The following is a 144,179-nucleotide window of genomic DNA, read 5'->3' as shown; positions in this document are numbered from 1 at the left end:
ACAAATACATAAATTATATGTAGTTTTCCAATGAAAAGAAAGAAAAGGAAAGGAAAGAAATGGGGCACAAGCTAATGAGACATTAAAGAACAAACAGAAGTGAGATAGCAATAGAGGCAGAAATGCAGGGAGACAGGAATGAGTTAGGACAAAGAGACACAGGGTCCAGGTGGAATATGAAATATTCATTGGAATATAAATTACACAGTTTAATTTATTTCAATAAAGAATGAGGTTATGATTCATGGCTATTGTGCTCCCGGCCATCTGTCTGTCTCATATCTGCTGAATTCACCTTGTGCCCATCCAACAAGACCCAGAGGCCAGAGGAAGACTAAGTAAATCGCAATTCCCTTATAAGATTGTTTCTTGTTTCTTGACCTTGGTCTACCAAGAAGTTGTCTAGGGCTGCCATGATGAAGGATGTCCCAGAGTGCATCCTTTGCAGAACTTCTGTATCAGAAATCAGATTGAGATTAGACACTGCACATTAAGGATCAGACAGAAGGACATCTTATTTCAGTTAAGAAGTGTTTACTTGAGTCCTCTCTTCTTTCACTTTCTTTTTGTGTCTTCTTCCAATTTTGATCTTCTTACTTGTGCCTCATTCACCTGATATCCTGTACTCCTTAAACCAATTGGTTTTCACCTAGACCTAGACTGTGCATGCTCCTCAGGCCCCTGGACTTTGTTTTGGTCAGTAGCGCTGGGGCTCCCTGCTTACTTTGCCTTGATCCTGGACTGTGTCTGCCCCACAGTGTTTTGCCTGGGGAAGAAATATTTTGTAATCAGCTGACTGACAAACACCCAAACATTGGGTATGTGTGAGCCTCTACTAACAGTCTGTTTGTAGTTAAAAACAAAAACAATATGAGTGGTAAATAAAAATCCAGCATAAACACAGGAACAATGGCAGTGACAACAACTCATAGATTTACTGACAAGGCTCTAAGACAGGAGTGCCCAATCGTGATCCTCGAGGGCCACTGTCCTGCTTGTTTTTCAACTATCCCTGCCCTACCCACTGCTGATTATCTGGATTAGGTGTGTTCAGCCAGTCAGAAGCTGGCAGATACCATTTAACTTTTTCTTCCCTCATTTCCTCCGTCATATGAGATGGTATCTTCCAGATTCTAATGGACTGAACACACCTGAGCCAGGTAATCAGCAAGTGGATAGTGCAGGGATAGTTGGAAGACAAGCAGGACAATGGCCCACAAAGACCAGGATTGGGCACCCCTGCTCTGACAGATTCAACGACCAAAGGCAATTAAAAATACCAGAACCAACTAATCGACCACAGGTGAAAATAATCAGGGACAAAGAGAAACACGTAGCAGTAAATTGTGAACCCAAACGAGAACAAAGTCATGTCAAAATAAAAGTCTGTAACTGTAAGTGTGTTTTATTATAAAATACATAGGAATGTCACAATGGCTACATGCTGCGGCAAAGTTGTAATTCATTTAACATAAGTACTTACTGTTTGTCTCCCACTCTGTTTAATCCCCAGTTGACATTACATGTCTCCCTCTTACACTGTCTGACTCTGCTTTTCCATTTCTCCGTTTATCCCACTGTGTCGTCTGCTTAGATAAGTAGAGAGGCAGATGTATATGTGTGCCTGTATTATGAGTCCACTTGTTTATGCAGCCTTTGGCTTTGACTGCTAATTTAGGAGAGAGGTCATCCATCACATAATGCAGCATGTCGTAAATTGCGTTTGTGTGAGTGACTATGTATATGTGTGTGTGTATGTGTGTACTTGTTTTATTGCCAGCCTTGAGATGTCAACAACCTGAATACTGAATGAAGGGAAGGGATGAACGCACTGAATGAAGGGATGAATGAGGGGACTTGCAACTGAAACACACACATAAACATGCAACCAAATACAGATGAACGGAGCAACTGCATGTTTATCCTTTGGCTTCTGCTATCCTGTAATTCATGTTGATGAATAAGTAATCAGCTAATCATATGACAAATATGATATATGACAGAGAAAGACAGAGTGAGAGAGAGGCAGATACAGATAGAGAGTACAGATAGGGCATAAACAGAAGGAATAAAGAAAGGACAAAGAGTGAGTAATTGTTAGAGAAATTAAAATGTTTACCCTCAAGTGACCTAATCCAGCTTACTTTAGTATAACTAAAACACTTCTGAATAATATAAATATAATTTTTGCTCTCTCAGTGAGAACAGTTTGCGCTAACCTTGACTATTTGATAAGGGCCCAGATGTCTTTCTGTGGGAAGTCACCGGGATCGAAATATCTCCTCTTCCTTCCAGGTTTGGACCTACAAACCGTGCACGGGGGAGTCTAATACTCCTGACAAAGTCCTCCAGGCCGGTCCCCTAGTCCCCTAAAGGAACGGTTTCGAGCATTGAGAGGCTGGGATCTGCTGTGAGGGGAGAGGTGTGACGCGATTGAATTTTGAAAAGACAGACCAGAGACAGACTCCTGTAAGGTAAGAGAAATTTTATAAGTGAATAAGTGAATTGAGTAGGGACTTAAAACAGAGTGAAATTATTGATTTTGGTGTGAAGGGAGTCTCTGGGAGTTTCTGGCTCTCTGGGGTCCTGCGTCCTGCTCATATCAGGCTGAGAGGTTAGTTAATTTAAAAAAGGAGAGAAGGAGCCTATTAAAATAAGAAATGTATGATTATATAATAAATAAATAGGAGTGAGTATAAAACAATAGTAACTGAATATAAAAAAATAAAATGGGAAATAATACAAAATTAGAAGAACTACTCACCGGTGATGCGAAATTGATGCATCAAAAGGATCCTAAAAACAGAAGGTACCTGAGTTAAATACCTAGGTCACAACCTTTCACAGCAAGAGAGAGCTCTAGACTCACAGAAAAAAAGCTATACTTAAAACTAGAGGTCGACCGATCTATCGGCTGAGCCAATTAATCGGACGATTTTTTGCACATTTTAATTAATCGGCATCGGCCCATTTCACTGCACATTAGGTCGATTTATAGGCAGGGACATCTGCGACCAGTTAAGCGTTAGTAGTATATATTTGGTTTAGCTTGTGAGCACGGGGGGGGGGTCACTTTTTATGACCCATTTTTATGACAGTCATAAAACAATAAAACCATAAAATAGACGTCACGCTCTCCTCCCACCGGGTGGCACTATTTTCCTATTGGTCATGATGTTGTTTGTGGGGTGTGTCTGTTATGGTGTATAAATGTTAGTGTATGTGCCTCATTCAGTATGATTTTATCTAAGGACGACTCCAAGCAACCATGGGCCACAGCGGTATCTCTAGCGACACCCTTATCAGGGGCGGATGCAGCGGCGGGCGCGTCGGCAGGAACAATGGCGGCAGGCATGCATCGTGCGACCTAGGTATGTGTAGTGCTGCTGTTCCTGATGCGCCGCGTAAGCGGTGTAGAAGGCATGTGTCTAGCGGTGCTGCAGGTCCCTGCGAGTGGCTGTATGAGGGTGCAACAGGGTACGTTTACAAGTTTAAATATAGTGAGGGGCGGGTAAAGTTGTACGTGGAAAATGTGTGCAGCGGTGAGCAGTGGGGTCAGGGTGGGGCATGGGTGTAGAGGATTGGTCGATATTTCGCAATGAGATATGCACCCATCTCAACCAGCGCGGTGATGAGAACGATGCTTATGTCATTCAGTGGGCCAGTCCTGACAGTCTACAGTTATTCAGGGTATTTGCCAATCGTTTTGATGCATATGCTACAGATTTTATTCTGGTAAGAGCGTGCGATGACAGAGAGCAAATCCTAGCACGGCCTAACCATACAGCCTGGGGCATACACCCGTATCCGGTGTGGTACAGCGACTGTGTCTCATGGTTTAAGGATTTTTATTTCATCCAGTGGGCAGACTGGTATGGACTGCAACATGTGTTTGCCAAGATTGACAATGCGATCAAAGAGGACGGGGGTATCACAGATCTTGATGGGGTTAGGAGATGCTTGCTTTATGATGACATGGAAATTGCTGAGGAAATGTGTCACTCGTCTGCTGAGCAAGCTGCGACTCAGAGCCTGTGAGACAGGATGGTAAGATTCTGCAGTCCTATGCCGGTGTGAAGTATGATAATTAGGTGTGTGTGTGTGTGTGTGTGTGTGTGTGTGTGTGTGTTTAACTGTGTTTAACGATGTTTCTCATATGTCTAAAATAGAGATTGATGAGCCCCTGACTCTGGTGGAGGAATTGTCTCGCGGGATTTACCCAACAGCATCGCCGCAGATGAAGAGCAGTCAGTGGTCTTTGTGGAGACGATGGAACAGGCCGTGGAACACCTGCTGTGCATAGCGCTTGCTCAATGTTGGATCGACCGGGCGAAATGGTGCCAGGCCTGTGAAATCGACTGTTTGTCCCAGGAAAATCACGAGTGTCTTTGGGCGTTCGCTGCAGACTTCATGGCGCGTCGTTTTGACTTCGTTATGGAGAAACTGTGGACAGCCCAATTCATTCTGGCTCTCTCAGCATACCTGCGCAAGAACGGCATGGTTATTGAAAATCCAAGGATTGCAGGAGCTGCCGAAGTTATTCTGCAAAACCTGAAGACTTCCAAAAAACACATCAACGCCGATGAGGTCTGGGGCTTCAAGAATTTTGCGGAAATTGCAAATCTATCAGTCCTCGTGGACACCAGGGCAGCAGTGCTAGTGTGAAAACAGTATTGTTCCATGCATCCATAAAGGGTCTAGTTAAGCTTTTTCATTGTTATCTGTTTTTGACGTTTTCATTAAATACTTTTGTATTTGTTAAGGTTTTGTTGTTTTTTCATTAAATATTTCTGTATTTGTGAAGCTTTCCTTCATTATCTGTTTTCATTAAACGTCTCTGTATTCATTAAATATTTGTGAAGCTCTCCATCATTACCTGTTTTGATGTTTTTTCATTAAACGTTTCTGTATTCATTCATTAAACATCATGGCATGTATGCTTTATCGTATTACACTGTCTGGCTACCATGCTGATGATTTGTGAATAAAAAACATGAGTTTTGAAAAGAAACTAGTCATTATTTTCCACCATGGAGGGGGCCATGCACAGAATTTATCATGATACATCCCACCCCAGCGGTCTATCTGGTATTAACAAGCTGCGCAATGCAGTTAGAGCAGCCACAGGGATTACCACTTGTGTACATGAGCGAATATGCTGCAGAGAATGATAAAGTGCGCTATCTATGAATGTGCATCGATGTATTTTCAAAATATGCATGGGTCAGTGTCTAACATCAAAGAGTTGGCCCGTTGTAGCAAACGCATACAAGAGCATACTGGATGAGGGTCGAGTGCCGCTTAGGCTTCAGACTATGACTATGGTACAGAGTTTCATAACCGTCACTTTAAACAGTTGCTGAAAAAGCACAACATTGTGCTTTTCTCTACATATAACGAAACTAAAGCCAGCGTCGTAGAGAGGTTTAACAGAACGTTTAAAGGGCAGATGTGGCTCTATTTAACAGATGTTAATTCACGAAGATATATTGATAAAATAGACCATCTGGTGAGGTCATATAACTCGGCATATCACCGGTCAATTAAAAGATCTCCAGTATAGGTGGCCAGAGAAAATGAGAAGGAGCTGTACAAGACTGAGGATGAAAACCCCCCGCCACTATTCAAATTTAATATAGGCGACACAGTGAGAATTTTAAAGCACAGAGGGGTTTTCAAGAAGGGCTACCTCCAAACATTCACATATGAAGTTTTCACTATAAAAGGACGCCGTCCGACAATCCCCGGTGTGTACACACTGTGCGATTTAGCTGGCGAGACTGTGAAAGGGGCATTTTAACACCAAGGGCTCCAGCCTGTGGTTGTAGATCCAGACAAGCCATATAAGATAGAGGAAATAAGAGCCAGGCGCGGTGGGAGGTTATTGATGAAATGGCTGGGATGGCCTGAAAAATTTAACACATGGGTGGATACAAAAGATATTCAGACCATCTGAGAGAGACACCACAGGACACAATGGTCACACAGTGATCAAGAGCGCACTTGCGCCATCACCACACAGACATCTATCATGTGTTGAGAGAGGTGAATAAACACCTATTGTGATTTAAAGGATTGAGGGATCAAAAGGTACATTTGTAAACAGCAGGGTATGGACATGGAGAAGCGGCGGACTACGAGTTTTCATGTCACACTCCCAAGTAATGCATCAACAAAATTATATCCCAACAACAAGATTTGGAGTTACAGACTTCAGCTAGCCAGACCGATACAGTTGGACGACATGTATGAAGTGGGGCTTTCAGAGATCCAGTACCCCGCAACATGGCTCAGCTTCCCCAAAGATGGTGCATGCATAGGTCACTAACAGGCGGACTGCGGTCCAGGTGCAGACCCACAAGCCGCCCCATACGGACCCGGACCTACAGCCAAAACAGAAGATTGTGGTTTAAAACCTAACGGGGCGCTTCTATTTCCACCGGCGCAGCTTTTTTAGACTTTACAGTAGTGGAAACGCACAGACCAATTGCATGCGAGTTGAGCCATCCCACGTGATACCACTCAGCCAATCAATTCTGTGCATCTCAGGCAGTAAACATTACGACTCTACAGTGTAAACAGCGCTAGAGGCAAGTTACACATGAAAACAGTGTTGCCAACTTAGCGACTTTGTCGCTATATTTAGTGAGTGTTCAGACCCCTCAAGGGACACATTTTTTTTAAAAAGCGACTAGCGACAAATCTGGCGACTTTTTCTGGTGTTACTGGAGACTGTTGGAGACTCTGATGTGTCTGTACTGCACCGTTCTTACACTTCTCAATTTGCCGCAGTAAGACGGCAAATCAGCTGCAGCCGCGGTCCCCTCCCCCGTCCCAAAGCCTTCACAGGCGGCCCAGTCCTCTCGCAGCAGTCCCTCCCTTCCAGCTGCAGTCACAGCAGGAAATGTTCACGCCACCGCGTCCCAACTGCAAATGAATCGCGCTGGCGATCATGTATGTGCGTGATCTGTACTGATGCATGACATAATAAAAACATAAAATAAAAAAAAGTATGTAATAGTAATAGTATTACATACATGTAATAGTAATGTTCTTTGTCTAAAATAAATCACTGCATTTGACTCAAACAGCCTCAGTCATTTACAGCAAGGCAAATGTATTTATTTTTGAGAACTTATTAACTGCAGGCCGTCCATGCTACATTATATGGCACAGTACAAATATTTTGAGTGTCCCGTATTCTGTCCCTTATTTCTTATAAAGAATCACAATTGTCTCTTACTTTCCATTTCTGAAGTTGGCAAAAGCGTCCATCACAATTACAGCATGTGCCATGGACATTATGCAAATTATGTGATGACATCATTCAGCGACTTCTAGCGACTTTTAGGACAGCCAATAGCTACTTTCCCTACTGACGAGTTGGCAACACTGCATGAAAAGAGTACAAAGAGAAAGAAAGAGAGCGATACACGTAGAAAACAGGGAGAGAAACTGTAAAGTGAGACGGAGAAAGAGAGAGAACATTATACATATCTACAGCCATACAGATATGTTCAGTTGTGTGTTACATGACAATAAATATTGTCAGAAAGTTTTTGAATTGTACTGAATTCATTTGATTTGACAGTCAGGTATTGATTACATGCAGATGTTGATAAAACTACTAGGCTACTTAAATACATATCACACTAACTATTTAGACATTATGATCTTCCGGACCTTTGCTTCAAGAAATTTTCTCTAACTGGACCTCTTTAAATTTTAGTTGAATACCCCTGACCTAGAGTATCTATGTCTCTATGCTGACGGCCAGGCCCACCCCACTAAAGCATTTCAGCCCCACTTTCCCCGTGGTCAGTACATGCGCGAATATTATTAGCTAATCCAGACAGCAAAGGACGTCATCTTAAAGATAGGTCGCTTTAAGATAGGTCTGCTTTAACCTGGAGCCTGATGGCGGGGGAGGGGCGAACGTGTCTTTAATCAAAACCGGAAATGTCTGACTGGAAGCAAGGTTCCGGACTCCTCTGGCATGCACCGTTAACTTAATCTGTTACGCAGTCTATGATTCACTTATTGAAGTATCAAACAGTAGACAGGTGCTGGTAGACTATTATTGAGACATGAACATGATCGAATTGACTGGCGCAGCTAAAAAGATAATTGGCGACACAAACTATTTTGTGGGCGTGAAGCCCTGTGACCAGCTGACCAGACTCAAAATACCCAGACGTCCTGCCGTGGTGATTGTAAACACCGATCCTTCCACCTTGCCTGGGGAGCACTGGCTGGCTATATATTTGACAAGTGACCGGCGAGCATATTTTTTTGACAGCTTCGGGCACGCCCCCGACAAATTCAATCCCCATATTGGCAGGTTTCTCCTAAAAAATGCTACCAGAGTCACATAGTCAGGTTCAGGCGCCCTTCTTGGTCACCTGCGGCAAGCACTGCCTGTTTTTCCTGAGGCACATCCGGAAAGGCACGAGCTACAACAAGTTTATTAAAAAATATGGTACCAACCTCGCTCGCAATGACCAGATGGTCTCAAGCTTTGTCGCTGAAATTAGACCTGCATCTGTACACAATAAGTTTACATGTGTTCAATGTGTATTTCTGAGATGATAAAATGATTTTAAAGATATTGTGTGTGTGTGTGTGTGTAATGAGCCAGTACACCATATGTTTAAATGTGTTCAATGTGTATGTCTGAGATGATAAAATGATAATAAAGATATGTTGTGTGTATATTGATTCATGGAGTGTTTTTATTTTACAATGAGATAAAATGAAGACCTTGTACACAGAAATACATTCAAAATGTTAGAAAATTTATTACAGGTCACATTCAGCAGGACAACAAATATTGTCAAAAATACTTTCATCAAGACAACAAATATTTCAAAAATACATTCAGCAGGACAACAAATATTTCCAAAATACATTCAGCAGGACAACAAATATTTCAAAAATACATTCAATATGGTGGTGACATCACAACCACATCTCACATTGTCAGTAGCCCTGCAAATACAATCACATATGACAAATACATTCAGCATGTCAGGAATTTATTACAAACACATTCAATATGAAAATAAAATAAAATAAAAATACATTCAATATGTTAGATCATCATTATTACAAATACCTGGTCAGAATAGTCTTAAATGAGTCAGTATTGAGCCAGGGCACAGAGGACTGTTTGTGATGTGCAGCCCTTATGGGTCTTGGTGGAGCTGTGATAGTTCTGCTTTTCTTTTCACAGGTGTATGAGGAGTTAGATTCTAGCTCATCTTTACTCTTATGCTCCTGTATGACCCGTCGTGCCAGGGTGTTTGATACTGCTGATAATGGGACATTCAGATCTGCAAGTGTTTTTAGAAACTGCTCCCACCCATTAGGAGTCAGAGACCCTGAGACACGATGGGGTGCAATGACTCTTTTAATTAAATCGTATAGGTGTGTGCCTCTGATCGTCTGGTTGTTGATTCTGACTTCGCCCTGGTCTGACCATGAAAACACATCTGGTGATCTAGACAGTGCAGACATGTTGTGCTCTGCATTTTTTCTGTCTCTTGGGAACATGTTTCAGCACCTCGTCAACCACCAAATCTCGCATCCTGCTGTCACTCTCATCGCCAGGTGCTCTCACCCTCTCATCATCATCACCACTACCTCCTGCAGACCCCTGCATGGGAGGCAGCGACAAAGTCAACACACCCTTTTCACGCTCACCCTGTCTCACCAGTGTGAGATACCTCTGTAGAATCCCTGCATACTTTTTGGCCTTCTCATGCACATCAAGCCCTTGGTCATATAAAACAGCCGTCATCTCCCGGTCACGGTCATTCTGAACAGTCTGTCTTATGTTACCACTGTCCTGGTTTTGCTTTAACCCTCTGAGGTCGACGAACGCGCCGGCACGTTTTGACGCATCTTTTTCTGATAAGGCCGAAACAAACTTAAATTACTCCGTCAATTCTGATCGTACAGATAAAAGAAGTATATCATTCAAATCTGTAAAGGGTCTAGTTTTAGTGGTATACCATCATAATAACAACAAAACGTTGTGCTTTTTTTAAATAAAGAAAGCCGACAGGGTGCGCTCTCGGACTTTTCTGTCTCTGTCATTTCTTTTCACAGACGCGTAAATAAAACAACCAGAATCTCAGCGAGTCAAAAACAAATCATCACTTTTGATTTAATCCGTATGAACGTACACAAAAAAAACAACACTTAACTAAAACAAGTAACAGTGGCCATATAATGCCCTAAGCATAAGGAAACATAATAAACATAATTTTTTTTTTCGTTTTTAAAAAATTTCAACACTGGTCACAGATTTAATGTCATCTACATTGACTGAAAGGCTCATTATGCGCGCCTTTGTCTGGTCGTTCAGTGCGTCTTTTGTCTTCTCAGGTAAATCACATGACTATTCATCCTCAGACACACCCTCTTGCATATGGCCTTTCTGGACAAAAAGTGTCTTAGAAAATTTAAATCAGTGTATTGTTTACTGTGAATGTGTGAACAAGATGACATTCACAGCACTCTGAAGTAAACACTTTAGCCTACAACATGCTGGTCTCCAAAGTCTTGTGAACCAATGTTCTGTTTGTGTTTTATGGTCTTATTTCAGTGAGTAAAAAATTGTAGTTTTTCACTAACCATGCATAAACACTTTTTTCTCAAAAACACAATAATGTATAAACTTGCTGCTCACATTATTGTAGCCAATTTTGTGCTGATTACAGTGTTATTAGACTTTAGACATTAATATGTTTAAAAAACACTGAAAAAAGCACAAATGTCAGGACATGTCAAAATTTGTGTTTACTTCAGAGTGCTGTGAATGTCATCTTGTTCACACATTCACAGTAAACAATACACTGATTTAAATTTTCTAAGACACTTTTTGTCCAGAAAGGCCATATGCAAGAGTCATGTGATTTACCTGAGAAGACAAAAAACGCACTGAACGACCAGACAAAGACGCGCATAATGAGCCTTTCAGTCAATGTTGATGGGACAGATTAGTGCAGTACAATACAAAACAATGAGGAGCCAAACGATCCTCATTTGAGTTAACCCTCTGGGGTCTGAGGGGGTTTTTGGGGCCTGGACAAATTTTGACATGTCCTGACATTTGTGCTTTTTTCAGTGTTTTTTAAACATATTAATGTCTAAAGTCTAATAACACTGTAATCAGCACAAAATTGGCTACAATAATATGTGAGCTTCAAGTTTATACATTATTGTGTTTTTGAGAAAAAAGTGTTTATGCATGGCTAGTGAAAAACTACAATTTTTTACTCACTGAAAATAGACCATAAAACACAAACAGAACATTGGTTCACAAGACTTTGGAGACCAGCATGTTGTAGGCTAAAGTGTTTACTTCAGAGTGCTGTGAATGTCATCTTGTTCACACATTCACAGTAAACAATACACTGATTTAAATTTTCTAAGACACTTTTTGTCCAGAAAAGCCATATGCAACAGGGTGTGTCTGAGGATGAATAGTCATGTGATTTACCTGAGAACACAAAAGACGCACTGAACGACCAGACAAAGGCGCGCATAATGAGCCTTTCAGTCAATGTTGATGGGACGGATTAGTGCAGCACAATACAAAACAATGAGGAGCCAAACGATCCTCATTTGAGTTAAAATCAGTGTTTTTACTCTGAGGACAAGCTAAACTATTTGTCTCTGTGAGGAATGTAAGGAGCGCCGCTTCACGTGCGTAACGCGCCATCATCCAAACGCGCAGAAAAAGTGAGTAAATTCTATGATGAAGTTTGATATTTTGTGTCATTTCTCGGGGGCGTGCACATATTTACCTGGTTCACCTGAGATTATTTACATGTGAACAGTGGACAGTGTACAAGGCGGGACCGCATTACCTGTAATGAGGTGAGACAGGAAAAAACAGACTTCTCCTTACGTTCATACGGATTAAATCAAAAGTGATGATTTGTTTTTGACTTGAATTGTTTCACTCAAAAGAAAACATTTCAAGCTTTCTAGCCATATAATTCTTATTTTTATGAGGCAAGTATTCGCTGAGATTCTGGTTGTTTTATTTACGCATCTGTGAAGAGAAATGGCAGAGACAGAAAAGTCTGAGAGCGCACCCTGTCGGCTTTCTTTATTTTAAAAAAGCACAACGTTTTGTTGTTATTATGATGGTATAACACTAAAACTAGACCCTTTACAGATTTGAATGATACACTTCTTTTATCTGTACGATCAGAATTGACGGAGTAATTTAAGTTTGTTTCGACCTTATCAGAAAAAGATGCGTCAAAACGCGCCGGCGCGTTCGCCAACCCCAGATGTTTAAACAGAAACAAACACACCAAGCATGAGTAGGACAAGGCAGGGAAACTCATAAATGTGAATCATGGGCAAGGACACGAGGAAAATGAGGGACACGGGGCTACATGAAACAGGAGCGTGGGAACAGGAACATGAATACTCAAGAAACAAGACATGGGTCAGAGACCGCTCTGGCGGGCGGCCTCTCCGGCGGGCGTGGGTCAGAGACCGCTCTGACGGGTGGCTTCTCCGGCGGGCGTACGTCCGAGACCGGGCCGAAGGGAAGACCCCTCGGCCAACATGGATCCCAGGTCGGCTCAGGGGAGCGGACCCTGGTACTGGCCAAGAGGGCGACACCGGTCCCGGTGGCTGCCGCTGCGGCTCGGGGGACTCTGCTAGCTGCCGCTGCAACTCAGGACACTCAGGACACTGCTGCGGCTCAGGCCCCTCTGGTAATTGCCGTGGCGCAGACTCAGGATGTGCTGGTTCTTGCTGCTGCGAAGGTTCTGGCTGCTGCGGAGGCTCCGGCTCCACCTCTGGCTGCTGAAGAGGCTCTTGCTCCGGCTGCTGAAGAGGCTCTGGCTCCGGCTCTGGCTGCTGAGGAAGCACTGGCTCTGGCTCCGGCTGCTGAAGAGGCTCTGGTTCCGGCTCTGGCTGCTGAGGAAGCACTGGCTCTGGCTTGGGCTCTTGAGGAAGCTCTGGTTCTGTCTCGGGCTGCTGAGGAAGCTCTGGCTCGGGCTGCTGAGGAAGCTCTGGCTCCGGCGCTGGCTGCTGAGGAAGCTCTGGCTCCGGCGCTGGCTCGGGCTGCTGAGGAAGCTCTGGCTTTGGCTCTGGCTGCTGAGGAGGCTCTGGCTCGGGCTGCTGAGGAGGCTCTGGCTCGGGCTGCTGAGGAAGTCCTGGCTCCGGCTCGGGCTCGGGCTGCTGAGGAAGCTCTGGCTCCGGCGCTGGCTCGGGCTGCTGAGGAAGCTCTGGTTCTGGCTCTGGCTCGGGCTGCTGAGGACTTGGTAAATCTGGTGGCTGTGGTCTGGACGGCCCCGGGGGCTCCTGCCCTGGGGATTCCGGTGGTACTGGTCTAGATGGCCCCGGGGATTCCGGGGACACAGGGAACAAAGGTCTGGGTGGTCCCAGGGGCTCCTGCCCCAGGGACTCCGAAGGCAATGGTCCGGACGGCTCCGGGGATTCCGGGGACTCCGGTGGCTCAGGTCTAGATGGCCCCGGGGATTCCGGGGACTCAGGAAGCAAAGGTCCGGGCGGTCAAAGGGGCTCCTGCCACTGGCTGTAGTCCGGGAACCTCAGTGGGGACGTCATCGTCGGCGCACTGAGGCACGGGGACTTGGACAGGGGCCTCAGCGGGGACGTCGACGTTGGCACACTGAGATTCCAGTCGATGTGGCCGCTCTGGTCTAGATGGCCCCGGCCGTTCCGGGGACTCAGGGAACAAAGGTCCAGACGGCCCCGGGGGCTCCAGCCCTGGGGACTCTGGTGTTTGTAGTCCGGGGACCTCAGCGGGGATGTCTCTGTCAGCGCACTGAGGCACGGGGACTCGGACATGTGCCTCAGCGGGGACGTCATCGTCGGCACACTGAGGCTCGGGTAACTCAGGAGGGTCAGGTAACTCAGGAGGCCCGGGTCCAGTTTCTGCACAGACTGCGGTGGGAACTCTAGTGCTTCTGGTGAGGAGAGCGGTGACAGTTGAACTATAAACTGGGAGAAAACTCAGTCCAATGGCAGGGACAGGTCTTGGCACCTCCGGGTAAGACGGATAATGGTGGACATGGTTGTGAGGAATGCCTCCCTGCGGTGGCCGGGTGGAGAAGACAGGGCAGATAGCGAAAGGAGGTCGAAGGCAGAAAGGGCTTGGGTGTAATTATCCGGGTATTGAAGTGCCCAGACGAGGATCCGGGACAATTGTACCAGCTAGTAGTCGCCCGAGCCGTCGGCGGCCTTGGCCTCACGGGCTATAGGGACGTCGGGCGGGCCCACTCTCTGACTGTCTGAAAGAGAGGGCTCGGCTTGCTGAGGGTCAAAGGGCAGGACTGGCTCGGGCGCCGCTTTAGCGGCTGGATGTAGCACTGATGCACCATGCCCCCTCGAAGTGCAACGCAGTATCTGCACCGCGGGGCTCACATCTGTGTTTAGGGTTCTGTATGCAAGTCCTGTAAATTTTTCCGCACCCCTCACAATATTTAACTATAGCACAGGGAATCATATTGTGTTTAGGGTCAGGTAATTTGTGGTTCTGGAAACATTGCATTGATTTACAAATGCACTTGCATACATCACATTTGACTGTGGGGCCAGGATGCTGCTGCTGCTGCTCACACATGGTGAAGCAAATATTACACCTGTGTATGCAATTATGCAGCAAGGGTGTCTCGTAGGTGTTATAACAAAATTCACAGACATATGAGCCACCAAAAAATCCTTTAGGGTTGGTTATCAGGTAATAGTGCTCACCATGTAGATAAAGCCAGGTGGTGCGGGGATCCGTGTGTTTGGAAACAGATAGGTGGTGACTAAATCAGCATCAGCATCAGCAACACCATCAGCAACATTACATAGAACACCATGATCATCAGAAGGTACCAGGGTCTGCTGACCGGTGACATGCCCCAGACAGGTGGTGACTAAATCAGCATCACCAACACCAGCAACACCAGCAACATCTTCAGCATTACAATGCATACCATGATCATCAGAAGGTACCAGGGTCTGCTGACCCGACTCGTATGAAGGACCAGTGACGTGCATCAGGCAGAGAGGTGCTGAATCAGTGTCAGCATCAACAACAGCAGCGACTTCATCATCATCATCATCATCATCTGCAACATCACATACAGCCCTGATCGTATGCATGCTGAACAACGACTGCAACACCGGGGACATCAGGAGACAGAGCGGCGCGTTTAACCACGCCACCCTGTGGAAGAAGGCCAATTCTTGAGCTGCACAAACTTTTGGCGTGTGTTATTAGTATTTCACTCAGCCAACATCAGGGAAGGCCAAGTGCAATATCTGCCAAAAGTTGCTGAGCATGGGAGCAGAAAAAGCAAGGACAAAAATACTACAAACATAACAATAATACACTTTTTATTCTGGGGCACTTTATACCTTTATACCTTGTGAGATGAAGGGGGAAAATTAAAATCGGGCAAAAAAATCGGCCATCATATATCGGCCATCGGCTGCCCTGATTTCTAAATATCGGCATCGGCCAGAGAAAACCCATATCGGTCAACCACTACGTAAAACACCAAAACCACAAACTAAAAGACAGATGATGTCTTTCTTAGGTATGACAAACCTCTGCAGAGCATGGATACCAAACTATTCAGAGTTGTCTAGTCCATTGTTGAAATTGATTTATGACACACCTATGGTATAAATGATAAAATGACTGAAATTGCAGAAAAAGCCTTTAATGATCTTAAAAAGACCTTGACCATCACCTCTATTTTAGGACAGTCTAACCATTAAAAATGTTTCATGCAAACTGTTAATTGTAAGAATGGTCACAACTTCAGTGCTGACTCAGTCTTATGGGGACAGAAACAGGCCTATTGCTTATTATTCTACCCAATTGGATTCAATAGCAAAAGCAATGCCTGTATGTATTCAAGCTCTTATTGCAGCCTCCATGACAGTCCAAGCTTCAGCAAACATCATGTTGTTCCATCCTCTGACACTAAAGGTTCCACATGCAGTCTCTGTCCTGTTGTTGCAAAACAAGATAGCATACAGTGGGTAAGTATTCAGACCCCTTTAAATTTTTCATTCTTTGTGTCATTGCAGCCATTTGCCAAAAGTAGAGTGACCTGGGGAGAAGACTGCTCAGAAGTACATTTTCCCATGGGGGGTCCAAAATATCGACCCTGGCACCCCTTTAGACTATTTTCAGGCAGACAGGTTTACAGGAATGCAAGCAAACTGGACCTCTTCAAGAGTAAAAAAAATGTGTTATCAGGATCTGTGGAAGTCATCTTAAAACCATCATGCCCCCTCAAAAGAATTAAAAGAAATGCATACAGGGTCATCAAATTGAACTGAGGAGGATCAAGGCTAGGAACGCAGCTGGACCAGATGGCATCAGCTCCAGGCTCCTTAAGTCCTGCGCAGATGAACTGTGTGGAGTTATGGAGCATGTCTTCAACCTGAGCCTCAAGCTGAGGATGGTACCACAGCTCTGGAAGACTTCCTGTGTGGTACCAGTGCCCAAGACACCGCACGCTAAAAACCTCAACAGCTTCAGGCCGGTGGCTCTCATGTCCCATTTGATGAAGACACTGGAGAGACTGGTCCTGGGCCACCTCCGTTCCGTGGTGAGCTCAGCGATGGACCCACTGCAGTTCGCCTACCGACCTGGCATCGGAATGGAGGACGCCATCATCTTCCTGCTTCACCGTGCTCTGGCACACCTGGAGAAGCCCGGCAGTGCTGTGAGAATTCTGTTCTTTGACTTCTCCAGCGCGTTCAACACCATACAGCCAGTGCTTTTAAGGAACAAAATGGATAAGGCTAGCATGGACTTTGACCTGGCAGAGTAGATCCTGGACTACCTCACAAACCGACCCCAGTTTGTGAGAGCCCGGGACAGTGTGTTCGACATCCTGACCTGCAGTGTGGGGGCCCCCCAGGGGACCATCCTGGCCCCCTTCCTCTTCACCCTCTAAGCTGCAGACTTCAGATACAACACGGACGGCTGTGTTCTGCCGAAGTTCTCTTACGACTCTGCAATTGTCGGGCTCATCACGGACGACGATGACGCAGAGTACAGAAGACTGACGCTGGACTTGGTGGACTGGTGTCAGCAGAACCACCTCCTCATCAATGTGGGGAAGACCAAGCAGATGGTGGTAGATTTCCGCAGACGTTGATGTACTCTCCCCTCGTCAGTGAACATCCAGGGAATGGACATTGAGAGAGTGGACTCTTATAAGTACCTGGGTGTTCATCTGAACAACAAACTGGACTGGACTCATAACACAGATGCACTGTACAGGAAGGGCCAGAGCCGACTCTACCTCCTGAGGACACTGCGGTCTTTTGGGGTGAAGGGGGCACTCCTGAGGACCTTCTATGACTCTGTGGTGGCATCAGCCATCCTGTACGGTGTGGTCTTCTGGAGCAGCAGCATCACGGATAGGGAAAGGAAGAAGCTGGACAAGGTCATCAAGAAGTCCAGCTCTGTCCTAGGCTGTCCTCTGGAGGGAGTGAGGGAGTGGAGTGAGGGAGGTGGGGGACAGAAGGGTCCTGGCTAAACTAACATCTATGCTGGACCATGAGCCTCACCCTCTAAGGACGTCCTGTCTGCCCTGGAGAGCAGCTTCAGTGATAGACTGATTCACCCTCGCTGTGTGAAGGAGAGATTCCACAGGTCTTTCCTTTCTGCTGCTGTCAGACTCTACAATGATCACTGCTAACTGTACATTTGTCATCCATCTGCTGAAAACATGTACAATAGTGTAGTATAATGTAAATCACATCAGTGCAATATACTGTAGTCACTTTACCTGGTATTTATTTATATATCCAATGATGTCCATATACTGTATATACCCATAGGCACATATTGTATATATGTTTTTGTAGCTTCATAGTTTTATTCCACTTAGTACTTTTTAATATTTTTAATTTCTTATCTCACATCTGGCTACTTCTGGCTTTCTGCTGTGTACTGTACTCACTGTTGCAACAATGCAATTTCCCCATTGTGGGGCAAATAAAGGTTTTCTTATTCTTATTCTTAGTTATGATTTATGATTTTACTGTGTGTGTTTTCCCATAATAGTAATAATTCTGATCTTACTGTGTGTTTTACAAGAATAATTATCATTAGTGATCTGTTAAACATTTTTATATAGTAGTTATGCTAAGCATAAACAGAAGTCTTATTGTCTTAGTCTTAGTGTTAATTAAAAATGTTTACCCTCAAGTGACCTAATCCACCTTACTTTGGTATAACTGAAACACTTCTGAATAGGGCCTATTGTGTATTGTGGAAATATAATTTTTGCTCTCAGTGAGAACAATTTGCGCTAACCTTGACTATTTGATGAGGGCCCAGATGTCTCTGTGGGAAATTACCTCCCTTTTGTGTTACCATTAAAACTGATGTGTTGGGCTGCAAGCAGCCAGTGACTCTCATGCTGTACTGAGGTGCTGTGTGACTGTTACTCCTTGCAAGTAAAACTTCTATATAATCTTACCGAAGCTCATCCTCTGAGTCTATTTGTTAAAGAATTTACCTAACAGTGTTCAAACAGCTTTTGTCCAACATGTCAGTTAGTAGCCTACTCCATGCCTGTTTTGCTTGCAAGTGTTGCTTGCTCTGATATTCAGACCAGAAAATCTCTGTCACTCTGCTAGAAGATACTTACCTGTTTACTGTCAGTACAAATGTTGGAGTTCAGTCCAGTGTAAGTTGTTCACCTGCTGTTTTTTTATGTTATGTTGAGATGCATAGTTTGTTACCAAACTGCCACTTTGTACCAGTTGCTATTGTGTGTCTTCAGGGGGTGTGCCAAGTGTTCACTTTCAGTAGGTATGTTGAATAAAGACATGAAAGACCATGGCTATTTGTACTTTAATAGTTTAGAAATATTGTGTTGACCTTTGTGACTTTGGTGACGATGAGATCAGATTTCATGATCGATTTATGCAGAAATGAGGAAAAAATTATATTGTTCAGGTGGCATTACTTATATGAGTTTATAAAACATCAAAATATAAATACAATATAAAAAATTTCTTTAAATTACCCCATATAAACTACTAAATCAGCTATTAACTACTAAATCAATTATTTCAAAATTACATATGTAAATAAATCACCTTATAATATATATATATATATATATATAAATGCAACAGCAACATATATATGTATATACACAATATATATAAATACCTTTCTTTTTCATCCCTCTCCAATTTGTTCTCATCCCATGTGGTGTCTGACACCAGAGAAATTGTCAGTAAAAGGGCTTTGCACACAAAAACCAGCTACTGTGACCCTCTAGCCTTTAAGTCAACCCCCACCCCATACATTTGTTCATCTCTTCACTATTCCCACATCAGCCTAAAAGAATTTATACATCAGTATGCCCCTACTTGCCACTGATATGATTTATCATGCACTATGGGATAATACTCAATAAAAGTTGTAATTTTCCAGCCATCTGTTCCCATTTTTTGTATCCTGTCTGTTAATATTGTCTTTGCCCTTTTGACCTGCTACCTGTTATTGGACTTTTGTCTGATGCCTTTACCTTTTAATGAAGGTAAACAGTTGAATTGTAATACAGTATGTCTTAGTCCAGTAGTTTATTCTTAACCTCCTCCTTTGTTAACTTTCTGTTACCACCTCTTATGTTAACGGGTCGGTTTTGACCCCTGTCTTAAATCAGTTGCAAAATACACTAAAAACAATTATCTATCATCCAATTTGTTTCTCATCTCTTGGTTACCTTATCAGGTTTCCTTATCCAAGAAAAAAATGGCTTTAATAATTTTGGTGTTGGCCTTTTTTGTCAGTATACCCCTCAATTTAAATTAAAAAAAGTAAAATGAACCTCAAGAGAATCATATAAATAAATAAAAGGTTGTTGTGTTACCCGGCTATTACTTAGGGGTATTAGAACACATTTCTTAAATAAATTAACTTTATTTTTTTTTTAAATTTTAATATTATTAACTGGTTTTTCTCAGGGATGCCGTTTTTAGGCCCAAATACAATAACTTCTGTTTTCTCTGAATTTAAAAGTAGAAAGTTACTGGTCCAGGCCTTTATGTCAGTTAGACATGCTTGAAATCTGGTTAACTGGTTTGTGTTAGCAGGTTTAATGGATAGATACAACAGAGTGTCATCTTGCGGAAGATGCCAGAAAATCTAAGAACGCTACTGTAGATGCCGTTGCAGAGGTTCAGCATTATTTGTCTGCCCCTCCTCTGGACAGATCACAGGACCCCTTAGGTTACTGGATGGTGCATAAATCCAAACTTGTTCAACCTGGCCAAACAGTTCTTGGTGACACCAGCATCTTCTGTGCCATGTGAAAGGGTCTTCTCCAAAGCTGAGGGAGTTGTCTCAAAAAAGAGAAGTCAAAAGAGCAATTTGTAAGCTGACACAAAGTGTCAAAAAGGTATGACAGATGAAACTACATTTCTTTACATTCTCATTTGCATTTCCTCCTCCTCCTTTCCTCCCTCCTTTCATCTGTCCTTCGATCCCCTTGGCCCTCTTCTTGCCAACTTGGCTCCATCTCTCCTGTGTATGTTTGTCCTTTGTCTTTCATTTCTCATTCTTCTCCCATCGTCAGCTGACATGTTGAATGTTAAAAATTCAATTTAAATGCAGATCTTTTTCAATTTAAAGTTGTCAGTTTGGACTTCTGTCAGATTTCTACCTGACAAAACAATTTTCTCACCTCTCAAACTGTCCTCCCTCTCTGCTTCTGTTTTTACCTTCATCTCTTCTCTTCCCTCCATCCATGTGTCTGTCTATCACCTGATACATCTGTGATGAGAATATAATAAAAATTGCCCCAAATATGGAAAATTCTCTCCTGAAACTGCATTTGTTTATATGGGGGTTGTATTATGTTTTATTCCCAACAGCAGAAGTTCTCTTTTCTCTGTACTCTTACCAATTAACAGACACTTATCATTGTTGCAAGCTACCAAACTGTAGGATTTACATTCTGCTTCACTGCTAGTCTGTTATTAAGCATTTCTTATCTTCTCCATTTATCTTCAAAGTTTTTAATAAACCAAGATAAACAAGTTTTTAAAGTCATGCCCCAAGATAATTGGTAGTGTGTCATGTTTCAATAGATTGGCATTGCTTAAAATAAAGCTGATCTAACTGATTCTAAGTGTACTCTGCAATGTTCAATTGACATCAGTGTGGTTGTGCGCCAAAGCTGCTCTCCTCCGTAACTGCCAGGCTGTACAGTGTAAGCATGTTGCTTCACATGTGACTGTGCAACTCTGAGTTTTGACAGTGGATTTGGCGAGACACCCAGATTCATTACTTTTCAGAAACAATTAATCTTATCAAAACTTACATTTCTTCTTTTATTAACAAAGGGCAGTGTCCAAACCATTTAGGTTGCAGATACTTTTTAGACACTACCAACCTTACTTGTGCTTGTAGCACTTCATCATTATTCTTTTGTAAGATGTTCTTTTGATTATATATATATATACATATACAGTGGGTACGGAAAGTATTCAGACCCCTTTAAATTTTTCACTCTTTGTGTCATTGCAGCCATTTGCCAAAATCAAAAAAGTTCATTTTATTTCTCATTAATGTACACTCAGCACCCCATCTTGACAGAAAAAAACAGAAATGTAGAAATTTTTGCAAATTTATTTAAAAAGAAAAACTGAAATATGAAGTGATTGTAACAACAAAACTATGACAGCAAGTAGGAAGGTCACACAGCCTTTTGTGGCAGGTATAATGGTAACCACTCTGCCGCTTGTTTCCTGGCAACACACCGATGTAAAGTAACTGTGTCTTCAGACAAACTGACTCTGTCTCACACTGAAGCAGCACATGTTGGGGGACTTGGGTATGTGTTTTGACTTTCACCTGTATATGGAAAAAGCCTTTTGATATCTTTATATATGCCTATGAAAGCTGGTAAATGGCGACTTACAGCAGCATGACTTGTTTTCTAATGTCGTCTTATCACTTGAAAGGAAATCTTTAACCAAAGACTCAGCTATTGAGTGACTGAAGTTTTACCATGGACCAAACAAAGTGCTAACTGGATAATCTGTAAAAAAGACAGTTAATTTGTGTTGAATGTAATACTCTTGTTCTGACCTTTTTTTCAACTAATGAACTAATAAATTAGATATCAAAATAGATGAAAGTCTGACGCAGTGACAATTTCATATCACTGAAATTTGGAGGCTTAATTACTGGTTAACAAGAAGAAATAAATGTCAAAAGCTGTTTCAGTCTCCAGAGATAACTGATGCTGAAGACAGCACAATGCTGCAAATGCTGACAAATACAAACCCCACATAGCTTACAGCTGAGAAAGATGATTGCCCTTAATCCTTTATACTCTGAGGTATTTGATGTGTACATGTATACAGGTGAATGCATATTGGTCATATTGGTCATATTGGCAAGTCTCTGTGACTACCTATTTACCTGCTTCCTGTGTTTCCTTGCTGAGAGGCAACCACAGTCATGTTACCACATCAAAGGGCTTTGTTGACACTAAGGGTGCAGTGGTTCAAATTACTCACGGTTCGTTATTCATCAGAGTTTTGGTATGGTTCACACACAAGGATGGGTCACAATTTTGGTATGGTTCAGTATGTGCTTTGTTTAGAAAAACAAATTCAAAGAAAAGTATACCCCCTGACACTGGTCATAACCGGCATCTTTACAAAAATAAAAACCTAAGCAATTTTTTTACACCTGCAAAAATCAACGTTTTAACTTAAGAGTGTTTGCATTATTATACTACGTGTACGAACATACACTGCATTTCAAAATCAACATAAAATAGATCATATTTCAAATACTGGGTCACTTTGTTATATTCTAGGTCACTATAAGTTTTTTTGGAAGAAAATCAACTTAACATTTTCTGTTGCAAGTTGAAATCTGCTTGCAGAAACAATATCTCCTGCAGTGGAGAACACCGGTGGTGGTGTTCCGTCTCTTTAACTCTTGTCAATGCACTCATTGGTGTATCAGCCAAATGGCTACTTATGTGGCTTTCAAAAAGGGGGCATGTTTCTAAGACAGAGCTTTCTATTTTCCAGTCTAAAATGTTCCATGTTTCATCATACAATTCTGAAATAACTTTGCTGCTGAAGTGAGTATGTGAAGGGATTTCGTAACACGGCCCGAGTGTCTTAATCATATGCTGAAATCCCATATCATCAACAACTAAGTAAGGCTGCATGTCTACTCCCAGTGCATTTGTTATTTTTCTGTCTGTCTGAATTAACAGAGTATCTGTTGAAACACTGATGGCAATGTGGGCTGTTTTGGTCTCACCTGCGCTTGAGCGCTAACAACACCCAGGTGCTGATGGTGTAAATGACTTGTCATATTAAATTTATTTCTTTGAGCATATGGCACTCGCAACAAACAAATTTTACAAACAGTGACTGTTTTGTCCATTTTTTTTTTTTACCATCGCTGCTGGTAACAGGAAACCCAAAATGTTCCCAGACAGCTGACTTGTATGAAGCTGGTGGTGCTTCTCTTTGCAGCTTGTCTCCTTCTCTTACCATGCTGAACTGTCCACAACATAACACACCAACACGTGAGGAACTGTGATGTCAGCAACTGATTTACATACTAAGAGTCGATTAGACAGGTCCTCTCACATTTGGAACCATACATAAATGGAAATTTTATGCGTTGTTTTTTTTTTCACCAAACCATATTAGTAATATGTCATCAAAACCATGGTGCACAAGCATGCAAAACCGTGGAAGGAGAACGGTACGGTTTGATTTTTTACCAATAACCGTTGCACCCCTAGTTGACACCACACGGGTATGCATACAGGATGTCTGTGGTGAAACAAAAGGTGGCATGTTGCATGAAAATTACTCTCACACTCTTTAGAATGCTTACTTGTATTTCTGTCTTGAGAATATCCATCCATTGATCCATTATCTATATCCATATACAGTGGGTACGGAAAGTATTCAGACCCCTTTAAATTTTTCACTCTTTGTGTCATTGCAGCCATTTGCCAAAATCAAAAAAGTTCATTTTATTTCTCATTAATGTACACTCAGCACCCCATCTTGACAGAAAAAAACAGAAATGTAGAAATTTTTGCAAATTTATTAAAAAAGAAAAACTGAAATATCACATGGTCATAAGTATTCAGACCCTAAGAGCACAGTGGCCTCCATAATCCTCAAATGGAAAAAGTTTGGGATGACCAGAACTCTTCCTAGATATCTATATTTTGATTTTGTGTGAGAAATATTGCATTGAATATTTAACGGTAATAATCATATTGTAGACCCAAATATAAATTTCCACTTGTGACATGTCAGGCTCATGCCAAGCAAGCTTTGTTTGGTTATACATATTGCGAGGGTGAAGAAGAGGATATGAATACTTCTAGTTGATACGCATACATAAATGATAGGAAGTATCATTATCACAATCAATGTAACTAGCAGACCAAGCACTGTAGCTTCAATATATGATAGGGGGAAGAATTATAATAGTCATGGTCCATTATCCTGCTGAAGTACTGAGATCATCCAGCCATTCAATATAATTACATTTGCTTCAAACCCTCCATATTTTCGTTCTTACTCTTTTCTGTATTTCATGTCAGACAAAATGGTTGATGTAATAATGTCAAGGTGTTTTCAGACAGCTGCCACCACCTCTATTGTGTCCATACTGAAAAAAGTGGTAGACATGGCCCCTCTTTCCTTTTTGCTCACTCACTCTGATGAGTGTATATGGCTCTGTGCCACTGATGTTGCAATTCATGTTGGTGTTGTCTCAAATCAATACCTAAAAAGGTGCTAAATTTGATTGCAAGCAAATAACATGCTATTGTCACAGCTTATTTTAGTCCAAGTCTTCCAACCAAAATGGCCACATGGGTCGATCGTGCCAACACTTAAATACATCACATAGAAGCGTATCCTAAAATACCTTTTATTTAAAGCATACTTGATGACATCTGTTGATATCATTCTAAATTTTGAGCAATTTTTGAATATGAAATTTGATGTTACAGAATAATGATAATAATAATAATAATAAAACTCCTATAATAACAATATAGCCTTTTCCATGGCAACCACAATATACAGTGGGTACGGAAAGTATTCAGACCCCTTTAAATTTTTCACTATTTGTGTCAATTGCAGCCATTTACCAAAATCAAAAAAGTTCATTTTATTTCTCATTAATGTACACTCAGCACCCCATCTTGACAGAAAAAAACAGAAAAGAAAAAATTTTGCAAATTTATTAAAAAAGAAAAACTGAAATATCACATGGTCATAAGTATTCAGACCCTTTGCAGTGACACTCATATTTAACTCACATGCTGTCCATTTCTTCTGATCCTCCTTGAGATGGTTCTGCTCCTTCATTGGAGTCCAGCTGTGTTTAATTAAACTGATTGGACTTGATTAGGAAAGGCACACACCTGACTATATAAGACCTTACAGCTCACAGTGTATGTCAGAGCAAATGAGAATCATGAGGTCGAAGGAACTGCCCAAGGAGCTCAGAGACAGAATTGTGGCAAGGCACAGATCTGGCTAAGGTTACAAAAGTATTTCTGCAGCACTCAAAGTTCCTAAGAGCACAGTGGCTTCCATAATCCTCAAATGGAAAAAGTTTGGGACGACCAGAACTCTTCCTAGACCTGGCCGTTCAGCCAAACTGAGCAATTGTGGGAGAAGAGCCTTGATGAGAGAGGTAAAGAAGAACCCAAAGATCACTGTGGCTGAGCTCCAGAGATGCAGTAGGGAGATGGGAGAAAGTTCCACAAAGTCAACAATCACTGCAGCCTTCCACCAGTCGAGGCTTTATGGCAGAGTGGCCCGACGGAAGCCTCTCCTCAGTGCAAGACACATGAAAGCCCGCATAGAGTTTGCCAAAAAACACATAAAGGACTCCTAGAATATGAGAAATAAGATTCTCTGGTCTGATGAGACCAAGATTGAACTTTTTGGCGTTAATTCTAAGCGGTATGTGTGGAGAAAACCAGGCACTGTTCATCACCTGCCCAATACAATCCCTACAGTGAAACATGGTGGTGGGAGCATCATGTTGTGGGGGTGTTTTTCAGCTGCAGGGACAGGACGACTGGTTGCAATTGAAGGAAAGATGAATGCGGCCAAGTACAGAGATATCCTGGTAGAAAACCTCTTCCAGAGTGCTCAGGACCTCAGACTGGGCCGAAGGTTCACCTTTCAACAGGACAATGACCCTAAGCACACAGCTAAAATAACAAAGGAGTGGCTTCGGAACAACTCTGTGACCGTTCTTGACTGCCCCACCAGAGCCCTGACCTATACACAATTGAGCATCTCTGGAGAGACCTAAAAATGGCTGTCCACCAACGTTCACCATCCAACCTGACAGAACTGGAGAGGATCTGCAAGGAAGAATGGCAGAGGATCCCCAAATCCAGGTGTGAAAAACTTGTTGCATCATTCCCAAGAAGACTCATGGCTGTACTAGCTCAAAAGGGTGCTTGTACTCAATACTGAGCACAGGGTCTGAATACTTATGACCATATGATATTTCAGTTTTTCTTTTTTAATAAATTTGCAAAACTTTCTACATTTCTGTTTTTTTCTGTCAAGATGGGGTGCTGAGTGTACATTAATGAGAAATAAAATGAACTTTTTTGATTTTGGCAAATGGCTGCAATGACACAAAGAGTGAAAAATTTAAAGGGGTCTGAATACTTTCCGTACCCACTGTATATATATTTTGAAAGCTCTCAAGCATTCCTTACATCATGGTGGTAAGGGTCAATGCCAAACACTTCCTGGTCAACACTGACGTACTTATTCACTCGTGGTCACTTGAACAATTACAATAGTCCCAGCGCCTACACCTTCAGTGGGGGCTCGGGCCTAATAACAATTGCTGGTCAAAAAATTAGCTATTCAATTCAATTCAATTCAATTTTATTTGTGTAGCGCCAAATCACAATACAAATCATCTCAAGGCACTTTACAAAAACTAAAACTAAGAACCCAACAACAACCCAGCTACTCTCCAGCATCATGAAATCTCTGCAGTAGGATGTCTGTTGTCATTGGCCCTGCAGTCCATGGGGCATGCTGTGATTTGCAGCCTGGGTTGTAATATGAGGCTCTAATTTCACTCTTCACATTAGTGGGGATTTAACACTGGTGATTTTGCTGTGTAGACATGTATAATTTATAAGTTGGGATAATTTGTTATTTGAATAAATAAGAGTTTTATTAGTTAGATGTGGTTTTGTTATTTTAAACTGACAAAAACAGCTTCCAAAGCCCACTTTTTCTTTTTTGTGCTTGTTTATTGCGCTGTTTTTTTTTTTTTAAATTCTGTTTCTCATTTGCTCATTCCATATAAATGAAGGGGAATATTAGCCTGATAGCACTCTATCTGACTGCATGCACTCCTCTCCTGATATTATTCCCTTCAGTTGTCTTAACTTTGTATTTCTAGATTCAGTTTTATATTTTAAAGGTTCTCTCCCATTTCATTTCACCTCTCATTCTCTCAGTGTTGACTCTCCTTTCCCTCCTCGCTTCAGGAACATCAGGGTAAACACAGTCCAGACAATTTTGCTTAGTTAATAGATTTGTGAACGTATAGTGGGAATTGTTAGTCTGCCTTCTTAGTGAGGAGAGGTGAATGATTTCTTTATTTACAGAACAATGCTGCCATACATGGCTAGCTTGTTAATGATACTGAAAGAAGTTCCTATGTTTGACCAAAAACCTCATGAATCAGCCTCTGGCCTGCTATCTGAAGGAAATGACAACACATTTCACACAATTACTCAACAGATTTACAGACTGACTATTGATGACATCCTGAAGTTATCTTTTTTCTTTGTTCCAGTCGGTATCATTCAGTGTTCAACTAAGGCCAACATATGTTACTGACCTGCAATAAACATTAGACATGATATTGCTGAAAGCATGACACTTTTCTCATTGTTTCAGTTAACTGGAAAATATGAAGTTTAACATAAAGGCTAAAGTAATTTTCTCATTAAAAATTGTTTTTGTAGTTCAATATTTATGTCCCATTAAAAACAAAATAGTATCAGTGGTTGAGCTGGAGCAGATCTGTATGAAAGAAGGTCTAAAATGCCTGTTGAACGTTGTGCAGGTATTATTGGAAGCTACAACAGGACCTTGATTTGAGGTCATAGCTGCCAAAGATGGTTCAACTAGTTATTGAAACACTGTTGCCATTACTTTCACTTTGATCCCTTTTTATGTCCAATTGGTGTTTTTAAATAAAGACATGAAAGATCATGACTGTCTGTGCTTTGTCACCCTAGAAATATTGTGTTTGTATCTGACAAGGAGACAGCATTTTCTTTGTATTTTTGTTTATTCTTTTATTTGAAAATACCATGAAATGTGTTGTTGATAATCTTTGTCCCAGGAGGATGACTCACAATTTGCTAACCTTCCATTTTTCCACAAAATTAGATTTGTTATGTTTTACTTGGCTGATATCTGGCAGGATACTTGAAGTACCACAGTGTTAAATTATATTGTTACTCTTGTATTTACAACAATTCAGTTCAGCTTTATTTGTATAGCGCCAAATCACAATACAATCATCTTAAGGCACTTTACAAAAAACAAACACAAGCTTTAAGGCATATAAAAATACTCGTTTGAAAAATATGTTGTCTAACATAAAAAAAACAACTCTGTGAATTGCAAGATCAAATATGTGCAAATGATCTGAAATCTGCAGATATTTGGATGGTGAACCACACAGATTTATATATTATGGTTGTTGTCTGCAGCGAGATAGCAGCAATAATCAGCACAAATGTGTTAGATCATTCGGCTAATGTGTTTTCATTAATATTTACTGAATTATGTATTAATAAATATAAATCAAATGTTTCTTTTGAAACTTCTGTAATTCCTGGATATTGTCCTCATCTAGCCCCTTGTTCCTCCTTATTTTAGACCTCCTCATTCTTTGTTTATATCACTTTCATTATCTCTCTCATTTGCACTCTCTCCCTGCTCCCAACTCAAAAGTGCTCACTTTGAAACCGGATCAAGCTATGAATGCTCAGGAGAGCTCTGTGATCTTATTTGTCTTCTTCATATCCAGTTAATTAGTCCTAATGTAACACAACTCATGTCACTGGTAAGTGAGTTTAGCACAGTAGTGTGGATTCCTTTCAGTGACACAAGGTATGTAATAACAATGTCTCCTGGAGACACTGCAGATTTGAAATTTGGCGTGAAGAAGTATGCATAAAAAACAGAAATATATATAAATTATTAAACTTCATCACAAGATTAGTCCAGAAAATAGCTAAATATCACAGCAAAACCAATAAATATTGACTGATCTGGCACAATAAGTAAAGCTATTTAGTGACATAAATATGTTTTAGGTGTGTGACAAATAAAAATTCATTTTTTGTGAAATATTACCAATACCAAACCATCACAATTCAGCACAATTCAGTGTCTTCATGTGCCGGTCCCAAGTCCGGGTAAATGCAGATGTCACATTCTGTGGGTTTTATTTTAAAAGGACCAAAAATGCTCACAGAGACTGGTACTCAGTGTAAGGATGATTTTATTAATGAACTGAAAACTTAGGGACAAAGGCTTAGGACTCGGGGCAAACAGAAGCAATAACTAGACAAGACAAACACAGCACTCAGAAGAACTGACACACGAACACAGAGGTGCTCATTATGCGCGTCTTTGTCTGGTCGTTCAGTGTGTCTTTTGTGTTCTCAGGTAAATCACATGGGAAACACATAGAGAAGGTAACAGGGCCTTGGCCGATGAGCGAAGGCGTCTACCATGAGTGGACGGTTGTCCTTAGCACGCAGAGAAAACCACAGGTCGCATTGCGCGTTGTCGCGAGCTGTGAAAAGATCCACTACTGTGTGTCCGAACCAGTTCCATATCTGAGCCACCAGGCTGGATGGAGACACAAATCTCCTGCGCGAGGAACGCCGCGTGACATGATATCGGCAGCCACGTTGCATTCTCCTGCAATGGGCACCACTTTCATGGAGATAAGATGCATGTGAGTCCACAGCAACAGGCAACGAGCGAGGGAGAGGAGATGCGCCGAGCGTACCCCCCCCCCCCTTGCCGATTGATATACGCCGCAGCTGTCATGTTGTCCATTCGCATCTGAACGTGGCGACCCTCCAACGATGGAGAAAAGTGCCGGAGACCTTTCCACACTGTGAGCAGCTCTAGTTGGTTTATATGCGCCACCTCCCTGATCGTCCACTCCCCTTTACTGTCTGGGAGAGGCATGTCCCTCCCCAACCGGGCAGGGAAGCATCAGTAGTCTATATTTGGTTTGGCTTGTGGGCTATTAAGGGGGGTCACTTTTTATGACAGTCATAAATCAAGATATAAAGCAATAAAATCGACGTCACGCTCTCCTTCCACCGGGCGGCGCTATGTTCCTCTTGGTCATGACATTGTTTGTGGGATGCGGCGTGCTGACATGAATACCGTTACGCCTGTGTGTACCATGTGTCACGGGCATTTAAATACCTGCAGCAGGCGTGTGGGTGCCTTTTCTACCGCTTGTTTATTAGTAAAAAGTGTCGGGAACAACCATGATGATCTTTCCATCAGGTACGTGTGTCCTTTGTTTTTTAAATAGCGGGTATATCAGATCGTCTGCATTGAATATGTTGTATTTCAAAATAGCGTGAATCCACCAGGTGCTGCAACCATTTCGTTACTGGATAAGGACTCTCCACATCCACCAGCTGTTGGAGGTATGTATTCTTCTCTTATAATTTTATAATATTTTTTATTTCGGTGTGTGCCTGTTACTGATGTGGTTCTAACGGAAATATGGTCCGCTCAACAGGCTCCAGCGCTAAGCGATAAACGTAACAGCACATACCTGCGTGATAAAGGTAAGAGTTATTCTGATATGTATTCATGTTTAAAAACTCAGAAATAACTTTTCTAAAATTATAGCTACTTTAGATGGCGTAGCCCTTAATCCAGAATGCCGCAGCCAGAGTCCTGACAGGAACTAGCAAGAGAGATCATATTTCTCCTATATTAGCTTCTCTTCATTGGCTCCCTGTAAAATACAGAATAGAATTTAAAATCCTTCTCCTCACATACAAATCCCTTCATGATCAAGCTCCTTCATACCTTAAAGACCTCATAGTACCATATTATCCCAATAGACCACTTTGCTCTCAGAGTGCAGGTCTACTTGTGGTTCCCAGAGTTTCCAAAAGCAGAATGGGAGGCAGAGCCTTTAGCTATCAAGCTCCTCTCCTGTGGAACCAGCTCCCAGCCTAGGTTCAGGAGGCAGACACTCTCTGTACTTTTAAGGCTAGACTTAAAGCCTTCCTCTTTGACAAAGCTTATAGTTAGGTCTGGCTTCAGGCAACCCTGAACCATCCCTTAGTTATGCTGCTATAGGCCTAGACTGCCCAAGGTCCATGGGTGCACTGAGCTCTCCTACCCTAACCCCTCTGTGTTTTCTCTCTCTGTACCTTCTGCAGGTGTCCCTGTTCCTGGAGCTGTATATTACTGATGTGCAGTTACTGGCCCCAACAACCTGCAGTGTCTATTTGTTGTTTATTGTTGCTCTATCCACTCACTACTGTCTTTCAGTAAGACAGAGTAAGTCAATTTGGTGATCAGTTATCAAATCATTTACTAACAGAGATTTAGATGAAAAAGACCTAATATTTAATAATCCACATCTGACTGTTCTGTTTTTCTGCTCAATAAGAGGAGTCGTCTTAATTTTCGAGGGGCAGACACAATCTCTATGTGGTTGAGGGGGGTGATGGCTTTAAGGAAACTGCAGAGAGGCGTTTTCTCTGCCTCCCGGTCCCCACTCTGGATTGTCAAACTTTAGGTTGGCTAATAAACTCGGCCAAATTTCTAGAGATGAGAGCTGCACCTTTCTAAGTGGGATGGATGACCGTCCCTCGCTACCAGACCGGGTTTTCCCCAGAAAGTGGCCCAATTGTCTCTGAAGCCCACTGGACACCACCTTGATGGCCAGCGACGGAACGATGACATGCGGCTAAACATGTCGTTGCTGGTCAGATTGGGGAAGGTTCCAGAGAAAACTACGGAGTCTGACATTAATTTGGCAAAGTTACACACCGACTGAACATTAATGACCTTAGTGACCTCTGATTGGCGTAATCGGGTGTCATTGCTGAATAAGCTGAATAACAACTCATAACATAACTCAGTAACAACATGAATAACAATTTTTCCATATTTACAATTACCCTTAGCCAGCAGCTTCAGATTTGACTCAGTGTCGCCTGTTCTGGCCTCAGGAATACATTTGACTATAGTTGTTGGTGTCTCTAGCTTCACATTTCTGACTATGGAATCGCCAATTATCAGAGTCACTTTCTCAGCGTGTCGTGGAGTGGGGAAAATCTATTAGAAATGTGAACAGGCAGGTGATGAGCCGTGGGCTTCTGCTTAGGAGTATGTTTCGGTCTGTAAGCACGTTTTCTGCAGTGAGGACTCGTCACAACAACTCGTCGGTGCTCAGGCCAGTCCCAGCCTCTTGGCACTTGCTTCAGCCAGTCCTGTGCAACAGCGCCCATCTGTGAAATCTAAAGAATTCTTTACTGACCGTTTCTAGGTACTCCTCATTCTGAGGTTATCTGACTTGTAACACGTTTACTACGACAACGTGTTCCTGGATGTAGCCACTTCTGCCTCTCTATCTCTGTTCCTAGTCACGCTATGCTGCACTCAAGGTCACTTTCTTTTGCAAGCAGTTGATACAAAGCATATAATAACTTCTAATCCCTACATGTTGAACCGTGTAAGCTCGTACATTTTCTGCAGTGAGGACTCATCTCAACAAATCAACTCAGAAGATTTATTTGCATTGAAAAATCATCAGCATGTACATGGACTTCTCTTTGTTCAGAAAATCGCAGCCTGCAATCAGTTACCTGCAACCAACTTCACAAAGAGAGAAGTGCCTAACTTAGCATTACACAAACTTATATATGGGAATGTGCTTCTATCTATTTAATCTAAACAGTTGGGGAGGCACCGTGGTTTAAACTTAGCCCTCCCAGTCTTCTTCTGTCCAGCAACCCTGTTAACTAGAACACTGTGTATTCTAAGAAATTAATGCTAACTCTGTGTTACACCCTGTTGAGCAACAGTTCTAACTGGCTATAACAGATTACACAAGTGAGACTACACCTTTCCTGTTTATGCCCTCACACAGGAGCTCACTATTTGACTGTTGCTTCCCTTTAAGTATTATGCAATTAATCAATACCATCAATAGCTTAATACTATTATTATTACCACAAATATTAATATATTCAAATATTATGTTGGGACATGCACTTCACCTGTGTCCCCCCGAGTTGGTTTATTTGAAGAGATCAGTCAGTAGTCTATTGAAGATTCTATACTTTTATTGTTTCCACAGCAAAACAGATTACATGAGCAAATACAGTCAGATATATCTGGAGTTCTGTGACACTATTTCTAATGCATGCAGCCACAGAACTGAAAACAAGGAAACACACAGTGGTTATATAGTCTGATTACGCCCTTCTCAACTGTAACTCTTGCTGCTCAGCTCGTTCCCATATATGGCCTTTACATCAGTGTATGCTCAATAATATTTCACCTCCTATATATGGTCTCTACACCAGTATATGCTCAGTAATATTTCACTTCCCATATATGGTCTTTACACCAGTGATTACAATAATTCAATCTTTTATCTTTGACCCCTCACAATTATCTCAACAAATCCCTCCTTTCACACTGAAAGGTGTGAACAACATGTATAGATTAGCATAGGCTTCACAAAGAATAAGATAATATTAGTAGCATTATGCAAGTGGTAGGGCTTCCTTCTAGCGGAATGAATGTTAGTGAAATAATTGCAAGCAATTCACTTTTATTCAACCAGGGTCTCCTCTAACTCCTCATCTTCCCTTTGTGAATCATGGTACTGCAATAGTGGCATTTGCTGTCCCTTAACATCTTGTTGCTCTTTGGTAAAGGCAGGTGGTTAATCAGGGATCTCAAATATGGGATGCAGTAACACCCACAAAGGACTATAATAGCCAGGAAGCATGCAATAGAGGTAAAAAGAGACATGAACAAATTTTTATACTTGTCAAAATGGGACTCAAACCATGAACTCCATGGATCATCAATTCCTGAATTCTATGCCAACTCCTCAGAAAGAGCAGTGAGACCTGCTAAAGCCTTTGTAATATTGCCATCATGGCTTTGGAGTGGATCTAGCCACGATCTAGCTAATAGAAAATTTCAACCAATTTTAGTCTAACTTCTGTTTTGTGCCCTCCCCTGAATTTTCCAAATCAGTTCTAACCTCAACCAAAGTTCGTGAGGGTGGAGATGCGGGTGCGCAATGTGTCAGGACCTGGACCACGTGTGAGGTTACCTCAACAACTTCATAGTGTCCGGTCCACCTGGGTTCAAGCCACTTTCTCTTGTGGACTTTAACACGCACCCAATCTCCTACTCTTACAGCTGGAGTCTCAGTTGGAGTCACTTCTGGCTTGGCCAACTGCACCTGGGTAGACAAAACCAATAAGTCCCTGCCCAATATATTAACGGGGCAATCAGGGGCATAGAGAAACTGGTGGTGGAGTAGCTGATTTCTGCATTGTACTGTCAATGGAACAGTAAAGGTCTGACTTTGGGGTTTCCCAGTAACACCTATTATGGCAAGGCTTTCTGTGTAGAGAGGTTGAGGTTCATTGATACAAGAGTAAGTAGCACCTGTGTCTGCCATTCAATCTTGCCATTTATCGTGCAGGCCACTATTGGTTCAGTATGGAGCGCACTGAACTTGGTCCACTGAGGTGTTTGGGCCCCTGCAGAACTGCCCCTCCTCCGGGTGCCAGGCCTGAGCTGGATAAGGCAAATTAGGTCCACCTCTTCCTCTTCCTGGGGGTCCCCTATATCCTCCTCTAGGATTTCCTCCTCTCATAGGGCCCAATGGCCTTGTTATCCACAACAATAACAAACATCTGTCCACGCTGGCTGTCTCCTGCCTCATCCTTGAGGTCTTGGTCCTCTCTGTCCTCTTTGTGCGTAGCCATACACCGGCATAGGATACATCATTGGTGGAGGATACTGAGCAGGCACAGGAGGTGAGTAAAAGGCCGGTTGTGGAGGTTGAGGTGCAGGAGCTGGAAGAGGAGTTAATGGAGGTATAGGGGCGGATGAAGATGCCATCATTTAGGGTGGTCCTGGCATAGAAACATTAGGAGTAGCCACCATCAATTTAGCTTTTTCTTTCTTGGCTTTATTGGTTTCATCATCAGCCTTTGCCACCCGTTGCTTTAGCAGCCGTTTTGTGAGGATCTGTACCTCCTCTTCTTCTTGGACTCTCTTAACCCTCTGGGGTCGACGAACGCGCCGGCGCGTTTTGACGCATCTTTTTCTGATAAGGCCGAAACAAACTTAAAATTACTCCGTCAGTTCTGATCGTACAGATAAAAGAAGTATATCATTCAAATCTGTAAAGGGTCTAGTTTTAGTGGTATCATAATAACAACAAAACATTGTACTTTTTTTAAATAAAGAAAGCCGACAGGGTGCGCTCTCTGACTTTTCTGTCTCTGCCATTTCTCTTCACAGACGCGTAAATAAAACAACCAGAATCTCAGCGAATACTTGTCTCATAAAAATAAGAATTATATGGCTAGAAAGCTTGAAATGTTTTCTTTTGAGTGAAACAATTCAATTCGAAAACAAATCATCACTTTTGATTTAATCCGTATGAACGTAAGGAGAAGTCCGTTTTTTCCTGTCTCACCTCATTACAGGTAATGCGGTCCCGCCTTGTTCTCTGTTCACTGTTCACATGTAAATAATCTCAGGTGAACCAGGTAAATATGTGCACACCCTCGAGAAATGACACAAAATATCAAACTTCATCATATAATTTACTCTTTTTCTGCGCGTTTGGATGATGGCGCGTTATGCACGTGAAGCAGCGCTCCTTACATTCCACACAGAGGCAAATAGTTTAGCTTGTCCTCAGAGTAAAAACACTGATTTTAACTCAAATGAGGATTGTTTGGCTCCTCATTGTGTTGTATTGTGCTGCACTAATCCCTCCCATCTACATTGACTGAAAGGCTCATTATGCGCGTCTTTGTCTGGTCGTTCAGTGCGTCTTTTGTCTTCTCAGGTAAATCACATGACTATTCATCCTCAGACACACCCTCTTGCATATGGCCTTTCTGGACAAAAAGTGTCTTAGAAAATTTAAATCAGTGTATTGTTTACTGTGAATGTGTGAACAAGATGACATTCACAGCACTCTGAAGTAAACACTTTAGCCTACAACATGCTGGTCTCCAAAGTCTTGTGAACCAATGTTCTGTTTGTGTTTTATGGTCTTATTTCAGTGAGTAAAAAATCTTAGTTTTTCACTAACCATGCATAACCACTTTTTTCTCAAAAACACAATAATGTATAAACTTGCTGCTCACATATTATTGTAGCCAATTTTGTGCTGATTACAGTGTTATCAGACTTTAGTAAGTAATATGCTTAAAAAACACTGAAAAAAGCACAAATGTCAGGACATGTCAAAATTTGTCCAGGCCCCAAAAACCCCCTCAGACCCCAGAGGGTTAACTTGGTGCCTGCGATAATGGTGCTGTAGGTGCTGAGTCCACATTTGTGATGTCATCTTCTGCAGGCCCACTACTTCAGTAAGAGCCCTTTGGACTCCCTCTGGCAGTCCCTTGATGCATTCCATTCTCCATAAAGCTTGGATGGCCTCACTAGAGTCGTGTCGGGCTCCGGTGTGACGCTCCCACAGCTCCGCTGCCCTCTTGAGGTATTCCAACACACCTTCATCAGGCCTGATCTTTATGTCCCCAACACTGTCCACATTTCGCTCAGTGGGATAAACCTTCGTCATTTCTTCCCACAGGCGATCCTATCTCCTACAGATCCTCCTCTCTGCACTACTCTACTCTTCTTCCTTATTCACCCACACTCTGCCCTGCTGCCTTCCTTCCTTCCTACTTCTCTCTCCACACAAAGAAAAACACTGAGTACTCTTTTCTAACAATAAATTCTGCCAACATGCATGTCAACACCAACCTTGCAAGATTAGAAATCACTTGAATACGCACAATCCTTTCACGTACACACAATCCGTGGTTTAGCGTGGTTTTCTCTGCTTCTCCGTTTTTCTTGATTATCTGTGTTTGTAGGTGTTCTTTCTTCTGTGTGTCCGATACTCGGTCTCGTTTTCTGCTGCGCTCAGCAGGGAATTCAGCTGATTGGTCAGTTATCATGGTTGGTCTGAGAAGATGCTCAATCATTGCTGGTGATTGATTCGCAGTCATCTGACTACTATGGTACAGTTTCACTGGCCTGAGCACTGTGTGATGGAAAGAGTCGTGTATGGAGCGGGATCAATCCGAATTTTCAGTCATTGAATTTTAGGAGTTTTTCATAAAAGGGGAATAATGTTTTTCTCTCTTTTTTCAAGCACGTTTTAAGCAAGTTTACATCACTTGAATAATGTTTCCATGACACACATAGTAAGTAAATTAGAATCATAACTCAATTCCAGCATAAATGAAAGTCAATAAAAGTAATACATGTACGTGAATTCACCACAAGTATGACTGACGATAATACAGTTTACATCTAATGCGGTCGGGTAACATATGTTACATATTTAGCAGAAGAGGTAGAGACATAACAAGAACAATCAATATATCATCACATAAGTTTTCAGGTTGTATATGGAAAGAGACCAGGAATGGTTTAAAGTTATCTTTGGGTGGTTTTGATCAGTGGAAAGTCTGTGGAGAGATAGCTCCTTGGTTTTATCGTGGAATGTAAAAGTATACTCAAGGACATAATATCATGTTAATCATGCCATGGGTGTGCTACACATGAAAACACTTACCTGGCACAGATGAGAAAATGTTTACAGATTTTTACTTTGTGTCCATTTGTGTGAGATGTGATCCATCTCTTAAGAGTTCTGTCCATTTTGTTGCTTGTAGAAGTATTGTATGTGGCTCTTAAGAGGATGCTTTCAGCTAGGAACTTACAGCATGAGTAGGTGGAATGAAAGGCGGGTGGTCAGGTTGCTTGAAATGCAATACAAGCAACATCCCACTTGATACCAACACACCTCTGGATCGATCAATCATAAACTTTGAGCATGTGTTCAGTTTATCAAAATGTTGAACTAGTACATCTAAGGGTTTCATGCAATTTTCTCTAATGTTAAATTGAATATTGAAGGTAAAATTTGGATATAGCAAATATATATGTTATTGGGGAGCTCTATTGGTGCTATTTCTGATTTTACTATTACTGACAGAAATTAAGAGAAAGGAGATTTGACTTTGGAATGGGGACAGGAAGATGCAAATAATCTCATTTGTCCATCAAAGCTGGACAACAAAGATTTATTCCTCCTGGGACTTCCAGTGCAAAAACAAACCAAAACACACGGGAACCGGATGAGATGGTAAACTTACAAAAGACCGGATGAAACGGTCGAAACTGAGAAAGAAAACACACGCGAGAGGGAGCTGGGTCCAAGTCCAAAGACCAGGCTCTAACAGGACAGAGTTCCGGGTTGCTCTGGGGATCAACCCCTGGGGTGAACAAAGTCCGAAGGAGGCGGCACTGGGGACTCTGGAGACTCTGGCCGAGGAGGCGGCGCTGGAGGTGCTGGCCGACGAGGCAGCCCAGGAGGCGGCACAGGAGGCACTGACCGTCGAGGCGGCACTGGAGGTGCTGACTCATCCGGCAGAGACTCCAGAGTCGCCTGGACGCCTTCACCGCAAGCCCGAGGGACTGGGACTGGCAGGACGGGAACAGGCAGGACGGGAACAGGCTGGAGCTTGGCATAGGCGTCTTCGCCGTGACACCGAGGGACAGGCTGGAACCCCGGCAGGGATGTGAACGTCCGCACGCTGAGGTTCTGGGAGTAGTACCGGGGCCCCAGCGGGGACGCTGTCATTGGCACACTGAAGCTTGGGTTGCTGCTGCTGCTGCCGCGGCGGAGGCTCGGGAAGTTCTCGCTGCTGTGGATGCTGCTGCCACGGCGGCAGCTTAGGAAGCTCTGGCTGCTGCGGATGCTGCTGCCGCTGCGGCGGCTCAGGTAGCCCTGGCTGCTGTGGCTGCTGCTGCTGGGCGGAGACTCGAGAGACAGGCTGGCCGGAGATTCGGGAGAGGGGCTTGCTGGAGACTGAGGTGAGCAGCTGAGTAGGTGAGTAGCATGTAGTCCGGGGGCGAAACCAAGACACATCTGGAGAGCGGTGACGCTGTCTCTCAGAGACGGCTCCCGGAACAACTCCTCGGCCGGTTCTGCTGGGTCCGTCTTTGGCTGAAGCATTCTGTCAGGTGTGGGTGTCGGAGTGGAGGTGCGGGACAGAAGGAGAGGCGGTAGGACCCAAATGCTGGACAACAAAGATTTATTCCTCCTGGGACTTCCAGGGCAAAAACAAACCAAAACACACAGGAACCGGATGAGATGGTAAACTTACAAAAGACCAAATGAGATGGTTGAAACTGAGAAAGACCGGGTGAGACGGTCGTCATAAAACAACGCACTTTAAGTCATCAACACTACTCTATAGATTATGGTCATCAACTAGTCACTGTCAACTAACTAATGCTTCAGCAAGGAACAAAGGAAAGAGGGAGGTATATATAGGGAGAACACAAAAGGTAATTAGACAGGTGAAATCAATGAACACAAATGACTAGGGTGAACTTGCCGGGGGCCAGAGCAAGAAAAAAAAGGTCCCCTGGCAGGAAGTCCCAAAGAAGAATCATGACAGGAAAGATTTGTGAAATGTGCTGGTAAAGGTGAATGAGGAAGTTGAAAAGTGAAAAGGAAAGGAAAAGTGAAAGACAAAAGAAAGGTTGAAGTCCCAGAGGAATAAAGGAATCCCTGCCATGGATTCAGGGTGTCACTTGGATTAATACATTCAGGAAATCCAGAGCAATTGTGAATTTGTAAATAGGAAGGTGTGCATGTTCTTCAGTTTTTCTGTCCATTTCAGTGTACAGTATGATGCATATGTGTGTGCATTTAATTATAAATAGCTGCATGCCTTACTGTAATTATCAAAGGCTGAACGTGCTTCTTGGGAAATTAGATAAACAGGCTGCTTGGCTTGTATCCCACTGACATGAAACATAGTTCTACTGCATTCTACCAGACCATAACCTGGAAACTTTTACCTTTGTCGCATGAACTACTTTTGGTGATTTTATGCTCTCAAGCGAACCAAAGTGTCTAGATTATGACGATAAAGTCAAAAACAAACTCATTATCCGTACAGAGCAGCAACCTATGACGTCCTATGATGAATGTATGCCCTATGCGTGTAGCCGAAAGACTTCTGAGGAACACAGACAGACCTCCTGGAAACCCACCAGCCAAACTGCAATCAGACCAGCCCGCAGCAGGATGGCCCGAACCTCAGTAAACTCAATCCTGGTGGTTAGATAAGTAACAGTGGCTGTGCTGATTCTCTCAAACCTATCTCAACTGGTCTCCTTAGGTACCAGTTAGCTTCTCTTGCTTCCAAACATCCATTTTAGACCTTAGACTCAAATCCAAACCTACATTTGATTTCAAAATCCTTTTTTCCACCACTGCAAAATCACCTTGTTTACACAGCAGTTTTAATTCATAATTTATGCAATTTCCCTTATCAAGTTTCCCTCTGTTTTCCATCATGTAATAGTCCAATAAATCATTAAATATATATATATATGAATGGCATCATTTATTTTTATTTCACATAATAAACTCATATTATAGACTGATATTCTTTATTTCTTCTTAACTGACTGGTGTCATACCATCAAGGGATTTGGTACCCTGAAATTATAATGATTGTTTATTATATTAATAATTCATAAACCAGACGTTATAGACATTATTATATTCACTACAGACGGATGCAAGTCTGCCAATTCAGTTCAGTGGGGGTTTAAACATATGATAATTAGCTTTAAACCAAATGTGATCTAAACCATAGAATCAATAAAAAATGTTTTTACAGCTCTGGATAAGCTGAAGACCTGAATAAAAGCTCAATGAAGCAGGAAATTGCTTACCTCGTCATCTTCAGTTCTACTAAGACACGAATGGTGTACAATATGGCAGCAAAAAGGGGTACTGTGTTCACTAGACGTATAAGAAACTTTTTTTGAGGTTATGTCAAAGAAATCCAAAAGAAAGGGATAGATGAGGTATACTAGAAAGAAGAAAGGCTTTCCTACTAAGACTATTAAGGGTCGTTCTTTCGTAATTACCTATCTGTAGTCCCTGCAAGCTTTGTGATATATTAAACTTAGGCAGGGACTTGTCCTCTGGGACCCTGTGCTCATTTGTTGGAGAGATTTCTGTTTCAGAAAATTAATGTAGAAAATGGCCTGGAGCAACAAAAACCAGAAATGCCTTTTGACTCACTTTTAAAGTGAGTCAAACAATATCACTGGCTTTCATTTCTTAACTTCTCAGATCCTTTTCTAGTTGAAATACAGTGGGTACGGAAAGTATTCAGACCCCTTTAAATTTTTCACTCTTTGTGTCATTGCAGCCATTTGCCAAAATCAAAAAGGTTCATTTTATTTCTCATTAATGTACACTCAGCACCCCATCTTGACAGAAAAAAACAGAAATGTAGAAATTTTTGCAAATTTATTAAAAAAGAAAAACTGAAATATCACATGGTCATAAGTATTCAGACCCTGTGCTCAGTATTGAGTAGAAGCATCCTTTTGAGCTAGTACAGCCATGAGTCTTCTTGGGAATGATGCAACAAGTTTTTCACACCTGGATTTGGGGATCCTCTGCCGTTCTTCCTTGCAGATCCTCTCCAGTTCTGTCAGGTTGGATGGTCAACGTTGGTGGACAGCCATTTTCAGGTCTCTCCAGAGATGTTCAATTGGGTTTAGGTCAGGGCTCTGGCTGGGCCAGTCAAGAACGTTCACAGAGTTGTTTCGAAGCCACTGCTTTGTTATTTTAGCTGTGTGCTTAGGGTCATTGTCCTGTTGAAAGGTGAACCTTCGGCCCAGTCTGAGATCCTGAGCACTCTGGAAGAGGTTTTCTTCCAGGATATCTCTGTACTTGGCCGCATTCATCTTTCCTTCAAATGCAACCAGTCGTCCTGTCCCTGCAGCTGAAAAACACCCCCACAACATGATGCTCCCACCACCATGTTTCACTGTAGGGATTGTATTGGGCAGTGATGAGCAGTGCCTGGTTTTCTCCACACATACTGCTTAGAATTAACGCCAAAAAGTTCAATCTTGGTCTCATCAGACCAGAGAATCTTATTTCTCATAGTCTGGGAGTCCTTCATGTGTTTTTTGGCAAAATCTATGAAGGCTTGTGTCTTGCACTGAGGAGAGGCTTCCGTCGGGCCACTCTGCCATAAAGCCCCGACTGGAGGGCTGCAGTGATTGTTGACTTTGTGGAACTTTCTCCCATCTCCCTACTGCATCTCTGGAGCTCAGCCACAGTGATCTTTGGGTTCTTCTTTACCTCTCTCACCAAGGCTCTTCTCCCACGATTGCTTAGTTTGGCTGGACGGCCAGGTCTAGGAAGAGTTCTGGTCATCCCAAACTTTTTCCATTTGAGGATTATGGAGGCCACTGTGCTCTTAGGAACCTTGGGTGCTGCAGAAATTTTTTTGTAACCTTGGCCAGATATGTGCCTTGCCACAATTCTGTCTCTGAGCTCCTTGGGCAGTTCCTTCGACCTCATGATTCTCATTTGCTCTGACATGCACTGTGAGCTGTAAGGTCTTATATAGACCGGTGTGTGCCTTTCCTAATCAAGTCCAATCAGTTTAATTAAACACAGCTGGACTCCAATGAAGGAGCAGAACCATCTCAAGGAGGATCAGAAGAAATGGACAGCATGTGAGTTAAATGTGAGTGTCACTGCAAAGGGTCTGAATACTTATGACCATGTGATATTTCAGTTTTTCTTTTTTAATAAATTTGCAAAAATTTCTACATTTCTGTTTTTTTCTGTCAAGATGGGGTGCTAAGTGTACATTAATGAGAAATAAAATGAACTTTTTTGATTTTGGTAAATGGCTGCAATGACACAAAGAGTGAAAAATTTAAAGGGGTCTGAATACTTTCCGTACCCACTGTATTTTTAAATTCCTTCTCTAGCTGACATACCAGTTTGGATTAGACTAATTCAAAGATTCAAAGACATTAAATTCTGGTCTTTCTTGACTGTACTTAATCTTGACGTGTCAGCTTGTGCAATGCACTGTCCCAAAGGTTGGCAATGTTATAAACACTAGGTAGACCCAATGTGAAACATACTAGTCTTGATGGTAGGATGCTGTCTACATGTTGTTCTCAGTGCTTTGAATGAAATAAGAATCTAACAGAAAAAGGAGGCTGTAGTCACACTGGTGTGCTACAGGGATTATATTTTTCAAGGCAACTTTCAGAACTCATGGCGACTTAGAATGGGTTATTCAGTTAATGGTATATACTGGCAGAGGGTCTGAATTCCTTTTTTTCCCCTGCCCAGTGATATTCTGATGCTGTCTTTCTTTTTTTCTTAAAATGGTGAGATGAAGAACAACAAAAATTGTTTTGGAATACTTTTTGACCTTTCTAGAGACTGTCTATTTGGTTGAAAGTTTAAAGTCCTTTCTTGGTCTTGGTCTTCTAGGTCAAACAAATAAGATTAAAGAAGGATGGATGTCATCTGGAGGTTAAAAAAACAAGCTTTCTGCCTGGGAAGCTGTCAGATCAAATCACTGGCTGCAGCTGACAGATGCGCTCATGAATGCTGAATTCTATTGAAGGTTTATTCACACCTCAAGGTTCTGCACAGTCTTTTGCTGTAAGTGAAAATCTTTCAAACTGGTTTGGTGATCTATCATCTATTATTTTACTGTATTTCTATACCGGCTGTTATATCGCTTGCTAATGCTTGTGCTTGTTATTCTTAAGTAGAAATTAACCATTGCATTACAACTGAGAAATTTAAAACATTTGACTATTAGACTGTCATCCTATAAAACATGACTCCATATGTTGTTTATGCCAGATGGATAATTCCAAATGTCATATGTTAGTTAGTGGAAAGGGGAAAATTAGATGGTAAAATCCACATTGTGGGGGATGATAGGGTGACTGGATGGGCCAGGCTACAAAGAGTAGTAGTGGTAGCGTCCTTCTCTGCTGGAGTCCCCACTTTCACCCTAACTGTTCATCATTTGTACCACGGCACAGCATGTGTGCTTTTAATCAGTTCACCTCCCAGCTAATTCTATGTTAACTAAAACCAGTGTGTGTTGACTTGAACATTTCAAACTTATCTCCATTTGTATTTAAACTAAATGAAGTCTACCACACTCCACTATATGAAAAGGTGGACTTAGAAAGGTTGATTGCTCAGTTGTTTCCTACCGGATCCATTAATTTGTTCTTATACTGGTATAACACTTTTATTTGTGTGCATTACATCTAGCCAAATTAACACTTCATTACTCCAAATATAAGAATATATGAAGGCTTCCTGTATTACAGTATGCTTACAGTAAATGTTGTAAATGCAGTTTTAGAGAATACATTAGCATATTGTCAATCAGAAATTTTATATGTCACAAACTCTTTACGTAATTTGGTGCTTTTTATTCTGGTTTCACTTATTTATTACTAATTTATTACTACTACTTTATTACAAGAACAAGAACAAAGTTAGTTCTTGCCAGGACATTTCATACTCCATGAGAAACTCAAGTGCAGAACTCCTGGGAAGTCCCTCCCACTGTAGCACATGTCACGTGCAGTAAGCATTGTGGGGAATCTGACAGAAACTACAATACAGCAGATCTCGGAATTCGCCATCTTTTACGACAGATGCTCTCCTCTGTACACAACGTTCGGGCTGCCTCTTTCCATGAACTATTAGCCATTTGTGTGTCTTTACCCTAACCCTAACCCTTTCATGGTAAAAAAGCAGAGAAGCATGGCTACAAGTGCTCTTCCGACCGTCTACAGCTTGTAAACAAACCAGATGCACAGTCAGGACAAGCCCTTGAACAAAGTCCACTAGTAACAGATGTTTCAAACTAACAGTAACAGTGCCAACACGTTATTATAATGCCTAAGCAACTGAAAGATAACATGCAAGGTGTGCAGTATAAAAATAAAAGACACTGGATCAAAGACATCTAAGTTTATCAGGCAACTTAAAACGCACCCGGACACGTCAGTCAGTCGACACATGATTTAGCTCAATTTCAGCTATCTAACGTTAGCTTGTTACTAGTGTTGTAGAGCTTTGCTTTACTTTAGGCTTGACTTGCAGCTGTGAACAGACACTTGAGACTTGAGTTGGACTTGTGACCAGAGACTTGAGACTTGACTTGCAGTTGTGACCAGAGACTTGAGACTCGACTTGGAGCTGTAACCAGAGATTTGAGACTTGATTTGCAGTTATGACCAGAGTCTTGAGGCTTGACTTGTAGTTGTGACCAGACTTGATAATTGAGTTGCAGTTGTGAACAGAGACTTGAGACTTGAATTGGACCTGTAACCAGAGACTTGAGACTTGACTTGCAGTTGTGACGAGAGACTTGAGACTTGACTTGCAGTTGTGACCAGAGACTTGAGACTTGACTTGCAGTTGTGACCAGAGACCTGAGACTCGACTTGGACCTGTAACCAGAGATTTAAGACTTGACTTGCAGTTGTGACCAAAAACTTGAAGCTTGACTTGCAGTTGTGACCAAAAACTTGAAACTTGACTTGGACTTCCAAAAACTGACTTGTGAGCATCTGTCTAAGTTGTTTTTAAACAGTTGTATTGGTATTTATTAGATTGAGTTGTACCCATTACTTACACCAGTGTAAAAAAGTGAACATGGTCCAGATCCACTGATTGAGGCTACTATTGTATTGGACATATTTGCCAGTGCACAGAAGAATGTTAGGATATGTTGGGCTGCGAAGGATCTAACAGGTGATTTCATTTCCTGGGGAAAGAAGGCTGCAACTGTCGGCTGCATTTGAAGGAGCCTTTGAAATGGGACAGCCTTGTTACACAGCTGCCCTTCAAATGCAGCCTTTGAAGGACGTGGCCCCTGAACGGGGACACAGCTATGGATAACAATACACGTTCTCCTCAGATATCAATCACTTCTGTGGCAAAGTTTGGCATTTTTGATCCAACCTGCTCTTAACATGAACTTTGTAGCTCTGTATACATAACATCCTCTTTTGCTAATGTTATATAATGTTACTATGGTAATTCGAGGTCACCTTTTTTTATTTTAAATGAAAAATATACTTATTTTGTGTATGTATAGAAAGTGTGTCTGATCATATTTTATCCTCTACTCTTCCTTTCCATGTTTCTTGTCCTCCACATTCTTGACAAGATAGAGTTAACACTGCTTTAACCATCAGAGATGAACCATTGGTGGTGTCTATTTTCAGGCATGTCATGGACATTTGATTATTTATATATATATATATATATATATATATATATATATATATATATTTGACAGTGTTCTGTTTTAATAACTCTGCCTGTCACAATCAATCTAAATCTTATCAGACCAAATGAAAGTGACTGTGAGACAGAGAGAACTAGGAGTTTGTTTACAGCTCTCTGGGAGCTGTCCAAAATAATCCACTGTCCCAGGTCAGTTGTCACCTTATTACATCTCCTCTCTAAAAAGGCAGGGGATCACTGAGTTTGTCCTTAGAAATTGTGGTTTTATTTAGCCAAAGCCAAAATCTTTCCTCAAACAATCTTGCCCGATTTTAACAAAACCATAATAATAGATGGGTCAATTCATAAACTGCTCAGCATAAGTAATTAAAGTAGAGGGAAAGCCCAGTGTACTCTATATCCAGTCTGTTAAACCCCAGGGTTTATGAGGATTTTATTTATCACTTTCTAGCCTGTCCTCCTTTCAGCTAATGCACTCCGTCATGCTCCCAGAGACTTATAAATCATTCAATCCGAACTGTACTGAGTTATGAATGATTTATTTATCAAATAAAACTGCTCTCCTTTCCTCTCCTCTCCTCTCACATGTATATGCCACTATTGAATGTCACTAACTGTCCCTTCTCTCTCTTGTAGTTTATGCTCTCTCTCTGTCCGCTCTCTCTCTCTCTCTCTCTCTGTGTACCTTCTGCAGGTATCCCTGGTCCTGGAACTGTAATTAATGATGTACAGTTACTGGCCCCATTAACCTGCACATTGTTTAATTGTTTATTGTTGTTCTTTTATCTCTCCTCTATCCACTCACCCCAAGGCAGTTGGCCACTCAAACACATACAAATAAAATGAATTGAATTCAACTGAATCAAACTGTTATCAAACTGAACTACTGCTCACAGTCACCGTTATGGTGTTGTTTTGTTACCGTTTAGTATGCTTCTCGTTTTTATCTCTTAGCTACTGATTTGTATGGGTTTGTTTACTTTTTGGGTTGTGGCTCTTTAAGAATCTTAGGTTCCGGTAAGAGCCATGTCACGTGACCTCTAATCAGGAAGCGAGTAAGCGGGGACATTGAGAGCATCGTGTTTAGCGTAGCTGAATTTATGCCGTGACATTCATATACATCTTGTTTCTGTTGTAGCATCGTGGGTAGGTATTGACCACTCGTGGCTATATTTACGAATGTATATGATTATTTGGGGACAGTGTTAAATCTTATGAAGCAGGTTGTTAGGAGTTTGTTGCTCCCGTCTACCTCGCTACTGTTAGTGGATATTTGTCGTGGTAATGGGCATACTGTTCCCAGATCATTAAAGTTCACATTAATACAGTTCAGATAAAGGTGATTAAGAAAATTGAATACATAAGAAATATGTATACAGTAGGTTTAAGGATGCTGGATAAATTTATAAATTTGCAACAGTAAAGGGAAGAATGAGCATTTCAATTTATTGTATATTATATCTGTTGATTATGCCTTTTGTTTGTACGTTTCAGTTTCACACTTTCCTCACAACCTCAATAAACCTGTGGACGAAGAGCCTGTCTTCAGAGTCTTGATGTTAGGGAAGAGTTTATCTGGCTGTCAAGTTATATACAGTACATATACCGAGGACAGCACAGGTGTTTTAATATAATATTTAAACATCTTAGTTAAGCCTTGTAGCATGTTAACATTTAATTAGTATTAAAGATATAGTATAGCTAAGACTGCTTGGAATTGCAAATCTTTGGTCATAAACCACGAAGTGGACAAAGTGTAAAAATAAATAATGTATAAATAATAAATAAATGTAAGCTACTTACGACACTAGATGGAAAGATGTCCAAAGGTATTGCAGTTGAAAGTGACTACTCTTGTCAAGTATGGTGACCCATACTCAAAATTCCCCTCTGCATTTAACCCACCTGAATGCACACACACAGCAATGAACACACATGAACACACGTAAGGTTCGGTGCCTTGCTCAAGGGTCTCACCTCAGTCGTGGTATTGAAGGTGGAGAGAGCGCTGGTTATTTAGGACTGGTTATTCACAGGTTTTCATTTACAGGTTGATTCATAGAGTTCACCAAGGCTCATGTGTTTTTCATAATCATGTCTGATGTCTATGTTCTTCTTGACGTAGTATAGTCTGACACTAAGGGACACAGCGTTCTCAAGGATGTTAGTGAGGAATATCTGAGAGAAGGTTTCCTTAGGACACTAGGTGCGAGAAAGGGACAAGTATAAGACAGCACACCCAGGATGGGGGTTAACTGTCGAATGAGAATACAGAGTTTTAGAATATAACCTTATTAGGGAATCACTTTGTAGTACAAAAGGGAAGTACAGACTTAATTATCTGATTATGTGAATGATTATTTGCATTTACTTTTACTTGTATTTTTTGCATGTCTGTATAAGTAGAGGCCTCACCCTAATAGGAGCTGAGCAACAGGGGACCAACTGGGGAAGACTGTGATTGATTGTGTTCTATTCCGGTTTGTTCCTTTCTTGCAAAAAATATATTCTGAAAAGACAATATGTCTGCACTCTCTTTATTGCTCATCCAACGGGTTTTGCGACAACACTCTTGAGTCCCTCTTCATCATTCCCCTTGCCTCAATTGTAGCAGCAATAAAAAGGTCTCCTATTTACTTTCTGTCTCTGCAAAATATTCTCTCAACCCATCTTTCAGTATTATGTTTTTGAAGTACATTGCAGAATTAACAGCTCACTTCTTATGTCCTACAAAAGAGTAAAGTCCTTTATTTTTCCTTTTCTTTCAAAATGTGGAACAGTACAAATAGCCATTTTTTGTCGGGCACACATCTTTAAACCAAAAAATGACAAAAGCTCATCTCCTTTCTCTGCCTTCCTTTCTTAAATGTGATATACTCAATAATGCACTTGTTCTGCTCTCCTACTGAGCTGTGAGATTGATAATACATATATTGCACTGGCTGCATCCTTTCTGCACCATTCTACCACATGGATAGCAGCAAAAGTTCTTATTCTGTAGATTAAATATGAGAAAATGCAGTGTTTGCCCAAAGCAAGAATCTCACTTTTTTACTCCCTAAATATAGGAAAATTTAGTTATATTTATTATTACATACATTAGGCTTTCTTTAATTAGCCCCACAATAGCTTGAACGTTGTACATTTAAAAGGATATTATGCCAGTTGTGCCCATAGAGTTTTCATAGAGACCGTTGGGGCATTGTTCCCCCAGAAGCCAAACTACATGGCTACACTGTATCTATAATGCAATAAAATAAATGTATGTTGTATATAAAATGTTTTTGTTTTATTTTGTTGCGATATTGTGATGTGAGATTTTAGACTGTTTATTCTTATTTCTGTGTTCATGAATTAATGTATAGTCATTTTCTGTCACTTTCTGAAGGCATTTTGGGAAGCAGCAGTGAATTAGAGACCAGCACAGAGATTTGTGGCAACCTGAGGGAGTGCATCAAGACATTGTGAAGAGCCGAATGTCACCGCAGGGACAGGAAGCGACGGATGAAGGAGAGGATAGACTTCACCAAGAACCCATTCAAAAACCTGTCAAATCCAGGACCAGTTCCACTTCAAGATAAAGATACCAACATCCCAACATTCAAAGAGAGACCAGTGAAGTGCTTGGGGAAGTGGTACAGGGCAGACCTCAATGATAAATAGTGTTGAATTTTGATCGGGATTCTAAATCTATCACAGAGTCTTAGATCAACTCAGCTGATCAAATTAACTTGAAATTTTCATGACAAGCATTTCACTTTGAAAATAAATTTAAAAAAAAACACTCTGACACCTCAACATTCAATCAAATGTGTGTATCACCCAAGATACAAAAACTATTTAAGGGTTGACCCATCAAATTTTGAATCTCACCGTTACAGGCAAATCATTGTTCTGCAGCCTCTGAAATTCTGGGGTATTGAAAAATTGTTACCCCCTCTCCGAGTATTGGTCACATTATGAATACTGCTTTGCAGTAAAGTGAATAGTGATTTGTCATGTTTCCTATAATCTAATGATGATGTTTCTTGAGATGATGATGAAAGTCATGACTATCTGTTGTTCACTAACAAATGTTCACCTCTTCTTGACTGGTTATATATGGGCTTGTTTTATGCTTTTGTTCTGTTTGATTCTGATGAAGACACATTTGTGTTGGAATGTATATCCAGTTTATACCATAAAAAGCAGCTAATTAATCAGTTTTCTCTGGTGCATACTACATGGTTCAATTCACGCAAAAATACAAAAATGGGTGGTGTGCTAGTTATCACTGTAACAACAACAAGAAGGATATGCGTTTGAATCCTATTCGAACCTGAGGCCTTTCTGTGTGGACTTTCCATGTTCTCCCCATGTCTGTGTCAGCTTTCTCTGGGTACTGTGGCTTCCTCCTGCAGTCCAAAAATAGGTTGATTGGTAACTTTAAATTGCCTGTAGTTGTGAATGTGAGTATTTGTCTCTGTGACCGACTGGCAATTTGTCCAGGGTGCAACCAGCCTCTCACCCACTGTCAGCTGTGGATGGGTCCAGGCACCCTGTGACTCTGGGCAGCAGGAATAAGTGGAAGACAATGGATAGAGGGATGGATAAAATAAATAACAGTAAATCCTAGGTTGCATACTCCATAAGTCACTGCTCAAATGTTCTGAGCTTTAATGACAATGTCAACAGACTTATGGACAGTCCAAGATCAATGAAAACTAAGTAGGTATAAACAGGAGGTAAGGTCAGTGGTCAAAACCAAGGCAAACAGTCCAGAAGAACACAACAGAGCAAACAAAGGCAGAACAAAAACAAGCAAGCATGGTTTAAATGCTAAGGCTAATTAAGCACAGTATACAATCCTGCAAAGGGCTCATGCCCAACAGCTGGGGAGGAACTGCTGAAGCAATGCAAAACAGTTGTGCTGATGGGCAGAGGTATAATCTGGGTACATATGAAGACTGCACAGGGACAGGTAGTTTGTATAAATCAGACAGCATTTATGACACTGACATCCATTTCAATAATGTTTTTTTTTTTTTTAGTATTATGGTTATTTTAATAAATGACAACTAGGTTTGTAATCTTAACCCATAAACAAACAATTAACCTTTTAATTTATCTCACAAAAATTTGAGTTCCTTGGACCATGCAAAACTAGGTGGAATCCAGCGATTGTTGCTGCTTGCTTGCTTTATATTTTTGGTATATGAGCCAGCTGTGACAAGCACAAATGGTCACAAATACACAGGAAACACATGCAAAATATGATTACAATCTGACAAACACTAATGTAGAGTAGTTCAATGGATGCTAAGGGTTTTTAAGGATACATAAATCAAACCTTCCAAAATTGCAGTAAAGTAATATTTTAAAATGGTACAGGCCCTTTTCTGACATTACAACACAGTTGGTTTACAACATGGATTTCAGGGGATTGGTTGCTAAATTGGGACACAGCTATGATCTGCTTTGCCATGATTCTTCCAGGCCGGTCCAATGTGTATTGTAGCCAGAATGCTCAGAAAAAGCATAAAAAAGAACTTTCAATGTTTAATCACCTCACCAATGTAGCCACAAAGCAAGCTGCTGCTATTATATCCTTAGTGCTTGTGTACCCTAATATGGTAATCAATTTGAATATTGAGGCATACCAGACAAATTTAGCACAGAAGAAACAAGCTGTGTCTCCAGGCTCTCTGACAATTAGTGCTTTCACTCAATTTTTGCTCTCTTCTTCCTCTCCCTGTTTCATGTCTCTAACTCCTCCCTCATGTTTCACTTCCACTTTATATATTTCAATTTCTTTTCCTGGGGCACATTTGCAACCTGCAGACATTGTAATGTTTAGTCTCCCTCACTACTCTGTTTTAATGTCTCATTTTATGAGTATTGTAAGCAGACAAAATCATTGCTAGTTAAGGGAGTGAAAGATTGATGGTGAAAACATCTTTAACCTCTTCAGAAAACTTCAGAGAAAACTAAATGATGACAGATAGTGGGGATAAACCTTTGCAACAGAAGGCGACAGGATAACATTGTGTAATTGAATCAAACGTATCTTTTTTATAATGCCACATGGACTTCACATGATTTACTGTCACCCAAGTGCAGCAGGAACTAATCCAGTAATACTTTGTTTTTTCAGTCCCTACTAAGTTATTAGAAACAAGTAAAAGTCAAGCTTGTGACCTACCAGGAATATCGGGAAAGCAGAATCATGTGGTTTACTGCGACATGGGTGAAGGAACATAATGTATTGCAGGTTCCAACCTCACCATCACCAGCTTCCAGTTTTGTCTTCAACATAGAGGTTTGATTAACTTTTTTTGGATCCATTCTAGGCGTCAGCCTGCAATGAATCTCTCAATCACACACAAGTACAGTAGATTCAGTTTAATCCTGCTTAACACAAAAAAACATCAATGTAACCCTGTTGGTGTTGCTCTCCGGGTAAGCGAATCACTTTTGTCTTGCAAGCGTGTCGTGTTGTGTGTGTTGTATAGTTCGTATACAGACTAGCAACAGACTAGCTATAGTTTAACACACCTAAAAACCAACTAGTAAAACTCTAAACAATTCATTAACTGCTACATTCCGGTACAAGTCAAGTACCTTTCTATTTTGACCGTATTTACTGCTATTTCATGACTTAGCGCTCGTTAGCCTACCGGTTAGCTTAACTAGCTAGTTAGCTTAGCTAACATGGCCTCTCCCTCTCTCACTCTTTCTTGCTCGGTGTGCCACATGTTTAGTTATTCCTCTGCCTCCTTTAGCGATACTGATACCTGTAATAAGTGTAAGGTTCTGTTAGCCTTGGAGGCGAGGATCACTTTTTTGAAAACGCGGCTCCGCACCTTCGAACAAAAGCCAGCTAGCCTAGCCCCGTTAGCTGGTGTGGAGCCACCGAGCTCAGGGTCTGTTAGCGGTCCAAGGGCAGCTCCGCTCAGCGACACACCCGCTGAGAAACCGACTCTGATAATTGGCGATTCCATAGTCAGGAACGTGAAAATAGAGACACCAGCGACCATAGTCAAATGTATTCCTGGGGCCAGAGCGGGCGACATCGAGTCAAATCTGAAGCTGCTGGCTAAGACTAATCGTAAATATGGGAAAATTATTATTCACGTCGGCAGCAATGACACCCGATTACGCCAATCGGAGGTCACTAAAATTAATGTTGAGTCGGTATGTAACTTTGCTAAATTAATGTCGGACTCCGTAGTTTTCTCTGGACCCCTCCCCAATCTGACCAGCGATGACATGTTTAGCCGCATGTCGTCGTTCCGTCGCTGGCTGTCTAGGTGGTGTCCAGCAAACGATGTGGGCTTCATAGACAATTGGGCCACTTTCTGGGGAAAACCCGGTCTGGTAGTGAGATACGGCATCCATCCCACTTTGAATGGTGCAGCTCTCATCTCTAGAAATTTGGCCGAGTTTATTAGCCGACCTAAAGCCTGACAATCCAGGGTGGGGACCGGGATGCAGAGTCTAAAACGCCTCTCTGTAGTTTCCTTAGAGCCGCCGCCCCGCTCAAACCACGTAGAGACTGTGTCTGCCCCTCGAACATATAAATCAAATAAATCAGAAGTTAACAGAAGAGGAGTTATTCATAAAAACTTAATAAAAATTAAGACCACTCTTCTTATTGAACAGGAAAACAGAACTGTCAAATGTGGACTATTAAATATTAGGTCCCTTTCATCTAAATCTTTGTTAGTAAATGATTTGATAGCTGATCACCAAATTGACCTACTTTATCAGTCATAAAAATTATCATGTTCCTCGAAGCACAGGTCGAGGTGGAGGAGTAGCTACAATCTTCCACTCAAACTTATTATTAAACTTTCATCCTCAGAACAATTTTAACTTTTGAGAGCCTCACTCTTAGTCTCTCACATCCAAACTGGAAAACACAAAAACCAGTTCTACTTGTCACTGTGTACCGTCCACCTGTCCCTTACTCAGTTTTTAACCGAATTCCCTGACTTCCTGTCTGATTTAGTGCTTAGATCAGATAAAGTTATTATAGTGGGAGATTTTAACATTCATGTAGATGTTGAAAATAATGGCCTCAGCATTGCATTTAATTCTATATTAGATTCAATTGGTTTCATTCAAAATGTTAATAAACCCACCCACTGTTTCAATCACACCCTTGATCTTGTTCTGACCTATGGCATCGAAATTGAACATCTAATACTTTTCCCCCCAAATCCTGTTTTGTCAGATCATTCTTTAATAACTTTTGAATTTAAAATGATGGATCATGCAGCATTTGGAAGAAAATTCCACTACAGCAGATGTTTATCCGACAACGCTGTTAATAAATTTAAGAAAATGATTCCATCTTTAGGGCAGTATGGTCGTGGGTTCGCATCCTGGCCTTTATTGTACGGAGTTTGTGAGTGTGAGGTTGTCTGTCTTTGTGTGTCTATATGTGGCCCTGTGATGGTCTGGGTGTACCCCTGCCTTCCACCCGAGAGAGAGCTGGGATAGGCTCCAGCAGATCCCCGTGACCCTGAGCCAGGAAAAGCGGGTATAGAAAATGGATGGATTACATCTATGCCAAGTATAAACATAGTGGAGGGCAGCTGCTTCAATCCCACTCCCTACCAAATTGATCATGTTGTTGACAGTGCTGTAACCTCACTGTGTGAAATGCTTGATTCTGTAGCCCCTCTGAAAAAGAAGTTAGTGAATCAGAGAAGACTAGCCCCATGGTATAATTTACATATTCGTACCTTAAAGCAGGCATCACGAAGGCTGGAAAGGAAGTGGCGTTCCACAAACTTAGAGGAAATTTTTCTAGCCTGGAAAAACAGTCTACTAACATATAAAAAAGCTCTCCGTAAAGCCAGAACTGCATACTATTCATCACTAATCGAGGAAAATAAGAACAATCCCAGGTTTCTTTTCAGCACTGTAGCCAGGCTGACAAAAAGTCACAGCTCTGTTGAGCCCAGTGTTCCCTTAGCTCTCAGCAGTGATGACTTTGAGTTTCTTTACAAATAAAATCACAACTATTAGAGATAAAATTCAGCAGATGCTTCCTATACCTGCAATAAATGAATCTTCTACTACAGTAGCTCTTGAATCATCTGTAGGAACTCAGTTATGTTTAGACTGCTTCTCTCCCATAGATCTCTCTGAATTTACATCAGTAGTTGCTTCATTGAAATCGGTAACGTGTCTCTTAGACCCCATCCCGACTAGACTGCTTAAAGGCACCCTGCCATTAATGAACTCATCTTTATTGGACTTGGTAAATTTATCTCTAGTATCAGGCTACGTACCACAGGCCTTTAAGACTGCAGTAATCAAACCTTTACTCAAAAAGCCTAGTCTTGATCCAGGAGTCTTGGCTAATTATAGACCAATATCCAACCTTCCATTTATTTCTAAAATCCTAGAAAAAGCTGTTGCTAAGCAGCTATCAGACCACTTACACAGGAATGAACTATTTGAAGATTTTCAATCAGGATTTAGAACAAATCATAGTACAGAAACAGCACTGTTAAAAGTTACCAACGATCTTCTCTTAGCCTCAGATAATGGACTTGTTTCTATACTTGTCCTCCTAGACCTTAGTGCTGCATTCAACACCATTGACCACAAGCTCTTATTACAGAGACTGGAGCATGTGACTGGTATCAGAGAAACAGCGTTAAAATGGTTCCAATCCTATTTATCGGATAGATTCCAGTTTGTTCATGTCCAGGATGAACCTTCCACTCGAACAAAAGTTAGTTATGGAGTTCCACAAGGCTCTGTGCTAGGACTGATTCTGTTCACCCTGTACATGCTTCCTCTAGGCTATGTCATTAGGAAGCACTCTATTAATTACCACTGCTATGCAGATGACACTCAGTTGTATCTATCTATTAAACCTGTTAACACAAACCAATTAACCAGACTTCAAGCGTGTCTAACTGACATAAAGGCCTGGATGACCAGTAACTTTTTACTTTTAAACAGAGAAAACAGAAGTCATTATATTTGGGCCAAAAAATCTCAGAAATAACTTTTCTCAAATTATAGCTACTGTAGATGGCATAGCCCTGTCCTCCAGCACTACTGTAAAAAACCTTGGAGTTATTTTTGACCAGGACATGTCCTTTAACTCACACATAAAACAAATCTCTAGAACTGCATTCTTTCACCTGCGCAACATTTCCAAAATTAGGAACTTCCTGTCTCAAAATGATGCAGAAAAACTAGTCCATGCATTTGTTACCTCAAGGCTAGACCTCATTGGCTCCCTGTAAAATATAGAATAAAATTTAAAATCCTTCTTCTCACATACAAATCCCTTCATAATCAAGCTCCTTCATACTTTAAAGACCTCATAGTACCATATTATCCCAATAGACCACTTCGCTCTCAGAGTGCAGGTCTACTTGTGGTTCCCAGAGTTTCCAGAAGCAGACTGGGAGGCAGAGCCTTTAGTTATCAAGCTCCTCTCCTGTGGAACCAGCTCCCAGCCTGGGTTCAGGAGGCAGACACTCTGTGCACTTTTAAGGCTAGACTTAAAACCTTCCTCTTTGACAAACCATATAGTTAGGGCTGGCCTCAGGCAACCCTGAACCATCCCTTAGTTATGCTGCTATAGGCCTAGACTGCCCGAGGACCATCGGTGCACTGAGGTCCCCTACCCTTACACCCCCCCCCCCCCCCCCCCCCCCCCCCGTCCCCTCTCTTCCTCTCCTCCCACCTCACATGTATATTCCACCATTGAATGTCACTAACCTTGTGCTCCCTCTCTCCCCAAGTTTGTGCTCTCTCCCTCTCTCTCTCTCTGTTCTTTCTATCTGTACCTTCTGCAGGTGTCCCTGTTCCTGGTGCTGTATATCGCTGATGTGCAGTTACTGGTCCCACCAACCTGCACTGTCTATCTGTTGTTTATTGCTGCTGTTCTTTTCTCTCTGCTCTATCCACTCACCCCAACCGGTCAAGGCAGATGGCCGCCCAAACTGAGCCCGGTTCTGCTGGACGTTTTTTCTTCCGTTAAGGGAGTTTTTCCTCTCCACTGTCGCCAAGTGCTTGCTCATAAGGGAATTATTGGGTTTTTAGTTTTTGTTTTTGTAAAGTGCCTTGAGATGATTTGTATTGTGATTTGGCGCTATACAAATAAAATTGAATTGAATTGAATTGAAGATATGGATGAATGTATTATTGTCTTAAGCTAAACCAATGCAACCTAGCATTCTGGCTTCCTGTCTTACAGTATGAGAATGATGAAGGTTAAACAGTTTTTTCTGAATTAAACTTTGCATATTTGGAGCTAGTCATTATCCATCAGTTTCCTAGAAATCTAACAAAAATACTTAATTATATTCCTTCAACAGCACTAGAAAATTCTTTTGTGTTTCAAACATGATGATTAACAAATTAAATACACCATAATACACCTTTTTTACTCACATCATCATGGATATTGTCAAATTTTTTAAATTCCTTCACTGTGTAGCTTATCTATAGTCTGAGCACAGAACCAGAACACCCTACATTATTTCTCATGTTCATTAGAACATATAATTGCTCATCTCTGCCTATTCTCCAATGACACTTTTCTGTTGATGGACAAGACTCCCGTCTTCTTAGTGTCTTGGCAGCAATGGAGCTTAATTCTTTGGGAAGCATAAATGTCAGCCTATGATCTTTCTTTTGTGCAAACTAGAAATGAATTCATTGAAGGCTCTAAAAGGAAAGCTCATAATTAATAAACTCCATCATGCTGGGAAGCAAAAATATGCTCAGTAAATTTCATAGCCATCTCAGATATTTATTGTTTATTATGGACATAGTAGCCTATATTAGCTACACAACAGGAAAGTTTGAAGGTTCACCGAAAATATCAGGCCATAACCATGACCGACATCATGACTATCTCTAGCAGTCTAGTCAATAGTTTTAACTCAGATGTTTCTTACAGTAGTTGTAGTGAAGATCCATGAGCTCTGTCAGGACTGAGGATAACTTTTCCTGTTTTGTTGCAGTGTCAGAGACTTTTGAGTCCAGAGACAGATAAGTCTCTGGTAGATGTCCTGTTCAGCTATTTGCACTCACTGAAAGGCCCTATTTCTCTGGCAATGCAATGACCATCACAAGAAGTGCTTTGATACTTTTGTAATTTTCTGACTTTCAAACTCACTTTGCACATCTCTGTGGAATTGTCCCAATGACCGAGTGCACTGTGTACACATGGGAGGAGAGGCAGAAACCAGTGGGTGGTTCATTCAAATGAGGCAGTACAATGTGTGTTGATGTGATTTTGATCAAACAGGTCTTAGTCTTTGCACTAAGAAAATGTTAGAATTGCATATTCTTCTGGCAAGAAGATACAAGTTATAGGTTACATTTGGAAAAGAAAAACATATACCCACATTTTGAGTCAGTGGTAACACCAGGATACCAAGTGTGAAAACTTGTCAGAAAAAAATTCCCAACAGTTAGCTAAAGGTAATGCATAAATTGTTTAGATGTCTAAAAGGTAATGAATAAATTCTTGAAAATATATTTCATCGATGCTCTCTATCATGGCCATATGTCATATGGAAACTCAGGTGAAGAGAGGGGCAGAGCTGTCAACTGATCTCCACCTAGTGGTGAGTTGGATCCGCTGGCAGAAGAGGAAGCTGGACAGACTCAGCAGACCTAAATGTATTGCTGAGTCTGCTGAGAGGGTCTGTTGGGAATGTTTGGCCGAACCCTCTGTCAGAGAGGTCTTCAACTCCCACCTCCGAGAGAGCTTCAACCAGATCCCGAGGGAGGTTGGGGACGTTGAGTTGTAAGGTCTCTGTTGCCTGTCCTGGTGGCAACTATAGAGGGATCATACTCCTCAGCCTCCCTGGGAAGGTCTATGCCAGGGTGCAGCAGAGGAGAATCTGGCTGACGGCAGAACCTCAGATCCAGTCATGGAGCACTGGACCAGTTCTTTACCCTCTCCAGGATGCTTAAGCGTTCATGGGAGTTTTCCCAACCAGTTCACATGTGCTCTGTGGACTTGGAGAAGGCATTCAACTGTGTCCCTTGTGACATCCATCCTCCGGGGCCCTTTGCTAAGCAGAATTGATGGGAACGTGAGCTGGGTTTAGACCATCGTGTGACAGGTTAGTTTTACCCTACTGATGATGTGTTATTGCAATAGTAATCCCGCTGACATCCTGATGGATGTGAAAACAAGCTCCTGCTCCGGTTGTACAAATACGGATAGTACAAGCAGGAGCTTGTTTTGCATTGCCGGCAGTAAGTCAGACCTGTTCCGAGTGCATGTCGGACTCCGGCAGGGCTTCACTTTGTACCTGGTTCTGGACATTATTTTTATGGACATAATTTCTAGGCGCGGCCAGGAGTCTAGTAGGGGTCCACAGGATTTCATCTCTGCTTTTTGCAGATGATGTCCTGTTGGTGTTACAGTGGGTGGTGTGATGGACAATGAGGTGAACATAACGCTAATGTTCCGATGAGGAACAAAGGCAGGTATTTATGCCTTCAAACGCAACACTAATTTAACCCAGGTGAAAACAATCTTATTGATGAACATAAAGCTACCCATGCCTAAAATAGACAGGAAACTCAGGAATCAAAATAAAAGTCCAAACCGGAAACACAAAACCCCACACCATGACAGTTGGCTCCATCGAGTCAGGACCTTCAGCATGCACCAGTGTGGTTTGAGTGTGAAGCAGCTGGGATGAGAATAAGCACCTCTAAGTCCAAGGCCATGATTCTCAACTGGGCAGTCGTGGCCTAATGGATAGGGAGTTGGACTTGTAACCTGAAAGTCATGGGATTGAGTCTCTTGTCTGGCAGTAATTGTCAGTGGGCAGAGTGAATAGCCAGTGTCCTGTCCACCCCCAATATCATGACTGAGGTGAGATCCTTGAGCAAGGCACTGGGCCCCCAACTGCTGAGCACTACAGTGTTGGCTGCCCACTGCTCTGGGTGTGTGTGCATGGTGTGTTTGTGTGCACTTGGAAATTTAAAGGAATTTCCCCATTGTGGGACTAATAAGGGTATTAAGTTTAAGTTTAAAAAGGTCTCTAGGTCAGGGAAGAGATCCTGCCTCAGGTGGAGAAGTTTAAGTATCTTGGGATCTTATTCATGAGGGAAGGAAACATGGGATGTGATATTGACAGATGAATCGCTGCATCAGTAGCAGCAATGCGGTCGATGTACTGGTCCGTTGTGGTGAAGATGGAGCTCAGCCGAAAGATGGAGCTCGCTTTACCGGTCAATCTATATTTCTACTCTCACCTATGGTCATGAGTTTTGGGTCAAGACTGAAAGGATAAGATCTCGGATACAAGCAACAGAAATGAGCTTCCTTCACATGGTGGCTGGGCGCCGTCTTAGAGATAGGGTGAGGTGCTCGGTTACCTGGGAGGAGCTTGGAGCAGAGCCGCTGAGGTTGCCTCCTGGGCATCTCCCTGGGGAAGTGGTCATGTCATGTGTATGTTGCCTCAATTTCTTCTAAAAAGGCACAAAACTGGCGGTACTGTAAACTCCTTGATCTGATGTAATTCATTCTTTTTAGCAAAACAGACGTATTTCAAGCATTTGCTGGACAGTGCCTGCCGATGTATAATGCAGTACAGAACTGCATTTTCCTCTTCCAACTTTCTTTATACCAGCGCTACCAGTCCATTTTTTTTACTGGTCATAGACAGGGCACCAACAATGCCTACTAGTCTGTTTCATGGCAAACCAGCGCATTCAATCAGCACAGCTGCTGAAATATATCATGGGTTGTTGTACGGCCGTGCATTGGACACAAACTCAGCAATTCTTCCGTCACCTCAAACTGGTCATTAATACCCCTGATGAAAACAGCTAGCTGAAATCAGGTATAGAAATAGAATATTTAAGAGATTATTTTTTAAGCCAAATATTATTCATTTTGAGACAATGGACATATAAACAACAACTAGTAACAATTCATCAATCCATTATGTATATCCACTTATTCCTCTTAAGGCTTACAGGGATCTGCTGGAGCCTATCCCAACTAGTTTTGGGTGAAATACAGGGGTATAACCTGGACAGGTCATCAGTCCATCACAGGGCCATATACTGTATAGACAACCAGACACACTCACATTCACTCCTATGGGCAAGTTAGAATCTCCAACCAACCTGACATACATGTTTTTGCACAGTGGGAGGAAACCGGAGTACCTGACGAAAACCAATGCAGGCAAAACATGGCAAACTCCACACAGAAAGGCCTGCCAGGGTTCGAACCAGGAATCTTCTTGCTATGAAGCAATACTGCTTACCACCAAGCCACCATGCTGCCCTAGTAACAAATATAACAATAACAAAAATAACATAATTTAACAGTGCCCTACAGTCTCTCTGTACAGGGCAGTCTTGGCAAGAAAATTGAGGGAGATGTGTTTGGGAGTGGGCCAGGTTCACCACATTTCCCTGAAGGGTCTTCTTCATCTTTTCAAAATGTCAGCTAGGTTGAAATTGTCATAGTAACCGGACAACAAGTTCTCTTTGAGATCTAGGTTTTAATCTCAAGAAATTCCACAATTGTAAACAGCTAATAAAGACAAATAAGATGGTTGCCTCTGGAAGGCCAGTGCACTTCAGTGTGAAGTAGCAGCAGTTCAAAGGTTTCATTATTTTCAGCACACAGCTGCCTGAAAAAATAGTCTTTTAGCACATGGGCTTTGATTTTATCAGTTCCCCTCTCCACAAAAAAAAAAAAAAAAAAAGTTTAGCACTGAGGTTTTTAGCCACCAGGTGATGATGGTGAAGAACACAATGGACAATAAGAATATGGTGCACAAAGAAGCTTTGCAGCAAAGAAGTGAAGCCACTGTAACTGCCAAACAAATGGACACAACTTCCAAATGCTCATCCGGTGCATGTTCTGCGCTTGTGTATCGGTTGTGAGATACGTCAGATGGCTTGAGGTGGTTGCATCACATGCATGTGTGGGTGAGGGTGTGGACAAGCGAGTGGTACAGCTGGGGCTGATCTGGCAATCACTGACTGTATTTAGAAGGCAAAAACCAGAAGAAAGCTTTCTTTCCATGACAAATGCAAGAGAGTCAGAGCAGGAGGGTGGATGGCAAGTGGACTGAAGTGCTAAGGAGAGTTAGGTTGCCAGCACATAAAGAGGGAAAGGGAGAAATGGAAAGAGGGAGAGAATGAGAGAGAATGATTGTTGGATTATTGAATTATTGAATCACAAGACTTTCAAACTGTTCAGAATGTGTGAGTGTGTGTTGGATCAGACATATTCAATTCAATTCAATTCAGTTTTATTTGTATAGCGCCAAATCACAATACAAATCATCTCAAGGCACTTCACAAAAACTAAAAACCCAAATCCCTTATGAGCAAGCACTTGGCGACAGCGGAGAGGAAAAACTCCCTTTAACGGAAGAAAAAACCTCCAGCAGAACTGGGCTCAGTTTGGGCGGCCATCTGCCTCGACCGGTTGGGGTGGAGTGTATAGAGCAGAGAGAAAAGAAGAGCAACAATAAACAACATATAGACACTGCAGGTTGGGCAGGTTGGTGGGGCCAGTAACTGCACATCAGCCATATACATCTCCAGGACCAGGGACACTTGCAGAAGGTACAGAGACAGAACAGGGAGAGAGGGAGAGAGCACAAACTAGGGGACAGAATAAGCACAGTTGGTCCTCGACCAGTCCAGGCCTATAGCAGCATAACTAATGGGATGGTTCAGGGTTACCTGAAGCCAGCCCTAACTATATGCTTTGTTAAAGAGGAAGGTTTTAAGTCCAGCCTTAAAAGTACACAGAGTGTCTGCCTGATGAACCCAGACTGGGAGCTGGTTCCATAGCAGAGGAGCTTGATAGCTAAAGGCTCTGCCTCCCATTCTGCTTTTGGAAACTCTGGGAACCACAAGTAGATCTGCACTCTGAGAGCGAAGTACTCTACTGGGATAATATGGTACTATGAGGCCTTTCATGAAGGGATTTGTATGTCAGAAGAAGGATTTTAAATTCTATTCTGTATTCTGTATTCAGTATTTTACTTCTTTTTCAGAGGGGCCACAGTATCAAGCGTTTCACGCAGTGAGGCTACGGCACTGTCAACAATATGATCAATTTGGTAGGGAGTGGGATTGAGGCAGCTGCCCTCCTCTGTGTTGGTACTTGGCATAGGTGTAAATAAAGATGGGATCATTTTCTTAAATTTATTAACAGCGTTGTCAGATAAAGATCGGCTGTAGTGGAATTTTTTCCAAATGCTGCATGATCCATCATCTTAAATTCAAAAGTTATTAAAGAATGAGCTGACAAAATAGGATTTTGGGGAAAAACTATTAAATATTCAATTTTGATGCCATAGGTCAGAACAAGATCAAGGGTGTGATTGAAACAGTTTATTAACATTTTGAGTGAAACCAATTAAATCTAATATAGAATTAAATGCAATGCCAAGACTATTATTTTCAACATCTAGGCTTCAACAAAGAGACTGATCCACTTTTTGTCATCAGTGACATCACGCACTCTAACTCTCTCCCATACACACCAACGTAAAATTCAGCGAAAGCCTAAAAAAGACGATAAAATGTAAACTGCGATTAAAGAAAAACCGTAAAAGATATCAAAAAGCTGAATACAAGACTTATAAATTAATGCCTTCTGACCCGTTTAAAGGTCGAATGGTGTTTCTAGCTGAAAGTATGCTGACACAGTTAAAGTGGAAAGAGGACAAAGTTGAAGGGGAGTTTAACATTCTCTCCATTCAGAAGCAACCCTCTCAAAAATACTATGAGTATTTTAAAGTGGATGAAAGAAAAAAAGTATGGAAGCAAAGAAGTTGACAAAGTTGAAGAAGTTGAAAATAAAGAAAAAAGGCAAGAAGTAAGCATGAGAACGGGGCACTGAAGAAAACAAAGACAGACAAAGAAGTACAGGATGAATAAGAAAGGGTTGAAAGGGAATGAAAGTAAGAAAGACAGATGGGGAAAGGCAAAACTAGGAATACTAAGAAACTAAAATAATCAAATAAAGCAGGCGAATATGGTCTGCCTAGTGAAGACAGCAAGGCTGACATCAGAAATGTGCTCCAGTGGTGCCTAAAGCAATTTGATAGGACCCAAGTGCTTGATAAGGAGTGCAAGAAGTATGAAAAAAGAATAAAATGATGTGCATTGCTAAAAAGGCTGAAAGGGAAAGAATGTGCTGGAAAAGAGCAGATACTAGTATTTCTTTGCTTTTATTTTGATATTATACTTTTTTATTTTGGTATTATACTTCAGACTAGTGCAGTAACTTCCTGTAGACTTTTATTGTGAAAGTCCAACAATGTCCTCTTGGAAGAAGACATCATGGCTGACATTATAAATGGTCGCAGTTGATGCCTGAACCTCTATGCCAGTAGCCAATGTGCATTTTAAGCTCATGTTACTGTTTCTTGGCTTTTATTTTGAAAGAATATAATAAAATGGCTTTTATTTTGAAAGTACAGTGTCATTTCTCGGGGGTGTGCACATATTTACCTGGTTCACCTGGGATTATTTACATGTGAACAGTGGACAGTGTGCAAGGCGGGACCGCATTACCTTTGTCTAGGTAATGCGGTAATGCGTTACGCACGTGAAGCGGCGTTCCTACATTCCACACAGAGACAAATAGTTTAGCTTGTCCTCAGAGTAAAAACACTGTTTTTAACTCAAATGAGGATCGTTTGGCTCCTCATTGTTTTGTATTGTGCTGCACTAATCCGTCCCATCTACATTGACTGAAAGGCTCATTATGTGTCTTTTGTGTTCTCAGGTAAATCACATGACTATTCATCCTCAGACACACCCTCTTGCATATGGCCTTTCTGGACAAAAAGTGTCTTAGAAAATTTAAATCGGTGTATTGTTTACTGTGAATGTGTGAACAAGATGACATTCACAGAACTCTGAAGTAAACACTTAGCCTGCAACATGCAGGTCTCCAAAGTCTTGTGAACCAATGTTCTGTTTGTGTTTTATGGTCTTATTTCAGTGAGTAAAAAAAATTTAGTTTTTCACTAACCATGCATAAACACTTTTTTCTCAAAAACACAATCATGTATAAACTTGCTGCTCACATATTATTGTAGCCAATTTTGGGCTGATTACAGTGTTATTAGACTTTAGACATGAATATGTTTAAAAAACACTGAAAAAAGCACAAATGTCAGGACATGTCAAAATTTGTCCAGGCCCCAAAAACCCCCTCAGACCCCAGAGGGTTAAACGCGGTTTTCCACTCATCTCCCTCCCGAATTCGAATTAGATGGTAAGCGTTGCGGAGGTCCAATTTTGTAAAAACCATCGCCCCCTGCAGAGCCTCGAACGCCGAGGTCAGCAAAGGCAGGGGATAACGGTTCTTGACGGTGATCTCATTGATACCTCTGTAATCAATACACGGCCGCAACGTTTTATCCTACTTTGCTACAAAGATCATGGTAGCAGTCAGGTACTAAGGAGAGATCAGGCGGTGACAACGGCGGAGACTCGGATTTCGTTATTGGGGAGAGCGCGGGCCGGAGGCAAGACGCATGGCAATATAAACTCCACCCGATAATCGTGTCCCGAGCCCAGTCAATTTGGGGGCTGTGAAGACGCAACCACGGGTGTCCCAACACTAGAGGGGTGGCCGGCGAGGAAATAATCTTAAGACAAATCTCCTCTCGGTGATTACCCGACAGGAGTAAAGTTAGTGGCATAGTAATATGGGTTACCCGAGCTAAGGGTCGCCCGTCTAAAGCATCTACGCGAATGGTATGGGATAAGGGGCGTAGTGGAACGCACAGATGAGTAGCCAGTTCTACATCTAAAAAATTGTCATCTGAACCGGAGTCAATTAAGGCCGGCAGGGAATAATTTTGGTGACTGAGCACAAATGTGGCTGTCAACTGGAAACGAGGGGAACGTACCTGGTTATTAATTTGGCTCACCAAGATTCCCAGGCCTACTGGAGAGCCTGATCTTTTGGCCGCTCGGGAACGAGCAGTAGCGGCAGCGGCCATGGCGGTCTCGTCGCCGCCGTTCAGCTGGCGTCAATCTGGCCCGGCCCAGCTGCATAGGCTCCTCGGGGTCGGTGGTTGGTGAGGAATCTTCGGTCTCCGGTTTGTACGGGTTGGCAGTTGACTTGAGCCGGCGGGCCCCAGCCCCGCATACGATTGTCCAAGTGAGTAGCTAAGTCAACCAGGGAGTTCAAGGAGGGTTCCTCCTCCCGACAAGACAGCTGGTCCTTCAGTTGTTCAGAGAGGCCCTTGACAAACAGTCCTCTTAACTCCTTGTCCCCCCAACCCACCTCTGCCGCCAGTGTCCTGAATTCTATGGAATAGTCAGTCACACTCCGTGCTCCCTGGCGGAGAGCCAGAAGATGCTTAACAGCCATGCCGGAATGGTTGGGGCGGTCAAACACCTGGCGGAATGCCAGTAAGAACCCTTCCAGGGTGAAACCAGACATTGGACGGGCGGAAAACTCGGCCTGGGCCCAACCGAGCGCTCTGTCCCTTAATAATCCGAACACAAACGATATGCGTGCCTCCTCCGAAGGCAATGATATTGGCCGTAATTTAAATACATTTGTGCACTGCTGGATAAAACCCCGGCACTTATCGGGATCTCCGCTGTAAGGTGGGGGGTCTGTAACATAGGAGTCTCGAAGGGCTGAAGGTGGTGACAAGGCAACCGAATCAGCGGCTTGAAGAGCGGGCTCTGTAGGCGAAGCCGCTGCCCCCAGACGAATGGAGAGCGAGTGCATTTGTTCCGTCAGCTGGGAAACCTGGTGAAGTAGCTGGCGGTTTACATCCATCAGTGACCGGAGTGTGTGCTAATGCTCTCCTAGTAATGCTCCTTGCCGAGAGAGAGCCTCGCGGAGATCTGGTTCCTTAGCCGCGACCTCTCTTCCTGAATGTGCTGGGTCCATCGATGGGCAGTTCGTTCTGTCACGATGTGCGGGAGAGAGAGAACCTAGGCGCAGATCCAAGTAAGTTTGTTTATTTAGTTTGGGCAAAAAGAGGAGACGGGCAGCGTCTCCGATCGGGAAACAGGCTCTGAGGAGACGGCGGCTGATCGACGATCTAGGAGCTAGCCGGTGCGGGTGTCGAGAGGCGAGCAGCAGTGGTAAACACGCCGGCAGGGAAGCACCCAGGCAGCCGTGGAGAGGAGTCTGTGAAGGAGAAAAACGCTGGTAAGTACAGCAGTAGCGTCTCGTTTATCTTTATAGAAATCTTGGCCTTAACTTCCTCTACCAAGAAGGTGGACTAACGAACTGGCGATGTGACTGAAGAGGACCGGAACTTTTATGACGGTTGTGGAAAATTGGTTGTACGCCTGCTCCTCTCACACACCTGCCTGGAATTAAGACCAACAAGACAGGGAAAAGGAGAGAGAGACACTATGTAGGAGGAGGGCAGAGCTGCCGCCTCATGACAATTATTGAACCATATGAAAAAGGATCTTGAGAGATGGTCACCTTTATCCATGTCGCTGATGGGTAGAATCAATGCCATTAAAATGAAGGCCCTGCTTCAAAGATCTAAAAAAGATGGCGGAATTCGTTCTCATCTTTTGGGCTCATTTCCATAACAGACCGGCTCGACCAACCTGGGTCGCCATGGAGACAGACCCTGTTAAAAGTATCTCTGCCTCTGCACTTCTTGGATCCTCACTCCCCTTCCCTTCACTGCAAATTTATTTATTTATTTTATTTATTTGGATCCCCATTAGCCTCTACCAAGGTAGTGGCTACTCTTCCTGAGGTCCCTACAAGCAAATATTACATTACCATACAAAACTACAAAATTCTACAACAATAATAATGATCAATAATCCAGTGGTTAAGAAAACCCTGAGGGTGTGGGCCCAGTTCAGAAGATGCTTCGGTCTTTTAGGCTTTTCCCTTTCTTCTCCAATCACTTTTAACCCTACGTTTCCACCTTCCTTACTTGATAATGCTTTTCAAGAGTGGTACAACAAAGGCATAAGCTCATGTAGGGAGCTTTTTGTCGATAATAAGTTTACATCTTTCAAGCAGCTCTCCGAAAGATTTAACCTGCCAAACACACACTTTTTCAGATATCTCCAAATAAGACATTTGATCAGTTTGTCAATACCAGCTTTCCCACAGGCACCCGGTGCAACCATCATTGATAACCTCTTTGGCCTGTCCCCCATGGGTAAAGGTTTATTATCCACTATCTATGAGAAGTTAATGGGCCCAAACTCAACCAGCATTATTATAAAATGGCTTGGGAAGAGGATTTAAATGTGACGCTCTCAGATGATTCATGGAATGAAATCCTTAAACTTGTTAACTCCACCTCTTTCTGTGCTCGACACTCCCTAATGCAATTTAAAGTTGTGCACAGAGCCTTTCACAGTTTTGGAGGTCGACCCCACCTGTGTGCAGGTTCGCTTCCTTTCCTTTTGGTTTTTGTTTGTTTGCTGTATAGACGTATGCCATGTCACATCGATAACTTGTGCATATATACCTTTGTTTTTCTGTATCCTAAAAAACAATAAAAATATTTGAAATATAGCAATGCATTTCAGCCATTTTCAGCATTTTTTGGGCAGCTCCATTTAGCTTTCAGCATTCACACACATTTTCAGCAGGAAATGTATTTGTCTAGTTGTTAAGTAGAAGTATTTTTTTTAAACCTCACATTTCACGTTAGCAGTTTGTGAACATTTCAAATGGTGCATTTATCATATTTCAGAAATAATTGTTGCTTGTTTGTTGTAGAAAGGTTTGAAAGTTTTACAGACTTCTTGCATGCTCATGCAGTCATTGCAAGTGTGGGACTTCCTGAGTGTGAAAACTGCCAAAATGAATGTAAGATGAAATCATCTCATTTATAAATTGCATGTTGCAAATTTTATGAAACTGGTCCCAATACACAGCTGGATTAATATTCTTATACTATTAAATACACAATGCGTTTAGACTACCGCAGTTTAGGTTTATTAAGGTACAATGATATTACACTTCTGTTGTTCAATTTTTTTATCTCATTCACTTCAAATGATGCCTTCATGACAAATGAAAATATGTTTTCTGTTTCTGTTGTGACCTCCTGGCTGTCTCCAGCAGACTCATAAGTCAGTTTTGAGTAACTTTGATCTAAAAATCTGTACACCAGAGACACTAATTTTGGAAAAAGATTAATGATTATTGTTACACAACTAGACCATCAACTGTATCACTCTCATAATGTACAGTGATGGTCACTTTGGAAACAAGGCTATTTATTATCAGAACTATGTCAACTTTTTCTTTTGTCCAGGTAAATTTCACTGGACAGAAAGCTAATGTGGTCATAGCTGGTTAATGTTAAAAATAATGTGATTCCATTAACAGGCTGTAGCAGTAAAACTCAAATCATATGTTTGTATTCTTCTTTCAATTATCCCTTAGTACACAGACACCTAGTAGTAACAGCCATATAAATAAAGAAATGCATGTGTTGTATCTATTTATCTAGATAAATAGGAATGGGTACACATACCATAACACAATGTATAGATGTCCGGGATACACACGCGCACTCACACACACACACACACACGCATGCACACAGAACAGTTCTTCCAGATCCAAATGTGCATACAAGATGGAAAAGAAAGAGAGCGAGTGTTGAGCAAGCCCTCATCGATCTGTTCGAGAGAGGAAAAGAATGGACAGCGCCTGGCTGCATCTTTATCCCAGCAGACTCCTCCTCTCTTTCTTTCTGTCTGCCTGCCTACCAGCTGATGCTGACTGGAGGTGAAGCAGTTTTTTCTCTCCCTTCGTCATCCCGAAGAAGCGTAGGTGGTTGTGGATTTTGACACTTACTATTAGTCGACTTGGCGATGACAGCGGACAGAAACTGCGAAATAAACCAAAACCGAGAGAGAAAACGGACTGAAACCAACACTGCGCACAGTAACGCAGAGAGAAACACAACTTCCAACGGCTGTGTCCTCGGGGCGGTCTGCGTGGTGCTCTGAATCACTTGGCACCGGAACGGTAAGGTGTTGCACAGCCTCCATTAACAATACAATAAGTAGTATATAGATAACGCATGTCTTACCTGTAGCCTACACATAGATATGTATATGTATGTGTATCTATTTTGGACCACACCAGTGCGCGCTGAGACAGAACGCGCCTCTGTCTGCCCGCAGTGTGTACCTGTGTTTATGTTGAGCTCCTTCAGCTGAAAATCTGCCATAACGAACTGTATGAGCGCGAGCACGTACGTGCGTGACGTAATTCTGTTTTATGGTGCATTCAGGTGTTTGTGTTTATAGTTGCTTTGTGATGTGATAGGTTTAAGTGACAGGTTGCATGACAAAGAAAGGGGGAAGTTTGACGCATTCAGGTCTGTTTATTCCAAACACTTGCTCTGATTAAATTTCCACCCACTATCGGGTGTGTGTGTGTGTGGTTCATTTTGGAGTCTTCTGTAGTGTCAGATCGTGGAGGTTTTGTTTATGCCATTTCTTTCAACAGTTTTCCCTAGTATATCCACTCGAGTGTGTCAGTGAGTCTGCTGTTACTATTCCAATACTTTGCAGAAGATTTATGTGGAATTGTGTAAAAACAAACAAAAAAACAAACAAAAAAAACCAAATGTGGGCCCAGGGCTGAAAGATTACGCACCCATTAGAAAACGTTTTCTGTGTACTATGTTTAAAATGGCTTTCACTGGCCTTTAACAGATTTGAAGAAATGAAAGCATGACTAGAGATTTCTACAACATGTGCACATCTTTGTTATGTCTTAAATATATTGCAGGAATTTCTTATACATCTGTGGACAAATGACATGATTTGATTTAGAAAATAGAGACTAAACTTGTAATTTTCTATGTGAGGGGTACAAATTAAGAGTAAACTGCTACAAAAATTGTGAATGAGCTGTTTGTCCAAACAATTCCACTTCTGTCCTCATTTGTTCTACAAATTACATACTGAGCTTTTCTACAATTTTTTCTACAAGAAACCTCTACAGACCTATACAGTTTCATTGACAGCAAAAAAGCACACTGTTTTATCAAACAACATTAAGGTCCATTTACTTTCAGTTATACAACTTGGCCGTCATTGGCAGATGAAATTTACTCAGTTGTTGTTAAACTCGATATTCAAGCATCGCACAATTCTGAGCACAGGTGAGATCTCTTGTCCGTTAGATCTTGATGTTCTGATGGTCTGTATTTATTTTTCATTCAACTAGTGAGCATCCTGAGCTGTTATCCCTCTAATGATAAATGCAGTCACACAGAATGAAGTGTATTTGTGAAAAGTGTTGTGATGAATATTTTCCAGTAATGGCCAAAGCAAATATGTTCACACTAATCCTACCAAATAAAACATACAGTAAACTGCTACGCACATAAGATATTTGTTGACAAAGAACTTAACAACAGAACAGTCACCTGATGCAGGATACTTAAAACAGTTTTATTGGGAGCTTATGATTTGAGTCAGTAAATATAACCAGGTTCAGTTTTGGAGTTTTGACTTATCGGCCATACCTGTTTATGATGTACAGTTAGTATTTTACTTGCCTCTGCCATGTCCCTCCCTTAGTACATTGTTATCTGCAAGAGTGATAGATGAGTGTGTGACAGCATCAATCAATGAAAGCAGATTATATGAACATCAGATGTTTTTTATAATATATTATCAGCTCAGAAATGACTTCAGCCTTGTTTGTGTTCTACAGAGAAATTCTGTCCTTTTGGATGACAGTGAGTAAACTGAAAAGTTTGAAAATAATCAGACAGCGTTTTCCTTCACAGTTTACCTGAACTGTGTGGACTTAACTGTTTGTATTATGTATTTCCTCTGCCGTGGTGCTCTCAGCCTGTTCAGCTACTTGCTGATCTCTTGTGTGTACATATATAGTTATCACTATTTAACTTAAAAAAAAAAAAGCAGTAGAAAAAAAACCAAAACATTTTGTTGTGCTCTACCAAACACACCTTACACCAGCACCCCTTATTTATTTAAACACACACAAACACGCACACACACAAGGACACCTGCAAAAAAATGTAACCTGTTTTAACAGTCTTTTAACAGACCTCAGTATGACATCATCCAGCAAGTTGCCAGTAGCCAATCAGATGCATGCGCATTCCTGGTAAATTACTGGGTACCGTGAATATGTATCTACTCTACCCTGTGCTTGCCATGATATTATGAACACTTTAGAGTATTGTGGCATTTGAAAACCATAAATAATTTACTCAAACTGGACTTCCTGGATCACATTTAACTGTATCAACGGTACCAGAAATAACACACCCCACCAATGCATTACTGTTGTTTGTAAGATTATATACCAACAATATAGCATTTCGCTTCCTATGACACTTTTGAACTTATGGTCAATTAAAAAAATGTAGCAGAACCTAAAATATCTCCATGTCCCCATTTTTTCCACCATTTACAAACTTGACCTCTAATTGATACTGATTTAAGGAACATCACTTAACATTTATCAAATTTCATGTCTTGCAGGAGATATAAAATCTTTATACAACACATTTTCATATGCTGTAGTCCTCACCAAGATCTAAAACACAGACAATGATGTGTAAAATATATGGCATTCTCTATTAATGCAGGGCTATTTTCAGCCTGGACACCTCTGTGAAATTTTAATTTGTTTTTTCTTCAGTCAAACATTATTTGTATTATTTATTATTTGTATAAAAAATTTCCCTTCTCACCCCTATGGATGGTGTGTGTGTCTTCCTCAATCTCGGGTCCTCTACCAGATGCCTGGGAGTTTGAGGGTTCTTCGCAGTATCTTAGGTGTTCCTTAGCACTGCGCTCTTCTGGACTGAGAACTCTGATGTTGTTCCTGGGATCTGTTGGAGCCACTCTCCCAGTTTGGGGGTCACAGCCTCGAGGGTGCCGATTACCACGGGGACCACTGTTCCCTTCACCTTCCACATCTTTTCTAGCTCTTCTTTAAGCCCTTGGTATTTCTCCAGCTTCTCATGTTCCTTCTTTCTGATTTTGCTGTCACTTGGGATTGCTACATCTACCGCTACGGCTTTCTTCTGCTGTTTGTCCACCACTACTATGTCCGGTTGGTTAGCCATCACCTGTTTGTCGGTCTGTATCTGGAAGTCCCACAGGATCTTAGCTCGGTCATTCTCCCTCACCTTTGGAGGTGTGTCCCATTTTGACCTTGGGACCTCCAGCCCATATTCGGCACAGATGTTCCTGTACACTATGCCGGCCACTTGGTTATGGCGTTCCATGTACGCTCTGCCTGCTAGCATCTTACAACCTGCTGTTATGTGCTGGATTGTCTCAGGTGCATCTTTGCACAGCCTGCACCTGGGGTCCTGCCTGGTGTGGTAGACCCCGGCCTCTATCGATCTTGTGCTCAGGGCCTGTTCTTGTGCCGCTATGATCAGTGCCTCTGTGCTGTCTTTCAGTCCAGCTTTTTCCAGCCACCGGTAGGACTTTTCGATATCAGCCACTTCTTGTATCTGTTTTAGATATCAGCCACTTCTTGTATATATATATGTATATATATATATATATGTGTGTGTGTGTATATCATGTACATCATACATGAATCAGAGAAGACCGATTCATTCATTTGAGTAACAGAAATATCATCTGAGTTTGTGAACAATGAAATAATGCCACTTCAGGCTCTAAGTATATATATACAGTGGGTACGGAAAGTATTCAGACCCCTTTGGGTTTTTCACTCTTTGTGCCATTGCAGCCATTTGCCAAAATCAAAAAAGTTCATTTTATTTCTCATTAATGTACACTCAGCACCCCATCTTGACAGAAAAAAACAGAAATGTAGAAATTTTTGCAAATTTATTCAAAAAGAAAAACTGAAATATCACATGGTCATAAGTATTCAGACCCTGTGCTCAGTATTGAGTAGAAGCACCCTTTTGAGCTAGTACAGCCATGAGTCTTCTTGGGAATGATGCAACAAGTTTTTCACTCCTGGATTTGGGGATCCTCTGCCATTCTTCCTTGCAGATCCTCTCCAGTTCTGTCAGGTTGGATGGTGAACGTTGGTGGACAGCCATTTTCAGGTCTCTCCAGAAATGCTCAATAGGGTTTAGGTCAGGGCTCTGGCTGGGCCAGTCAAGAACGGTCACAGAGTTGTTCCGAAGCCACTCCTTTGTTATTTTAGATGTGTGCTTAGGGTCATTGTCCTGTTGAAAGGTGAACCTTCGGCCCAGTCTGAGGTCCTGAGCACTCTGGAAGAGGTTTTCTTCCGGGATATCTCTGTACTTGGCCGCATTCATCTTTCCTTCAATTGCAACCAGTCGTCCTGTCCCTGCAGCTGAAAAACACCCCCACAACATGATGCTCCCACCACCATGTTTCACTGTAGGGATTGTATTGGGCAGGTGACGAGCAGTGCCTGGTTTTCTCCACACATACTGCTTAGAATTAACGCCAAAAAGTTCAATCTTGGTCTCATCAGACCAGAGAATCTTATTTCTCATGGTCTGGGAGTCCTTCATGTGTTTTTTGGCAAACTCTATGCGGGCTTTCATGTGTCTTGCACTGAGGAGAGGCTTCTGTCGGGCCAGTCTGCCATAAAGCCCCGACTGGTGGAGGGCTGCAGTGATAGTTGACTTTGTGGAACTTTCTCCCATCTCCCTACTGCATCTCTGGAGCTCAGCCACAGTGATCTTTGGGTTCTTCTTTATCTCTCTCACCAAGGCTCTTCTCCCACGATTGCTCAGTTTGGCTGGACAGCCAGGTCTAGGAAGAGTTCTGGTCGTCCCAAACTTTTTCCATTTGAGGATTATGGAGGCCAAGTCCAATCAGTTTAATTAAACACAGCTGGACTCCAATGAAGGAGCAGAACCATCTCAAGGAGGATCAGAAGAAATGGACAGCATGTGAGTTAAATATGAGTGTCACTGCAAAGGGTCTGAATACTTATGACCATGTGATATTTCAGTTTTTCTTTTTTAATAAATTTGCAAAAATTTTTACATTTCTGTTTTTTTCTGTCAAGAGGGGGTGTTGAGTGTACATTAATGAGAAATAAAATGAACTTTTTTGATTTTGGCCAATGGCTGCAATGACACAGAGTGAAAAATTTAAAGGGGTCTGAATACTTTCCGTACCCACTGTATATATATATATATATATGTATTCAGCTACATTTGAATTATTAGATTTTTGTGTGAAATAGCTCCTGACATAATATCAGAATATAGTTAAAATGCTACTGAGCTAATAGTTTTGCATTTCAATTATATATGCTACCTCTGCTGTAGTATGAGGTGAGAATAGGTTCAGGATCAGCAACAGTTAAAAACTAGAATTTGAATGTTTGAAAATACATTTTGAATGTGAAAATTGTGGTTTCAAAACTGAAAGCTGTTATTCAAACCTTTGAAAATAAAATGTGAATATCTGAAAAAAAATGCTTCATTCTTTTCAGTGTTACAAATCAGTCTCTTTAAGTTTTAAAACCTGCTTTGTAAACACTCAGCTCTGTCCTTTCAAACATTTAACTCACTTTTTTCAGACATTCAGCAGTTTCAAATCTGCTCATTTTGACCCTCTTAGCAGGCAAAAATGATCTTAAACTTCAAAACAAAAGGTCCACACATACAGAATGTATTTTCAAACATTCAAATCCTAGTTTTCAGTGTTGCTGATCCTGAACCTATTCACACCTCATACTGTAGCAGACTTCCTGTGACTCCGTGTTACAAGATTTGTCATGATTCCCCTTTTTGGACTTCCTTCTGGGGACCTTTACTGTGACAAGACTTCCCCTTTTCTCTGCTCTGGTCCCCGGCAGCTTCACACTATTTACTAGATTGAGTTCACCTGTGTCTCATCACCTTTTATGTTCTCCCTATATATACTTCCCTCTTTCCTTTGTTCTTTGCTGAAGCATTAGATAGCTAACTAGTTGATGACTGTTAGTTTGCGTAAGCCTAGCATTAGTAATTAATACCGGTTTGTGTGGTATGCGACCGTCTCATTCGGTGTTTTCTAGATACCCATCTCATTCGGTGACTTTCAGTTCTTCCCGTTTCATTTGGATTAGTGCTTTTTGTGTTTTTTTTCCTGCCCTGGTGATCCCAGGAGTAAAAAAGCCTTTTGGTTTTGCATTTGGGTCCTACCGCCTCTCCTTCTCTCCAGCTCCCCGCACCAACACATGACAGGATTCAGGAAAAAAGCACCCAAAACAACAGAATAAAGAAAAAAAGAGCATGGATGCTCAAAATCCCTAGGTTGACTTAAGCCAACACAGGGACTGTTAATCATGCCTACACTGTAGCACCATAAAAGCTGATAGAAATGCCACACATCATGCATGAATCAGAGAAGACCGATTCATTCATTTGAGTAACAGAAATGTCATCTGAGATTGTGAACAATGAAATAATGTCAAAATGAAACAAAGTTACTGTTACTGGCTGGTCTAATGTCTAGGATCTTGTTGCATCCTCTAGGATGTATTCACATTACTGTAGAACATTGAAACATACATTGAATAATCAGGAAATTTTCTTAACGCTTGTCAACATTTAGGTAGTATCATAACTTTTACAATTATTTTAGGGATCATAACGTCATAACCTAGAGATGCTCTCATTAGTGCTGCTTTGTCTTCTCACACATAGTTGAAGTGGTACAGCAGCCCACCCAGACTGGCACTGCAGCCTTACATGGACATACACTTCAGGCTCTAAGTTTAACTGCTTATTCATCAAAGCCTAGGCAGCCAAGACATGCACACACATTGTGCTGCAGCTACAGCAGAGATTGAACCTAGAAAACAAAATGTAGTGCCAGAATAAAGAGTTTGGATGTAAAGAGGAAAGGAGAAAGGAAAGGGAATAAAAAATGGAGTAGAGATTAGGAAGGGGGACTTGAAGATCAAAGGAGATATTATAACACATTTACAGGTTGATTCACAGCGTCCACCAAGGAGCTTGTGTGTTTTCATAATCGTATCTGATGTTTATGTTCTTCAGTATAGTCTGGCACTAAGGGGCACAGTGTTCTCAAGGATGTTGGTGAGGAGTATCTGGGAGAAAGGTTCCTTAGGACACTAGGTGTGAGGAAGGGACAAGTATAAGAGAGCACGCCCAGGATGGAGGGTTAACTGCCGAATGGGAATATAGAGTTTTAGAATATAGCCTTATCAGGTAATCACTTTGTAGTACAATAGGGAAGTACAGACTTAATTATCTGATTATGTGAATGATTATTTGCATTTACTTGCATGTCTGTATAAGTAGAGGCCTCAGCCTAGTAGGAGCTGGGCAACAACTGAGCAACTGGGGAAAACTCTGATTGATTGTGTTCTATTCTGTTTCGCTGCTTTCTTGCAAGAAATAGATTCAGAAAAAGACAGTCGGCCTGCACTCTCTTTATCGCTTATCCAACGGTTTTTGCCACAACAATCAGCCACATACATCAGCCTCAATCCATCCATGAATAAACTTATTATATATAACTTGTTATCTTATTTTGGTCCCACCCTCTCTTATCTTATCCTATCTTACCTTATCCATCCATTTGCTTCTGCTTATCTAATTTGCCTGTCTTCTAGTTCTCCTGGGGAAAGTCAAGATCTTAATAGGCCAGACAGAAAATACCTATGTGACCTTAGGGTCCTCTCTCATTTGGCTCTTCTGCAAATGCCTCTATATGAGCCATCTTACCACCTGAACTGGTTCCTTTTGATGTAAAGCAGTGCTACTGTGATCTCTTGCAGCAGTACCACATCATTTGCAAAAAGCACAGATGCAATACAGCAGTGTGGTGCAGTGAATACTGACTAGCATACCAAATGTGCTACAGACCAGCATGGTTACAGCCCTCCAAACTGCAAACCACGTTAATTTTGTTCAGCAATTCAAATATATCTCATGTTGTGGCATTGTCTCTCTTTACAGATGCTTCAAGGAGGTGGGAATCTCCAACTTTTTACGCTGCAAAAAGCACCTTTAAATTTAAATGAAATCATTTTAGATATGAGCTTTCCTTTGCTTCAAACAAGAAAATCTACCAGCACGTAGGAAGTGATTTTTATGGAGCCACAGCAGTGATAGTTAAACTTTGGCATTAAAAGAAATATTAATAGCCCACTGAAAAAAATACTTCTCAGTTTTTATTAATTAAAGTTTTTTTCCATGCCAATGTTTTTTTTTTTTAGTAAGAATCTTCAGATTTTCAATTTTTTTGTTTTTTTTTTTGGTTTTTTTGGGGGTTTTTTTTTGGGGAGGTTTTGGCATCAGAGTTTAACTGTCAGTGTTCTGGCTCCATAGATTTTCACCTGATACAGTTTGTTAAAATAACTCAGTATGTCCAGCTACAGAAATTCTGGAAGATCTAGTTACTGAAAATACAATTAATCTAATGACTTCAACCAGACTATCTTTCCTCAGTATGTCTAACAAAAAGCAATGGGAGACATACAGTAAGCAACAGCTGTCTGCTTTTCAGTTGATTGTCAGTGCTGGTAAAAAGTGGTGGCACATTTGTTAGTTGTAGTTTATGAAAAAGGCTGTTCAGATTTTTGCAGTTATCTGTATAATGTTGTAAGGGGCATCAAACTGCGAGTTCCACAGCAATCAAAACAACAGTGACTCTTCTCCACAGAAATTACCCAGCTGATCCCCTTTCATCCATGTAAGAATCTCCAGGTCAACTTTGGTTCATATCAGATCCCAGGTTTCATCGAATCAACTTAGTTGTTCTAAATCAGGAGGCTCAATATAAATACAGTAAGTGACCCATCTTTTAATTGTTGACTGTGGACAGACCTGCATCCTTTAAATATGAAAACTATTGTTTTTTGCTGGTTCAATATGTCCATTTTGTGCTCTTCTTTATAATTATTGCTGATAAAAAGTGACGTACTGTTTCTCACCTTCTCTTCTCACTGTATTAACACTCAAAAATATTGAGGTCATTTACCCCTCTCACACACACATTGACACTAATGTATTTTTCACATGGCAATGTGTTAATAGACAATGCTGTGAGTTTTTCACTTCATGTTTTTTGCACCTTTTAAGTTTTCCCCATTCACTTTGCCCGGTTTTCCCTATTTACTAGCTTCTCTTCTACCTATTTGTCACTCTGTATCATGCTTCCTCCTTCCTTTCTTACTCTCTTTTTGCTGCTTGATCCTCCTTATACTTTTCCATTTATTAATTTCTTTCTTCCCTTCCCCCTTTCCTTCTATCTACCTATCTTTTTTCCCTTAATTCCTCCCTAATCTCTATATGTCCTTTCTGCTGTATTTATCTACCTTACAATTGTTTAAAGTGTCCTTTGTTTACATTTATTAGCATAGCAGTGAATAGTGGTACATTGTTACATTGTAAAATACTTTTTCTGACTTTAACCAATTAACCGCAATCTTATTTCTTATTTCGTTCCCTATTAGTGGGTGAACAATCCAACACTTGGTGAATTCTGCTTCACAATGATAGGAAGAGCCGACATCGAAGGATCCAATAGATAGTGCCTAAGATAGATAGTGGGTCATTACCCATTACTTATATTAATTATTATTAAATAATAAATATTTATATAAATTATAATGTGTTTACCTGTAATGCTGCTGAAGAATGCTGTATCAATAATTTTGCCAGAACTTTTGATACATCGTTGTCATGTGATTTTGTGTTGGTGGTGAATATACAAGTTTCCTCTGTTTTATGTAAGTCTTTATGTAAGAGAACAGAAATAGCCTAGATACATTATGAACATAAAATGTTATTTTCTGCTTAATTAATTAAAAAATGCACTGCTGATCTGATTATTGGTGTATTTTTGAGGGAAGTGAGACATGAAGCAATTGGCTTATGCTAACAAACCTATAATTATCAAGGAGCTGTGTATAGTTGATACAAATTTAAAATTTTGAAAGGCATGCATGTTAATTTTGATTTCCAATTGAGCACTACACATCAAATACTTAAAGAGTAACTTAACACCAGGTTGAAAAACAGTGTTTTGCTGCCCTCTATAATCATGGCCTGGGGTTAGAGTTACAGTAATGCGGCTTGACTTGATTCGACTCAAGTCGGTTTTTTGGGTTTTCGATTAGAGGATACTACCTGGTAGCTGGTACTTTTTTACTACCTGCTCAACCGAGGTTCCAAGTGAGCCGAGCCGAAAATGTCACGTCAACAGACTGTGGGCCACTAATTGGCCAGGGACTGACGCCACTAGAGGAGTCATGAGCTCAACGTTTGGCCACGTCTGACACAAGAATCAAACCCGCCATTTATGAAATTGACAACAGTGACCAATGGTTTGTCCATTTTTGTAGTCTTTAGTGAAGTAAATGGCCGTGGTCATACGACCGTGGTCCTACGAGAAAGTGTTGTTGCAAGGCAGTTTTGTGCTGCCTTGCTATGATGACCCTGCCCACATTAAGGTGGCACTCAGTTGTAATGGAAAATGACCAAAACCGAGTCCAGTCGAGTAGAGTAGAGCCAAGTAGTGCTAAAACTGTATAATGGAAAAGGAGCATTAGTCACTCGACAGATCTCCATATCACTGCAGCAAAGTGACAAGTAAAACCACTGGGGATGGGCAAAAACAAGCTTTTTAGTCTGTGTTGAGTTTAATTTGTGCCTTCATTCAAATTTACAATTAAAAAATGACATTGTAATCAGTGTTGCTTCTTTGTTCACAATAATTCTGCTGTGTTATTACACACATACCTCAATTTAACCACATTTTTTCCTTCTTTCAGGTGGCTGTTAAGCTCCCTCCACTCACTCTTGTTCAGAGATGGAGTTCTCAGATGACTTTCTGATTGCTGAACTGCACCACCTGCAGCTCGACAATGATTCACTCTTCCAGAACAACTTCAGCGGTGTTTACAACGAGACGGATGCCTTACTGCCAACGGGGGTGAAGGTCACTATTGTGGTCGTCTACATGATTGTCTGCATCATTGGTCTGGTGGGAAACTTCCTGGTCATGTATGTCATCATAAGGTAAGAGCAACATGAGCTTCTGCAGTTAAAGGCAAACTGCAAAAAAAGTGACTTAACTATAAGTTTAACTAGTTTTCAAAATAAATTGAATGTAGGAATGAAGGTCACAGTCTTACAAAATAGAATGCTTTGCATAACAATTTATAGTCTTTGTACTTAAATATTTTTTAAGACCTTTAAAGGTCATTCATTCCTCTAGACAATCATAATACAACCACTGTTGGCATAGCAATCCAAACTGAAAGAATGAAATTATTTAAATAATACATCTATAATATGGGACAGCAAGAAGGTCCTGGGTTCGCAACCCGGCCTTTCTGTGTGGAGTTTGCATGTTCTCCCCGTGCTGGTGTGGGTTTACTACGGGGAACTCAGGTTTCCTCCCACAGTCCAAAAACATGCATGTTAGGTTGATTGGTCACTCTAAATTGCCCATAGGAGTGAGTGTGAGTGTGTCTGGTTGTTTGTTTTTGTGTGTCTATATGTGGCCTTGTGATGGACAGGTGACCTGTCCAGGGTGTACCCCTGCCTTCCACCTGAAAGAGATCCCTGTGACCCTGGTTAAGGAATAAGCGGGTATAGAAAATGGGTGGATGGATCTATAATAGGCCAGTCTAAATATATAAAAGGACAATTAGATCTTTTTAGCCACTGAGGATATGAAAATTATGTTTTATTCAAGTCACAGCTGCTCTTTTCCATGCCATCTGTCAGAGTTCAATCACTCGATGCAATGCTGGTGCTGAAGTCCATAAATCCATGCATTGATTGAAAGAAAATGATTGTGTCAACCTTTATAGTTATATAAGTCATTTGTTAAATGAAATCGCTCAGATTTTCTGCTTTTCTCTGTATCTATGTAAACTGAAGATCATTGTACTCTGGGAACCTCAGGGCATGGCAGGCAACTGTCTGGTCTTGTATGAGACATGTGCCCATGCCTGTGTGTGTGTGTGTGTGTGTAGAATTCTCCTGTGGATTTGACTGAAACAAGTGCAAGTAGACACATGGGTGTTATGTGAGTTAGAGTTCTATGGTCATAGTTGGCCTGATAGGCTTCTGCTGTCTTATATATAAAAGGCTATATTGAACCAGGAGACTGTATATGTCTAAGTGTGTATCTGTATATGTGGCTTTGTTATTGTTGGGATGCTTTGCAGTATTTATATTTATTTATATTTTTGCAGTATTTTTGCTCTGTTTGCTCTGTATTAAGACTTGAGATCTGTAGACCTAAAGATGCAATGTGTAAAATGTGAAAGATACAGCTGCATTTAGTAGTGAGATTGCAGAATGCAACCTTCTAAGCACCCCACCCTCAACATCCACCCCCACCCACAGGCACAAGGGACAGTACAGTGGCCGTCACGTTTAAGACAAAATGTTATCCTATCCTATCCTCTAAAGCCATTGTTTTTCATTTGTCAGTTCTGAACTACTGTATAAACATGGCGGTGCAACATGGCTGCCTCCGTGAAAGAAGATCCACTCCCTAAGTAGATTTAAAAAGCTCAGTTTGAGATTAAGAAATGCAATGGTTGGTATTTTCAGGTTATTACACATTAATGACAACATATTTATGAATACTATGTCCCATTTCTACTAATAGATTGTTCTAATTACACATTGAACCCTTAAAACATATATTACATGAAGCAGGTTGTGTAAACCATGATGGACAGCTCTGCAACAGAAAAACACAAACATATACACACAGGTGCTGAATTACCTCTGTAGACACGTCACCTACTTGCTTGGTAGTGTCATCTCTCAGCCATTGCCCTCAATAAAAATGACCAGCCCCCGACAGCATGCCCTCATCAAGGGTATCAGAAGGCAGCAGCCTTGTCATTTAACTGGGTCAGGTTGGATGAAATTGGCCACCGTGTGCAATCAGCAACACAAGCACATCACCAAAAGAGGCAGAGTGCTGTCCAGGTCCTGCCTTCATTAGCCTCTAATCCCCAAAAGGGGATTTTTTTGTGATTGTATTGGGTACTTTTTCACACACAGCTCCGGAGGTTTTGTGAGAAGTTTAATGTCAAATGGAAAAAAAAACAAAGAGCAAGATAATTTGATCTGTGAGTGCAGAGCCACATGCAGGTCTGAACTCCAGGTGAATACACATACTGGCGTGTCCAACAATATTTTTCTATTTTGGTGAGCACTGGCACATATTAATTGTAGCCAGGTGGGAGGAATGCATTATAAGCAGCTGAACTTGAGGTGGACTTTAGTAATGGCCAATCAAACTACCTCCTCTTGTCTTTTAATGCACTGTAGGAAACCTGACTTTAATTGATGCCACTGATGTTGTGACATGAAAATATATGAACCAGCAATAAAAGATTATTTTCCCGCATCTTCTTCTCTTAGCAATGATGTGCTCTATTCCTTAATTGGGATGCGAACAGTATTATATACAGTGGGTACGGAAAGTATTCAGACCCCTTTAAATTTTTCACTCCTTGTGTCATTGCAGCCATTTGCCAAAATCAAAAAAGCTAATTTTATTTCTCATTAATGTACACTCAGCACCCCATCTTGACAGAAAAAAAAAACCCAGAAATGTAGAAATTTTTGCAAATTTATTAAAAAAGAAAAACTGAAATATCACATTGTCATAAGTATTCAGAACTTGTGCTCAGTATTGAGAAGAAGCACCCTTTTGAGCTAGTACAGCCATGAGTCTTCTTGGGAATGATGCAACAAGTTTTTCACTCCTGGATTTGGGGATCCTCTGCCATTCTTCCTTGCAGATCCTCTCCAGTTCTGTCAGGGTGGATGGTGAACGTTGGTGGACAGCCATTTTCAGGTCTCTCCAGAGAAGCTCAATTGGGTTTAGGTCAGGGCTCTGGTGGGGCAGTCAAGAATGGTCACTGAGTTATTCCGAAGCCACTCCTTTGTTATTTTAGCTGTGTGCTTAGGGTCATTGTCCTGTTGAAAGGTGAACCTTCGGCCCAGTCTGAGGTCCTGAGCACTCTGGAAGAGGTTTTCTTCCAGGATATCTCTGTACTTGGCCGCATTCATCTTTCCTTCAATTGCAACCAGTCGTCCTGTCCCTGCAGCTGAAAAACACCCCCACAACATGATGCTCCCACCACCATGTTTCACTGTAGGGATTGTATTGGGCAGGGGATGAGCAGTGCCTGGTTTTCTCCACACATACCGCTTAGAATTAACGCCAAAAAGTTCAATCTTGGTCTCATCAGACCAGAGAATCTTATTTCTCATAGTCTGGGAGTCCTTCATGTGTTTTTTGGCAAACTCTATGCGGACTTTCATGTGTCTTGCACTGAGGAGAGGCTTCCGTCGGGCCACTCTGCCATAAAACCCCGACTGGTGGAGGGCTGCAGTGATAGTTGACTTTGTGGAACTTTCTCCCATCTCCCTACTGCATATCTGGATCTCAGCCACAGTGATCTTTGGGTTCTTCTTTACCTCTCTCCCCAAGGCTCTTCTCCCACGATTGCTCAGTTTGGCTGGACAGCCAGGTCTAGGAAGTTCTGGTCGTCCCAAACTTTTTCCATTTGAGGATTATGGAGGCCACTGTGCTCTTAGGAACCTTGAGTGCTGCAGAAATTTTTTTGTAACCTTGGCCAGATCTGTGCCTTGCCACAATTCTGTCTCTGAGCTCCTTGGGCTGTTCCTTCGACCTCATGATTCTCATTTGCTCTGACATGCACTGTGAGCTGTAAGGTCTTATATAGACAGGTGTGTGCCTTTCCTAATCAAGTCCAATGAGTTTAATTAAACACAGCTGGACTCCAATGAAGGAGCAGAACCATCTCAAGGAGGATCAGAAGAAATGGACAGCATGTGAGTGTCACTGCAAAGGGTCTGAATAATTATGACCATGTGATGTTTTTCTTTTTTAATAAATTTGCATCATTCCCAAGAAGACTCATGGCTGTACTAGCTCAAAAGGGTGCTTCTACTCAATACTGAGCACAAGGTCTGAATACTTATGACAATGTGATATTTCAGTTTTTCTTTTTTAATAAATTTGCCAAAATTTCTACATTTCTGTTTTTTTTTTCTGTCAAGATGGGGTGCTGAGTGTACATTAATGAGAAATAAAATGAACTTTTTTGATTTTGGCAAATGGCTGCAATGACACAAAGAGTGAAAAATTTAAAGGGGTCTGAATACTTTCCGTACCCACTGTAAAATATTACACATTTCATATATACGAGCCAAAGAAAAGTAGGTACAAGGAGGTTTAAAGAAAATAACTTGATAGGATTTTAATATTTGCATTAACCCTTTAAAACCTACCATAGAACAGGAGCATATTAATTATTATCAGTTTGTTTGTATGTATGTATTATTATGTATGTATGTATTAATACTTAATATGTATTTAATAAGCCCACACTAACTAAAAAGTGCTAAAAAGTGCAATAAACCACAAACAAAATGAAAATTGTTTTACACAGATTTTTCTAAATACAGACATGTCATAGCTGTATCCCCCAAAATTGTAAATATAAAAAAGTTGTACAAAGTCATTTCACACCACAGAAATTTTATTTTGAGGGTGTCCATAACGTTTTTGAGATACACTCATTTTTTTAAACTGTCATAAGGAATGAAAATAAAATGCACATTGTGTACAATTTGCAAAGAAGACAACATGGGCATCAAAATAAACTATTACAATAGTGCAATAAAATCTCCAAGTGTGCCAGATATCTATGAGCATACACATCTTTGTATAAGACTATGGTCATCCATAAAACGTGCAACAAACAACAAAAACATTTTTTAAAAAATTGTTCAAATGCACATGCTTTAATTGCAGTAAATTATACTGAATGTGGAGTTGATGTTTGTCACTGAAACTATAATGTATATTTATATATTGAAGATTTTTTCCTATTATCCCTTATTTATCCCTTCTGAAACTACTGCTTTCCTCCTTATATTCTATCTGAAAAATGTGTGTGCCAAATTATAACCTACAGAAGTCGTCATTACCAACAGCTTCCCTCATGTCCTACTTACACAGACCACAAAGTTGAACACCAAAATTTCTATTTTTATCTAACGTAAGCATCTCTTGTTTATTGTGCTTTTGAGGGCAGCACGGTAGCATATATACTGTTGCCTCACAGCAAGAAGTGCCCTGGTTTACAACCCATCAGGGACCTTTCGGTGTGGAGTTTGCAGGTTTTCCCCGTGCGTGCGTGGGTTTACCTAGAGTACTCCAGTTTCCTCCCACAGTCCAAAAAACAAAATTGCCCATAGGAGTGAGTGTGTGTGGTTATTTGTCTCCATGTGGCCCTATGATGAACTGGTGACCTGTCCAGGGTGTACCCCTGCCTTTCACCCAAATAGAGCAGGGATAGGCTCCAGCAGAGCCCTGTGACCCTAATTAGGAAAAAGCAGGTATAGATAATGGATGGATGGATGGATGGATTGTGCTTTTGATTATGATACTATGTGGGAACAGATGCATGATTCCACCAAGTAAATTATATGAGAGCTTTGAATGTTAAGATGATCTCAAATAATTGATGAATGTGCAGCAGTGTGATGCTGCTCAATGCAAGGTTATGGATTGTGAGTAATGTCCTGGTATAGGGTCATCATACTCAGGTTCAGAATCACAAGTCTTATGATCTGGCTGGCCAACTCACTATTTATGTGGAGAAGCTGCAGACAAAAAGGACAAACAGAAAAATAAAAAAACCTTTACTGAAGTCTGCTCAGTGTGCACCAGTTGTGACATTTGGTTGCAGTTGAGAATACTTACAGATAAAAAAAAGCGTGATTCATTTCTTAGAAGCAGATGGGAAGGGGTGACATTTAGCCTACACAAACGCAAATACACACTTACAGTACGCGCATGCTCACACACACACACACGCATTTATTTTGCTACTACTGTTTATTCAAGGTTTTCTTCACCATAAAAGGCAAAACTATAAAATTGCATCAGTTATTGTCTTCTGCTTGAGTTTCCAGGCTAAATTAACTGCCGGTGGCATAACACCCCTGAATGTCCAACCACTGCATTGTTGGTAATGTAGGTGCCCAGTTTTGACAGATACGAAAAATGTCTGAACTAAAAATATCAGATCTTTTTTTTTTTCCATTGTCAGTCGAACAAGGTTAGATGTATGCAGTGCTTCTGTAAATGTTTCTTATTTAAAGGCGACATTTTTGGCTGTACATCTGCCTTAGTTTAGTCCACTCTTCAATAACCAATTGACATATCCAGGTCACTGTATTCCATGTCAAAGCTGATGGAGATTAGGAAGCTTTGAAAATCTGCGATATGTTGTTCCACATATAGGTTAATATAGGAAACTTGGCACCTGAGATGTTTGCATGCTTTATTAAGCCAGCCACCTTGTCCAACTCCTCTGGGAATTCCATAATTAGCATCTTGATGCACTGGCAATTAGTGAAATACGGGGGATCAGCAGTGGTTGCTTGGTCAGCAACAGCAAGATCATACTGTTCTCCAGTTCTACAGAGTGCTATGGGGTTGTCGAACTCGTCTTGAGAAAATGAGGCCGAATCTCTCAATCGAATATCAGTGGCTATCTGCCTCAACCAACCGGGGTAAGTGGATAGAGGGGACAGAAAAGAACAAATACCTCATTGTGACCTGAAAATCATCCTTGTTGATTTCAACTTGCAGCTAAGTGGTGATCAAAATGAGTTGTTGAATGATTTAGTTCTGTAACCATAACCATTGTATCAGTAATACTATCTTTCAACATTGTCAGATTCACAAGAAGATGTTGCGTGCACCAGACGGCATTACCTTTAATGAGATCGTCATATATGCATCAGTCAGCAATGGCAGACCTCTATCTGCCATCTACATGCAGTTCTAAAGGGCAGTAGACTTTGGCTTGGATCATTATCTAGTCTGTGTAAACCTTAAGCTTAAACTCAAACGTTAAAGAAAAGTCATAGAGAAGCTTAAAGACCTAGATACAGCAAAAGGGTTTGCACTTGACCTTTGAAACCAGTTTGAGATCCTTGATGATATAACTGATGTCAAAGACAGATGGGTGGCATTGAACACCATAATCGACAGGATGCAGAAGTTGATTGATGAAAGACAAAGAGCGAAACAGTGTAGCGTGACTCTGGAAATGAACGGCCCCTTGTGACTACCTTGTACACAGACCTCGACTGCCGAGTCCAGCAAAAAGACTGCTTCGATTCAATTCAATTCAAGTCAATTTTATTTGTATAGTGCCAAATCACAATACAAATCATCTCAAAGCAGTTTACAAAAACTAAAACTAATAACCCAACAATTCCCTTATGAGCAAGCACTTGGCGACAACTCCCTAGGGTTAGGGTAGGGGAGCTCAGTGCACTGATGGTCCTCGGGCAGTCTAGGCCTATAGCAGCATAACTAAGGGATGGTTCAGGGTTGCCTGAAGCCAGCCCTAACTATATGCTTTGTCAAAGAGAAAGGTTTTAAGTCTAGCCTTAAAAGTACACAGAGTGTCTGCCTCCTGAACCCAGGCTGGGAGCTGGTTCCACAGGAGAGGAGCTTGATAATTAAAGGCTCTGCCTCCCATTCTGCTTTTGGAAACTCTGGGAACCACAAGTAGACCTGCACTCTGAGAGCGAAGTGGTCTATTTGGATAATATGGTACTATGAGGTCTTTAAGGTATGACGGAGCTTGATTATGAAGGGATTTGTATGTGAGAAGAAGGATTTTAAATTCTATTCTGTATTTTACAGGGAGCCAATGAAGAGAAGCCAATATAGGAGAAATATGATCTCTCTTGCTAGTTCCTGTCAGGACTCTGGCTGCAGCATTCTGGATTAACTGGAGGCTTTTTATGGAGATACTGGGACATCCAGATAGTAATGAGTTACGGTAATCTAGCCTTGAGGTAACAAATGCATGGACTAGTTTTTTCATCATTTTGAGACAGGATGTTCCTAATTTTGGCAATGTTGCGCAGGTGAAAGAATGCAGTTCTAGAGAGTTGTTTTATGTGTGAGTTAAAGGACATGTCCTGGTTTTTTACATTAGTGGTGGAGGCCAAGGCTATGCCATCTAGAGTAGCTATAATTTGAGAAAAGTTATTTATGAGATTTTTTGGCCCAAATATAATGACTTCTGTTTTCTCTGAGTTTAAAAGTAAAAAGTTACTGGTCATCCAGGCCTTTATGTCAGTTAGACAGGCTTGAAGTCTGGTTAACTGGTTTGTGTTAACAGGTTTAATAGATAGATACAGCTGAGTGTCATCTGCATAGCAGTGGTAATTAATAGAGTGCTTCCTAATGACATAGCCTAACGGAAGCATGTACAGGGTGAACAGAATCAGTCCTAGCACAGAGCCTTGTGGAACTCCAAAACTAACTTTTGTTCGTGTGGAAGGTTCATAATGGACATGAACAAACCTGAATCTGTCCGATAAATAGGATTGGAACCATTTTAACGCTGTTCCTCTGATACCAGTACATGCTCCAGTCTCTGTAATAAGATGTTGTGGTCAATGGTGTCGAATGCAGCACTAAGGAGGACAAGTCTAGGAGGACAAGTATAGAAACAAGTCCATTATCTGAGGCTAAGAGAAGATCGTTGGTAACTTTTAACAGTGCTGTTTCTGTACTATGATGTGCTCTAAATCCTGATTGAAAATCTTCAAATAGTTCATTCCTGTGTAAGTGGTCTGATAGCTGCTTAACAACAGCTTTTTCTAGGATTTTAGAAATAAATGGCAGGTTGGATATTGGTCTATAATTATCCAAGACTCCTGGAGCAAGACTAGGCTTTTTGAGTAAAGGTTTGATTACTGCAGTCTTAAAGGCCTGTGGTATGTAGCCTGATACTAGAGATAAATTTACCAAGTCTAATAAAGATGAGTTCATTAACCCTCTGGTGTAAATAATCTCAGGTGAACCAGGTAAATATGTGCACCCCCCCCTGAGAAATGACACAAAATATCAAACTTCATCATAGAATTTACTCACTTTTTCGGCGCGTTTGGATGATGACGTGAAGAAGCGCTCCTTACATTCCACACAGAGACAAATAGTTTAGCTTGTCCTCAGAGTAAAAACACTGATTTTAACTCAAATGAGGATCGTTTGGCTCCTCATTGTTTTGTATTGTGCTGCACTAATCCCCTCCCATCTACATTGACTGAAAGGCTCATTATGCGCGTCTTTGTCTGGTCGTTCAGTGCGTCTTTTGTGTTCTCAGGTAAATCACATGACTATTCATCCTCAGACACACCCTCTTGCATATGGCCTTTCTGGACAAAAAGTGTCTTAGAAAATTTAAATCAGTGTATTGTTTACTGTGAATGTGTGAACAAGATGACATTCACATCATCGTGAAGTAAACACTTTAGCCTACAACATGCAGGTCTCCAAAGTCTTGTGAACCAATGTTCTGTTTGTGTTATATGGCCTATTTTCAGTGAGTAAAAAATTTTAGTTTTTCACTAACCATGCATAAACACTTTTTCCTCAAAAACACAATCATGTATAAACTTGCTGCTCACATATTATTGTAGCCAATTTTGTGTTTATTACAGTGTTATTAGACTTTAGACATTAATATGTTTAAAAGACACTGAAAAAAGCACAAATGTCAGGACATGTCAAAATTTGTCCAAGCCCCCAAAACCCCCTCAGACCCCAGAGGGTTAAGGTACGAATATGTAAATTATACCATGGGGCTAGTCTTCTCTGATTCACTAACTTCTTTTTCAGAGGGGCAACAGTATCAAGCGTTTCACGCAGTGAGGTTACAGCGCTGTCAACAACATGATCAATTCGATGAACTCATGCGTTCACAAACCCATTTGAACCAGGATCACCATCCATCCATCTATCCAATATCTATACCCGCTTATTCCTTAATCAGGGTCACAGGGATCTGCTGGAGCCCAACAGGATGATGTATTATTTTCTGTTTGTCCTCAACCAACCTGACCTACCCGCCATGTACAACTTTGCCTTAGAAGAGGTGCACATCACACTAGATGTCAGAGTGGACAATATTTTACTTGAAGAGACAAGAGCCATGTGAAATGTGGAAGCAAATGGTGAACACCGTCTGGACACCTGGTTGGACTGTTGTCGTTGTTATTTGATAGCCTGTTTGTTCTTGGTCAGTAGGTCCCCTTGTTTTTATCCTATAGATCTTCCTTGTCATCATTACGTACTTTATGTAAGTTATGTCCTTAAGTTTAAGCACAACAACTACTTGGTTATATTTAGGCATTAAACATGCTGGGTTGGTGTAGGCATTAAAACATCCTGGTTAGGGTTTGGCAATAGAAATTCTCAGGGTTAGGCAATAAAACATCTCAGGGTTAGGAAATAAAACATCTTGGTTAGGGTTAGCAAATAAAATGTCTTGGTTAGGTTTAGGCATAAAAACGTACAGCATTAGCAACTGAGGGAGTTAATGCTAATGGCCATTGACTCTCATTGCCTCTAGTAGATGTAATAGCCTCCTACTGACCTATACAAATAGGACCGATATATTCTACTATTCAATAGTAGACAACAGTCAAATCGGCTGGTCTGGAGGATAAATGCATTCCCCAAGCGATGCCTCGCAGAGTCTTAAGATCAGGGATCAGGGCAGCAGCCTCCAAGTCACAATTGTGCAATGATGACTAGGCTAGATGGCTAGCCAGGCATGATACTCCCCACGTGGCGATATACTGGTGCTCCGCGGGGGTCAAGGTCACTCCTGCACCACCTGGCGCAGGACATTTATTAATGATCTAAAGCTTGTTGGTGCATCCTGGGACAAAGCTGAAGGGCTGGAAGTGGACCGGAAGCAGTAGAGAGACCTTGTGGCCCAATGTGCCCAACAGTATAAGAGGACCTATCTATCTTAACTAATAGGAACATTCAAATGTAAATCTCGCAAACAATACACTGCCTCTGCATTTCTTCACATCAACCGCTAAGAAAATTTTGTCACTTCGTTTAAACACATGGAAAGATGTGAAACTCAAGCAACACGAATGACAAACATACACTGTACTTTTTAATTACTGTTAAATGTCTCCCTCATGGCACAGCTACATCAAATGGAGGAGAGAGAAACAGACAAAAGACAAGCACAGACGTGTGTGTGTGATGGAGGGAGTCAGGGACAGTGGAAGGCAATGTGAGAGAGAAGCAGAAAAAAGGAAAGATTGACAAAGATAAAGAGCAACATTGGATATCTCAGGTGGGTGGTTCCCTTGGTTATTTAGCTCCAAACACAGACTGAGATGGATCAACATGACTGTAATGATTGTGTCGACTGGATATGTCCGTCAAAAACTGAAAGGCAAAAATGAGAGTAAAAGGGAAGATACATCAATATATTATAGTGTGGAAGTAGACCACAGATATTTAATATTTGTTGTAATTCGATGTGTCAATATATATAAAAGAAAGAATTGTAAAGAGAATTGTTGTTTCTGTTTGGCTCACACACACTTTGGCATGGACCAACGTGATTTTGTTACACATGCAAAAGTAAGAAAGTAAGCTGATGCACACCTGATTGCTTTTAGCTTTTTTTCTGTGAGACTATGTGCAAAGCATGCAAAGCTCATTACATCCTGAATTAACAGTTAATGTTGGAACTGGATGTAAATGATATCCTTCGCTATAGACATAATTTCTAGGATATTGGCTTCAGTGGGGTTGACAGTGATGCAGTGGTTACCGCTATCATGTCACTTGGTGGACATTAGACTTATGGTAATGTGAAGTTTGAATTTGGGTGAACTTTTTTGAAGTTTGCATGTCTGTGTGGGTTTTCTCCAGGTGCTCCGGCTACATTAGTTGAAACACATGCAGGTTATGTTGATTGGTAACTCTTAATTTCTTGTAGGTGTGGTCTTGAGTTTGAGTGCTTGTCTATCTCTATGTCCCAGTGTTGTGCGTAAACTATAAGTGCTAGGGATGGGTGGATTGATCCAAGATCCAAATATCGATAGTATCGATACCAGCCTTGATATTGGTATCAGATTGATACTAAGGTGATGGGGTCGATACGGAGTGAAAACATGAAAGTGTCATGATGGCAGAGAGGAAGAGGAGCTGTGGAGTGTTTTGTGGCATTGCTTCAGTAGATGAATTGTGTAACAAAACTGTACACTAGTGTGGCAACACCACCAATCCTTAGACATTTATGAAATACCACAGAAAGAAAACTTTGAGCTACAAAAGAAACAAAGAGAGGACGTGGGAAATCCCTCCAACACAAATGGATCCAGATCCCAGGCACAGGGCACACTGGCAGGGAGGCGAAGAATACCCAGGTAGCTTACATAAAGTGGTCAAAATAATATTTTCATCATATTGAATGTTCTTCAGCAGTATATTTCTGCCGTCAGAAGAAAAACAATCCTGCCTGTATCTCATTTAAAGGATAAAAGCGTTCTCATATTAACAAGGAAATTCAGTTTATTACAATACTTTGTGGTAGAAATTTTTTTAAGTTTGAGAGTTGCTAATTCTCAGAAAACAACCACAAGTGTGATGAATCATCTCAGGTTTAATCACGGGCCCGGAGAGGACGTCCTTGCAGAAGTCCTCTCCCGTCTGTGTTACAAGACCAGTTTATATACCGTACTTTGGACTAATCCTGAACAGACCCCACATTGTTTGTTCAGGTACTATCTTCAGTCTTCTTACCATCAAAGAAACAAATTGTTGGCAGTCATTTACAACCTTCTACCCTAAAACACTAAACCAATAAACAGACAGAACCACATACCATGAAAGGGTCAAGCAAACATTCAGCCCCCACATTGGTTTAAGTTGGTGACCATTTGCTCTGTTGTAAAATCCTCACAACTTAAAAAAAAAAAACAAAAGCTTCTTATTTGCCAAAAGGATTTAATTAAAATCCATCCTGGAGCTTAATATGCGCATCATAAAATAATCATTTAGTGGTCATGTAAACCTACTCAGATTATAATGATGATATTGATTCAATTCAATTCAATTCAGTTTTATTTGTATAGTGCCAAATCACAATACAAATTATCTCAAGGCACTTTACAAAAACTAAAAACCCAACAAATCCCTTATGAGCAAGCACTTGGCGACAGTGGAGAGGAAAAACTCCCTTTAACAGAAGAAAAAAACCTCCAGCAGAACCGGGCTCATTTCAGTCAGTGGCCATCTGCATCGACCGGTTGGGGTGAGTGGATAGAAGAAGAAGAACAGCAACAATAAACAACAAATAGACACTGCAGGTTGGTGGGGCCAGTAACGGCACATCAGCGATATACAGCTCCAGGACACCTGCAGAAGGTACAGAGAGAGAGAGGGAGAGAGCACAAACTTGGGGAGAGAGGGAGCACAAGGTTAGTGACATTCAATGGTGGAATATACATCTGAGGGGGGAGGAGAGGAAGACAGTGGAAGGGAAGGGAGTGTTAGGGTTAGGGTAGGGGAGCTCAGTGCACCGATGGTCCTCGGGCAGTCTAGGCATAACTAAGGGATGGTTCAGGGTTACCTGAAGCCAGCCCTATCTATACGCTTTGTCAAAGAGGAAGGTTTTAAGTCTAGCCTTAAAAGTACACAGAGTGTCTGCCTCCTGAACCTAGACTGGGAGCTGGTTCCACAAGAGAGGAGCTTGATAGCTAAAGGCTCTGCCTCCCATTCTGCTTTTGGAAACTCTGGAACCACAAGTGGACCTGCACTCTGAGAGCGAAGTGGTCTATTGGGATAATATGGTACTATGAGGTCTTTAAGGTATGAAGGAGCTTGATCATGAAGAGATTTGTATGTCAGAAGAAGGATTTTAAATTCTGTTCTGTATTTTACAGGGAGCCAATGAAGAGAAGCCAATATAGGAGAAATATGATCTCTCTTGCTAGTTCCTGTCAGGACTCTGGCTGCAGCATTCTGGATTAACTGGAGGCTTTTTATGGAGATACTGGGACATCCAGATAGTAATGAGTTACAATAATCTAGCCTTGAGGTAACAAATGCATGGACTAGTTTTTCAGCATCATTTTGAGACAAGATGTTCCTAATTTTGGCAATGTTGCGCAGGTGAAAGAAGGCAGTTCTAAAGAGTTGTTTTATGTGTGAGTTAAAGGACATGTCCTGGTCAAAAATAACTCCAAGGTTTTTCACAGTAGTGCTGGAGGCCAGGGCTATGCCTATTGATGATGCATTCACTGAATAAATCATAACACAAAACTGATCTCCCCTACATAAGGTACATAAGCCTGTTTCATAAGTAAACAGTATCGGTATCAGTATTGGTATTAGTCCTATATGTACGTGGTATCAGACTGATACCATTTTTGCAGTATAACACATCGCTAATAAGTTTTTAACACTAATTAAACACACTTGAATCACTTTGCAACTGAAATACTTGAATGCTATTAATATGCAGGGTGGTGAATGTGAGTGTGAATGGATGGAAGGATGGCCTGGATGATGGATTGATGGCCTGGGTCGGAACACCAGCACACAACTCCAGAAATCTACACAACTACCATGATGAAAATACACTCTTGATGTGCCTAATTGAGAATGCTGGAGTATTGTGGACTTTGTAGAGACTTTACCAGTGCAGTGATGTGAACAGATTACTTCAGGGACAAGAAGAACTGGACAACTAATAACAGCAACCAATAAATCTTGAGGTATTTGTGTTTATTGTGTTTGACAGATTTAAACATTAAACATTTATTTCTTTCACCAAGGGATTCTAGATTCTTTATAAAGCATTGTCAGCAGTTCTTTTGTATTTTGAATCCATTTCTCCCTCCACTTTGTATTTTTGGAAATCATAGGACTATGTTTTCTGAGCCACCCTCAGAAGAAAGATAAAGTTCTGTTTTGGAGCAACCATCAATTATAACTTTAATGCCAGAAGCAGAAACAGCAGATAGCAACTGTGCAATCTTCCTTGTAAACAAAAATCATAAAAAATAAAAAGCACAGGGGGAATGACATTCAGTGGCATTAATTGTGGTGTGCCAGGAAACTCTTTCCTCACTTTTTTTTCTTTTCTTTTTCTTTTTCCAGAGATTAGCACTTTTCCTGTCAGTGCAGAGGGCTGCAAACACGCTAAGCCTGCAGCGCTGTCAGAATGGTAGAGAAAAAGAATTCTAACTTTTGACAGCAGAGCACTGCAATGCAGGCATGCTTTCAGCACAAGCAACATCAGGAGCGGCAAGCAGGGATTCCTGTGAGCATCTGGTTAGTGCTACAGGCTCTGAAAACTATGGTGTACCACAGGGAGAGAGAAATGCTGAATTCAGCATAGTGCAGTCTGTGAGAGAGAAGAGAGGAGGGCAGACCAAAGCTGTTCACATGCAGCAAGGAAAAAGTGCTGCCTGGAGGGGGTTTTGTAAGGGGAAAGGGCTTTTGTTTCCATAACAACAGACTGATCCACATTTTACATCTGTAAAAACATGAGCTCTCAGCATCGGTTCTGAGATCTCAAAATCCATTGTTCTGTAGAGCAAAAATACATTGTCAAACCTAAGCTGTCTTATAAATGGGCCAGGCCTGGGAATCCTGGCTTCAAGGCTCAAGAAGTGCCAGGTGAATCTCCCAGCTCTCAAATTCATCTATATTGAGCTGACAATAACACAGCAACGTGTGTCCAATTTCAGAGGGTCTCCTTCATTTTCTGCATGTCGGATCACAACTGAAGATGGAACATTCCCTGTTTAATAAGTAACATCAGAGATTAGCAACAGTGTATATTTATAGACATCTTTTATACACATATTTTGTTCATCAAATGAAAAATATTGGTAACAATTTTCATAACTCAACTAATACTTTTGTCATATATGACTTTAAACAAAAAATAAGTGTATTGGATTTTGATTGAAAGAAACAAGGCATTCAAAGAAGTCACCCTCAACACCTGTCATCATATAGCCTCCATTATTTTAAATTAGCCAAGTAAGTTACAAAGTAAGTAAGTTACAAAGTAAGAGTGTGGAAGTCTGGGTGGTGGATCAAGGGCTAGTATCAATTTTCAAACACCTTAACTTGCACACCTTGCCACAGTTTTTACCATAGTTATCATAGGCACAATATTTTCCTAAATGTATTCCTACCAGATGCTATGGGCAAATGCTGTAGAAAGCAAAAATTTTAAAATTGTCAACTACATGTATTTATGTATTCACTTATTCTGCTACTTTCACTTTACGCAAAGCTATAACTTTTTGGGTATTTCGTCTTTAACCCAGTACTGACTTCTTGAAGTTGTTTTTGTATTTTCCACATTGGCTGAGCATTCCTGACTTTTTGATTTAGCTTAGGTCTAATGTTTAAATAATAGTTTGCCTCTCAAGAACAGCTCTGGGGGAGTGTTGTGACAGGTTTCTGGTGGTTTTACAATTAAAAATGAGACTTGCATGACTTTTTTGTATACCATCTTTGCAGCTTAAAAAAGATGACATGTTAATGTGATTTCAGCATTGTTCTGTGATCTTGGCTTTAGTGGGTGCAATGACAGAATACACTTGCGGGAATGATGGAGGTCAAAAAAGGACATATTTTACATATTTTCCAAGATGGTTGTTACTGGGTCAAGTAGATGTGTATATAAGCTATGAAGTAACATATTAATATGCAACATCAAGCTTTAAACCATTAATGAGGACTGTCTCCTACTAATTTTCGGAATAATTTAATCATTCATTCAGTGTTTCCCAGACTTGGACTCAATTGAACCAATTTCAGAATTTGCATCGATTTAGGACATGACATAAACTGACAAAATTTGACCACAAAAATCAGTAAGAATGGACTCAAATCAACATTAGAGATAATTGTGGATTTTCACTCCAGTCTTTTCCTGGTAACTCTTGCTTTTACAGTCCCCTAATTACTAAGAATGTACTTGGTAAATAAAGGGAAAGTTACAGTATGTGATGGGTAACTACCATCTGTAACAAATAGGTAAATACAGTGTAACTACAGATGAAATACAAAGAAAAACCTCCATTGCCACCCATTAAGTGCCTTTCAGTTGTAAGGGGATTTTGTTGGTAATAACTCAGATATATTTATACTAAGTAAAACAACTATTTACTAGGTAAGTGAGCTGAAACTGGACTGTAAAAGGAAGAACTATTTGTAATAGTGCATTTCTTAAAATAGGCACGATGTTGCTAGACATTCATGGTTTTTTATGTGAAATGTGTTCTTAGGATATGAACACAATCTTTAACAGTTTCAAGCTTATTCAGGGTATCCGCGGGGTCTTAAAAAGTATTAAAAGTTGATAAATCAATTTTGGGAAAATTAAGGGCCTTAAAAAGTATTAAAAGGTCTTAATCGCAATTTTATGAGGTATTAAATTTTATTGGTATCAAAATGTTGTCCACAAAGAATGCAAAATATAAGTTAATGTGGTAATTTTTCTCTCCGCAATATAAAACAATATTCACGGCACTCGGACTGACAGCTCGACATGGGCCGTGTACACGTGACCTTACGTACTATTTTGCTAAAAATGCACGTTACGTGACGTCCTCCTACCCGCGAAACACGCTCAGTATAAGAAGAAGAAAAAGAAGACATGCGAGATGGGGAAATGTAAGTTTGCAGACTCCTGGTTGGAAACGGAAGAATTTAAAGCTTGTTCCTCAGAACAACCGGGAGGGTTACTGTACCTACTGTAAGAAAAAGATTAGCGTAGCCTCGATGGGCATCAACGCTATCAAGTCACACATGAACAGCGCTAGACACGAGGCTGCTGCTGGACGAAGGGAGCAGCAGCAGTTGTCTATTGCAAGTTTCTGTGCTTCGCCCGCGATACCTATCACTACAGCGGAGCTAGCCAAAACAACCAACATCACGACAGTGGCCTCTGCTCCGTCATCTGCCGACATCAGGGCGGCACTGAGTGGCACACCAACGCTGTGCGCCGAGGTTATCTGGTGTCTCAACACTGCAGTTAATCACCACTCTTTGAACGCAAACGAAGGCATCTCTGTTATTTTCAAGTCAATGTTTCCAGATTCTGACATTGCGAAGACATTCACCTGTGGCAAGGACAAAACTGGATACATTCTCAGATTCGGGCTCGCACCCTCCTTTAAGCAGCAGCTCGTTGACAATGTCAACAAAGCCGGCTCGTTCGTCTTAATGTTTGACGAGTCTCTCAATAAGTCAACAAAGAAGAAGCAGCTCGATGTCCACGTTCGTTTTTGGCAGGATGACTGTGTCCAATATTTGGGCTCACAATTCCTTGGACACGGAACAGCTGAGGACTTGTTGCATAACATCAAAGTAAGTCTATTAGAATTTCTGTTTGTGGTCAGGGGTTAAAGTGAACTTTGGGAGGTGGAGGAACCCTACATTGACTCTGCATATAGTGTATCAATTAACCCTTATGAAATAAATTTCCAATTGACAATGTAATATTCCATCTTTCTATTTCAAGTTAATATGAAAGTTTAAGGGACCTTGTGTGGCTAGGAGTCCTGAGTAGGAGTCCGATCTGTATGTCATGACATGTCATTTCTTTTTGTAGTCATACAACCACAAATAATAGCCAAGATTTATTTTCATAAAATAACTGAAGATTGAGAACTGTAGAAAACTGTTCCCATTTACTGGTTTCACTGCATTCATGTCATCACTGACTGCACACTGGCTACTTTAACCCATGTGTGATGGAGGTGTTGGTTTTAAAATGTAACTTAATTTCCATTTTTATGTATAAAAAAGTGCTATATAAATATATTTTACTTTGTTTTGAATGCCTGTATACTTCAAGAATAAATATCCAAAGCATATTGCCATTAATAATCTTATTGCCATGCCCATTTACAGGAATGTGTTGCAAAACTGAATATAAGGCATCTTGTCTCCATCAGTATGGATGGACCAAATGTCAATTTGAAGTTAGGAGACCTTCTCCAGAAGGAGCATGCAGAGCTGTATGGAGCTCAACTGATCAATGTTGGAAGCTGTGGGCTTCACACCCTCCACAATGCAGTGAAAGTAGGATTTACAATGTGGCAGCTGGACAAGCTACTTCGGGCACTCCATTTTCTCTTCCACAATGTTCCTGCTAGGAGGGAGGACTTTACTGCATTGACTGGGTCAACCTGCTTTCCACTACCATTCTGTGGCCACAGATTGGTTGAAAATCTCCCTGTGGCAGAGAGGGCAGTGCAAGTTTGGCCAATGATTGCAAAGGTATTACGCTAGTTCACTTTTAGTTTATTTACCTACTTATGAAGTTTTGATAGCATAATAAAGTACATATGATAATATAGTTGTAATCTAATAATGTACAGGTTTTTCTCTGCATGTGTTTTGATTGCCTCACTTGCAGTTCTGTTCATGATTTGTTTTTGCAGTATGTAGATGCTGTCAAGCAAATGAATCTCGCAAACCCAGGCACTGCGTCCTATGACACCATTGAGATGGCACAAGCTGATCCCCTTGTCATTGCCAAACTCCAATTCTTCCTGTCGATATCCAGGACCCTCAACCCATTTCTGACCAAATACCAGACTGATGAGCCAGTCTTGCCCTTCTTGGCCAAAGATCTGAGTGAGCTGATAAAGGTACTAATTACAGTAAGGCAGTAAGGTCGGTTGAATATTAAAAATTTATATTAATACTTCGGCCAGTGATTGTTTGCAATATCCTTATTAGAGTTTACTGAGGCGGTTTGTGAGGAGGGAGCTTCTGCAGGACCTCACGCCCTTTCAGTTGACCAAAGTCGATGTGACTGCTGAGGCGAACTGGGTCTCTTTGACAAATGTTGATATAGGCCTGGGTGCTGAATCTGTCATAAGAGTAAAATAAATATTTTTTTTTTGTAGGATTTTATGTATCCATTTAGTGTAAATATTAATAGTCTGACATTCCTTTTTATATAATTTACAGTATATGTATTATGTTATATTTATCAGGCACTTCAGACCAAGCCAGCAAGTAGGATAGGGGAGCGTTCTGTGCTTGTATTTAGGAGAGAGTGTGTTCAGGGCCTGGTCACTATGGTTAAGAAACTGCAGGAGAAAAGCCCATTGAAGTTTCCAGTGGTCAGGGCCATAGCATGTTTGGACCCCAGAAACATGCACAGGGATCCAGATTGGTGTCTCAGAAAGATGAAGACTACAGTCCAGAAATTACTGCAGGATGGTCAGTTAAAAGGAGGCGTCTCAGCTGGTAGGAAAATTATAGGAGAAGATAAGGAGAGTCAAAAGTGATCACTGTCCTCTAATATTGGCCTTTCATCCGCTTAATTGATTTATGTACATTTAATTTCATTTGTTGAAATTTTTCAAGACAATACTGTGCATTCTTCTGTTAGTGCCAAAGAAACTAAGCTTTCAAATAGTTTCAAATTAAATAATTGTAATGAATATTAATGAACAAAATAATAGTAATGAAATTGACACATTATTAATTACTTATTTAATTGCTCCAATTGTAGGTGATGTCATTGTCCAGCAGTTTGAGAGCTTTCTCACTGTTGAGGCTAGAGATGAGCGCTTCCTCTCCTTTCAGCCACTGCAGCAGTGGGTGGATGTGTTCCTCCACTCAGCACTCAGCAAGTCTTACCCTGAGGTGTCAAGGTTCTGTCAGACCCTTTTACTTCTCTCCCATGGACAAGCCACAGTAGAGAGAGGATTCTCAGTCAACAAGCAAGTTGAAACCTGCAACATCCTCGAAGAGTCAATGGAGGCTCTAAGGTTGATTTGTGACAAGGTCAGTGTTTGTGGAGGCATTCTAAAGGTACCTTTGACCAAGGAGCTCCTGGCTTCTGTAGCTTCTGCGAGATCAAAGTACAGGATTTACTTGGAAGAGCAACGGAAAAAGAAAGAGACTGCAATAGAGAACCTTAAGAAGAAAGCAGCGGAAGATGAGCTAGAAGAAACGTTTTAAGAGACGTGTGCCAGACACTACAAAACGATGCAGATGAGCTAGCGGAGAAGGCAGAGGGAAAATCCGGATCACTAATGGCCCAATTAATCACCAAATCTAACACCTTGAGAAGAAGACAAAAAGAAAAACTCAATGAGCTGGTGCAAACTGAAAAGTTGGTGGAATGCAAAGCAAATGAACTGAGGTGCATGTATTGAGTTTTGATCAGAATTGATCATTGTTCAAATTTCTGCTGTGAAAAGATTCTTGTGGCATAATATATATTTTAATAAACTTTATCCTTGGTTTAAGTTATTTTTTTCAAGCTTTGTTTCTTCCCAGCTCATCTCAGTTGTGTTGTATGTGTTGTTGCTCTATAGATTTAGTTGCAAACTACATCTGATTAGTTAAATGGTGTGTTGCTGATTATAGCTTGAAGTGGCGATGAGGTCTTAAAATATATTGTGAGGGTCTTTAAAAAGTCTTAAAAAGGTATTGAAATTAACCTTTGGATTCCTGCATATACCCTGTTATTAATCAAGGTTGTTACAACATTAAAGCATGTGGTCTCCAACCAGTAATTCAGTAGCTGCCAGTGGCTCACCAGGAACTCATTTACTTGACAACAGGATGCTTCTGGTTCTTAAGGAGACAAAACCTCTGTTTACATAATAAAATAATAGCAGGTTTTCAAGGCATTATTGATTCCATGTTCTAAATTTAAATAAAAAAGAAAATACTTTTGTGTTTTTGTTTTTATAATTTACATGCTGTAGTTTAATGATTTAAAATCAAGAAATGAATTGAGTTTTTTACCCACTTTAACTTAAAATATTAAGTAGACTGATTGGATAAAGCAATTTATAATATAAATGATTTAAAGTTAAATGAACTTAGAATTTTGTGCATTTAACTTAAGTTTTTAAGTGAAATAACTGGGCAAAGAAATTGATATTATAAATGATTTTAAGTTTAATAAACTTTAGTGTATTGAACTTAAAATAAATTCTAGCCCTTCAGGTTTCTAAGTTCATTTCACTGAAGTTTTCAATACACATAACTTAACATTTTTAAGGCAACCACTTTCCTCAAATTTTGAAGTAAATTCAACTTGTCTGGACTTATAGTGTAAACAACAGATCAGATAAACAGAAATTCAGATCTATTGGATAATAGATAGAGAAGACAGGGATGGCCATAGCCAATATTTAAACACCACACATCTTATCGACAACACAATCATATCAGATAGATTAAAGTGTATTATAGTTACTTAAAGTGTATTATAGTTACTTGTCAGACTTCATTTTAAACTGTCATGTTTGCTGTAGATGATGTTGATTATTTGGATGATTTAAGTTCTTCTTTGAAGCCAAAAGGCTCAGTGCTATTACCCCTCAGGGGTCAACGAACGCACCAGCGTGTTTTGTGGCATCTTCTCCTGATAACACCAAAACAACTTAAAATACTCCGTCAATTTTGATCGTACAGATAAAAGCAATATATCATTCGAATCTGTAAAGGGTCTAGTTTTAGTTGTATACCCTCATAATAACAACAAAATGCTGTGCTTTTGTCAAATAAATAAAGCAGACAGGGTGCGCTCTCTGTCTTCTCTATCTCTGTCATCTCTCTCCACAGACACGTAAATAAAACAACCAGAATCTCAGCAAAAACTTGCCTCAAACACATGAGACATATATGCCTAGAAAGCTTGAAATGTCTTCTTTTAAATGAAACAATTCAAGTCGAAAACAAATCATCACTTTTTATTTAATCCGTATGAATGTAAGGAGCGGTACGTTTTCTCCTGTCTCACTTCATTACAGCTAATTTGATCCCGCCTCGCATTGAGTGCACTGTTCACATGTAAATAATCTGAGCTGAACCAGGTAATTATGTGCACGTCGCGAGAATTGTCATAAAATGTCAAACTGCATCATAGAATTTACTCACTTTTTCTGTGCGTTTGGATGATGGCATGCTATGCGGGTGAAGAAGCGCTTCGTATGTTCCAGACAGCGACGAATAATTTACTTCTCTCCTTAGAGTAAAAACACGACTCAAATGATGAACGTTTGGATCTGCATTGTATTGTATTGCATTGCACTAATCCCCTCTGTGCCACATTGACTGAAAGGCTCATTATGCGGGTCTTTGAGTGGGTCTTTTGTCTTCTCAGGTAAATCACATGAATATTCATGATCAGACGCACCTTCCTGCATATGTCCGCTCTAAACAAAAAGTGTCTTTGAAAATTTAAATCAGTGTATTGTTGATGACTTTCACATCATTTTGAAGCAAATACTTTAGCCTACAAGATGCAGTTCTTAAAAGTCTTGTGAACCAATGTTTTGTTTGTGTTTTATGGTCTTATTTCAGTGACTTAAAAATGGATTGTTGGACTGTTCACTAACCATGCATAAACGCTGTTTTCTCAAAAACACAATTCAATTCAATTCAATTGGCTAAGAAACCCAGTAAATGAATCTAATATAGAATTAAATGCAATGCTGAGGCTGTTATTTTCAACATCTACATGAATGTTAAAATCTCCCACTATAATGACTTTATCTGATCTAAGCACTAAATCAGACAGGAAGTCAGGGAATTCAGTTAAAAACTCTGAGTAAGGAACAGGTGGACGGTACAAAATGACAAGTAGAACTGGTTTTTGTGTTTTCCAGTTTGTATGTGAGAGACTAAGAGTGAGGCTCTCAAATGAGTTATAACTGTTCTGAGGATGAAAGTTTAATAATAAGTTTGACTGGAAGATTGCAGCTACTCCTCCACCTCGACCTGTGCTTCGAGGAACATGATAATTTTTATGACTGAGGGGGGTTGATTCATTCAGACTGACATATTCATCCTGCTGTAACCAGGTTTCAGTAAGATAAAGTAGGTCAATTTGGTGATCAGTTATCAAATCATTTACTAACAGAGATTTAGAAGAAAGGGACCTAATATTTAATAATCCACATTTGACAGTTCTGTTTTTCTGTTCAATAAGAGGAGTGGTCTTAATTTTTATTAAGTTTTTATGAATAACTCCTCTTCTGTTAACTTCTGATTTGTTTGATTTATATGTTCGAGGGGCAGACACAGTCTCTATGTGGTTTGAAGGGGGCGGCGGCTCTAAGGAAACTGCAGAGAAGCGTTTTAGACTGAGTCTCTGCATCCCGGTCCCCACCCTGGATTGTCAGGCTTTAGGTCGGCTAAGAAACTCGGCCAAATTCCTAGAGATGAGAGCTGCACCATTCAAAGTGGGATGGATGCCATCTCTCGCTATCAGACCGGGTTTTCCCCAGAAAGTGGCCCAATTGTCTATGAAGCCCACATCGTTTGCTGGACACCACCTAGACAGCCAGCGACGGAACGACGACATGCGGCTAAACATGTCATCGCTGGTCAGATTGGGGAGGGGTCCAGAGAAAACTACGGAGTCCGACATTAATTTAGCAAAGTTACACACCGACTCAACATTAATTTTAGTGACCTCCGATTGGCGTAATCGGGTGTCATTGCTGCCGACGTGAATAACAATTTTCCCATATTTACGATTAGCCTTAGCCAGCAGCTTCAGATTTGACTCGATGTCGCCCGCTCTGGCCCCAGGAATACATTTGACTATGGTCGCTGGTGTCTCTATTTTCACGTTCCTGACTATGGAATCGCCAATTATCAGAGTCGGTCATGTATAAACTTGCTGCTCACCTATTATTGTAGCCCAGTTTGTGCTGATTACAGTGTTATCAGACATTAGCCATTAATATGTTTAAAAGCAATTGAAAAAAGCACAAATGTCAGGGCATGTCAAAACTTGTCCAGGGTCCCACTGTACTGTACGTCCCTCCCTCAGCGGATGAAGCAGCAGCTAGTAACACGATCCACGTCATTGTTGCTAGGCAACAGTTCAAACACCCAAAGGCCCTCATAGTCATCTCTGGAGATTTTAATCATGTCACCTTGGACTCAGTTTTGCCCACTTTTCATCAGTTTGTTCACTGTACAACCCAGGACAATAAAACTCTGGATCTCCTGTATGCTGGTACAAGGACGCATACACTGCCACTGCCCTGCCCCCCCTGGGAAGGTCTGATCACAACCTGGTGCTATTAACACCTGAGTATGTCCCTGCAGTGAAGAGGCAGTCTGTCTCCACAAGGACCGTGAGGAGGTGGAGTCAGGAGGCCATCGAGACTCTGCAGGACTGCTTTGAGACCACAGACTGAACTGTGCTCTGCCAGCCCCACGGGAATGACATTGACAATTTCACGGACTGCATCACGGATTATATCAACTTCTGTGAGGATACAGCTATCCCAACAAGGACTGTCCGCTGTTATCCAAACAACAAGCCCTGGATCACCAGCCAACTGAAGGACCTGCTGAACCAAAAGAAGCAGGCCTTCAGATCTGGAGATAAGGACGAGTTGGAGAGGATACATTGGCAACTCAAGGTGAAGTTTGGGGGAGTATAAGGACACCTACAGGAGGTAACTGGAGGACAAGCTCCAGCAGAACAACACCGGGACGTGTAGAAGGGCATGAAGGAGATCACTGGCTTTAACACCAAGCCCGGCAGCTGGAGGCCAACCCAGACAGAGCTAACGAGCTGAATGCTTTCTTCAATAGATTCAGCTCTCAATTCAATTCAATTTTATTTGTATAGCGCCAAATCACAATACAAATCTTCTCAAGGCACTTTACAAAAACTAAAACTAAAAACTCAACAATTCCCTTATGAGCAAGCACTTGGCGACAGTGGAGAGGAAAAAACTCCCTTTAACGGAAGAAAAAAACCTCCAGCAGAACCGGGCTCAGTTTGGGCGGCCATCTGCCTCGACCGGTTGGGGTGAGTGGATAGAGCAGAGAGAAAAGAACAGCAACAATAAACAACAAATAGACACTGCAAGTTGGTGGGGCCAGTAACTGCACATCAGCGATAAACAGCTCCAGGACCAGGGACACCTGCAGAAGGTACAGAGAGAGAGAGAGAGAGAGGGAGGGAGAGAGCACAAACTAGGGGAGAGAGAGAGCACAAGGTTAGTAACATTCAATGGTGGAATATACATGAGGTGGGAGAGAAGGGGGGGGGGGGGTAGGGGAGCTCAGTGCACCGATGGTCCTCGGGCAGTCTAGGCCTATAGCAGCATAACTAACTAAGGGATGGTTCAGGGTTGCCTGAAGCCAGCCCTAACTATATGCTTTGTCAAAGAGGAAGGTTTTAAGTCTAGCCTTAAAAGTACAGAGAGTGTCTGCCTCCTGAACCCAGGCTGAGAGCTGGTTCCACAGGAGAGGAGCTTGATAGCTAAAGGCTCTGCCTCACATTCTGCTTTTGAGATCTCTGGGAACCACAAGTAGGCCTGCACTCTGAGAGCGAAGTGGTCTATTGGGATAATATGGTACTATGAGGTCTTTAAGGTATGAAGGAGCTTGATTATGAAGGGATTTGTATGTGAGAAGAAGGATTTTAAATTCTATTCTATATTTTACAGGGAGCCAATGAAGAGAAGCCAATATAGGAGAAATATGATCTCTCTTGCTAGTTCCTGTCAGGACTCTGGCTGCGGCATTCTGGATTAATTGGAGGCTTTTTATTAAGATATTAGGACATCCAGATAGTAATGAGTTACAGTAATCTAGCCTTGAGGAAACAAACGCATGGACTAGTTTTTCTGCATAATTTTGAGACAGGATGTTCCTAATTTTGGAAATGTTGCGCAGGTGAAAGAATGCAGTTCTAGAAATTTGTTTTATGTGTGAGTTAAAGGACATGTCCTGGTCAAAAATAACTCCAAGGTTTTTTACAGTAGTGCTGGAGGCCAGGGCTATGCCATCTAGAGTAGGTATAATTTTAGAAAAGTTATTTCTGAGATTTTTAGGCCCAAATATAATGACTTCTGTTTTCTCCGAGTTTAAAAGTAAAAAGTTACTGGTCATCCAAGCCTTTATGTCAGTTAGACAGGCTTGAAGTCTGGTTAACTGGTTTGTGTTAACAGGTTTAATAGATAGATATAACTGAGTGTCATCCGCATAGCAGTGGTAATTAATAGAGTGCTTCCTAATGACATAGCCTAGAGGAAGCATGTACAGGGTGAACAGAATCGGTCCTAGCACAGAACCTTGTGGAACTCCATAACTAACTTTTGTTCGTGTGGAAGGTTCATCATGGACATGAACAAACTGGAATCTGTCCGATAAATAGGATTGGAACCACTTTAACGCTGTTCCTCTGATACCAATCACATGCTCCAGTCTCTGTAATAAGATGTTGTGGTCAATGGTGTCGAATGCTGCACTAAGGTCTAGGAGGACAAGTATCGAAACAAGTCCATTATCTGAGGCTAAGAGAAGATCGTTGGTAACTTTCAACAGTGCTGTTTCTGTACTATGATGTGCTCTAAATCCTGAATGGAAATCTTCAAATAGTTCATTCCTGTGTAAGTGGTCTGATAGCTGCTTAGCAACAGCTTTTTCTAGGATTTTAGAAATAAATGGCAGGTTGGATATTGGTCTATAATTAGCCAAGACACCTGGATCAAGACTAGGCTTTTTGAGTAAAGGTTTGATTACTGCAGTCTTAAAGGCCTGTGGTACGTAGCCTGATACTAGAGATAAATTTACCAAGTCCAATAAAGATGAGTTCATTAATGGCAGGGTGCCTTTAAGCAGTCTAGTCGGGATGGGGTCCAAGAGACACGTTGATGATTTCGATGAAGCAACTACTGATGTAAATTCAGAGAGATCTATAGGAGAGAAGCAGTCTAAACATAACTGAGGTCCTACAGATGATTCAAGAGCTACTGTAGTAAAAGATTCATTTATTGCAGGTATAGGAAGCATCTGCTGAATTTTATCTCTAATAGTTGTGATTTTATTTGTAAAGAAACTCATAAATTCATCACTGCTGAGAGCTAAGGGAACACTGGGCTCAACGGAGCTGTGACTTTTTGTCAGCCTGGCTACAGTGCTGAAAAGAAACCTGGGATTGTTCTTATTTTCCTCTATTAGTGATGAATAGTATGCAGTTCTGGCTTTACGGAGAGCTTTTTTATATGTTAGTAGACTGTTTTTCCAGGCTAGAAAAATTTCCTCTAAGTTTGTGGAACGCCACTTCCTTTCCAGCCTTCGTGATGCCTGCTTTAAGGTACGAACATGTAAATTATACCATGGGGCTAGTCTTCTCTGAATCACTAACTTCTTTTTCAGAGGGGCTACAGAATCAAGCGTTTCACGCAGTGAGGTTACAGCGCTGTCAACAACATGATCAATTTGGTAGGGAGTAGGATTAAGGCAGCTGCCCTCCATTATGTTTATACTTGGCATAGATGCAAATAAAGATGGAATCATTTTCTTAAATTTATTAACAGCGTTGTCGGATAAACATCTGCTGTAGTGGAATTTTCTTCCAGACGCTGCATGATCCATCATTTTAAATTCGAAAGTTATTAAAGAATGATCTGACAAAACAGGATTTGGGGGGAAAATTATTAGATGTTCAATTTCGATGCCATAGGTCAGAACAAGATCAAGGGTGTGATTAAAACAGTGGGTGGGTTTATTAACGTTTTGAATGAAACCAATTGAATCTAATATAGAATTAAATGCAATGCTGAGGCTGTTATTTTCAACATCTACATGAATGTTAAAATCTCCCACTATAATGACTTTATCTGATCTAAGCACTAAATCAGACAGGAAGTCAGGGAATTCAGTTAAAAACTCTGAGTAAGGAACAGGTGGACGGTACAAAATGACTCCCTGCTGGCCTTTCCCCCACCGCTCCAGTCCTTACAAGTCCCTAGATGGCCAATCCACAACACTCCAACAACCCCTTCCTACCAGACATCTTTGCTACCCCCCAACTCCCACCCCGCACTGTCACACCTGGCCAGGTGAGAAGACAGCTGGAGATAGTCCACCTAGGGAAGGCAGCAGGCCCGGACCGCACAACTGTCTGGGATCCTGCACCTCATCTTCAACCTGAGTCTGAAGCTGGAAAGGATACCGGTGCTATGAAAAACATCCTGCATAGTGCCAGTGCCCAAGAGGCCCATCCCATCTGGCCTCAACGACTTCTTCACACCCACTTCACCAGATCATAGAGGGTCAGAGGAGCTCATTCTCCAGACTCATCCAGCTCCGCTGTCACAGTGAACGGTACAGGACTTCATTCATACCGTTCTCTAACCTTCTGTTTAATGACTCCACCATCCTCCACCACAGTCTCTTCTATGGTGTTGACTATTTATGTTTGTATATATTGTATATTTACTTCTGTGTGTATATTGTAGATATTCAAATTTTGTATTTTCTGCTCGTATTTTTTTCTATTCTATTTTCATGTTTATTATTTAATAGTTTTCAAGAGTGTCTGTATGTAACTGAGCTACTGTGACCAAGGAATGTCCCTTGTGAACCAATAAAGTTTATCTAGTCTAATCTAATCTCATTTTATTTTATGTTCACTCAAAAGATATGTATATATATATATAAAATCAACTGACGAGTAAATTACACACAGATAGTTTGAGTGTGAGTGTGTGTTTGGAGTCAAAAACACACCCTTCATTCAAACCAGTTGAACCACTGTGTGTGTGTTACCATCTAGCATCCTTACAAAGATAAAAAACATTGTTTTTGTATGTTTTAGGTGATGTCCTTTTATCCTTAGGTAAAATGTCATTCCAAAAAAGCAGGCTGTATGGAGGTATACTGTACATCGGGCACGGGGATGTTATTTTCAGTTTTTTTTTTACTGAAAATAAAGTAAATAGGAACATACACAAAGGCAGCAGGCAGAGGTCAATAAACAGACAGAGGCACAAAGATAAGAGAAAAACCAGGGCAAAGTGAAAAGAGATGAAATGAAAGAGAATTAGGGAGGGGGTGTCATCCAATGTCCCAATGTTCTAATATATTTTATTTATTTTTCATCTTCTTTATAGCCTTTTTACTACTCAGAATGTGTGAATGTGTGTCGTTGTGTGTATAATTTGAATTCAGTGACAGTCACCATCCTCTTAGTGACATATGTTTCTACATTTCATTTCTTCAACCATCACACGAGTTTATTTGAAAAATCAGTTCTTGGTTTTGACTAAGTCTGGAGAAAGATGCATCAGGACAAGCTTGTTTTCCAAAACTGACTGGTGATACACCATTCAGCTACAGCCTCTTCTTCCTGCTTCTGAAGAGTGCAGACGCTCTTCTGCTTGCTCCTGCTTCTGCCAGTTTTACTTTGCTTTTATTCCTTTTCATTTCATTTATTCTTACCCAATGATTTTATAATACACTTTTTAACATTATTTTACCACTTTTTAACTGCACTTGGAATTTTAGTGAGGATTTTATTTTTATTTTTGATCAACCTTCCATGACCATGCCTCCCTTCTCTGAGGACGATTCAAACTCCTACAGAAAACTACACTGGAAACTACTACACTGGAAACTAACGTCCAAAGTTTAGAGATAAACGCAGAGATAAATGGACTATTTGGGAAAGAGGACACTACTCTACCACTCTATTATAGTAGCAGACAAGAGCATGCTAGTACACAGCTAACGAGCATTAACAAGACGGAGCAACAAGAGGGTTGTGTCCGGGTAAATAAAACTACTGGTATCAGTCCTCCCTGGAACGCTCTTGAAGCAAAGCCAAAAAATAAATCACTTTACATGAGAGGACAAGCAACAGGCAGAACTCAGCTCAACAAGATAAGAGGAGAATCTAAACAAAACGAAGAAACACCAAAACATCCAGAGCCAACACTCTCCCCCAAGTGCTCTAACATGGAGAGAAGTCAGAGCAAAGATGAGGAGGCGACACCCCTTCCACCAGCAGACACTGTCTGTGAGGATTCACTACCCACAACCCCGCAAACCCTACCTAGTTCACCATCTTCCCTGGGCATTCTGTTCCCTATCACCAAGAACCTCGCCAACCTGATGAAGCACATCACTACTGGGCCCAAATTGACCTCCTCCCCCAGTGTCATTTTCACACTCAGAAGCCCCTCAAAGCGGCATGCCACACCAATTCCTCAGCAAGCTCTGCTGCAATCATCACAATTGCAGCATCCACCCCCCGCCCCCCCCCCCCCTCCACGCCATCACCGAAATCATTCTTTGTCTCCACAGCCTGATAACAGCACAGTAAGCTCTAACTGATATGTGCTGGGTCCAGGCTGCAATACTGTTAGTCATGGCTCTCTCCAGAAAAAGCCGAGGCCCAGTATGCAAATAGCTGTTTCAATCCCAGTTTTGATAGGTAACAGAAAAAGTTTGGTAAATCTACAGAGAAATAAGATTTACCCAATGCATTCTGCAAATTTATGTATCCCTTGCCAACCACAGTATGCCCCAAAACATGGGGAAAATAATGTTTTTAATGCACTAAATTTAGCTCTTTTAAATGTCAGGTCAAATCATTTTTAATCAATGACTTTATTAAGCGCAAGCTTGATTTTATGTTTTTAACTGAAACATGGTTAGGACAAGATAATAATGCTGCAGTTCTTATTGAATCAACCCCTCCAAATTTCAGTTTCATGAGTGAAACAAGAATACATAAGAAAGGAGGTGGAGTTGCCATTTTATTTAATGATAGCCTCAAATCCATAAACATATCATATGGAAAATTTGACTCCTTTGAATATGTTGCTCTTCATACCAAATCCTCCTGTCGAGCAACATTTGTAACTATTTATAGACCCCCAAAGTACAATGCACATTTTTTTGACGAGTTTGCTATTACTATGCATTGATTTTGATGAGTCTTTCTTTTACAGTCCCTTTACTTTAACATTCATGTTGATAATCTCGATGATGCAAGTGCAAAAGAACTCTTGAACATCCCGGACAACTTTGGGCTTTCTCAGCATGTAACAGATCCAACACATATCAAGGGACACACACTGGATCTAATAATCTCTAAAGGTCTTAATACAGTATTTCTGAGGTGGTGGTGACCGATTGCTCTTTCTGATCATTGCTGTGTTTTTTTTAAACAACCACCCCTGCTGTTTTGAACAAAGGTGAAACAGAGGTAGTCAAAAAGCGGAATATTAATGAGAAGAGCTGTGCATTATTCATTCAGGCATTTGCACCATCACCAACCATGCCATCAGCCCCTGTTGATGATCTTGTAAGCAATTTCAGCTCCAAAGTTAAGACTGTTATTGATTCCATTGCCCCGGTTAAGACCATGGTATTGTCAGCAAGAAAAAAGTCACCTTGGAGAAATGCCACAGTGGTTAAAATTCAGAAAAGAATATGCAGATAGGCAGAACGCAAGTGGCGAAAAACCAAACTCCAGGTTCATTTTGACTTGTACAAAGAGAGTCTTCACAACGTAACCAAAAATTTAAAAATGCAAGGCAATCATTTTTCTCAGAGGTTATCAATAGACACAGCAATAATGCCCGCACATTGTTTTCTGTTGTAGACAGACTCACAAACCCAGCAGCCTCTGTTCCTTCTGAACTGCTGTCCAAAAAGTCATGCAGTGATTTTGCAGCTTTTTTCACAGACAAAATATCAAAGATAAGACAAACTATATCTAGCTGCAGTCCAAGGAACATGACAATATCACCTGTGCCTCCTTGTTCTCCAGTGAATCTAGAACATTTTGATCTCCTTGATCACAGAGCTCTGGCAGAAACGCTTCTACAGTTAAAATCTCCAACATGCTGCCTTGATATTTTACCAACAAATTTTTTTAAAAATGCTTTCAACAGCTTAGCTCCAGATGGATTGCAGATTGTCAATAGTTCTCTTCAGTCAGGGCAGTTTCCCCAGGCCTTAAAAACTGCTGTTATAAACCTCTTCTTAAAAATCCTAATCTAGATGCTTCAGCAGTAAGTAATTACAGGCCAATATCAAATCTTCCATTTTTGGAAAAAATAATTGAAAAAGTAGTTTTTCAACAAAGTCACAGTTTCATGGTGCAAAAGAATCTTTTTAATGCACGTCAGTCTGGATTTCGCGCACACCACAGCACTGAGACTGCACTTATCAAAATTTTAAATGATTTACATTTGAATAATGATGAATCCAAAACCTCTGTTTTAGTACTACTGGATCTCAGTGCTGCATTTGACACAGTTGATCATGATGTGCTGCTTGATAGACTAGAAACGTTTGTGGGAGTTACTGGCACAGTGTTAAATTGGTTAAAATCTTACTTACAAGATAGAGACTATTTTGTCTCACTTGGTAATTATGAGTCTGAGCGAACAAAAATTAAATGTGGGGTTCCTCAAGGGTCTATTCTTGAACCTCTCTTATTCAATATCTACATGCTGCCCCTTGCTCAGATTATGGAATACTACAACATTGACTACCATACCTATGCAATGACACCCAAGTTTATATATCAGTATCATCTCATGATTATAGTCCTCTAATTTCATTATGTGAGTGTATTAATCAAGTCAAAGAATGGATGTGCCAGAATTTTCTCCAGTTCAATACAGACAAGACAGAAATGATTGTTTTTGGCCCCAAAAATGAAAGGTCAGAGGTCATTGCTCACCTTGACTCCATGTTATTCAAAGCTACAAATCAAGAAGGAAACCTTGGTGTAATCATTGACTCAGACCTGAATTTTAACAACCACATAAAATCCATCACTAAATATTCCTATTACCACCTGAAAAACATTTGTAGAATAAAAGGTTTTCTGTCTAAACAAGATGCAGAAAAACTTTATCTAACCATATCTTTCTTTCTTTCAAACATTTATCTTCAGTAGGTTAGATTATTGTAATGGCTTGTTTACAGGTCTTAGAAAAAAGTCAATCAGGCAGCTGCAGCTATTCCAGAATGCTGCTGCCAGAGTCCTTACAAACACTAGAAAACTGGACCATATCACACCAGTTCTCAGATCACTACACTGGCTTCCCATTTTTAGATTTTAAAATCTTATTGCTAGTTTATAAAGCACTAAATGGTTGTGGACCAAAATATATTCAAGATGTATTACTTCCCTATGAGGTTTCCAGACCCCTCAGGTCATCTGGGACAGGTCTACTGTGTGTTCCCAGAACCAGAACCAAACAAAGTGAAGCAGCATTCAGTTACTATGCTCCTTGTGGAACAAACTTCCTGAACACCAGGTCTTCTCACACTGTCAGCTCATTCAAATCAGGACTGAAAACACTGTTGTTTACTGCTGCCTTCAAATAATTGCTCATCCTTGTTTTCTTAATGTGCTTTTATGTTTTATTTTAATTTACTTTATTTTATTTTAAATGTCTTTGTTTTTAAATGCTCTTTTCCATGCTTTTAATGTAATTATATGCCTTGTAAAGCACTTTGAATTGCGTAGTGTATGAATGGTGCTATACAAATAAATTTGCCTTGCCTTGCCTTACTGTTAGGCACATCTTTCAATTTTGAAATTCTGATGAATACATTTATTACAAGAGCTAGATGACAAATCTGATATCAATTTCATGACTGTGGGTTATGTAGAAAGTCAGGATGTGGTGTCTTTCTGTGTGGAGTTTGCATGTTCTCCCCGTGCTTGCGTGGGTTTACTCCTGTTTCCTCCCACAGTCCAAAAACATGCATGTTAGGTTGATTGGTGATTCTAAATTGCCCATAGGAGTGAGTGTGTTGTGTGTCTCTATGTGACCCTGTGATGGACTGGTGACCTGTCCAGGGTGTACCCCTGCCTTCCACCCGAAAGAGAGCTGGGATAGGCTCCAGCAGATCCCCTTGACCCTGCTTAAGGATAAGCGGGTATAGAAAATGGATGGATGGATACACAACTAATATGTGTATATTTACAGTCCTTTGTCAAGTAGTCACTAGTGTTAGATGGCACCCTTGACTCAATTGAAGATAATACTGTACCGCCAAAAAAGTAAAAATGCTTATGGTCACACTAATCTGTAACACAAGTGAAAATGCTGACCAAAAGAGAGCTATACTACAGATTTCAAGCTGCAAGTAATGAAGTATGATGATTGGAAAATGCAGTTCTGTTTGTTGTTATGCCTAGCCTACGTTCTTTATAGGCTAATTTAGACTATAATTAGTATAAATAGAAATGCAACTTATATACCAAAACAACACCTCTCTACAGGGACATGGTAATGTAGACTGGGAGATCTAGGCTAAGGCTCGTCTGCTATATACAGGACGGTGTTACATACATAACTCCCTCATCTTTTAGATTCAGGTCTGCTTAGTTACTCTCACTATTGCATATCTTGCCATTACAAACAGACTCTGTTTCCTTGTCATTTTAATGCTGCTCTTTGCACAATGACTTAGGTAATTTGGTATAATTTGGTATTTGAATAATTAATACTATTGCACTGTCACTTTGTCACATATAAAATTGCACATCAATGGCAACACTGCAATCAACGTCATTTCTCTGTACGATCCCCGTTTAAACTTGTGATTATTGTGATTATATTTCTTTTATTTGTATGATTATATATGTTGTAGTTTTTGTTCTAAGCATTGCGCTCGTAACTTCTCGTCGGTTCTCACATTACCCTGTATACTGACTATATGTAAGATACACAGTGTGCATATCTATCTATCTATCTATCTATCTATCTATTTGCAGATCTGTTACCTCATGTTAGGTGTTACACCATTGTAACAGTTACACTTCAGTTAGCAGTCAGTTAAATCCTTGCAGAAGCAGTGACTCAGCCCTGTTCAAGCAGGCCAGGAACAAGAGCAAACCAACTCCCCAAACATATGGAAGAAGGTTATCTTCTCAGAGAAGACTAACATGAAACCTTTTCATCAAAGTGTGAACCACTTAAACCACTTGAAAGCCAGTGTGAAAGCCAACACTGCCTATCAGTCTGGTGGCTGGTACTGGTGGCAGCATCATGCTATGGGGATGCTTTTTATCAGCAAGTACTGGAAGAAATTACAGGAAAAATGGATGGAATTAAATTACTGAGGAAATGTTGTTTCTGTCTGCCAGAAAGTTGACACTGGGAAAGAAGTTCACCTTCCAGCAGGACAACGGCCCTACAGATACTGGTAAAGCTACACTGGAGCAGCTTGAAAGGAAATATTTAAATGTGTTGGAATACCTCAATCTTGATCTAACTGAGAATCTGTGGCTGGAGATCACTGTACCTGCACAACCCATCTAACTTTAAGGACCTGGATCAGTTTTGCCTGGAAGAATGGCCAAAAAATTCCCTCTGGCTAGATATGCTAAGCAAATAGAGACATAACCCAACAGATTTGCAACTGTAATTGCCTACATTACCCACAATTCAAATTAACTTGATTCAGGTGTAGTGACTAATATATCCTGGAGCCTGTCATCTCAAGCTATGATGGTGAGCGAGCTACATAGTTTTGGTCATCTCACTTCTTTCTGGCTTACACCTCCAGATTTTTTCATTTTTTGATTTAACTGATGCTTGACTTGGTGCAGTTCCCTCAGTAGCCACAAAAGATTTTATGTGCTTTTTTCATATACTGAAAAAGGTAGTCCCCAAGACCTGGAAATTCAGTGAGGTTCCCATCTAACATTCATCCATCCAATTTCTATACAACTATCTATACAACTGATACAGGGTCCTGAGTGGCTGGAAACAATCACAGCTGACAACGGGTGGGAGGCAGGGTGCACCCTGGAGAGATTAGCAATCTGTAAAGTGCTGACAGATAAATACAGAGAAACACTCACATTCACACCTGTATACAGTTGAACTCTGGGAGGACAAGTTCTTGACCCTGTAACCTGAATAGTCTGTAGATTGATTGTGGATGTGTGCGTGTGTGTGCAAATGAAATAAATGTATTGGATTAATAAAGCATTTATAACAACAGTTAATATAATGATCTTATCAAAACCAAAACAGAGAAATGAATCTTCTTGTTTGGTGTGTTGTGTGTTTCTGTCTGTACATGCTGTTGTGTGTCAGCCTTTGTGTCTGTGTGTGTGCGCGCGGGCACATGCATGTGTGTGCACACGTATGCGCGCCACAGCGTAATGACTGTGCCTTCCTCCTTCCTAATGACCATGGTGAATTATGAGGCCATTTACTCTGCACTGCAAATCCCTTGTACCAAGAACACAGGGTGTCTGCATGTGCATGTTGTACGTGTGAGCATGTGTAATAGATGCCAAATATAGCTGGCTGTCACATGACTACTCTATCTATGACACAGACACACACACTCATTTGCATATTTTAAGGACATTCAGACTCTTTATCTTAATCCTGGAGCTAATCCTTTTGTTTTGTATTTTTTCAATCTTTCTCCTATTGTCTCTTTTCATTTTTTATTTCATTTAATTTTATCTGCATTAATTTATTTTAACTTTATCTGCATTTTATCTGCAAATGAACAGCCTCAGAGTGTCTACACACAACTGAATGTTTATACAATGAATTTATAATGAACACATTAAAAGAGCTTATAGAAATCATATGTTAAATTTGTTATGTATTTGTGGATTTATTTTTGCAAATGTTACATTATCTGTAGAGATCATTACAATGATATAATCTCATTATGTTTTGGTTTAAAGTTAAAGACGGGAGTAATGACATGGACAAAAGTAATTTGCAAGATATCTAGAGGTTGAGTCATGGCAACTCGACTTTCAGATTTTAGGTTGGTGGTTTCACCACTCATCCAAGTGTCTTCATCAGTCAGAAAAAGCCACCAACACACTGAGGCAGAGACTGGTTCACCCTAAAGACCAGACACCAAAACAAAAGAGGAGCAATGTAGTATATGCCGTGTAAGAAAGAATGCTCAGAACTCTACATTGGAGAAAGTAAACAACCACTTAACAGGAGGGTGGCTCAACACAGGAGGGGCAGTTCCTCAGGACCACAATAAGCTGTGCACCTCCATTTAAAAGAGACAGGTCACTCATCTGAATACAATGATGTTCATATTTTGAACAGAGAAGATTGGTGGTTTGATAGAAAAGTCAGGGAAGCTATCCGTATCCAAGTGGCAAAACCCTACAGAGAACAGCTGGAAAACAAGCAGGACAGTGGACCTGGAGACAGAGGACTGGAGTTGGAGACCCCTGCGCTATATCATTACTCCAGTACTGGCTGTGAGGTGGCACGCTTGCGTCAGGGCGGAGTCCATTCCTCTTCTATAAAATGATGTAGCATCACTCGTCATTCAAAGTCCTCTTCTAGCTTTACCCAGAAAGCTTCTTTCTCTTATTACTGCAAATGCAAGTGCTTAGCCTGTCTACTGAAAAAGCTAAGCACCATACTGCCTAGGGTCCACGTAGTGAACCATAGCTACTCGACCCCACTTTAAAAAAACAACAACTTTAGGTTAACATGGAGAGAAATTTTCTGTCCTGAGCTGCTATGGTTTATTTTACTGAAGTTGCAAAATTCGAAGCTGGGAGTCGTTAGTGCAGTAAGAGAAACTTTTAAGAGAAACTAGCCCTACTTTCTTTCTTTCTATCTATCATTTCAGAAAGAACTTAAACTCACAAAATGCAACACCTGAAAGTTGTATTTTGCACTGACTGAATGAAGTATATTGGCAGTACCCCTGCCTTTCATCCAAAAAGAGCTAGGATAGGTTCCAGCAGATAGGAATAAGCGGTTACAGATAATGGATGGATGGATGAATGAAGTATGAAAGGCCTTTTTTGCAATGACAAAGTGACAAAGTTAAGGACCTCTTTAATAACTACAAGGTTGTGCCATGATAAAACAGTATTTTGAAACCTGAGGTGTGGCTGCCAGACCCCAAATTCTTTCTCAGAATAGGTGTCAAACAAAGATGGTGTGCCAATTTCTGCATTGTGCAAACCACAATGTTTACCTAAACCTAACCAAGTATTTGTGCATAAACCTCATGAAACTGTAATGGCTACATGGTTAGTGTAGTTGGTGACAGTGTGTTTATGACTGATTCCACGATGACAAAGGTCCTAAGGTGGATTATACTGTATAACTGTTACTGTGTGTTGGGGGACTTGTTGGTCATGAGTTGATTGTAGTGTGTTCTTAAGGGAATGACAGCAATATACAGTGGGTACGGAAAGTATTCAGACCCCTTTAAATTTTTCACTCTTTGTGTCATTGCAGCCATTTACCAAAATCAAAAAAGTTCATTTTATTTCTCAATGTACACTCAGCACCCCATCTTGACAGAAAAAAACAGAAATGTAGAAATTTTTGCAAATTTATTAAAAAAGAAAAACTGAAATATCACATGGTCATAAGTATTCAGACCCTTTGCAGTGACACTCATATTTAACTCACATGCTGTCCATTTCTTCTGATCCTCCTTGATATGGTTCTGCTCCTTCATTGGAGTCCAGCTGTGTTTAATTAAACTGATTGGACTTGATTAGGAAAGGCACACACCTGTCTATATAAGACCTTACAGCTCACAGTGCATGTCAGAGCAAATGAGAATCATGAGGTCGAAGGAACTGCCCAAGGAGCTCAGAGACAGAATTGTGGCAAGGCACAGATCTGGCCAAAGTTACAAAAGAATTTCTGCAGCACTCAAGGTTCCTAAGAGCACAGTGGCCTCCATAATCCTCAAATGGAAGAAGTTTGGGATGACCAGAACTCTTCCTAGACCTGGCCGTCCAGCCAAACTGAGCAATCGTGGGAGAAGAGCCTTGGTGAGAGAGGTAAAGAAGAACCCAAAGATCACTGTGGCTGAGCTCCAGAGATGCAGTAGGGAGATGGGAGAAAGTTCCACAAAGTCAACTATCACTGCAGCCCTCCACCAGTCGGGGCTTTATGGCAGAGTGGCCCGACGGAAGCCTCTCCTCAGTGCAAGACACATGAAAGCCCGCATAGAGTTTGCCAAAAGACACATGAAGGACTCCCAGACTATGAGAAATAAGATTCTCTGGTCTGATGAGACCAAGATTGAACTTTTTGGCGTTAATTCTAAGCGGTATGTGTGGAGAAAACCAGGCACTGCTCATCACCTGCCCAATACAATCCCTACAGTGAAACATGGTGGTGGGAGCATCATGTTGTGGGGGTGTTTTTCAGCTGCAGGGACAGGACGACCGGTTGCAATTGAAGGAAAGATGAATGTGGCCAAGTACAGAGATATCCTGGAACAAAACCTCTTCCAGAGTGCTCAGGACCTCAGACTGGGTCGAAGGTTCACCTTTCAACAGGACAATGACCCTAAGCACACAGCTAAAATAACAAAGGAGTGGCTTCAGAACAACTCTGTGACCGTTCTTGACTGGCCCAGCCAGAGCCCTGACCTAAACCCAATTGAGCATCTCTGGAGAGACCTGAAAATGGCTGTCCACCAACGTTCACTGTCCAACCTGACAGAACTGGAGAGGATCTGCAAGGAAGAATGGCAGAGGATCCCCAAATCCAGGAGTGAAAAACTTGTTGCATCATTCCCAAGAAGACTCATGGCTGTACTAGCTCAAAAGGGTGCTTCTACTCAATACTGAGCACAGGGTCTGAATACTTATGACCATGTGATATTTCAGTTTTTCTTTTTGAATAAATTTGCAAAAATTTCTACATTTCTGTTTTTTTCTGTCAAGATGGGGTGCTGAGTGTACATTAATGAGAAATAAAATTAACTTTTTTGATTTTGGCAAATGGCTGCAATGACACAAAGAGTGAAAAATTTAAAGGGGTCTGAATACTTTCCCTACCCACTGTATTTGAGAGGGACAATGACTGCCTCATTCATATTTTAAAGGTACTTTGGACACTGCTGCAGCATGACTAAGCACCCGGGGAATTCCGGGTACTGCAGTCTTTATTTAGTTACATGAAATTCTACACATGCATGTGAAAGAGGAAAAGTGAAAAGAAAGAAGACAATAGAAAACGGAAGAAGGAATAATAGAGTACAGTAGCAAAATCTTTTTTTTTTGTTTTATATAGATTTGATACTTAATAGAGGTCGGGTGTGATAGATAAATACTGTATCCTATTTCTTCTGGATGTTCTTCTCATTGTTTTCCGGGATAATACTAACTGTAAGTTAAAATCTAAATTAAAACAATATGTTATAACTAGGACTGTCAAAATCAACCCATTAACGCAAATTCATTTTAACGGCACTGATTTTATTAACGTGCATTTCCTGTTTGACCTTTGGCCTAGCCTGTAGTAGGAGAAATCAAAAATGCAGCCATACACAGTAAAAAGTGCAGCAGCAAACAGAAATGGAGAAAGAAAAAGGCCTTCTGAATGATAAATTCATATACAAAGCGATGTCTGATAATTCTGTCGAGACAAAGACAAGACATCTGCGATTATTGCAGATGTGAATTAAGTTGGCTGTTCTATTTGAGCAACTGGCTCAGTGCAAAGAAAGAGAAATAATGGGAACTTGTGTTTTTTTCTGTTCTTTTTTCCATGTGTTTAATAGATATGAACAAGTTCTTTGACAAACATATCTACCATCTTTGAAACATGTTCTATAGGCTGTATGTTTAGGGTAGTTTCACTAATAATAAACCTACATTTGTATAAAGCATCCATGTTTGTCCATGCCCATGTTGATTAGAGTATTAAAAACTTGAGAAGTATTAATTTAAGGTACATTTAGAACAGATAAAAATGTGCAATTAATCATGAGTTAACTCATGACAATCGCGATTAAATATTTTAATCAACTGACAGGCCTAGCTATAACACAAACAACATGCAAGGGAGGTGAATCCTCTTTTTCCTTCTCTGATTATCTGTGTTGTGCTTCTACTTTATTATTATTAATGGGGACAAAAATTGTGAAAAGCTTAGATGCCCCAACAAGACTCTCTGCAATGGCCTCACACAATCTGCTTCCAGTCACTGTGCGGCAGTGCACCCATACCCCAATGCTGTTAATTCAAATGCCCTTGAGTTTTAACTTTGAAAGAGACTGATATATGATTTCACACACGACTGTATTTTAAGCCTGCATATGTGTGATTCAGCTGTTTTTCCTATTTTACCTGTAACTTAGAAGGGTTCATATTTTATGGTTGAGTAGTGTGGAAAACCATATCATTTGAAAGGATTCATATACTTTTTCTTGTCATTGTATATTATTTTCAGCCTAGCCTTGACTTTGGTCAACAAATTTTCTGCTACATCGCCATAATGCCGACATTCTTGGTTCACAATAAAATGTCTGTACCAGTTTCAAATGGAATGCCATAAAAGTTTCTACAGAAAGGATAAAGGTGTGACTTTTAATGCAATCACTATTAGGTCAAACTCTTTGTCCCTTGTTTTAGCTGTATGCTGTGTTTACTGTGTACAATGCTAACAGACAAAAATAGGATGATAGGGCTGGTAGATATAGCCTGTTAAACATGTTAACATGTTTCATATTGTCACTGTTAGTATGTTAGCATGCAAATGTTAGCTTTAGGTGTACCTTACTGAACTGCTAGCACAGAGAGTTTAAGCACTGCAAGCTGAATCTGCAGTAAAAGAGGCATTAAGAGTAAAACTGTCTTTTACTGCTTACATTGACATGTTGAATTATTTATTTGGGAATCTGAAGATGAGCATCTGAAAATGTGTGCGCTTCTTTTCTCCTCCCAGTGATTGTGAGTGTGTCTGTGTTTTAAAGGGTCTTTCACTGATTTGTTCCTGTATTGAAATGTGATAAAAGCCTCCATTAAATAAGACATCTGCTCCTCCTCAGTGTGGGTGCAGTTAATGAGAATTAAATTAATTAATAACTCTGATGCCAGTGAGGAGCTTGATGTGATGGAAAGTGCAAAAATGGTCTATTTTATTTGGCTTTTTAAAATTTCTCTTCCTCAGTCACTATTTGGTCTTGTGCATGATTTAAGATTGATTATGCACACATGATCTAAAAATAAGTAAATTGATTGAATGGAGTCATTTATGCAAACTGGTGTATTTGACTTGTTTTGTTCCTTCTTCCTCTTCCCTTTGTTGTAAGTAATTTTCCAGAATTATTCTTTGATTTTGCTCTCCATGCATTGCGTAATATACGGTAATGTGATTGGGGTCATTATTTAAAGTGGTGTCAATGTGGAGTTTACTGTAAGTAATAATTTTTTGACTGTAGATTTTACCGGTTCTACATTGTTGCTGTTCATCTACTTAACTGAACAGTAGTGCTGAGCCCAACAGCATCCTGCAAATTAATAGGTAAGCCCTGTTAGATTTGCTTGCTAACACAGGGAGAATACATCATATTTCTAATCAAATGTCAATGTACTATATTGGAGTTTTAGTACCAGCCAGTCTAGCATCAAATCAGATTTCAGAGTAGAACCTGAGCTGACTGACAAACACCAAAGGTATGCACATACCAGCTAGCTACATTTTTCCATTTGCTATGGAATCACAGAAAATACTGTGTGCAGTGGAAAAATTATTTTCTAGTAATCTGAAAGCATCACTGCCATTAGAATGGTAACAGTCAGTTTTCAAACACTAAATTCACTGGCAAGTCAGCTTGTGACACCTTACTAGCTAGGGTAGTAAGGGACAGTGCTGTTTGTACAACTTTGTATAAAGCACTGAACACACACACACACACACACATTTTTTAGATAGTTCATCAGGATAAATTGTGAAAGGTAGCCTACCCAGATTGGATCAAGCAAATTCCAGTCAAACTGGACAGGAAAATAGATGTCATTCATTCAACCCTTACAGTGGGTACAGAAAGTATTCAGACCGCTTTAAATTTTTCACTCTTTGTGTCATTGCAGCCATTTGCCAAAATCAAAAAAGTTCATTTTATTTCTCATTAATGTAAACTCAGCACCCCATCTTGACAGAAAAAAACAGAAATGTAGAAAATTTTGCAAATTCATTAAAAAAGAAAAACTGAAATATCACATGGTCATAAGTATTCAGACCCTGTGCTCAGTATTGAGTAGAAGCACCCTTTTGAGCTAGTACAGCCATGAGTCTTCTTGGGAATGATGCAACAAGTTTTTCACTCCTGGATTTGGGGATCCTCTGCCATTCTTCCTTGCAGATCCTCTCCAGTTCTGTCAGGTTGGATGGTGAACGTTGGTGGACAGCCATTTTCAGGTCTCTCCAGAGATGCTCAATAGGGTTTAGGTCAGGGCTCTGGCTGGGCCAGTCAAGAACGGTCACAGAGTTGTTCCGAAGCCACTCCTTTGTTATTTTAGATGTGTGCTTAGGGTCATTGTCCTGTTGAAAGGTGAACCTTCGGCCCAGTCTGAGGTCCTGAGCACTCTGGAAGAGGTTTTCTTACAGGATATCTCTGTACTTGGCCACATTCATCTTTCCTTCAATTGCAACCAGTCATCCTGTCCCTGCAGCTGAAAAACACCCCCACAACATGATGCTCCCACCATCATGTTTCACTGTAGGGATTGTATTGGGCAGGTGATGAGCAGTGCCTGGTTTTCTCCACACATACCGCTTAGAATTAACGTCAAAAAGTTCAATCTTGGTCTCATCAGACCAGAGAATCTTATTTCTCATAGTCTGGGAGTCCTTCATGTGTTTTTTGGCAAACTCTATGCGGGCTTTCATGTGTCTTGCACTGAGGAGAGGCTTCCGTCGGGCCACTCTGCCATAAAACCCCGACTGGTGGAGGGCTGCAGTGATAGTTGACTTTGTGGAACTTTCTCCCATCTCCCTACTGCATCTCTGGAGCTCAGCCACAGTGATCTTTGGGTTCTTCTTTACCTCTCTCACTAAGGCTCTTCTCCCACGATTGCTCAGTTTGGCTGGACAGCCAGGTCTAGGAAGAGTTCTGCTCGTCCCAAACTTTTTCCATTTGAGGATTATGGAGGCCACTGTGCTCTTAGGAACCTTGAGTGCTGCAGAAATTCTTTTGTAACTTTGGCCAGATCTGTGCCTTGCCACAATTCTGTCTCTAAGCTCCTTGAGCAGTTTCTTCGACCTCATGATTCTCATTTGCTCTGACATGCACTGTGAGCTGTAAGGTCTTATATAGACAGGTGTGTGCCTTTCCTAATCAAGTCCAATCAGTTTAATTAAACACAGCTGGACTCCAATGAAGGAGTAGAACCATCTCAAGGAGGATCAGAAGAAATGGACAGCATGTGAGTTAAATATGAGTGTCACTGCAAAGGGTCTGAATACTTATGACCATGTGATATTTCAGTTTTTCTTTTTTAATAAATTTGCAAAAATTTCTACATTTCTGTTTTTTTCTGTCAAGATGGGGTGCTGAGTGTACATTAATGAGAAATAAAATGAACTTTTTTGATTTTGGCAAATGGCTGCAATGACACAAAGAGTGAAAAATTTAAAGGGGTCTGAATACTTTCCGTACCCACTGTATGTCTCCAGTCTAATAAGGAAACTGAACAACTTTGAGTGAGTCTTTATATAAGTAACTGAGCCCAGACATTTCCACTCACACAATCTGTTAGTCTCTTAACTGTCTTCCAGGTACTAATACCATTCTTGATGACTCATTTAATCCTTATGTCATTCACTCACTCATGCAGTCCTTCATACAACCCTTGAAAATATACCTAAACAACTTCAGTTATCTTTAAAGTTTGTGTTTGGGAAACACTTGTATTTACCTTCAGACAGACTGCACCAAAGTATTCTTTTAAGTGGCAGAAGTGTTCATTGACTTGATCTTAGTGCTTCAATGATTATATATGACTACCAAGGAACATTTTATCAAATTAGAAGTTTTATAAAAAATAAATACATAAATGTCAAGAGCTTATACACTAGAAAAAAATAAACACAGTAGGCTGTATCTCTTATCAATTGTATAAATAATAATGAACTGCTTGTTGAAAATAACATCATGTTGTAGATATGAAAGTCAATATTTGTACGCTGAAGCAACAGTTGTTTATAACACCAAAAAACACATTTTGAATATTGTGTGTAAATGTGATCAGCTGTTTCATAGGTTTATAATGAAGAAACATGTCTCCCAGTTCTGCAGTCTGTTTCGTTGATATATATTTAATAATTCCTGAAGAAACAGAGGAAGTCTGTGGCATGGAGGTTGAAGACTGACAGACATTCAATTCAATTCAATTCAATTTGTATAGCGCCAAATCACAATACAAATCATCTCAAGGCACTTTACAAAAACCAAAAACCCAACAAATCCCTTATGAGCAAGCACTTTTCCTCTCACAGCGGAGAGGAAAAACTTCCTTTAACGGAAGAAAAAACGTCCAGCAGAACGGGCTCAGTTTGGGCGGCCATCTGCCTCGGCCAGTTGGGGTGAGTGGATAGAGGAGAGAGAAAAGAAGAGCAACAATAAACAACAAATAGACACTGCAGGTTGGCGGGGGCAGTGACTGCACATCAGCGATATACAGCTCCAGGACCAGGGACACTTGCAGAAGGTACAGAGAGAGAGAGAGAGGGAGACAGCACAAGGTTAGTGACATTCAATGGTGGAATATACATGTGACGGGGGATGGGAGGGGTCGGGGAGCTTGCTGCACCGATGGTTCTTGGGCAGTCTAGGCCTATAGCAGCATAACTAAGGGATGGTTCAGGGTTACCTGAAGCCAGCCCTAACTATACGCTTTGTTAAAGAGGAAGGTTTTAAGTCTAGCCTTAAAAGTACAGATAGTGTCTGCCTCCTGAATCCAGACTGGGTTCTAATATGGTACTATGAGGTCTTTAAGGTATGAAGGAGCTTGATCATGAAGGGACTTGTATGTGAGAAGAAGGATTTTAAATTCTATTCTGTATTTTACAGGGAGCCAATGAAGAGAAGCTAATATATGATCTCTCTTGCTAGTTCCTGTCAAAATTCTGGCTGCAGCATTCTGGATTAATTGGAGGCTTTTTATGGCGATACTGTGACATCCAGATAGTAATGAGTTACGGTAATCTAGTCTTGAGGTAACAAATGCATGGACTAGTTTTTCAGCATCATTTTGGAACTGGATGTTCCTAATTTTGGCAATGTTGCGCTGGTGAAAGAAGGCAGTTCCAGATGTTTGTTTTATGTGTGAGTTAAAGGACATGTCCTGGTCAAAAATAACTCCAAGGTTTTTCACAGTAGTGCTGGAGGCCAATGCTATGCCATCTAAAGTAACTATAAGTAGCTATAGTTATATATTTTAGAAAAGTTATTTCTGAGGTTTTTTAGGCCCAAAAATAATAACTTTTGTATTCTCTGAATTTAAAAGTAAAAAGTTACTGGTCATCCAGGCCTTTATGTCAGTTAGACACGCTTGAAGTCTGGTTAATTGGTTTGTGTTAACAGGTTTAATAGATAGATACAACTGAGTGCCATCTGCATAGCAGTGGTAATTAATAAATGCTTTCTAATGACATAGCCTAACGGAACCATGTACAGGGTGAACAGAGTCGGTCCTTGCACAGAGCCTTGTGGAACTCCATAACTAACTTTTGTGCGTGTGGAGGGTTCATCATGGACATGAACAAACTGGAATCTGTCCGATAAATAGGATTGGAACCATTTTGATGTTGTTCCTCTGATACCAGTCACATGCTCCAGTCTCTGTAATAAAATATTGTGGTCAATAGTGTGAAATGCAGCACTAAGGTCTAGGAGGACAAGTATAGAAACAAGTCCATTATCTGAGGCTAAGAGAAGATCGTTGGTGACTTTTAACAGTGCTGTTTCTGTACTATGATGTGTTCTAAATCCTGACTGAAAATCTTCAAATAGTTCATTCCTGTGTAAGTGGTCTGATAGCTGCTTAGCAACAGCTTTTTCTAGGATTTTAGAAATAAATGGCAAGTTGGATATTGGTCTATAATTAGCCAAGACTCCCGGATCAAGATTAGGCTTTTTGAGTAAGGCTTTGATTACTGCAGTCTTAAAGTCCTGTGGTACGTAACCTGTTACTAGAGATACATTTACTAAGTCTAATAAAGATGAGTTAATTAATGGCAGGGTGTCTTTAAGCAGCCTAGTTGGGATGGGGTCTAAAAGACACGTTGATGATTTCGATGAAGCAACTACTGATGTAAATTCAGAGAGATCTATGTGAGAGAAGCAGTCTAAACATAACTGAGGTCTTACAGATGATTCAAGAGCTACTGTAGTAGAAGATTCATTTATTGCAGGTATAGGAAGCATTTGCTGTATTTTATCTCTTACAGTTGTGATTTTATTTGTAAAGAAACTCAAAGTCATCACTGCTGAGAGCTAATGGAACACTGGGCTCAACAGAGCTGTGACTTTTTGTCAGCCTGGCTAAAGTGCTGAAAAGAAACCTGGGATTGTTGTTACTTTCCTCTATTAGTGATGAATAGTATGCATTTCTGGCTTTACGGAGAGCTTTTTTATATGTTAGTAGACCGTTTTTCCAGGGTAGAAAAACTTCTTTTTCAGAGGGGCCACAGTATCAAGTGTTTCACGCAGTGAGGCTACAGCACTGTCAACATGTCAACAACACTCCCATCTTCTCTCTGATCTTCAACAGATCACTGGAGCTGTGTGAAGTCCCTGCATGCTTCAAACGCTCCACCATCATTCCCATCCCCAAGAAGCCAAAAATTACGGGACTCAATGACTACAGTCCAGTGGCTCTGACATCTGTGGTCATGAAGTCCTTTGAAAGACTGGTGTTGGAGCACCTGAAGAACGTCACTGGACCCTTCCTGGACCCCCTGCAGTTTGCCTACCGATTCAATCAGTCCGTGGATGATGCAGTCAATATGGGGCTGCACTACATCCTGCAACATCTGGACAAACCAGGGACTTATGTAAGGATTCTGTTTGTGGACTTCAGCTCGGCATTCAACACCATCATCCCATCACTCCTCCAGAATAAACTCTCCCAGCTCTCCGTTCCTGACTCTACCTGTCAGTGGATTACAAGCTTCCTGATGGATAGGCAACAGCTAGTGAGGATGGGGAAATTTACTTCTGGCTCCCACATCAACAGCACCGGCGCCCCCCAGGGGTGTGTTCTCTCCCCACTGCTCTTCTCCCTCTACACAAGCGACTGCACCTCCCGTGACTCCTCTGTGAAACTCCTGAAGTTTGCAGATGACACCACTGTCATTGGTCTCATCCAGGATGGTGAAGAGTCTGCATACAGACAGGAGGTGGAGCAGCTGGCTTGCTGGTGCAGTCACAACAACTTGGAGCTAAACACACTCAAAACAGTGGAGATGGCTGTGGACTTCAGGAGAAATGCCCCCACCCACCCCCCTCTCACCATTATGAACAGCACTGTGGCACTAGTGGAGTCATTCAGGTTCCTGGGCACCACCATCTCTCAGGACCTGAAGTGGACCTTCCACATCGACTCCATCATGAAGAAGGCCCAGCTGAGGTTGTACTTCCTGCGCCAGCTGAAGAAGTTCAACCTTCCACAGACGCTGCTGACCCAGTTTTACTCAACAGTCATCGAGTCTGTCCTGTGCTCCTCCATCACTGTCTGGTTTAGTTCCGCCTCTAAATCAGACATCCTAAGACTTCAGAGAACAGTTCGGACTGCTGAGAAGATCATCGGTGTTCCCCTACCCACCCTCCAAGACCTGTTCACCTCCAGAGTGAGAAAAAGAGCTCAGAAAATCACTCTGGATGCCACCCACCCGAGCCACCACCTCTTCCAGCTCTTACCCTCCGGACGGCGCTTCAGAGCTCCAAACATCAAGACAGCCCGGCACAAAGGAAGCTTCTTCCCTCAGGCCATCCAACTCTTAAACTCATAGCTCTTCACCATCCCCTCCTACCACCTGCACTATGCACTATGTCACTGGCACCTTTTGCTCTTTGCACACCACCTAGTTCCCCTTACATTCTGTCTTCAGGTTATCTGTGCATTTTTCTTTAGTTTTTTATAGCATTTGTTTCTGTAGCATTTATGTTTACTGTTTTTACCCCTTGTAGCATTTGTATCTATGTCTGTTTGCACTGGAGTACCCCCCCTGTACCTAAACAAATTCCTTGTGTGTGTGTGCTCACACACTTGGCAATAAAGCTCATTCTGATTCTGATGATCAATTTGGTAGGGAGTGGGATTGAGGCAGCTGCCCTCCACTGTGTTGGTACTTGGCATAGATGTAAATAAAGATGGAATAATTTTCTTACTATGAACCTATTAAATGTTCAATTTCGATGTCATAGGTCAAAACAAGATCAAGGGTGTGATTGAAATAGTTGGTGGGTTTATTAACATTTTGAGTGAAACCAATTGAATCTAATATTGAATTAAATGCAGTGCTGAGACTATTATTTTCAACATTTACATGAATGTTAAAATCTCCCACTATAATGTCTTTATCTGAACTAAGCACTACATCAGACAGGAAGTCTGGAAATTCAGTTAAAAACTCTGAGTAAGGGACAGGTGGACAGTACACAATGGCAAGTAGAACTGTTTTTTTTTTTCCAGTTTGGATGTGAGAGACAAAGAGTGAGGCTCTCAAATGAGTTATAACTGTTGCGAGGATGAAAGTTTAATAATAATTTTGAGTGGAAGATTGCAGATACTCCTACACCTCGACCTGTGCTTCGAGGAACATGACAATTTTTGTGACTGAGGGGGATTGATTCATTTAGACTGACATATTCATCCTGCTGTAGCCAGGTTTCAGTAAGACAGAGTAAGTCAATTTGGTGATCAGTTATCAAATCATTTACTAACAGAGATTTAGATGAAAGAGACCTAATATTTAGTAATCCACATCTGACAGTTCTGTTTTTCTTTTCAAAAAGAATAATAATTTTTATTAGGTTTTTATGAATAATTCCTCTTCTGTTAACTTCTGATTTATTTGATTTATATGTTCGAGGGGAAGACACAATCTCTGGGTTTGAGGGGGGTGACGGCTCTAAGGACACTGCAGAGAGGCGTTTTAGACTGAGTCTCTGTGTCTCGGTCCCCACTCTGTATTGTTGGCTAATAAACCTGGCCAAATTTCTAGAGATGAGAGCTGCCCCATTCAAAGGGGGATGGATGCTGTCCCTCGCTACCAGACTGGGTTTTCCCCAGAAAGTGGCCCATTGTCTATGAAGCTCACATCGTTTGCTGGACACCACCTAGACAGCCAGCAACAGAACAACGACATGCGGCTAAACATGTCATCGCTGGTCTTTATAGTTATGTATTCTATCGTTAAGCTGTGACGAGAGAAATGTTTCTTGTATAAATATTTCACATAAATATTTATTTAGTAGTCTGCTAAAAGGACTTGCCAGCCATGTCAGAAAATGCACAGTGTAGGTTCTGCACTCAGCAGCATTTATGTAGATTCATTTTCATTTGCTGTAATGGTGCATCACAAGACGCATCAACTGTTAATTTAAAAAAAACAATGGCACAATTAATTCAGGCAGGTTAGTTGCATAATTTGAGTATTTGCTACATTTCAAGTTGGTTTGTTCTTTGAAATACTTTTGGATACCAGTCCCTATGTGTCCATGACTGGACTGAATTGCACTTTGTCTGTCATAAGAGCGGGGTCTGACCACGCTTTAACACAAGTGCTATTTTGGTCCAAAATGAGCACCAAAATTGCACTGCGCCATCTAATCAGCATAAACCCAGCTGAGCCCGATTCTGCTGGAGGTTTTTTCTTCTGTTAAGGGGAGTTTGTCCTCTCCACTGTCGCCAAGTGCTCATAAGGGATTTGTTGGGTTTTTTGTTTTTGTAAAGTGCCTTGAGATAATTTGTATTGTGATTTGGCTCTATACAAATAAATTTAATTTAATTGAATAAACACAGTCCAAGCCATGCTGGTGCAAACAAGCTCATTTGGTGGCAGGACAATTGTAAATCAGGCGCAAACAAAAAAAAATGTCTTGCTCCCCAGAAAAATCACATTAAAGGCTGCATTTGGATGCCAGCATTGTCTGAAGGAAAATAGAGCCCCATATGAGAAGTTGTAAAAATACTATAAATATATAAATATAGAAAATGACTGTTCTGATACTTTAAAGCAGTTATTGATATTTTACATAAACAATCCATAAAATAACAATGTGAAAATAACGTGACAATGTAAAAGGGCACTCTTGTGGTGAAAAATATGCAGATAATTATGAACTGAATCTACAGCTCCTCCTTGTTTTACAAAGCTTCATAAGTTTCAGCTCATTATGCACTCTGGGCTACTTGTTCAACAGCAGACAGACACAGGGGAAACTAGGTTGTGAAGAATGAAGAATTTAGAAGCTCATTATACAGTATATGTTTCCATATCATGCTGACAAAAAATGTGTTCTACATAGCATTGTTACATAGCATAACATTTGCAGCTTCAAATTAGAACTACATAAAACATTTTTGACAGAAGACAGTAACACACCAACACAATAATATATTTTTGGGCATGATATTCTTTATGTACACTGGCAAATTAATGTTATTCTATTCTTTTCACCCATGTCTGGTAATATGTGCACCTCACTACTCTGCATTTCTTCCTTCGCTTCTCTCACAAAGGATTGAACTGCACAGCCGATTGTCTGTTAAGACTTGATCAGAGGAGCTGTGACATACTGGAGTAGTGCTAAAAAAAAGAAAAGAGGGAATAAGAGACCAGATAGAGGGGAGAGGGAAATCAGGAGAAGCAGAAGAAACCCTTTGTTCTCCTTTGTTGCTCAGTTCCTCATTATCCATTTTTTATACTTTGATCTCCATTTTCATCTTAAATTCCAATCTCTACAATTTTCTCTTAGCTCTTGTATTCTTTCTTCCACCTTTTTCTTTCACTACTAATAAGTACTGGAATTTTATAAAGCCATACAGGGCTACAGATCTCTAGGACAAAACAAGGGGTTTCTCTGAACATGTGTTGATGCAAATGCAATATCTAATAACATAAAATATGAACTCATTAAATCTAACTGTGAAACACTCCTAACTTGAAGAGACTTTAGCTTGATGCCGTTGGATGTTACTCAGTACAGCTGACGTTTTCACAACAGAAAACTGGAACGAGAAAGCAAAAACAAGATTCCAAATCCTCCACTGAAAACCTGTTCTGAAACATTTCCTTTTTTTCATGTAGGAGTGGTTAAAACATTAGAGTGACAATATGCCAAGTATATCAGGAGAAACCCCTTAAAATGTACCTAATTTTCAAAGTTGTCTCCATAAACATAAAATCTAGATCAACATGGATGAACAGATGAAGTACTTTATTAATTGTTTAGTCTGTTGGTCTCACCAGCCTTGATGCCACCTCCCCAGTACACAACTGCAAAGAACAATGCACTCGCTACTACAGACTTATAGAACATCTTCAGTAGCTTGTTGCACACGCCAAAGGAACAGAGTCTCCTGAGGAAGAACAGCCTGCTTTGTCCTTTCTTGAAGAGTGCATCTGTATTGTTTGACCAGTCCAGTTTGTTGTTAATGTGGACTCCAGGGTATTTGTAGGAGTCCACAATCTCTAGTTCCTCTCCAATGATGGAGACAGGGACTGGTGTCCAGAGAACGCTGCTCTGCTCCTCCTAAAGTCCACCACCAGTTCTCTGCATGGTTTTCTTGATATTGAGCTTTACACAGTTGTTACACCAACCAACATAGCTTTTTATCAAGTGTCTGTACTCCTCATTGTTTTCATTATTGATGCATCCAATGATTGAAGAGTCATCAGAGAACTTCTGGAGGTGACAGGTTCCTGTGTTGTAGCGGAAGTCTGAGGTGTAGAGTGTAAACAGGAATGGTGCCAGTACAGTTCTATAGTGTGCACCGGTGCTGCTCATCACCACATCAGATATGCAGCGATCTAAGTGAACAAACTGTGGCCACCCAGTGAGGTAGTCTTTGATCCACTACACCATGTCTGTTGGAACTTCCATATCCTGCATCTTTGCACTTAGCAGGTGGGTCTGAATAGTGTTGAAAGCACTTGAAAAGTCAAAGAACATGACTCTCACAGTGTTGCTTTCCCTCTCCAGATGGGAGTACGCTCTGTGCATTAACCCTCTGGGGTCTGAGGGGGTTTTTGGGGCCTGGACAAATTTTGATATGTCCTGACATTTGTGCTTTTTTCAGTGTTTTTTAAACATATTAATGTCTAAAGTCTAATAACACTGTAATCAGCACAAAATTGGCTACAATAATATGTGAGCAGCAAGTTTATACATTATTGTGTTTTTGAGAAAAAAGTGTTTATGCATGGCTAGTGAAAAACTACACTTTTTTACTCACTGAAATAAGACCATAAAACACAAACAGAACATTGGTTCACAAGACTTTGGAGACCTGCATGTTGTAGGCTAAAGTGTTTACTTTAGCAGAGTGCTGTGAATGTCATCTTGTTCACACATTCACAGTAAACAATACACTGATTTAAATTTTCTAAGACACTTTTTGTCCAGAAAGACCATATGCAAGAGGGTGTGTCTGAGGATGAATAGTCATGTGATTTACCTGAGAAGACAAAAGACGCACTGAACGACCAGACAAAGACGCGCATAATGAGCCTTTCAGTCAATGTAGATGGGACGGATTAGTGCAGCACAATACAACACAATCAGGAGCCAAACGATCCTCATTTGAGTTAAAATCAGTGTTTTTACTCTGAGGACAAGCTAAACTATTTGTCTCTGTGTGGAATGTAAGGAGCGCCGCTTCACGTGCGTAATGCGCCATCATCCAAACGCGCAGAAAAAGTGAGTAAATTCTATGATGAAGTTTGACGTTTTGTGTCATTTCTCGGGGGTGTGCACATATTTACCTGGTTCACCTGAGATTATTTACATGTGAACAGTGGACAGTGTACAAGGCGGGACCGCATTACCTGTAATGAGGTGAGACAGGAAAAAATGGACTTCTCCTTATGTTCATACGGATTAAATCAAAAGTGATGATTTGTTTTTGACTTGAATTGTTTCACTCAAAAGAAAACATTTTAAGCTTTCTAGCCATATAATTCTTATTTTTATGAGCCAAGTATTCGCTGAGATTCTGGTTGTTTTATTTACGCGTCTGTGAAGAGAAATGGCAGAGACAGAAAAGTCCGAGAGCGCACCCTGTGGGCTTTCTTTATTTAAAAAAAGCACAACGTTTTGTTGTTATTATGATGGTATACCACTAAAACTAGACCCTTTACAGATTTGAATGATATGTTTCTTTTATCTGTACGATCAGAATTGACGGAGTAATTTAAGTTTGTTTCGGCCTTATCAGGAAAAGATGCGTCAAAACGCGCCGGCGCGTGCGTCGACCCCAGGGGGTTAATGAGACCCAGAGAAGCTCAATGTATAAAAGAGAGGTGCCTGGACAATGCCTGTAAATATCTCACACATTTAGCTGTGGTAAGATCTAAAAGCTGTGCAGTTTTAGACATCTTAAGTCCAGCTCCTTAATAGACTCAAAGGATAGTGAAGGAAGGCTTCCAGTAGCCTCTTCTTCCTCTCCATGGGAAGGCATGGACGGTTCTGAGCAGCAGCAAATGAGAGTTTACGCCATGGCCTTGTGTTGTTGGCCCTAGCCTGCTGGTTGGATTGCTATCCTGGTACCTGCCTCTGTACCTTGGGCCCCACCTGCCTTATTTTCATTGCTGCCACAGCAGCAGCAAAGCCACTGAAGGCTCCACTGCTGGTTAAGTCAATCCCAGCTTAACAATTATGTCTGCCTAATAGCTCATGTTGGGCTTTTGTAAAGTGCCTTAAGATTGTATAGTGATTTAGCACTATACAAATAAACTCAATTGAATTGAACTGGCTTTTGTCATAGCCATAAAGGTGTCTGCTAACAAGAATTGTGATTGCTGGTTATCACCACTCTCAACATTCTTTCCAGCATCAACATATGCTGACCAGCTAGAGATGTTTGGGTCTGTTCAGCAGCCACACAAGCAATGCATATGGGATGAGTGACTTTGCCCAAGATGAAAGTGACACAGAGGGAACTGGTGGGATGCAGCCACCTCCGTGAAGTTGGCACCCCACCCAAAGCAAAATTTCGCAAATAGTCTCAATCGTTTGTGCTCCATTTGTGCTGGTTTGTGCTGTAAAAATTTTCGTTTGTGCTGTTTTGGTTTTTTTAGATATAAAAGATTTATTTAAAGGTCATTCTCTGGTCACTCAGCCCTCCCCACATGCTCCAAATTTACTACAACTAGTCTCAATCGTTTGTGCTTCATTTGTGCTGGTTTGTGCTGTAAAAATTTTCATTTGTGGTGCTTCGGTTTTTAAAATATTAGACATTACATTTTTGGTGATGACGTCATCAGCCCCCCTACATGCTCCAAACTCACCCGAAATAGTCTCAATCGTTTGTGCTCTGTTTGTGCTGGTTTGTACTGCTCGAAGCTCCGTTTGTGCGGCTTTTTATTTTGCTTTTATTTAGCATTTTATTTTGGGTTGCTCACTTATTCACTTTCTTACCAAATTGTTTGATTCTAGTGATGTTTTAATAGAACAACTCTTTATCAATATTTTTTGTGGTCGTTGTGGTGTTTATTAAAAGCAGCTCAATGTTCATCTGCTGTCAGACTCTTTTTCTGTCACCGTCTTACTTAAAATAGATTTGTGCGAGAGCGCCATCAAGTCGTAGCTTTATGTAACTTAGCTTTTGTTCCCATCTGATTGACCTTATTTACGAGTATCCTCTGATACCCTTCACTCCCACCACGAGGTGGCACTCTTCAAGATGTTAGTAGAGTAAAAGTTGATAAAGTTACAAACTCAAATTTCTGGCCAATGTAAGTACAATGTTTTAACAGTGGTGACCATAAATTAGCCATGGTTCTTGCTAACCATAGTTTAACCATGGTATTTGTAGTAAAACTGTTTTACAAATGGTAATGAATATGCCAAATAATAGTTATGATACTTGGTTACTACTCTTACAATACTAAAACAAAGATTAATTTTTGAAAGGGTAACTTCAAGAACAAGATTTCCAATGTTTATTGAACAAAAAACACATTGCTAATACTTATATCACTTATATCACTAGCAATTAAATGCTAATTACAGTTGTACATATGACCTATGTTAGTTTTAGAATATGTTGCACATTTAGGGATCAACATTACTCTATTGTTAGTAATATAAGATATAACATATTATTACTATATTGTCCTTATATTTGGGACAATACAGTAATACAGGTTTATACTATACATGACATTTTTGGAGTCAGGATTATTTAAGTGAGTAATTATGTTTTGCTTATGCCAGATGCCCAAGAAACCAGCAGTCAACAGGGATTCCATTTTCACAGTCCTGTGTTCATCAAAAGAGGCCATAGTCAAAAATGGCAACATAGCTACTCCTTATCAGAGCATCTGGACAGAACTTAGTGAGCAGCTAGAGAACAAGATCACTGCAAAGGCTCTATACACTTTAGGGTTTAATCTTGAAAGTGATAAAAGTGATGAAACAAGTGGCAGTAGTGATGACACTGATTTTGGGCCCGGGTCCCTTTCACCCAGACCAAAAGATTGCTGGACTTTTGATCTTGAAGTTCCATTTCAGAAATGGATTGAATTTATGCCTGAAACAGTTCAATACAAAAACAAGATCTCTAAAACACAAAAAAGGGAATACACAGTTTTGAAGCCTGGCATCTGGACGCATGTGATAAATCATCACATTTGGCAAAAAGTGAAAAGCCCCTGCACATTTGCCTTTAAAAGAGCCAAGGTCTATCCATCAGCCACAGAGAGATACATAGAAATCAGAGGCAAGTGTAAGGAGTGTCATGGCCACATTCACATAAAATGTGACAGAGAGCCTGAAATGAACAGCCCAATGGTGCTAAAGTGTTTCAAGAAAAACATAGATGACTCCCTGCACACTGGCTGTTCCAAGTGTCCGATGTCTGGTAACCTGCGTGAGCAGATATCCGAAGAACTGTGTGAGGGTACAATGAAACCCCATGTATGGAGGGAATCAGAGGCAACAAAGCTGATGGATTTTGGAGATCCTGAGCCAAGCCATCTACCTAATTTGGCCACCCTGCGCAAAGCAAAGCAAGAGAGAAATGCCTTAGAACTAGGTGACAAGGATCCTATTTTGTCACTGCAGATGTTAAAATACAGCGCACCTCACAGTGGTAGCATTAAAGACATTGGACTGGACAAGTTTTTCTGTCACTATGGGAGTCAAACACAAATGTATATGTACAAGTCATTATCAAAGACTTCTACTTACCCCACTGTGAGTTTTGATGCAACTGGCTCAGTAGTGAGGAAACTACAGAGACCAAACGGGATGTCTGGCCATGTCTTCTTATATCAGGGCGTTCTGGCAGGTAATGTGAGCTCAAGTGTCCCAGTCGCGCAAATGTTGTCAGAGAGACATGATGTTAATGCAATAACACATTGGCTGACAGGTGCTTACTCCTCATCCTGATCTGAAGACTTACATCAATGTGTGTTGTGGCATCTTACTTGGTAAGTCTGCAAAAGTGCCACCTTGTTTTGTCCGGGTTGATGTTGCACACTGCATCAAGATGATCTGCCAGTGGGACTGCTTGAAGAAAAAAAACACATCGCATTAAAGATTTCTTTGTGAGATCAATGGCACAGCTTCTTAAGTCACAATCCATGGATGATGATAAAGAGCTACTACACAGCATTACTATTATGGCTCTCAGTGAAGCTGAGGGCAATGACAGCTCTGGAGTCCCCCTCATATCAGAAAGGAGCAAGAAATACCTGAAAGCCTGAATTGCAGAAGAGTGTGTCATCATTCCAGATGTAGAGGGTAAGGAACTGGGAAAAGCAGATCAAACGCAGTGGGTGGGTGATCAAACACAGACAGACCTACGGCAGTGGGTGACAGAAATATGTGAAGAAAGCTGGTCACTTGCCGTGGCTAATAGAGATCGTGATAATATGCACTTCCTCCCTGAGATCATTCCCAATGTAATCTGGCTTGCAAGCTACTTACCACTCTGGACAGGGGTAATGATCCCTCACTTCCAAAGCACCAACTTCATCGCAAGTTCAGCCAATGTTGAAGCAGAGTTCAAAAACATTAAACGTGGTCTTTTCAAGCATGAAAACTTGCCGATTCGGGTGGATTGATTCAAAGCTCGACATTTGTCCTTCATTGAAGGCAACATGCACATTTGTTATGCAAAACAAAAAAGTAAAGAGAAGGGTGAAGAAGATGCAGCTGTTGCAACAGTGATTGTCAAAGAAGCCAATCAACTATCAACCATAACTTGCAGTGTAGATGTAAAACCAGAAATGGATGCTTCCTGTTCTGGGAAGTCAGACATTGTCACAAAAGTCCATCCAACAGAGGAAGACTCTGTTGAAAACTGGAGAGGCCTAGCTCTTCCACCCAAAAAGTCCACTCCTTGTCCTGAGTGGCTCCATGCAGATCCATCTGTGAGGGGGAAAAGACTGAAAGTGGAACTGTTGAAAAATGGAAATAATCAACAGCCTGTTAAACAAATTAATCAAGTTAATCAAGAATGTCTGTGCTAAACACGTGCATTTGATGCTTTTTGTCAGTGCTTATGTTGTGCTTTCTGTGATTGTGTCACCTTTGCAAATATTGTTTGTGATGAGGACTCCAACAACCTCCTCCAGCTAGTGAAAACCATCAGCACAAAGGGTCTGAATGCACAGGCCTACATACAGAGGGAAGAGCTGCTGAGTGAAATATTCAACCCTGTCCAACTGAAGACTGGTGCTCTCCAAATCGATACACAGTGCCACATCTCCACTATCATTGAAAAATCAATGACAAAACATTCATGTGTTTACTTCACAAAGCAGTGCTCCTCACAGTATTGCAGTCTCAGCACACAAGCAACAAGGCAAATACAATTTGTTTGTACTTCTGTTGCTGTACTACAGGCTTCTGGCATTGCTCATCTTCAGACCGCAGTGGAAGAAGGCCTTAACCTTCCGAAGTCCCCCTGCCTCAGGCCAGTCCAAAGTTCATCACAGTGTCCCTCTGCATTCAAGACAGACTCTACATCAGGACAAGAGCTCTGTGCAGGGAAAGTGTCTCACAGTTACAGTCTGGGAGAACTTCTGTGGATTGACACTGACATGGGAAGTAATTCCATAGAATTTCCATTGAGTGAATTTCCCCCCAATCTGATGCTCCAGGGAGAGAGATTTACTTTAAGGGCAGTCATCACTTTCAAAGGAGGCTTAACCCAGGCTAGTCTTGGACATTATGTAGCCTACTGCAGGAGGTCTCCATATGTCTGGGAGATGTATGATGACCTGAGAAGTGGAGTGACAGGAGTGTCAGAAAAAAACAAAATCTGCCCACATGCAGTGTTATACACAAAAGATTGATTGCACTGTTTAAATTTAATCTCAAGTATTTTGTTGTATGCCACACACCCTTGTTTTCCTACTCCTGTTTGGAGAAGCAAAGCATATAGTTAGAGCTAGCCTCAGGCAACCCTGAACCATCCCTTAGTTATGCTGCTATAGGCCTAGACTGCCCGAGGACCATCGGTGCACTGAGCTCCCCTACCCTAACGCTATACAAATAAAATTGAATTGAATTGAATTGAGAAGTTGTTTATGCTCTTCTGGAAGTCAGGCTTGATGGAGTGTATTATTCTGTGTGGCAGTTTTTGTTTGAAGACAGACATGGCTTGTCAGTGTTTTTAAGTGTTTAAGTTTTTAAAGGTCCATTATTTGTGTTAATGGATGTTCGATAGTACACTTAAATTCAGTTTCACAAGTAAAATATTTTTGGCTTAATTCATTGAGTCATGAGGTACATTTCTACATACATGCATATAATACACATACAAAGCTTATGTATGTATAAGCACAGAGATACAGAAAACATATTGTATGACATGCTATTGTTATTAACATAATGATTTACAGTAGCAAGTAAAAACATTTACCTTGGAATTGGTGTTACAGTCCACACTTCTTGTGAGCCGCTGTGTCTGGTATAAGTTGGAAACACAGAGTCGATCGGTAACTTAACTAAATTAGGATCCGTTTGGATCTTACCTTGTTACTTCAACTGTACTAAGAAAAACCAAAGCCGCACAAACGGAGCTTCGAGCAGCACAAACCAGCACAAACGGAGCACAAACGATTGAGACTAGTTGTGGTAAATTTGGAGCATGTGGGGGGGCTGAGTGACCGGAGAATGACCTTTAAATAAATCTTTTATATCTAAAAAACCAAAACCGCACAAATGAAAATTTTTACAGTGCAAACCAGCACAAACGAAGCACAAACTATTGAGACTATTTCGGGTGAGTTTGGAGCATGTAGGGGGGCTGATGACGTCATCACCAAAAATGTAATGTCTAATATTTTAAAAACCGAAGCACCACAAACGGAAATTTTTACAGTGCAAACCAGCACAAACAATTGAGACTATTTTTGCGAAATTTTGCGTTGGGTGGGGGGCCAACTTCACGGAGGTGATGCAGCCTCCTTAGCATTTATGCTTTAGTGGGCATTGGGGTTGTGGACATATAGTACATTCAGAAAGTCTTCACTGTTCACTTTTTTTCAGTTTTCTTATGTTGCAGCCTGATACTACAATTGTATAAATTCATATTTTTATCATGACTCAACAATGTGAAAACAGAATTTTAGGAATGTTTGTAAATTTTTTTTGTCCTTTGCCCAGGAGAGACACCTCTGACATTGTCTATGCTTCAAGAGTGCCTTGACATAAGGAATGCGACAGTTGCAGCCCATGTCCTGGATACGTCTGTGCATGATGGCTCTAGAAGCACTGATTCCAGCTGCAGTCCACTCCTTGTGAACAGACTGCAGATAAATTATTGAATGGACTTCATTTCACAATCCTCTTAAGGCGGTTGTCCCTGTTGCTTGTCCACCTTTTTCTACCACATTTTTTCCTTCCATTCCACTTTCCATTAATGTGCACTCTAAACAGCCAGCTTCTTTAGCAATGACCTTTTGTGTCTTACCCTCCTTGTGCAGGGTGTCAAATGATTGTCTTCTAGACAACTGTCAAGTTAGGAGTCTTCCCCATGATTGTGTGGCCTACTGAACCACACAGACAATTTAAAGGCTCAGGAAACCTTTGTAGGTGTTTGCGTTAATTATCTAGCTAATTAGAATGTGACACCATGAATCTCCAATATTGAACTTTTTCATAATATTCAAATTATTGGGGATACTGAATTTTGGGTTTTCATTAGCTGTAAGTTATAATAATTAAAATGAAAACAAATAAATACTTGAAATATATCAGTCTGTGTGTAATGAATGTATATATGAATTTCACTTTTTGAATTGAATTACTGAAATAAATCAACGTTTTGATGATATTCTAATTTATTGAGATGCACCTGTAAAAGGGTTTAATGTGATATTATTGCACTCATCTAATCCTTGATATGTTCTATATATGACAGAGCAACATTTTTGCCAACGTTTTTGGCAGAAATGTGTCATATCTTTACACTATAGTACCCAGTACTTAGATAGTACTCAACTGGGGGTCTAGTTTGTCGCAGACACAGACGTGCACACAGAGGACAAGGTTAACAGCGTCTTACTCTGGGGTGTGTGAGCCATTTCTTTTAATAGGGGTCTGAGATGGTGAAACAGAGCTAGATCATTTACCATCATCAGGGCTAATTTCTCCTCTGCCCAGCCTGTGCATGGCACCACTTCTTCCTCTGATCGTGCCCTTTACCTGCAGGAATTTTCCCGATTTTTCAGAAATGAGAGTCTGACTGATTTTATATCACATTTCCATATTGTGTGGTGATTTACTGTGAATCAAAGGAACTGAATGCTGAAATACGGTGGTGATTTATGCAGTTTTAAGAGAGTTGGGTTGATGTTAGATTGTCCTGAGAGGCACATGAAAACCACATTACTTTATGATGTGCTCTTTAAAAGCTTAGGCTGTTTGTTTTTGAGTTTTCCATAAATCCCATTCATTGTGTGAATCCAGAACCTGGTTTAGCATTTTCATCTGTATTGTAGAAGCCACTGTTGTTAGAAAGCTATCAGCCTTTATACAGAACACAGCAGTGAGCCAC

At 40.9% G+C, this 144,179-nt stretch overlaps 1 protein-coding gene and 1 long non-coding RNA gene across 4 annotated transcripts; both read left to right on the top strand.

Annotated features, from left to right (window-relative positions):
• The first annotated feature begins 47,588 nt into the window (after positions 1-47,588).
• On the top strand, positions 47,589-52,932 carry LOC113145080 (uncharacterized). The gene is made up of 2 exons (XR_003297207.1): positions 47,589-47,692; positions 49,935-52,932. It is a non-coding gene; the product is annotated as an uncharacterized LOC113145080 (long non-coding RNA).
• A 17,339-nt stretch (positions 52,933-70,271) lies between these two features.
• LOC113145914 (nociceptin receptor-like) lies at positions 70,272-142,854 on the top strand. Of its 3 annotated transcripts, none has more exons than XM_026333065.2 (3): positions 70,272-70,529; positions 81,264-81,510; positions 142,787-142,854. In XM_026333065.2, the coding sequence occupies exons 2-3, from the start codon at positions 81,302-81,304 to the stop codon at positions 142,827-142,829; spliced, it is 252 nt and encodes an 83-aa protein (XP_026188850.1). In that variant the 5' UTR covers positions 70,272-70,529; positions 81,264-81,301; the 3' UTR covers positions 142,830-142,854. The 3 variants fall into 3 exon arrangements, 2 of the variants coding, with proteins under 2 accessions (XP_026188850.1, XP_026188849.1); XM_026333064.2 differs by lacking the exon at positions 142,787-142,854 and adding an exon at positions 95,883-96,083; XR_003297284.2 differs by lacking the exons at positions 81,264-81,510; positions 142,787-142,854 and adding an exon at positions 79,151-79,277.
• Positions 142,855-144,179: the final 1,325 nt, after the last annotated feature.

The sequence above is a fragment of the Mastacembelus armatus genome, chromosome 7 (genome assembly GCF_900324485.2).
Source record: "Mastacembelus armatus chromosome 7, fMasArm1.2, whole genome shotgun sequence".
NCBI classification, from domain to species: Eukaryota; Metazoa; Chordata; class Actinopteri; order Synbranchiformes; family Mastacembelidae; genus Mastacembelus; species Mastacembelus armatus.
Note: the sequence above shows the minus strand (reverse complement) of the source record. Positions and strands in the feature narration are given on the sequence as shown.

Excerpts from the sequence above, each read along its gene's own strand:
- LOC113145914 (XM_026333064.2), top strand. The coding sequence starts at position 81,302 with ATGGAGTTCTCAGATGACTTTCTGATTGCTGAACTGCACCACCTGCAG. Across the intron at positions 81,511-95,882 it reads GTCATGTATGTCATCATAAG|GGTGGTGAATGTGAGTGTGA; the intron begins GTAAGAGCAACA and ends ATTAATATGCAG.